Genomic DNA, 144,179 nt, shown 5'->3' on the forward strand with positions numbered 1-144,179 from the left:
AGGAAGGCCGTGCATGCTGTGGTCAAGTGTGATAATCATTAGTGGATGGATGCAAGGGTTGTATGGCTCATATATTGAAGTTCCAAATAATTGACATTGGAATTCTAAATATTGACACAAACAACATACAGAGAACACATGGTTTCCAGGCTTCCTCAGAACTTTAGTTTGCTTCTGTGTTTTTTTTAAACAGTGAATTAAAGAAGTAAATTCCTTGTCTATCAAAACCAGGACCAGCCCCAGACACAGACAAAATTCATGACCAAGAGGTGTCCATCCAGGAGGTGTGAGTGGAGGGCTGGGGAGCCCCACATTCATAGTGCATTCCCAGTCACCTGAATTCCACCAGAAGAAATGTCTTTCTTTAGAATTTAGAGAGCTCTGTTAAAATGCAAATCGAATGCCCTTGGGACTGCGGAGCCATCCAAAATTAGAGAAACACTTGTCCTCAAATCAGAGCTATGCATAGCCACAGACAAAACAGGTGTGTTTTCCTAAGAAAACCTGTTTTTTGTCCTACACTAACTTTAACATAATTTATATTTTAAACCAAATATGGAAATATTATAAAATAATTTCAAAATTTGCATGAATCTTCAAGTAAAGGAGAGATTGAAGGATATATTATGAGAGATACTAATTCAGTCCTAGGCTATTAAGGACCCACCTTTGGAATACTTAAAAAGCATAAGCAAAGCATCTTCTTTAACCAAATCAATCAGCCTGTGGGGCTGGCAGTGGATGGCATGCACTTGCAGGGACAGTGTGTGTGGCAGGGACTGCTGTTCTGTACTGTCCTTCTTTTAGGTCATAGATCCTTCATTTTAACATTGATCCATCACTAGCTATGACCAAGTCTGGATTTCCCAGCCTCCCTTGCAGCTAAATATGGCCCTGTGACTAAATTCTGGCCAAGGTGATGTAAGCTGAAATGTGAGGAACTGATTTCTGGAAAATTTCTTAAAAGACAACTGGCATGTGTCCTTTAGTGCCCATCCTTCTTTTCCCTCTTCCTTCCTTCCTGCTGACTGCAGTTTCCTGAGACAGCTGAAGCTGGAGCAACCAGACACGGTAATAGGGAGGGACTGCATCCACACACTGGATGAATGAGACAGAAGAGGCAGGACTGGGCAGTCAACCCCAGACTTCCACAGAAAAAAGAAACAAAAGAATTATTAAAACAAGTAGAATTATTCTTGGTACATATTCACTTGCTTTGAGCAGTTTCTTAGCTATATCCATCTTGAAGGTCATGGCACTAATTCTTTTTCCTAAAAAGTACACTTTCTTCAATTTGGTCTTATTATTATCCATTTATCTTTTTATAAAATTGCCTGCAAACTTCTTCAAAGTCACTTTTTATGGTTAATAAATTTTAAGGTATTGACATCTTTAAGCCATCTCAATAGACCATACTATTTTTAGTTGAAAGAAATTTTTTTTCTGCAGGTGCAGAGGTATACAAATTCTCCTAAGTAGAGAATATTGTCAATTCTAACTTTTCTAATTGATATGGGTACATACTTCCACCCAAACTTTTACAATTTCTGTCTTTTTAACCTCCACTCAAAATACTTTTTACAAGTCTAACATGTCACACTGGCTAAATGTAGATGCAGCAAAATATAAGATTTCAAAATATCACTTCATGAGGGTTCAGGATAAAAATTTATCAAATTAAAAATAGAAATTCCTTCAAAAGAGTCTTCCCACAAGGCAGCTAAAGAATTCAAAACTCAAAATCTTGTGCATCATTTGAGCCCTCACTGGCTAATTTATTCAGTTCCTTGCTTTTGTAGGCATAAATTATAGATTCTTCCTATTTTCAGCTTTGTTTTCAATATCAATAATTTGTAATACTTGTAATCTCAATATGTGTAATAGCTAACATTTTTATGTTCCTTTCTTTAAATACTTTGCAGAACTTAAACTAATTTTGAACAAAATGCAACCAAAATTACAAGACTCACAAAAATTTTCACTATCATTGTAAGAAACTTAGGTTTATTTGCAAAACAAAGGTTCAACCATTTCTAAAATTCAGCTGATGGTGGGCAGCAAAGAGAGAATATTTACTGCCTGATAGCCTCATGTTTTTAAATTCAACATTAGCTTTATAAAACATTTTTGTAATTTAATTGTACATGTATTTTTAATTGCAAATTTTGAAAACTAAGCCTATTCTTTCAACTGGTAGAATATTGCAGTTTGAATGTAGTCATTACGTCTGCATCACAACCAATTCTAGTATAATACTTTTCTGTTCCATTAGTATCTTCCTTTAGTTAGGAACATTGTTTTGACCAAAATGCAGTACTCCATCAAAATCTGCATTTGCATTATCATTGCAAAAACGTTTTTACCATCTTTGTGCACATTCTTAACAGAATTTATAGTAGCATTTGTAAATCGTTGAATGAATTATCTTTGACAGGTTGAATTTCAAAAGTTTTATTTTCATTCCATAAATTGAATGAAAAATAATAGTTAATTGTTCTCTTTCTTCCTTTTATTTTTCCTATTGAGGTACTATATATATATAGTACTATATATATATGGTTTGTTCATTTATATATATATATATAAAAATGAATCTTACATGTGTTTTTACATGTATTCACCTTATGTGACCATCACCCAGAAAAAAATACAGAACATTTTCATTGTCCCAGAGAGTTCCCTCTACACACACACACCCAAACCCACCCCAAGGCAAACACTATACGGAACTTCTATCACCATAGATTAGTTTTGTCTGTCCTTGAACTTCATCTAAATATAATCATACAATATGTACTCTTTTGTGGCTAGTTTCTTTAGCTTAACATGGCGGATTTGTATGTTCATTGTTATTATTGCATGTTCTCTCAGTTTCTTAACTGATGGGTAATATTCAATTGTATGAATATGCCACCATCGATTTATGCATTCTTCAATTGATGGATATTTAGATGTTTTCATTTTGAGCTATTATGAGTAAAGATGGTATGAACATTTTTGTACAAGTATTTTGTCAACATATGCCCTTATTTCTTTTATGCATATACACAGAAAAATTAATGGCTCATGATTTTCTTTTCGAAGCATGTAATGACATTGATATAAAACTGATATCATTTCATTGCAAGGTTGTGCCAATGAAGCCAATGTATTAACAGCCATCATTTCAATTTTCATAGATTCAAAAGAGAACTCAGTAGTAAAAATGAGCAAAAGTAATTTAGAACAGTCATTTGATCTAATTGAAAAGTCATGCTATACAGAGTAATATGTGAACATACTGTCTGCAGGTACACAAGGTAAATTGTTGATTTTAGGCACTCTCTTCTTCAACAACTTCTGAAGTAGATGCTGTTTTTCCAACAGATTCGTGTCTGATTTCCATGGAGCCAATGAGATCATAGTGGTCCCCATGGTGGAGGGTAAATGTTGACAAACATTTTGGGAAGTTGCATATTTACCATCAACTTTTGAGAACTGGAAATTCAATACTTAATTTTTCATTAAACATGCACTTCTTTTTAGTACAATGCTGCTAAAAGGGTTGATTATAAAATAAAATGCTACCAAACAAGAAAATAAGTAAATAGTTATAGATTTATATCATATGATAAATGACAATAGACGTGGCAACAACATTTAGATTCAGCAAGACAGTCAGCCTTTATTTCCTGTGTATACTTCATATACAACTAACGGTTTCCCACATTTCCCATGGACCCTGAAGACTGGAAGCCCAGTGGCTTCGTGCACCTTGCAGCTGAGCCATGGCACAACTGGATGGCACTTAGCAGCCGACAGGGGCAGCAGCAGCAAATGCTTCTCCCCCTCCCTGCACTTGAAACCAGAAGGAATTAGTCCCTGGTTCCTGAGCACCTTTTACATTATCAATGAGAATCCAGCATGCTTTCCCTGAAAGGAAGGTATTGGTTGTTCATGGTCTGGAAAGGATTAGGAAAAGAGAGATTTGTTGTCCTCTTTCAGACATAACTACATGTAAAGTAGGACCTCTATTCACTGCCCATGTGTGTCACACACTACTAGATGAGACTTTGGCAGAAGCTGGAAGTATGAGGTGGAGACCTACCAAACCCAGCTTATTTTAATGCAACCGTTAATAATATCTCCTCATTAAACAGTGGAGATCTGGGACCAATGGTAAACCATATAGGACCCCAGGACAATAGGCTTAAAATGGGACTATCAAGTTGAAAGGGAATTTTGTCCACCCTGCTTAAAGCAGAAGGTAGAACAAAGAAAAATATCCTCTTCCATTTTATCTAGAAACGGGAAGATAATCAAAATTGTCCCCTTCTATGGACCTCTTAGCCTAATATCACTCCCACTGTTATATTCAATTTATATTTTTATTATTTATTTATTTTTTTGCAGTACGCGGGCCTCTCACTGTTGTTGCGTCTCCTATTGCAGAGCACAGGCTCCAGATGTGCAGGCTCAGCGGCCATGGCTCACGGGCCCAGCCACTCCGCGGCACGTGGGATCTTCCCGGACCGGGGCACGGACCCGCGTTCCCTGCATCGGCAGGCAGAGTCTCAACCACTGCGCCACCAGGGAAGCCCTCAATTTTTATTTTTAATCCCAGGAAATATTGCATTTTTTCAAGAATTTTAATATTCTGTAAAACATATCCCAATAGTTAATTATGAATACTTCGACTTTCACTGTCATTTTCATCCTGTATTTCTTTCTTCCCCAAATTTGAGCCTATAATACCACAGTAAGCAATTCATGCTATAATGGTCATAATACCAAGAAAATAAATGTATTATAGACAATCATGTCCCCAAAGACAATAGGAATAGATCTAATTTAGAATCCAGGATAAACTTGGAAGGTGAGGCTTTTCCTGAAAATTAATCAACAAATGTTGAACAGGTATAAGTTTTACTGATTTACACTGTAGAAAAAGGGACAGTAGCAATTGGAGAGCTAGTGAAGTGAATTTCACTGTAGCACAGAACATAAAAGAAGCTTTCTCCCTGGGAATACAGCTTAATTTGTAACTCCTACTTTGAAAGTATGGACCACTTAACATTGTCAAAGCGCTTTGAGTGATGCGTTTTCATGGATGGGGTCAGGTTGACCTAACTGACTTCTTATTTTTGCATCATATGGACTACCTGTGTTTTTTGTGATAAATAACGCACATGCTGATAATTCTAAACTACAAATTGGCCCGCATCACATCTGTGTTTTTTAGTAGCTCTGCATTACTTCCAGAAGAAAAAGTTAAACCTCCATAGGCTGGCTCTTCAGGAGGCAGCCCCTCCCAGCTTTACAAACTCTTCTCTCCTCAGCCCCCTGCTGTTCTCCCACACACCTAAGTGATTTATGCACACTCTCCCTCCATTGACCTGCCCATCTTTATTTGTGCCCACAAGGCTAACTCCTCCCTGACTGTCAAGATTTAGGCCATGCCTTACTTCATCTTGAAAACAGCTTCCAATACCTCTTGTCCATCCCCAACCCCTCCCTGGGCCCTCTCTGCACCCCACCTGCTCGTTGTGCATCCCTGTTCACAGCCATCTGCACACAGACATCTATTAGGTGACTGTCTTGACTGTCACCCTTGGACTGGGAGCTTCTTGAGGTCTGGGCACCAGGACTGTAAACCTGGAACCAAACACGAGCCTGGCTCAAGGCAGAAACATTCAGGAAATGTTTGATGGATGAAAGAATTTCAATAATGGTTCTTAACTGGCTTTGGTTGTATTAAAGCTCAAAGAACTGAATTAATTTGATTACAAGAATCATCTCTCATTTAACTGTCCAGGTCAGATTTCATTCAAGGCCTGAAGCCGTGTCTGTTAACATATTTCTTAGCTTACGCTATGGCTTTATAAATAGTGTCCGGGCCTCTAATCAATTAGTATTGTCCAGCAACACTATTGGGATCACCCTCCAGACACCTTCCATTCTCATGTCTTCAAATGTGCCTAAAACAGAGTGACTTGGGGAGCAGGGACCAGGGGAATATTCTTCCCTTTTCAGCAGACCTTTCTCAGCTTCTGTGTATTATTGTAACAAGAGACTCTGAGAGATGAGACCACAAACCAAAAGTTACACCCTTTTGGTCTGAAAGGTTTGGACAGACACTTAGTATTTCTGGAAGACAAAGAGAATCCGCAAACATGAGAATGTGGGAATGGATATTTGCACGCAAAGGAAGGCACGTTCCAAAAGCACATTTGCAGACCATGGTGTAAAATCATTTCAAACTTACCAATAAAAATACAGATCAGACTCAGGGCTTTGACTGTAGTAAGGGACTCAGAAGAAGGCTAGAAGATTCATACTTCCATGGATAAGCAAAACAAAACTCCCATCATCATTTCCCCTATACATCATATTCTGGTACAGTTCCCACCTCTTAAGAGGAAACCTCAGTGAACACATAAGAAAAAAACATTTTTAATTTCATTCCAGTTTTTAAATGAGTCTAAACTAAAACAAAGATTTTATGACTCTCTCAGTCTGCCATGCGGATTTCCGCCTCTGACGAACGCCAGGAATCCTTGTGGCTACTTTAGATGTCCAAACCATTTATTAAGAAGAATGAGAGAGTGCCATGTTGGAATCCAGGCTCCAGAAAGGTAGCCGAGGCCACCACTCTGGCCACTGGCCAGAAGAAGACTTCTTGGCAACGGAGTAGGCAGTTTTAGGAATGTCATAATTGTTTAAACTCTCCTGTACAGTTTAAGAAAAGTGTTTTTGAAGGCAAGGAGGTGCCACAGAGCTGCAAATACAGATGGAAGTATTTTCTCCACATAGTTGTATTATGCTGAAAATGAACACTAAAACCCAATAAAATGTTGCCATTATCCACCAGAGGCTTAGAGAGGAGCCAATCCCGTTCTAAGGATTATCAGGCCGTTGGATTAGAGGAAGGAGAAGAATGAACTGAACATAAATTTTGAAAAACACAAACTTACTGATGCCTAATTGAATGGTATCAGGCTTTTGGTGGGAAAAAAAAAGTGTTGACTGTGCACTGGACACAACTGTCTTTAAACCAAGTAGGGACTGGATGTTGAGAAAATTATCTCTTCTGGATATATGTGAGTCAAGGTTTGAATACTGCTAGAATGCACTTGGATGAAGATATAAAGAGGTAGGAAAAGAAGTAAGACCATATGATTAGCTGCCAGAGAACTGGAGGAAATACTTCTCAGTAACGGGGGCCATTCAGCCAGCTATGCAGACACAGTTACTGGAAGACTGTTCCCAGGGCTTAGCACAGTGCCTGACACACACACACACACACACACACACACACACACACACACACACACACAGCATTTCCTCTGGTTAAAAGTAAGGCAGAATTTTATTTATTTATTTTAATTTTTTTTTTAACTGGAGTATAACTGCTTTATAATGTGTTAGTTTCTGCTATACAGTGAAGTGAATCAACTATATGTATACCTATATCACCTCCCTCTTGGACCTCCCTCCCACCCCCCCGCAGCCCACCCATCTATGTGGTCACAGAGCACCGAGCTGAGCTTCCTGTGCTTTATAGCATGTTCCCACTAGCTATCCGTTTTACGCATGGTAGTGTACATATGTCAATCCTAACCTCCCAGTTCATCCCACCTTCCCCTTCCCCCCATGTCCACATGTCCGTTCTCTATGTCTACATCTCTATTCCCGCCCTGCAAATAAGTTCACCTGTACCATTTTTTAGATTCCACATATATGCATTAATGTATGATATTTGTTTTTTCTCTTTCTGTCTTACTTCACTCTGCATGACAGACTCTAAGTCCATCCACATCTCTACAAATGACCCACTTTCTTTCCTTTTTATAGCTGAGTAACATTCCATTGTATCTATGTACCACACCTTCTTTATCCATTCATCTGTCGTTGGACATTTATGTTGTTTCCATGTCCTGGCTATTGTCAATAGTGCTGCAATGAACATTGGGGTGAACGTGTCCTTTTGAATTATGGTTTTCTTTTTCTTTTTAACATCTTTATTGGAGTATAATTGGTTTACAATGGTGTGTTAGTTTCTGCTTTATAACAAAGTGAATCAGCTATATGTATACATATGTTCCCATATCCCCTCCCTCTTGTGCCTTTCTCCAACCCTCCCTATCCCACCCCTCTAGGTGGTCACAAAGCACTGCTATGCAGCTGCTTCCCACTAGTTATCTATTTTACACTTGATAGTGTATATATGTCAGTGTTACTCTCTCACTTCATCCCAGCTTACCCTTCCCCCTCCCCATGTCCTCAAGTCCATTCTCTACGTCTGTGTCTTTATTCCTGTCCTGCCCCTAGGTTCATCAGAACCATTCTTTTTTAGATTCCATATATATGTGTTAGCATACGGTATTTGTTTTTCTCTTTCTGACTTACTTCACTCTGTATGACAGACTCTAGGTCCATCCACCTCACTACAAATTACCCAATTTCATTTCTTTTTATGGCTGAGTAATATTCCATTGTCTATATGTGCCACATCTTCTTTATCCATTCATCTGTCGTTGGACATTTAGGTTTATTCCACGTTCTGGCTACTGTATATAGTGTTGCATTGAACATTGTGGTACATGACTCTTTTTGAATTATGGTTTTCTCAGGGTATATGCCCAGTAGTGGGATTGCTGGGTAATATGGTAGCTCTATTTTTAGTTTTTTAAGGAACCTCCACACTGTTCTCCACAGTGGCTGTATCAATTTATATTCCCACCAACAGTTCAAGAGGGTTTTCTCCACACCCTCTCCTGCATTTATTGTTTGTAGATTTTTTGATGATGGCCATTCTGACAGGTGTGAGGCAGTACCTCGTTGCCATTTTGATTTGCATTTTTCTAATAATTAGTGATGTTGAGCATCCTTTCATGTGTTGGTTGACCATCTGTATGTCTTCTTTGGAGAAATGTCCATGTAGGTCTTCTGCCTATTTTTTTATTGCATTGTTTGCTTTTTTGATATTGAGCTCCATGAGCTGTTTGTATATTTTACAGATTAATCCCTTGTCAGTTGCTTCATTTGCAAGTATTTTCTCCCATTCTGAGGGTTATCTTTTCATCTTGTTTATGGTTTCCTTTGCTGTGCAGAAGCATTAATTAGGTCCCATTTGTTTATTTTGATTTTATTTTCATTACTCTGGGAGGTGGGTCAAAAAAGATCTTGCTGTGACTTATGTCATAGAGTGTTCTGCCTATGCTTTTCTCTAACAGTTTTAGTGTCTGGCCTTACATCTAGATCTTTAAACAATTTTGAATTTATTTTTTTGTATGGTGTTAGGGAGTGTTCTAATTTCATTCTTTTACATGTAATGGTCCAGTTTTCCCAGCACCACTTATTGAAGAGACTGTCTTTTTTCCACTGTATATTCTTGTCTCTTTGGCATGGATTAGGCGACCATATGTGCGTGGCTTTATCTCTGGGCTTTCTGTCTTGTTCCATTGATCTATCTTTCTGTTTTTGTGTCAGTGCCATGCTGTCTTGATTACTTAGCTTTGTAGTATAATCTGAAGTCAGGAAGCCTGATTCCTCCAGCTCCATTTTTCTTTCTCCAGATTGCGTTGGCTACTGGGGTCTTTTGTGTTTTCATACAAACTGTAAAATGTTTTGTTTTAATTCTGTGAAAAATGCCTTTGGTAATTTGATAGGGATTGCATTGAATCTGTAGATTGCTTTGGGTAATATAGTCATCTTCACAATATTGATTATTGCAATCCAAGAACATGGTATATCTCTCCATCTGTTTGTGTCATCTTTGATTTCTTTCGTCATTATCTTATAGTGTTCTGAGTATAGGTCTTTTGGCTCCTTAGGTAGGTTTTTTCCTAGGTGTTTTATTCTTTTTGTTGCAATGGTAAATGGGATTGTTTCCTTAATTTCTCTTTCTGATCTTTCGTTGTTAGTGTATAGGAATGCAACAGATTTCTGTGTATTAATTTTGTATCCTGTGACTTTACTAAATTCATTAATTAGCTCTAGAAGTTTTCTGGTGGCATCTTTAGGATTTTCTATGTACAGTATCATTTCATCTGCAAACAGTGACAGTTTTACTTCTTCTTTTCCAATTTGGATTCCTTTTACTTTTCTTCTCTGACTGCCGTGACTAGGACTTCCAAAACTGTTGAATAAAAGTGGTGAGAGCGGACATCTTTGTCTTGTCCCTATTCTTAGAGGAAATGCTTTCAGTTTTTCACCATTGAGAATGATGTTTGCTGTGGGTTTGTCATGTATGTCCTTTATTATGTTGAGGTAAGTTCCCTCTGTGCCCATTTTCTGGAGAGTTTTTATCATAAATGGGTGCTGAATTTTGTCAAAAGCTTTTTCTGTATCTATCTAGATGATCATATGGTTTTTATTCTTCAATTTATTAATATGGCATATCACATTGATTGATTTACATATAGTGAAGAATCCTTGTATCCTGGGACAAATCCCAGTTGATCATGGTGTATGATCTGTTTACTGTGTTGTTGGATTCTGTTTGCTAGTATTTTGTTATGAATTTTTGCGTCTATGTTCATCAGTGATATTGGCCTGTAATTTTCTTTTTTTGTGATAACTTTGTCTGGTTTTGGTATTGGGGCTCGTAGAAAGAGCTTGGGAGCGTTCCTCTCTCTGCAATTTTTTGCATCAGTTTCAGAAGGATAGGTGTTAGCTCATTTCTAATGTTTGATAGAATTTGCCTGTGAAGCCCTCTGGTCCTGGACTTTTGTTTGTTGGAAGATTTTTAATCACAGTTTCAATTTCATTACTTGTGATTGGTCTGTTCATATTTTCTGTTTCTTCCTGGTTCTGTCTTGGAAGGTTGTACCTTTCTAAGAATTTGTCCATTTCTTCCGGGTGGTCCATTTTTTGGCATATAGTTGCTTGTAGTAGTCTCTTATGATCCTTTGTATTTCTGCTGTGTCTGCTGTAACTTCTTTTTCATTTCTAATTTTATTGATTTGAGTCCTCTCCCTTTTTTTCTTGATGAGCCTGGCTAAAGGTTTATCAATTTTGTTTATCTTCTCAACGAACCAGCTTTTAGTTGCATTGATCTTTGCTATTGTTTTCTTCATTTCTATTTCATTTATTTTTGCTCTGATTTTTATGAATTCTTTCCTTCTCATAACTTTGAGTTTTGTTTGTTCTTCTTTCTCTAGTTGCTTTAGGTATAGGTTAGGTTGTTTATTAGGTTTTTCTTGTCTCTCTTAGAACTACTTTTGCTGCATCCCATAGGTTTAGGGTCATCATGATTTCATTGTCATTTGTTTCTAGGCTTTTTTTTTTACTTCCTCTTTGATTTCTTCAGTGATCCATTGATTATTTAGTAGCATATTGTTTAGCCTCTGTGTGTTTGTGTTTTTTTATAGTTTTTTTTTCTGTAATTGATTTCTAATCTCATAGTGTTGTGGTCAGAAAAGATGTTTGATACGATTTCCATTTTCTTAAATTTACCGAGACTTGATTTGTGACCCAAGATGTCATCTGTCCTGTAGAATGTTCCGTGTACGCTTGAGAAGAAAGTGTGTTCTGCTGCTTTCAGGTGTATTGTCCTATAAATATCAATTAAGCCTAGCTAGTCTATTGTGTCATTTAAGGTTTGTGTTTCCTTATTAATTTTCTGTCTGGATGATCTGTCCATTGGTGTAAGTGAGGTGTTAAAGTCCCCCACTATTATTGTGTTACTGTCAATTTCCCTTTTATGGCTGTTAGCATTTGCCTCATGTACTGAAGTGCTCCTATGTTGGGTGCATAAATATTTACATTTGTTATATCTTCTTCTTGGATTGATCCCTTGATCATTAGGTAGTGTCCTTCCTTGTCTCTTGTAATAGTCTTTATTTTAAAGTCCGTTTTGTCTGATATGAGTATTGTTACTCCAGCTTTCTTTTGATTTCCATTTGCATGGAATATCTTTTTCCATCCCCTCACTTTCAGTCTGTATGTGTCCCTAGGTCTGAAGTGGGTCTCTTGTAGACAGCATATATCATATATCAGTCAGTCTGTGTCTTTTGGATGGATCATTTAATCCATTTACATTTAAGGTAATTATCAATATGTATGTTCCCACTACCATTTTCTTAATTGTTTTGGGTTTGTTTTTGTCAGTCTTTTTCTTCTCTTGTGTCTCCTGCCTAGAGAAGTTCCTTTAGCATTTGTTGTAAAGCTGGTTTGGTGGTGCTGAATTCTCTTAGCTTTTGCTTGTCTGGAAAGCTTTGATTTCTCCATTGAATCTGAATGAGATCTTTGCCAGGTAGAGTAATCTTGGTTGTAGGTTTTTCCCCTTCATCACTTTAAATATATCTTGCCATTCTCTTCTGGCCTGCAGAGTTTGAAAAGGCTACTTTATTCTTAAATCTCTTCTAATTCAGTGTATTTCTGTTTTTGGTAATTCATAAAAGCTAAAAGAACATTGTATTTTCTTTTCCTTAATCCTCGCAGAAGAAATCATTCAAAGAAAACTTTTGTGTTAAACCACTGTTTCCCAAATGGATATTTCATAGGACGTTATTCCATGTGGCTTATTAAGGATGGCATGAAGAAAGTGTTCCACTGGCCAATAGATTGGGAAATGCTGGGTCAAACTCGTCTGACAGATTTTGTTTCTGCAGGGCTTCTCAAAGCCTTTGAGCGTGGTTCAATATGCTCATGTAAGAAGGGAAGCTTCATGAGTGGCCACAGCAGGGGCCCAGCTATGACTCCCAGGCCAAATCTGGCTCAGTGCCAGCCTGTACGGGAATACAACCCCACCCATGTGTTTACAAGTTGTCCTTGGCTATAAGGGTAGAGTTGAGGAGAGCAATAGAGAACATACCAACTCTCAAAGCCAAGATACTTCCTTCTGTCTGGCCTTTGACAGAAAAAGTTTTATGACCTCTGGTCTAGAATATGTAGTGTTCTTCAAATTTGTCTGAACACAGAGCAGTTATGGGGAGCATACCTATCAACATCTCTTAAAACCCTGGGACACATGGAAAACACATTCTCTAAATGTAAGAAAGTGGTCTGCTGAAGAAAACCACTCAAGGAAGATTTCGTGTGGTTCATACAAATCACTGTGTTCTATGTCTGTCTTCTTATATTTAATTTTGCTATAATTTAGGTCCTTTTGAACTTTCTGGTTTGATTAATTATAAAGTTACTTTTGGCATTAAATCATTGACTGAGACATTAGTTAATTGCTATTTTTTAATCCTTGAGTTTCTTAACCATTTAACATGGCAACTTTTTTTTAAAAAAAGTCACTTCTAAACACAATTTTATAATTATTAGGGGAAAATATATATCAAGAGCAGCATAAGTCCAGAAACCAGATTGTACAGTTAGCAAAACAGAGAGACTTGGCATCTCTAAGTGGAGATTTGGGTTCGCAGTGAGATCAAAGTGACTAGGCAGAGCCACCTGGCTGTGGATGAGCTGTTACTTGGGTGGACAGCGTTGATAGAACACAGTGGGCAAAATGGTCAATGAGTCACCTTGATGGCAGGGTTACAATGACCAAAATGATCGCCTCTTCTGTTGGATTGTTACATTCAATTCAGGGTGTCACTTTAACTGAACATATTAAAGGACGTATTGAAGGTCAGGAGAGAATTGCCGGGAAGGAGAAAGAGCCTGAAACCATGAAAAAAAAGCTGGGAATACTGGGAATCTTTGGCCAGTAGAAAAGATTCTGGAACTTGATGCTCACCTTCCAACATCTGAAGGACCTTCATGAGGAAGAAGTCATAGTAAAAACAGCATAAGGCAGAACATTTTCAACTGTTGGAGATTCCCCAAAACGAAACAGACTGCCGCAACAGGTAATGAGTGTCCCATCACTAGAGATATTCAAGCAGAAGCTAGACAAATATTTGGCAAGAGTTTGGACAGGCAGTTGCTTTAGATGATTTGTAAAGCCTCCTTCCATTTGATAGCCAGATACTCAGGATTTAGTCAGTGAGAAGCTTATCGTTGGCTCTCAGTAAATGCCTGTTGTCTAAGGGAAAAATCCTGAGATTTTTATGATCCATCCTTGCTTATGTATTAAAACATATTTACCTTGCTAAAATTTCAAAATTAACTTACCAACAAGTCTTCCTATTTTCTCTTTCAGATTCCCTCTCTGTGACTTCTTAGCAAAATTTACATCAAATAGGACTATTTAAAAAAAATTTATTGAAGTATAACACTCATACATAAAAGTACATAAATTAAATGTAATTCAATGAATTTTTTAAAGTAAACACACCCATGTAAGCAGCACGCAGACTAAGAACTAAAACACGACCAATATATTTCACATAGAACTTGCTCTTGTACCCACTTCCCCCCCGAAAGGTAATCATAAACTTGACTTCTAAAACCATAAATTAGTTTTGTCTGTTTTTGAACTCTACATAAATGGAATCATACAGTGTGTTGAGTCTATTAATTTCTTTTGTTGTTGTTTTGTCCTTTTTTCCTGAAAACATCAAGCATATACTGAAATTGAGAAAAGAGTGTAATAAATACCCACTTCAACAATTACCCACTCGTGGTCAAACTTGCTTCTTCCATTTCCCTACCCACTTTATCCCTAGTTTACTTTATCCCTAGTTTACTCTGAAGCACATTCTGGGCATCTTACCTTTTCATTCATGAATATTTCAGCCTGTATCTCGAAAAGCCAAGGTTTCTTCTTGTAAACAGAACCACAATACCATTATCCTACCTGAAATAACTGTAACATAACATTATAATGTTCTAAAGTAGTACAACCATACAATATATTATATAAATATATACAATAAAATAATACAGTAATTCCTTAATATCATTAAAAATCTAGGCAGTGTTCAAATTCCCCTGATTGTCTCATATATTATTTTTTTTACAGTTCATTTGTTTTGATCAGGATTGAAATTAAATCTCTCTTTTGCTCTTGGTTGGTATGTCTCTTAGGTCTTGTCTCTCTTCTTCCCACCAAGGAATTTATTTGCTGAAGAAACTGGGTCACTCGTTCTGTGGGGTTTCCCACAACAGTATTTTACCATCACATCTCTGTGGTGCTGTTCATCATGTTCCTCTGACTTTTCTGCTTCACTGAAGTGGGTGTATTGCAATTCACTTCAGTTCTGACATGAGCCAGAATTCGTGCACCACCACGTAGTGAGGGCAAAAACCATCCCAAGGCTGCCCTCACTTCAGACTCCATCTCCAGCAATCAGGGGGACACCTGCACTTCTGGCCAAGTGGCTATAGATTCATGAATTCCCACAATGTCCTCAGGTTCAATACCTGACTAGAATGATTCACAGAACTCACTGTACTTACAGTAAGTTCTGTACTTGCAGTTCTACTATAAAGTGCACAACTCAGGAACAGCCAAATAGAAGAGGTACATAGGACAGGGACACAGAGAGTCCTTGACAGGGAGCGTCCACGCCCCTGTCCATGGGGCCAGGATGTGTCACCATCCTGGCACGTCAATGTGTTCACCAACCAGGAATCCCTTCTGAGCCTTGGTGTCCAGAGTTTTTATTGGGGTCTCATTACTTAAGCATGATTGATCACATCATTGGCCACCAGACTGAACTCAACCTCTAGCCCCTCCTACCTCCTTGGAGGTGAGCTGGCCTGAAGTTCCAACCCTCTAATCACATCCTGAGGCTATCTAACTATCTAGGGGTCCATCATGAGTCACCTCATTAGCATAATAAAATACTCCTATCCCAGGAAATTCTAAGAGTTTTTGAAGCTTTGTGACAGGGATCAGGGACAAATACTAGACACATTCTTTATTATACCACTCTCTGTCTGCTATAAATTGATAGTTAAACCTAGACTCTATGCTTGATCAAATTTCAGGTTTTAATTTTTGGCAAGAATACTGCATAGGTAGTGATTCATGCTTCTGTCAGGAGGCACACATAATGTCTGGTAGCTGAAATGGCACATTTTTAGAAGCCAGAACTAGTAGTCCTGTTAGCTGCAGAAGGGATACTTTCTTTCAGAACCAGAGGCATCTCATCATATTCTCCATCCATGGTGCATGTATCCACCACGTGCTTCTTACCACCTCAAACTAATTTCCCATTCCTAGTAGCCTCCTGCCACTACTGGGTTCAGTTCCAAATTGTGCAGTAGGAATAATTCTTTTAGTTCATGCAGGGGAAACAACCTATCATGAAAGAAGATGATCTGCAGCTTTTCCACTCAGGTTGTGTTCTTTCATTTCTTTGGATTTCTGTACCCAATCAGTCAGGAAAAAAAATGGACGCTTATGTCTTGATAAATACCTCCTACCCATGTGTCATCAATCTAGAAATGATTTCCACAAACGGCCTTTCAAAGTAGATCCACTGATGTACCAGGCAGGGCTGTCCAGGTTCCACTGATTGTGGGTCAGTGCCAGCAGCAGGATGGAAGCCTGATGACGCTGAGGACATTTGGAAATCAAGTCTCCCAGAGCAACATGACCAATCACTTGTTTTGAAGAAAGAGAGTCCTCAAATCAGCTTTAGATAGATGCTTAATCAATGGACCCTTCTAATTCTAAACCCCTTTGTTTCAGAGATTGGAGGAAATTCAGGTTAAAACTGTGCTATCAAGGATAAACATGGATAGAGTGCCCGCATTCCAAACTAAGAGGCCATTCGAGGAATTGAGACAAAAGTCAGCAGGGTAAATGAGTCTAAAGTAAAATTCCTTTTCATTTACCTCAAATGTAGGGAAGCTATATGACCATCTGCATGAAAGAGAATAACCCTTTTTTTTAGACAAGACAGTCAGAACAGAAGTGTAGTCAGTCATCAGAGGCTAGTCAACACATATCATGGAAAATAGATGAAAGCCAGTGAAACAGAGAGAGCCTTATGAAGAGACCTGGAGTTTCAATGCCATCCCAAGGACAGATACGACAGCACGTGAAGGGGAATCCACGCTGTCAAAAAAGTCTGTCATTGCATGTCTAATATCATTTCCAGAGTTCAGGGGTCCACTTCCCCAAATAATTTTCCTACCTACTTAGTAACATCTGAAATTCCTTTTAAGAGGGACCACTCCATAAGATGATTTTTAAAATTCACTGAAACGCACATATTACACGGTGAAGGTGCTATTACCCATGGGTCTGGCTGGAGCACCTGGTGAATAGGGAACAAACATTGGTGGTGGTGTAGAGGGGAGAGCTCTTCCAGCGAGTGCCTCCTAACTTCCCTGCATCTGCTCCCCTCCTTTCTTTGCTCCCTCCTGTCTCAGCAGAGGGGGTGGTTTGGGAGGGAGGGACCCAGAGCTGAACCAATCTTTACCCCCATCTCCTGTGGTGTCCTGTGAGAAACTCGGGCTTGATTCTCCAGTGTCACCACCTAGCCTTGGACTTGGGTGACAAGTATTGGCACAGGTATTGGCAAGGGGCTGGGCATCCAGATCGCAGGGCTCAAATGTCTATCCCTGACATTCAGTCAGGTCCCTCGTTCTGGTGTCGTGACTGTGCTGAGTAAGAAGAGATGATCGCTTATGAACTGTCTCATAGGTATTTGGAGAGGCTAAACTGGAATGAAAGGCTGTGATGTCACTAGCCGTGATGGTACAATTGTCTTCAGCAGAGAATACTATGCCTTGCTGTGAGACTAGTCCTATAGGAGCAGTCTATACTTTTCCAGTCTCATCTCCCATCCTCAGTGTGCCCCCGAGAATTCTCGGCCAAGCCTCCCTTCTACATGCATACACGTGCACGCAATTCGAAAATACTCAGCTTCCCAGACTCCCTTGAAGCCTGGATGCCACGTGACCCATGAGATGTGAAGGCTCCTGAATTGGGCTTCCCTTCCCTTCCTGAATAAAACGTCAGGAGGGGACAGATGACTCTTGCTTATTGGTCGGCCCACTTTTTTCCTGCCCAGCGGTGTAACAAGCCCATGACCCTGAGAATAAAAGTTACACGCCTAAGACAGTGAAGCAGCAGACAGAAGGAAGCAAGCCCTTGGAACAACCTTTGATCACATTTAGCACCAGCCAATGGGCTGCCTACCTACAGAATTCTGGTTAAAAAAGGAACATGAATCCTTCCGTGGTCCCGGTTATAAATATTTCTAACTGACATTTCCCTGACTTCTACAAACTTGCACTTTGGCATCGTCATGTCCTTTGCTGTCATTGAGAGATGCCCTAAGAAACTCTTCTGTGACAGTTGCTATTGTCTTTATTGCACAATATAACTGGTCTCTCTGTGTCTAGTCTTCCCCCTCCAGTCCATTCTCTATTCTGCAGTCAGGATGGTCTTTTAAAGATTCTAATTTGATCATACAATAATCTTACTTACAACTCTCTAGGGGCTTCCTGTGGCAGAAAGAGTTAACTGTCCTCCAAAATCTACACCCCACTTCCAGAGTGAAGATAGTAATGCCAGATGGCTGCCCAGTCAGGGACAATCTTTTCAACCCCCCTTGCATCTAGGCGGGGCTCTGCGACTACTTCCAGGGCAAGGTGATTAGGACACACCTGTGCTCTCTCCACCTTCTCTTTCGCCTCCACTGTCAGCAGGAGACGGACAAAGAGATGGAGGAGACACAGTAGAATTGCTACCTGAGGCAAAGCTGCCCGTCCATCAGGAACATCGCATCAGACTAATATGAGAGTCAGAAATAAACAACAGTGTGCACTGAGCCACTGAAATCTCGGGGGCTGTTTGCTATAGCAGCTAAGAGTACTCTGATACACTTTACATTGACCAGGGGATAAAGTGCAGAATCCTTAATGTGGCTCTCCACACTCTGGCACTAGCCCATGCTCTGTTCTCTCTTCACACCAATGAAACCGGACGATACTGGACAATTATAGGTCAACCAATTGCCTCCAGGTCTTCAAACAGGCCGTCCTCTTCTCCTTGTATAGAAACTTCCTCCCCTGCTCTTTGCCTGACTAATTACTGTTATCCCGTAGGCACCTGGGATATCACTTCTCCAGAGAGGTCTTCCCTGACTAGTCTGTAGGTAAAGCTTCCTTAAGATAGGCTCCTATATCTCTCTGTTCCTTCCCTTTCAGATTATTCACTGCATTGTCAACATTTGCACTCCCTGCCCGACTGTAATCTCCAATAAAACAGAGGCATTTCTATCTGGTCATGACTATCTAGTTCCCTATTGATTAGTACAATGCCAAATAGGTAGTAGGTCGTCAGTGAATACCTGTTGAATGTTGAATGGATGAAATGATAATGTTAGAACAACTTTAGTGTCCCCATTTGGGCAGACTCATGGGAAATATCACTCATGTTGAAGGAACTTCTAGCAGTTAAAAGAATTATTTTAACAATGTTATTCTTTTTTTTTTCTTGCGGTACGCAGGCCTCTCACTGCTGTGGCCTCTCCTGTTGCGGAGCACAGGCTCCAGACGCGCAGGCTCAGCGGCCATGACTCAAGGGTCCAGCCGCTCCGCGGCATGTGGGATCCTCCCGGACCGCGGCACGAACCCGCGTTCCCTGCATCGTCAGGCAGACTCTCAACCACTGCGCCACCAGGGAAGCCCAACAATGTTATTCACTCACAGACAAAATTATATCCACCTTTAAAATTGCATAAAGCATAAGTGCATGCCTTTCTTGATCTAGTTCCATGTAGTAATTTAACCCTCCCTCTCTCATCAGCCTGAGTTTATTATTCTTTATCTTCAAGTTCTAAAAGTACTTTTGTGGACTCTTCAAATGCTCTTCTGTACAGAGTAGCATGTAAAATTTTTAAAGTTTCATTCTTAATGAGAGGGTTGGCCTATAATTCCTGCAGGCTTATGCTAACTTGGGAATAGTTAAAATTTATCTCTTCCTTTATTTTATTTATAAATATTGAATCTTCCCTGATACAACTTAGCACAAAGCTGCTTAGAACGGATTTACATTACTTATGATAAAGGTCACTATGACAGAAGGCAGATGTTAAAAAAATGCTCTTCATCAAAATCATAAAATTTAAAGATGACACAGCTGAAAGAAGTTTAGGGATCACATGGTCTCATTCGCTCACATCATAAATGAGAAACGCTAAAAGCCAGAGAGGTAAAATGACCCTCCAAAGGCCATTCATTACATACAGTTACAGCTGAAGCTGGGATCCCCAACTCAGGTGAGTTTGTGCCTAAGTCAATGTTCTTTTTACAGCATCCCCCAACCTTTTTGTTACTTTAAGCCAAGATATTCACATTCTAAGCCCCAAAATCTGTAAATGCATCTTATATGGCAAAAGGGACTTTGCAGGTGTAATTGAGTTAAAGACCTTGAGATGGGAAGATTATCCTCAATTATCAATTATCCAAGTGGGCATTAAATGCAATCACAGTGTCCTTAAAAGACAGAGGCAAACGGAGATATGACTACAGAAGAAGGAAACATGATGACAGAAGCAGAGATGAGAGTGACGTGGCCATAAGCCACGACTACAGCCTTAGAACCCGCAAGAGGCAAGGAATGAATTCTCTCCTGGAGCTTACAGGGCAAGTTCAGCCACGCCAATACCTTAATTTTAGCCCAGTGATGGTCATTTCAGACTTCTGTCCTTCTGCACTGTTAAAGAATAACCTTGTGTTGTTATGAGCCACAGATTTGTGATAATTTGTTACAGTGGTGACAGGAGACTAATTCGCAAGGGTTAGCAAACTATGGCCTGTGGACCAAATCTGGCCCATTGCCCGTTTTTGTAAATAAAGTTTTATTGGGACAGAGCCTGACTGTTCCTTAATGCAATATCTATTGACCGCTTTTGTGCTACCCTGTTAGAGTTGAGTAGAGTGACAGAGGCCACATAGCCTGCAAAGCCAAAGCTATTTATAATCTGCCCCTTTACAGAAAATGTTTGCTGACTCTGCTTTTAGCTATGAATTAATTCTGCCTTTTCTCATATTTTCATTGTCTTTTTGGACTAGAAATAATACGTGTTCATTATACAGAGTTAAAACATTACAAAACTACATTATCTCACAACTGTCATCAAGAGTTTGGGGCATGTAGGGAATTTGCTCTTTTCATCTACACATATGCTAATCTTTACTATCATGGTTGCTGTGATCAGTGTTTAAGTCTTTATATATTCATAAATTACAAAGGACTAAATACTTCATGAAGATGATACAATTGTGACATTTGTGAATATGTGAGCCAAAGGCAGAGAGAATAGCATGAAGCTGACAGGTTCCAAAGGTCCATTTGGAGAATCTACAGATAGAGGCTACTGGGAGCGAATGAGGTGAGTGGTTTATGTATGGCCCGAGCCTTAGCATCCGCTGGGCCCGGTTCAGATCCCCTCTTCTTCTGCCTGGCTGCCCCTTAGCCTCTCTGTGCATCAATTTCCTCATCTATAAAAAGGAGATATTAAGACACATAGAGCAGTCATTAAGTAACAACTACAGAGGTAATCATGAAGCACTCCACAGAGTGCCTGGCACATAGTCAGACTAAATACAAATGGTTGTTATAATTTTTAATAAATATTGCAATGTCTTGGTTTAAAATGTTCAAGGAAAATGATTTTTTAAAAATAACTGAACACAGAGCTACTTACCTGTCTGTCCACTCACCCTCTGATGGCGTATTCTTGCTTAAATATATACTTTCTTGAAAAAAAATAAAATAATAAAATAAGGTAAATTTTAAAATAAATAAAAATAACTGTGTTAAATTTGAACACAAATTTTCCTTTTTAGCTTTTTCTAATTATAAAATGGTTATTGTAGATAATTTGAATATGACTGAAATCATTAAAAAAATTAAAATTACCTCTTAATCTCACCACCCTCATGTTCCCATATCTACTATTTTGTCATATTTCCTTCTGTGTCCACATATCTGTGCCCCTTTATAACAAAAGATGAATCCTATTATATGTAAAGTTTGTGCCTTGCTTTTTTCACTAAAATCATTTTTTCTGATGTCATTAACTGGTGGTGGAAAAAAGTTTAATACCCACTCATCCATAGTTTTCCATGGATGTATTTCAAGCATCTTAATTCCATAAATATGTCCTAGCCACCTATTACACATCAGACACTCTGGCTGATGACGAAAGGGTGAAAGAGGAATTAGATATTTTCCCTACCCTCAAAGAGCTTCTAATTTTGTACCGAAAGAAAAAGGGCAAACACATTTTGTAATCCATAATACAAGGTAGATTCACATCAGTATGATTTAAAAAAATAATAATACAATGGGCTCAAGGATGAGTAAAAAGTGAAATTTTTCTCCTTCTTTGAAATTTCTGTTACCTATTTTCTCAATCACATTTGCAAAAAAAAGTTATCCTCACTTGAGGGGCAATAGAACTAACAAGAACATTTTTTGCCAAGAAAGGAGAATGTTCCCCACAGTAAGCACGCTCTGGGAGGTATTTTGGAAAATGTAGCAAGTCCTTTTAAAGAGAAAGGAAATAAGGAGATTGTCATATCTGTCTCACCTTAGATAATAAAAGCTGGGTCGGCATCAGAAATTGGAAGCAAATTCTAGGAAACCTCTCTGAAGTTTCCACAAGGTGATCCAATTAAGATATGACTGGCAGCCATGAAAAGTTTTGGTACCGCCAAACCCCAAAGAAATTTTAGATGTAGAAACACAAGAAATATCTTGCTGGATAACCAAATATTTTTTAAAAAGAGCCATATAGTATAGACTTAAGCTTCCAAGACATCATTGACTATTTTTCTTGCCCTCCAGCCAAAGATAACCTAAGACAAGGGAAAACACTGGCTATCCCACGAAAGCCAGACAAGTAAACAGAAATTTGCAATGAATCTTTCTTAGCCTTAGCAAAGTCCAGGCCTAAAATCCATCTTCAGCGCATTAGAATGGAATCTCTTAGGTCAACTAACAAGCCCCACCCCACAGGGGTGCTGACATGGAACCACTCTGGAATCCCCTGCTCACTGTGCCTCCATCTGCCGTCATAAAGCACTGTGTAAACGGGGCCCCAGGTATTCTGGGCATCTCTGAAAGCTGCCAGCTCTTCCTGACTCCAGAGAAGAACCAGCCCCCACTCAAATAACATCTGCCCCCATGGTGAAACATCATGGAGGGATCCTTTGAGTTCACCCATCCTAGATGACAAGTAACAGCACTAATGGAGGCCAAGAGAAGGAGGCATCAAGCCCTCTCCACAAGTCTCCTTTTAAGCAAGAATGTTAACCATAAATGAGAGCCCTTAAAAGACTTCTTCTGACTCCTTCCTATTTTTGAATGGTCACATTGAGGACCAAAATGAGGGGGATAACCTAGGAACTTAGGAAAATCCCCCGAAACCACGCTACTCAAGTTGATTATAAAATAAAATCTAGTCATTCTTCTTAAAATACATTGGTTTATATATCATTTTAGTTGTATTCTTAAATTTGTCCCATCATTAGAACATTTTGAGATCGTGAAACATTTGTTGAGTGCCTTCTGAGCAGAATTAATTCTTTTCAGGAATGAGATTGGGGTATCAATCAATCAAGCAATACTATGAAGAGCTTATCATGAGCATACCCTTATGCTATTTATCATGTTTATATGAAAGGGGGAAAATAATCTCTACCCTCAAGATTAAGTTTATGGGGAAAACAGAGCAAACACAAATGATACTGTAGCAGACACTGTTAATTACCAACCCATCATCCATCAAGACCTCCATTTCCAGCCTCCTAGCACTGATTATAGGTACAAACCCTCCAATATGTGCCCATGCCTTCAAGGAGAATGGCCCAAGTACCAGCTTTAGGGAAGGGATCTGCTGGGTCTAACTCAATAATGGCAGTCCCATTTCCTTTGCATGTTTGGCCAATGAGATGGCCAAGTGAAGTCTGTTGAGTGGCAGCTTCTGAGAAAGATTCACTTGCTAAAAAAAAAAAAAAAAAAAGAGAAAAAGAAAAAAAGACACACAGGAAAACATGGATCTTCATGCTCTAGGAGATTGTTTTTTCTTGATGCGATACCTGGATCAGCAGCAGTCCTCTTGCAACAATGAGATCCAATCATGAACATGAACACCTACTACCTGAAGACAAAGCTCATGTGCTAAGAATGGCAAAAAAGAAAGATTAAAAGAACCTGAGACCTTAAGGAAGTCATCAAGCTGCTAATGTAACCCACTCCAGAACTATCTTACCTACAGACTCCCAGTAACAGGATATAATAAATTTTTCTTGAAGAATAAGCCATTTCAAGTTGAATTTTCTACTACACCCAGCTGAAAGCCTCCTAAGTGGTACAGATACATAAATAAAAATGCATCTTTAAAGAACTGGCAAAGTGTACTCTCAGCTGATGCGATGGAATAAGAATTTTGGAAAGAGCATTTTAGCCATAAAGGAGAGCATAGGCAGAGGTGGGCAACTCAGCTCTCTCAACACTCTTTCTTCTGGGATGTCGTAAGGAATTCCTCTTCATGTTTTTAGTTCCAGGTCATCAAATCAGTTAGGTCAGGCATCTTACCTAGAAAGATATATCTTTGGAGAAATATATTTCATAAAATATAAACTGAGAAACATTTCGACTTATGTCAGTTAGAAGAATGTATAAATTGGGGAAGTAAGTGAAGCAACATGAGTAATTTCTTAAGGTTCATCTGATAAAATGGATCCCAGTGAATAAATTTTAAGCAGCATTTTGTTTTAATTATTTTCATTATTTAAAATATAATATACATACGGTAAATGATCACATCTTAGGGGTTCCATTCAATCAGGTTTGAAAAATGTTTATCAACATCAATACACAGAACATTTCTATCACCCCAAAATGTTTCCTCACGCTCCTTCCCAGTCCATCTTCACAATCCATGAAGCAACCAATGATCTTATTTCTATTATCGATGGTTAAATTTGCCTATTCTAGATTTTCCTATATATGGAATTATGCAGCATATGCTTTTTTGTGTGAGACTTCTTCCACTCAGCATACTATTGTTGAGATTCATGCATGTTGTTGCTTGTAGCCACAGTTGGGTGCTTTGGGAATATTCTATTATGTGGCTATATCACTTGTTTACCCATTTCCCTGTTGATGGCTACCTAGGTGGTTTCTAGCTGTCATGAAAATCTGCTATAAACTTTATTGTACAAGGCTTTTTTGCGAATGCATATTTTCATTTCTCTTGAACAAATACCTAAGAGTGGAATTGCTGAGTCCTAGAGTAGATGTATGTTTAACTTCCTAAGAAACAGACAAATTAGTTATAACATTGTACACTCCCATCAGCAACATGTGAGAGTTCCAGTTGCTCCACCTTCTCTCCAAGAGTTGGTGGTGTTGATCCTTTTCATTTCAGCAAATCTAGTGGGTGTTTAATAGTTTCTCATTATGGTTTTGTTTTGCATTTCCTTATTGATAAATGATATTGAACACATTTTGATGGGATTATTGGTCATTTGCATATTTTCTTTTGTTAAAGTGCCCATTTATGTCTCTTGTCCACATTTAAAAATTTGCGTTGTTTGTCTTTTTATTATTGAGTTGCAGGAGTTCTTTACATATTCTCGATACAAAGCCTTTGTCAGATGTATGTGTTGTGACTACTTTTTCCCAGTCTGACTTGTCCACTTACTTGCCTTGATTTGTTTTTCTACAGGCAGGAATTTTAAATTTTGATAAAGTCTAACTTACTTTTTTTTTTAATGATTTGTGCTTTCTGTGTCCTCTCCAATAAATTTTTGCCTACCCTAAGGTCATGAATATATTCCTCTAGCTTTTCTTCTATATCTTTATGTATGTATTTATTTATTTACTTTAAAGGAAACTGAGGTTTTTAAATTTTATTTTACTTTATTACTTTTTTTTGGCCATGCCATGTGGCTTGTGGGATCTTAGTTCCCCAAGAAAGGATTGAACCTGGGCCCCGACAGTGAAAGCACAGAGTCCTAACAACTGGACCGCCAGGGAATTCCCTATATCTTTATTGTTTTAGATGTTACATTTAAATATTACATCTATCTCAAATTAATTTTTCTGTATGGTGTGAAGTAGGGGTTGAGGTTTTTCATATATATATGTATGTATATATGTGTGTGTGTGTGTGTGTATAAATACACATACATAATGGGATGTGTGTGTATATATATACGAATATCTCACTGTTCTAGTACCATTTATTGAAGATATTTTCCTTTCCCTATTAAATTGCTTTAGCACTCTTATCAAAATTATTTAGTCATGTATATATTTGTGAGTTTATCTCTGGACACTCCATTCCGCCCCATTGGTGTATGTATCTAGCCTTTCATCAATACCACACTAATCTGATTAATTACACTAATCTTGAAGTCAAATAGTATTAGTCCACCAACTTTGTTCTTCTTTTTTCAAGATTGTTTAGGCTGTTCTTGGTCCTTTGTTTTTCCAAATAAGTTTTTTAAATGTCTTATCAATTTCTGGAATAAAGACATTAAAGATGACAGACCAAGTCTTTGCTATGAAAAAGATGAAGGAAACTTTGAAGTGAATATCCTGGTGGCAAACACGTGGGCAGGGGTGGGAGGAGTAAATGACATTTGAGTGAAAACATTCGTAAGTTGAACCCTAACCCCCAATATGATGATATTTGGAGATGGGGGCCTTTGGGAGATTTACATGAGGTCAGGGTAGGGACCTCATGAAGGGATTAGTATCCTTATAAGAAGAGACACCAGAGAGCTTGCTTCCTCTCTCTCTGCCATGTGAGGACACAGTGAGAAGGCAGCCATCTATAAGCCGGGAAAAGAACCCTCACTGGGGAAACATATCAGCCAGCTCCTGCTCTTGGATTTCCCAACCTCCAGAACTGTGAGAAATAAATTCCTGTCATTTAAGCCACCCAGTCTATGGAATTTTGTTATGGCAGCCCAAGCTGACTAGCACAGAGACTTTAGGCATAAATGAGAAATTCCATGAGCCTTAAAGCTAACAATTTATTTTGATTCAAGGGCCCATTAGAATTTACAAATGACAGCTTGATTGTGTGCATTTATCACCATTCCCTTTCAAAACCCTACTAAAATGACAGTAAAGGAAAATATTAAACCATAAATCCTAAGAGAATGGAAGACGAGAAATGTCAATCAACTTTTTGAAGCAGATGGGGGGGCGGGTATGATAACTGACCTACACAGAGCAGAGCAAAGTTGAAACCAAGAGCCTGCAGAGGACACCAGGGAGAAGCAAGCAATTTGTCATGCTGAGCTCAGAAAAGATCAGGAACTAGAAGCAACAGCTCCCACAGACGTGAGGGGCCGAAACAGGAGCAGTGCAGCCATGGACCCCTATCCCTACAACCACAGAAGAGTAGCACTGTCAAATAGAATATAATGCAAATCGTGGATGTGATTTCAAATTTTCCAGTAGCCATAATATTAAATGTTAAAAGTTAATTTTAACATTACAGTTTACTTAACCCAGTGTATCCAGTATATTATCTTTCAACATGCAATCAATTTTTTTCATGGTGATGAGATATTTTACCACTTTTTTTCATAGTATCGTCAAATTCCGGTGTGTATTTTACACTCACAGCACATCTCAAGTGCTCGATGGCCACAAGTGATGAGGCGTTACGGTATTGGACAGCGTGGGTCTAGAGTTATGAAACTGAAGAGTCCCTGAACACAAAGACACAGGCACAGGGAAGAGTCAGAGGTCTGGAGATGAACTGAAAACAAGAGTTTTAAATAAAAGTCTGCATTCTGAACGGTGAAACCTCCAGCTTCCTCTCATTCAAAAACCAGAATACAGCAATTGATCTCAGGAGACTTGGCCCTTCTCAGGACCTTGGAAGAAACAAAAGCAGTTTAGAGGGCAAAATAAAAGCTTGAGAAAAATCACAAACTTCAGAGACCTAATAGAATATATTGCACCCATAAAGCAATACCAGGATACTCTAAAAATGTAAAAGAAGGACATTTTGAAAATTAGAAAATATGAAAGCTAGGTTAAAATGTCAATAGAGGGCTAGATGTTAAAGACAAAGTAGTCCTTCAGACAGGGTAAAGATAAAGAGATGAACAATAGAAGAGAAAAGACAAATTATCAGAGGATCAATCAGGACATTCAACAAGAACAAGCTGATGGGAGAGAAACTGACAAGAAATTCACAAGGAAATCCTATGAGAAAAATTTCCCAGGAAGGAGTACTCTTTTTGTTATAAGCTTTAACCATTCTACAATATTTGACTTTCAAAAGTATATGTGTATATTACTTCGATAAAATGAAAAATCATTAAAAAATCAAAACTGTCATAAAAAAGTGGTAATTAGATTTTGCTTAGGTGTCTGAGGATGGGGGTTATGGGGGATGGGATTATGAACAGTTCTTGATGGACACATGTCTGTTGCTAACACCTGGTAAACACTAAATGATCAGAAAGAGCAAAGCCATCAGAGAGGTTGCCTTCCTCTTCCCCATCCCACACCTGGTTTTATGGAGCTGTACTGATGCAATAACAACAACAAAAATCTCCAGGCTTTAAATTGCAGAAAATCTTGCTTGTGCTTCAAGGCGTTTTTGTTTAAATTCAGAATCTAGACATTTCTTTGGCACTGTCATCACTGTCCCAGAGAAAGGAAACTCAGATGGAAAGGAAGAGCGGGAAATGCTCTAGAAGAACCTCCTGGAGGACCCTCTACAGATTATGTTCACATGTTGACAGGCTGGGCCTGTCCCCAGTGCTGGCTGTGCCGAAGCTGCCAAGAGTGGGAAGGCTAAGTGTCAGCAAAGCCCCCAGGTGTTTAGGTGGCCTCATGATGGCAGGAGCTAAGTGAAGGGGGAGGGGAGAGTCCACAAGGGCCCTCACTGGGTCCCTGTCTTCGAGAACCAGCTACATGAGAATCTGAGGAGCAGGCTGTCAAAGTACCAGCTCTTAGGCCCCGTCCTGGACGTCCTGGATCGACACCTCTGGAGGTGAGGCCCAGGAACCTACATTTTAAAAGGAACCCCTTCCAACCCCCTCCTCCCTGCCACATGCACACCAACCAAAATTTAAAAAAACATTGGGGGGCTTCCCTGGTGGCGCAGTGGCTGGGAATCTGCCTGCCAGTGCAGGGGACACAGGTTCGTGCCCCGGTCCGGGAGGATCCCACATGCCGCGGAGCGGCTGGGCCCGTGAGCCATGGCCGCTGAGCCTGCGCGTCCGGAGCCTGTGCTCCGCAACGGGAGAGGCCACAACAACAACAAAAAAAAACAAAACAAAAACATCGGGACCCATGTGAGTGCTCTTTAATCAGAATCACTGTGGAACTTTTTCCAAACACAGATGTCTGGGATCCACCCCTAAATGTATCGAATCAATATCAACAGAGTAGAGAACAGAGAAAATGTTTTTTGGTCTCCACAATTTTTTAAGGGTTTTGAATGTGATTCTGAGGTGCTCCTCTAGTTAAGAACCTTTGAATAGATGGTTCTCAAACTTACATATGGTTTACAATGCTCCTGGGATGCACTGTAAAAATGAAACTTCCAAAGTTCTGTGCTTTCTGATTTGTGAGATCTGGAATGAGGCCCAGGAATGTGCCTTTTGACTGACTCCCCAGTCTCTGGGATGCAGGTAGTCCTGAGAATTCACCATGGAAAGACTAGCTTCAGGTTCTGAAGCTTACATTAACCTCAAAGCACATCTCCATGAGATCCTTTTGGTGTACAACTTTCTTACTTAGTGGGCAGGAAGAACTTTACCTGGAAATGTGGGCCCAAATATTTAGATGTTTCCCAAGCAAACACTCGTTGATTGTGTCTACACTCATAAGTTTAAAACAACAACAACAAAAAAGACAGGTGAGGAACAGGGTTTGCCTTGGACTTAACCGTCAGCTCAAGAATTTGTATCCCATTTCCTTCTTGTTGAATGACCTTGAAAGTGGACTGCTGGGAAAGGAAGTATTATTTTATCCATTTATTTAAACCATCTCTGCTGAAAAAATAGGCTCATCGTAAGCTTGGGGCTTCACGTTATGACAGTGGGTGGTATGGCCATATGTGTGAGTATACGTGCCTGTTATACAAATGCCTCTCTTACACAGCACTCAGGAATTGGAGCTGGACCAAGGGCAGATATTAATGAGACATTTGATTAAGACCAAGCCCGGCCCACTCATTTGAAGTGTGTGTTAACAAAGCATCAAGAACTGGAGTCTTAGTGCCAGTTCTCCAGGAACATGTGGGGGGCAGACCCCGTCTGTGTGTGTGCTGGCCAGAGGCAAACATCCACATTTCCAGCTGCTGGGAACCAGATGAGAGAGTGGCCTGTGTCACACCACTGCTGCGGGTGATGGAATGGGCCTCTTGAAGAAAACATTGCAGATAAGATCTACAGGCCAGAGCAATGCTCCAGGGAAGTTCAAAGGCCTGCAGAGAGAATGCGTTTCTTTCCAAAGGCAAGTGTTGGCCTTTGCTTCCCTGGGGCACTCTCATTGAGGCTGACAGCTCTGTGTGGAGACCTAAGACTGAGAGGAATTATAAAAATGAGCAGAATGAGGCTATCCATGGGTCTCCAAACAAGACAAAGCTGCCTGTGTCTAGGAGCTCTGGCTGCCCTCTTGCCTCCAGGAAGCAGGATGCACCACAGGCTCTCACACTTGGCTCCTTAATTAATCCTCTCGTGTCTGCAATGCTCTGAGTGTGAATAGCAGGTAAGGGTGCACAAAGAAAAGCTTATACTTAGAGCGCAGGTGGACTCAAATCCTACTCAGGAACACCTTAGGCACCAAATGTAATCTAACCAAATCCACCTTTGGCAGGGGGTGTTCACGAGCTCCCACGATCTGCTGGGAAAGGCCTCTATATGGAAAAGGTGGGTCAGCTGATGAGAAAGCATTGAAGTTAACGTGACCAGGCGTTTGTAGGGAGGGGGCAGGTGAAAAAATTTGAAATAGAAAGAGAGTACAGCAATACCACAAACTCAGTCAGTCAAACCAGAAACCTTCAGGATTTACAACTGCAGTCCGGCTGCAACTAGAATTTTGCACCAAGGATGTTGTCAGTGCATCAAGATGAGATTCGTAGTGACGGTGACAGTGACACCATCGCCATTTTCTGAGCAATTACTATGGGCCAATCACTAAGTACTTTACGTATATTTACTTCATTTATCCTTACAACAAGCCTGGTATCACCTCCACTTTTTTGATGAGGAAACTGAGGCCCAGAGAGGTTAAGTTACTCGTCCAAGGCCACACAACCAAGAGTTAGAACTCAAGTGGGCCTCATACCAGTTCCCATGGTATTCACCACCATTTTATCCACTTGATAGACAGCCTATTGTTTTTCAGTTTTTCTCTTTCTTGGAATAAAGAATAAAAATGAAATGGGCTAGGATGGGTTTGAGGGACATCTGGGAAGAGTTTAAAGCCTAAAGAAAACCCAGTGAAAGAACCCTTGGATAATTCCAAGGAGCAGTAACGCTGGAGAAATCTTACAGGTATTGTGCTCCTGGTAGAGGAACAGATTGAGTCAGATTGCTCCAGGGCCCAGACCTCCCTCTTGGAAATAACATAAACCCTTTTAGAGTACTCAGATTAGCCAGCAGAACATCTTTTCCTTGTGGGCCTCCATGTCTGAGATATCACAACAGACCTCCAGGGGAAGTTTTTCACACAGAAGCCTCAACAGGAGGACCACAGTGGACTGAACTCCTCCTATTCAAACGTGAGTGGGCACATCTCGGCCCAATGATACCTCATTAAAAAGTGTGCATGGCACTTTTCTCAATGTCATTTTGTGATGCTGACCGACTGTCTTCCCTGTGTTGATTCTCCCCTCTTTCTCTTTCTCTTTCTTTAAATTTTGCATGGATTTCTTTTTACAGAACAACTATTTATATATTGTAGACATTTTCCATGGACCATGCTAGAGGAAATCACACTCTGGCTGTTGGTGATAACTAATATGAGACAGACTCTTCCTTCAGGGATCTCACACTCCCATTTCTGAGACAAGATTAACTCACGTCACACAACTAGAGAACAAAATAAGGACAGTCCCTTCTAGCCCATGAAGTCCTTTGCGCAAATTTAAAAAACAAACAAAAAAAGGATGCCCCTTACCCCAGGAGGATTTAACCCCACACCAGGGCACACTGCTTGTGAGCAGAGAGCATAGACTGGATTTTTGTCTCATCCCCTTGGCCAGGTGCCCGTATGCAGCAAACAACTTACACAAACTTAAATGAAAATAAAACCCAATCAATTAAATTTAATCAAATTTTAGTAAGCTTATTACCAATAGTTGAAAAGAAGAAAACTGGGGCTATAAATACTAAAGAACATTCCCCTTCTAAACATCTAAATCTACCAACCTCACTGCATCTGTTCTTTATATTCTGCCTTCTTTCTTATCTTACCGTATGGATCACCTGCACTTCTGTTTTATGTCCCAATCCCATTCCCTCTCACTGACTCGAAGACCTCACAACTGCAGTTGGCCCTCTCTTTGCAGCATCGTCAGCCTCCTCTTTGTATTGAAACATTCCAATCAGTGAACAAATGCTCACTTTAAAAAACAAACTTTGGTCTCATCCTTTCCAACTATTGCTCCAATTCCCTCTGTCCCCTTCTCAGCAAAACTCCTCTCTACTCACCATCTCCATACCCCCTCCTCTTATCTGACTGTCTGTCCCCTTTGCAAGCCTGGCACAGACCTGGCCCCGTCCCTCACTTATAACCTGGGTGGTACCTGGGACTTACTCTATCATCTATCCTTGGCCTTTGGCCTTTGGTCACAAAGGAGACAGAAAGAGTCCCATTTTACCATTCTGATACATGACTATGAAGAAGCACTAATTTTGGGAAGCAAATAGACTCCCTGAGTTTTCTTTCATTGCCTTCAAGGTCCTTATTCTCCTTTTCTTCCTTTATAGTCAAATATCTGTCACCACTTCCTTGTCTTAAATGTTTTTCAACAACTTTGAAGGCATAGAGGTCCCTTAGGTCATGGCTTACAAGTTGAAATGCCCACAGTACCCAGGTAGCTGGTGTGAATGAATGAGACTCTAGGGAGAAGTGGGTTGGAGATAAAGAGAAGTAACACTTGGGCTTAGGGCTGGGGTGCAAAGTGGAGTGGTGAGACCACAGTCAACTGAAAGGAGACAGCCACTGTCCTGTCTGAAGGGGGCAGCCACGACCTAGCTCAGGCCAGCTATTGCTCTACTGAGATATGGGCAGTGTTACCCCAAATTCCAGAGAAGGCATGAATCTGGATTTTATGTGAAATCTCCAAGTATTTAAATATTGGCTACTAATTCAGATTTTCTACCCAATGCTTCATGGACCAGCAAGCCAGTCAAAATATCTATGGGGGCTGGAGATGGCCTCTGGGCTTTCTGTTGGCAACCTGGTCCTAATGTTTTCATCCTGAGTTCAGCCTCCCTTTGATTATGTCCCCCAAGTTCCCCATGATTTTATTATTTCTTCCTTGTTCTCTCAAGCTCTTTCTTGGTTCTTGGAAATTAGAACCAGGAGTTGGATGGACAGAGAGCAATGTTTTTCCCACACACTGAACTTAGAGCTTCATTACTGATTCACATTATAATTGTGAGTCAAGAAGATTTTTTCCCCCTTCTTCTTTCTTTAGCTTGTTTCTGTTCTAAATCAGAGCACAAAGAATAAAGTTCCAGGGTGACCCACCAGAGGACAGAACCACCCAATGGAAATCACTCCCATTGTCTGTGAGCTGGAAAGCCCCAAACATAAGTCTGACCAGAAAATTAAAAGGCAAATGAGACAAGCACTGGGTCAAAAGGAGCTAAGGCCTAGCAGTTCTTTCCTCATTTAACGTGAGTAACACAAGTGGAAATTCCTTCCATGTTTATTTCTCCTCAGACTGATGGCTATTCAAGCAAGGGTTGAGCCTGGGGACTGTGTGTAGTGCTGAGCTATCAGCAGGGCCATCTTTGCATACGTTCATCTAAGTTTCATGGGCCTGAAAATTGGGAAAACTCTAAAAGACCTCTCCATTATCGTCTTTTAGGTGAAGAAGTTTAGCCAGCTTTAAATACCATATTCCTGAGTAAGAAAACATGTCACTCATTTATCTTGGTGTCAAGAAGTTTTTTGGGAGACTGGGATTGACATACACTGTTGATACTATGTATAAAATAGATAACTAATGAGAACCTACTGTATAGCACAGGGAACTCTATGCAATGCTCTGTGGTGACCTAAATGGGAAGGAAATCCAAAAAAGAGGGGATATATGTATACGTATAGCTGATTCACTTTGCTGTACAGTAGAAACTAACAAAACATTATAAAGCAATGTTGTAAAATAAAAATTAATTTTAAAAAAAAGAAGGTTTCAAACTATTCCTGAAAGACTCTTTTGCAGGGGAAAAGTTTCACCAGGAGTTGAGACCTTAAGATATTCCTGAGTACGTTAGTGTTCGCCAATATCCGGGGTGTGCCTCCGTATTTCCCAGATACCTTTGCAGTTAAGTTGACCACATGACTAGTTTTGGCCAATGGAATAGCAATTCTGATTGAAGTGGTTAAATCTGGTGCTCCTTTTACCCTCTCTCTTCTGTCCATGTGACTAGAAGCATTTGGTTAGGGTGGTAAAGCCACACACAGTGATCCCTGAGTCATTGCTTAGAGGAGAGCTGCCATGGGAGCAACCCAACTCTCAGTGGCCTTGGCATAAGTGAGAAATAAACTTGTATTTTTATTTTTCCTATTTTATTGAGATATAATTGACATATGAATAAAATTGTATTAAATCACTGGAATTTGGGGGATACTTGTTACAGTAGCTAGCATTAACTACTATGACTAATACAGAAGAAAAGTTGGAAACCCTAGTAAAAATTTACCCGTAGACCTTTCAGTAGCCACTAGGCTGAGCTCCAAGAAGGGGAAGGTACTGATATTCCACCCCCACTGGGAAAAGATCAGCTGTAACTGTCATTCCCAGTTCCTGAGATAATGTCCACTTTTTCTCTGAGATTGTGTGACCCAGACTTCCAGGTCTTTGGAATCCATCTGGAATGTGGCTCCCTCCACTGAAGAACTCACATGGTTACCATGGTTTCTTCTCATTGTTGGCATTTTAGCGGGTAAGCCCTGAGCAATTCTGCTGGGGAAAGTGCAGCTTACATCAAGTTGCCTGTGAGCTTCAGCAGTGAAAAGTTGTCTTGAAAGAAAAAGTGTGTCCCCAAAGACTCGGAACAAAGGAAGATGCATGCCTGATTGCAAGAAAACCACACTCTCTCTGCCACAGGTGACAGAAGAAAGAGAAAGGAACACTAACTGGTCCTACAGCTTGTTTTGTTAAACTGGTTTGACATAGTTCTAGCAATAGCTTCAATTCCCAGAGGAGCTGCTCCAGAATGACCAATTTGGTTTTCAGACTTCAGCTATGGAAGCTCATCCAGATATAAAGAGAGGGCCTTAACTCAGTTAAATAGATACAGTAAGAGAGACTGAATGAGCCTCAATCAAAAAAGGTCCAACTTTGCCCACTAAAAGAAAGATAGAAAAAAGAAACAGAGGAAAAGGAAGGAGAAGAGCAGAAAAAGGAGGTGCCCGTCCTTATTTGACATAAATGCAGAAAGACATGTGTGTTTGGTGATGTTGAAATCTGGCGTTCCATTATTTGCAAAGAGTTCACACTCTCAATCAATCCCTCAGTATTTGTGGATTAATTCGTTATCCTCAGCGTGATGCCAGACACTCCATGATTTGTCCCTCAGTTCACCAATTCAGGTAAGTAAGAAGAATTGTTTCCTGCTACTTTAGCACCAGGCTGGTAGGAAACATTAACTTCAGTCTTGTTTGGGCCACTACTGCTCCAGGCCAGAATGAACAGGAACCAGGACCTCTCTTGGGGTCTTTGAGGCAAGAGCCACAGCTGTCGGGTTAGGGAGCACACCACCGTGCTCATGTCACCTCCAACCATGTCCTCACTTGTGACACTGCTCTAGATCCCACGCCTAAAAGGGGCAATCCAGTCGGCCCAGTGTGGATAACAAGCCCACCACCTGGCTGGGAAGAGTGGGGGCACCTTGATTGACAGTCTACCAACATGAGTGAGTTAATTCCCTGGAATGCACAGAATGGGGATGAAGCAATTTCCTGGAAAGCAAATGGGGTGCTATTAGCGTGAATGGGGAGCACTTCACCTCCTCCCTAAGTAATATATTTGATTTTAACCCAAGCCTTCTGGAAACATACTGACTTCCTTGGAAAGGCAGAAAAGGGTCCCTTGGCCTGATCATAAAGAAGACAGCGCCATCCCATAAAACATCCCAACTCTGGAAACTTACAAGGTGAATGTATGTACATTTCCTCCTGGAAAATTATTACTCTCCTATTTCACAAATGAGGAAAGGCAGGCAGGGAAGAAAGAAATGCTGCCTGATACCATCAGCTAAGCAGAAATGCCTACCGTGTGCCAAGGAAGTCTGTTTCAAGGTTCCATCTCCTGACATCTGGCGTCTCTCTCAATGACCTTCCCCTGCTGACAGGAGAATACATGGGTGCCTCTGGTGAGCTCCTCGCTACCACTGGAAATTTTCTCAAAGCACACATCCTCCTGGGGTGTGTAGCTGTAGGACAGGCCTTAAGGTGGACTGTTGTGTGGAGGGGAATAAGTAGGGGGTGGAGGAAGGGAAGGGACCCCTGGCGAAAACTTTCAAAGGTGAAAATATTTTCCTGAAAATACAGCATCCATGTGCAGGAGGTGTCGATATAACTGACCTTCTGTCTTGAGTTGGACCTGGGAACGGATTTTTTACAGGAAAAAGGAAATGCATGGGTGTGGAGCTGCCAGCAGCAAAGGAAGTTTCCAGGGCTGTAGCGGGGCTGTGGAGAGGGCGTGATTTGTTGGTTGTGGGGCCTGGCACCTGGAATCCGTCCATGCTGACTTAACTCAGTGTGCACATGTGTCGCACCTACACACAGCCGTATCTGGGCGGTTGAAATGAAAAGAACAGAAAGAAAAGGCACTCACCCAGAGTGGAAATAAAAACAGAACCCAAGGGCTTCCCTGGTGGTGCAGTTGTTAAGAATCCTCCTGCCACTTCAGGGGACATGGGTTCGAGCCCTGGTCCGGGAAGATCCCACATGCCACGGAGCAGCTGGGCCCGTGCGCCACAACCACTGAGCTGCTGAGCCTGTGCTCTGGAGCTCACAAGCCACAACTGCTGAGCCCCCGTGCCAGAACTACTGAGGCCCACGCGCCTAGAGCCTGTGCTCTTCAACAAGGGAAGCCACAGCAATGAGAGGCCTGTGCACCACAATGAAGAGTAGCCCCTGCTCGCCACAACCAGAGAAAAGCCCACGCACAGCAACGAAGACCCAACACAGCCAAAAATAAAATAAATAAAATAAAATTAAAAAAAAAAACAAAAAACAGAACCCAAAAAGGAGCAAAAATAATTATTGTGAGGAAAGGGCTGGAGGGTAAGGGGCATCCCTTGCCCTGTCCAAGACCTAACTTAAAGCAGCTAATCAAACCTGCCCTTCCATCCCAAAAGACGCATAGGTCAGAGGCTGTGAAGTCTTCCAAAGGGAAGGCAAGTCCCTCTTCGCTGTTAGGTTAGGTCCTCTAGGAAATGAACAAGTGGACATTAAGGGACAGAACCAAATAACTTGACACCCATCACCATCCTCAAGGCTCCCCACAGAACAGAGACCAGAAAGAAGCGTCCTGCAGCTCCTCGGCGGTGAGAGCCAATTAGGCAGTAAGGCATGACAGTCAACACGCGTCCTGAGGGAGAGGCCTCTCGGTGTTTACAGAGCCTGGCAGCGGTGCCGGAGCCAGCAACCCACATGCAAGGTCCATCTGGGCAAGCTTGAAAAAGCAAACTCACTTCCTCTGGGTCTCGATGGCTAAGGCTCAAAATGCTCTGCACAGCCACATTTGCTTCCCTGCTCTCAGATCCCTTACAGAAAACCCACACATCTGTATACACACTTTAAAATAAATATGCATAAAAGCAGAATCCAAGCTGAGGGTGGAAGGCGGGAAGGGCCTCTGAGGTTCTTCTCTGGGTGGACCCCCGCCCCAAAGCTGCTCTCCTCCCGCAGGAGAGCCGCACTGCACAGGCTCTAATTGTAGCATTTTCGAGAAGCATGAGAACTCGTTAGAATCTCATACCTGCTTTGTGGCTCCCCATTCAACACAAACATGATTTTGAGGTCTGCAGCCCAAATTTTCTTCCCCCAAAGACATCAACAAACTTCTGAACTCAGCTCAGAGGGTGAAAATGCCTGAGTTTCGTTTCAGGTTAATTGGAAACCCTCCAAGCCAGGACCCGTCCCCACCCTCCAACTTTACTAAAGACTTTCCTTCCCCCAAAGACTGTTTCTGCTCTTTGCGAGCTTATTCTTGTTCATTTTCCAAATCAGGTCTCGTTGTACTGACCCCACGGATCACAGGGATGGGAAATGGCAGCCTGAGTTCTGGAAGGCTGAGGGTGACCCCACTGGCTGTCCTCCCTCCGGCACGCTGTGGGCTCTGAGACTGCACTTGGTGGCAAGGGAAGGGAAGGGAAGGGAAGGAAAGGGAAGGGAAGGGAAAGGAAGGGAAGGGAAGGATGCGACCGAACAATGACAAAGGTACTACAATTTGGCCAATGGGAAGAGAAAGCGGAGAGTAATACTTAGCACCTCTGCCAGGGAGTCAGCAAATGACTGGGTCACCTTGAGGCTAAATTACTGACCTATCGCTTAGATCCTTCTCTCTCTCAGGTCTCGATAAAATGGACTAGGTTTCAGTTGTTACAATCATAAGGCTCAAGGTTATGGTAATGGGTCTACTAGTGAGAATGCCAGGAGCTGGCATTGTGCCCCGAAAACATCAGCCTTCTCAGGCTGGCAGCTGCCAAGGGCCCTCCCTCCGCCTGGCAGACACCTTTCTCCATCTGTCAAGGTCCAGCTCACACATCACCTCCTCCACAAAGGTCCACCCACATGAGCAGATCCTGTTATCCCCTCTCTAGCCCCCAAGAGCAGTGGCCTCCTACGTTTTTGGTTTGCAAGTTCCCTAAAAGTGGTTTGAAAATCCATATAGCCTCTCACACAGTTTTTAGATGACGTTAAAAGCAAAAACAAAATCCTTTACTGTAAGTTTAAATAGTTGCAGAAGATGTCATTTCCTTAGTATTATAAATACTAGCATTTTAAAATAAAACTATTACATCGCTCTTTTAAACGTGGCCAATGGAATCTAAGGATTGGAGCAATTCTATAGTCACCAGTAACCATTTTTAAAATATATGACAAGTCTTCTTTACCAATTTATTGTTCCATTTCCTACTTGAACTCTTATTTCCGTCTTATTTCCTCTTGGTACTTTTTAGCAATTGTCATACACATTTTTATTTTTTATTTATTTATTTTTTTTGCGGTACGCAGGCCTCTCACTGTTGTGGCCTCTCCCGTTGCGGAGCACAGGCTCCGGACGCGCAGGCTCAGCGGCCATGGCTCACGGGCCCAGCCGCTCCGCGGCATGTGGGATCCTCCCGGACCGGGGCACGAACCCGCATCCCCTGCATCGGCAGGCGGACTCTCAACCACTGCGCCACCAGGGAAGCCCTGTCATACACTTTTATGTTTGAAAGTTTTTCCATAAATGAGTATCATTATTCTTTTCTGTAACAAAAAAAAATGTAAATGTGTTGAAAATTTAATTTTGTTATCACTGTAAGTCTGTAAGTTTTAAGCAGCTTTTTCTAGACCATGTTATAATTTCAATAACCACCAGCATGCAACTAATCAAGACAATATATTATAAATTTTTATAAATAATTGTTCAATTTAAGGGTAAATTTTATTAAAAATTCACCTCCTAAAGAATTAAAATGACCTTTCTTCAGCTGGCTGATATATCCATGGATAGAAATTATTCATTGCTAGAATGAGACAGGGTTCAGAATCCCTTCTCTTCCTACTTTACATTTTTAGAGAGAAAACTCTGAGAAATCTTCTCCCCAAAATAAGATACAAATGAAAGGTGATGCCAAAAAATGACATAACAATCTCTTATCAAAAGTTAATAGTAACCTATCAGCTGTCAAATTAGTCTGGTCCTCCTTCAGTCTTGTTGAAAGAAAATTTGAAACCAAGAGACCTGAAATCGTATTTGTTACCCAGTCATTAGTCATTCACTTTCCTAATTCTGGGAAATATACCAAAAAGACTATACCAAAACTTCTCAAATGACTGCTAATTATACCTGCTACTCATTTACTTAGAGGCCTTGTTTAAACTGAAAAGATTGGGAAAATTGAAATACTTGTTATTTTAATACAACTTTGCCAATACAATATTTTTGCTTTTAAAATTGAAGTATAATTCCTATGTCATAAAACTTTAAAAGTGGACAATTTAATGGGTTTTGATATCTTCACAAAGCTACGCAACCATCACCACTATCTAATTCCAGAACCTTCTCATCACTCCCATTAAGAAATCCCGCACCTACCAGCAGTTACTCCTCATTCCCCTGCCAACACCAGCCAATACAATTTTTAATAAAATTCTTTTATATCATAACATGCTTTACATATATTTTCATCAAAAGCTTGGATTTTCAGATTTAGTTCATTTGGTTCATAAAAACGTCTGTCATACAACCTGTCTGGCAAAGCAGTTTGAACTGTGCAGCCAAGCAGCCAAGCCAGATTTAGTTTCGGTTAGAAAAAAACAACTTCAATTTCAAATAAACGTGTTCATATGCATCCCTCTCCAATCATCTTACTTCTGAATTATAATTCTGAGGTGAGAGATATAGATAGGCAAATCATTGGTAGACCAGCTATCCATCTAAGAAATCGAGAGGGCACTGCACCATACCATGAATTAATTGTCTCCTTGAACTAGGCCTTTGCTATTGCTTCTTGGTGCCCTCTTCACTTCACGTTTGGAAATCTTTCTTTAGGAGGCATATATTCTTTGGCATTATTTAGGTGATGGGAGAGAAGAGGTTGTGGAACAGAAATCCTCCTCACTCCTGCCTCACTGTACAAGATATCTGAATTCAGAACACCCAGCATAGGCCAAAATACTTCCTTTCTGAGCACTACATTTCACCCTTAGCAAAACTGCATGTAGCACAGGAAAAGTGTGCTAGACGCAGAGATGCGCCATGAAGATTCCCTCCAAGGAAGCCGAGCTGTGGGGACAGAGACCAGCAGATGGCCTCCAACCATCAACTCCTGCAGGGCCAGCCTCACCTTCAGGGAGGCCAGCCTGGTCTGTCTTTCCTGCCCAGCGGGGGCCACTCTGGTGGGCAGTGCTTGCCCCAGAGCTCTCCAAGTGTCCAACTGTTAGCCTGCATCTCGGTTTGACTTCTTTTTTTTTTTTTTTTTAATGCTTATTTATTTATTTGGTTGTGCCGGGTCTTAGTTGTGGCACGCGGGCATACGGGGTCTTCGTTGTGACATGTGGGATCTTTAGTTGTGGCGTGCAAACTCCTAGTTGTGGCATGTAGGATCTAGCTCTCTGACCAGGGATCGAACACGGGCTCCCTGCACTGGGAGCAGGGAGTCTTAGCCACTGGACCACCAGGGAGGTCCCTTGGTTTAACTTCTTTTGCCCAACCCTACTTCTTCTGCTCTCCCTTGGCACCCCAAACTCTTTCTCAGCTTCTGTTTCTGGAGAACTCAGCCCATAACAGAAAGACACTAGGTTCTCTGCAGGTCATTGGTGTCCGGTTAAAAAAAGTTTGTCAACACCAATATGTTGAATCATTTCTTTATTGCCCCAAAGACTTTTACACTCCTGGGAAAGGCCCCATGGTGAGACTCAGAATGAGTGAGAGGTTCACGCCTTTCTTAGGCGAAGTGAGTGGGGAGTTGAGGAAGGTGATGGGCTGACCCCATCACAGCCATTTTTCCCTCAGTGTGGACTTTGAGTATCTGAAGTTGATTCCTTTGAAACCTTCCCAGTCTGTGTACCCCCTGGGAAGTCTTTGGATTCACACTCCAATTCAAAACTCCTGCCTATAGCAAGTTGTCTGTCCTAATAATCACACACTATTTTAATTGATCTATGTGAACACCTGCCTTCTCCATCCCATGGGAAGGACTGAGTTTCATTCATTTATTCACTCCTTCAGGGGATCAATCGGTCACCAGTAACTGTTTTTTTAAACAAATATGTCCTGAGTGGTCACTGTGTGCTGAGGGTATGTAGGTGAGCAATGCCTGGTCCCTGCCTTCAAGGAACTCGTGGGCTTTGTAAGAGAAGCGGGGAAAAGCGAAGGGAGTGGAAAGAAGCAAATGATCCCAGAAACAGTGAGGACCAAGACAGACCTAGCCTCAATCACACTGAAAAAGGAGAATATCTATTTTCTCACTTTAACTCTTGAAATTTCAATGTTCCTTCAGACAGAGGAACAGTCGTCAGCTGGTTGTCAAATAAAACTTTATTTAACTAAAGAAAAAAAATGGAGAAATATTGGAGCACCTAAAATTTCCCCCATTAATTTGGGTATTTTCAAGTGCAGATTCTAGTAAATAGTTTATTTATATGAACATTCAAAAGCTTTGGTTTTTATTTTGAGTTAGTAAAATATGGCCTAATTTAAGTTTAACTTTATCTCAAACTCCTGATAGTTAATGGTTCTTTTCTTTTTTTTTCTGCTAGTTTTCACCCCAAATCACAAAGTATCTTTTTTTTTTTTTTTTGACGGTGCTGTGCACGGCATGCAGCATGTGGGATTTTTTAGCTCTCCCACCAGGGATCGAACCCATGCGCCCTGCAGTGGAAGCACGGAGTCTTAACCACTGGACCACCAGGGAAGTCCCTCAAAGTATCTTAAAGAAAGATAATCTTAAATAACAACAATAATATCTAACATTTATTGAGCGCTTACTATGTTCAGACACTCAGCTGAATGCTTTTAACTTACGTGATTATTGACCCCGTGAAATAATCCTATGGCTCAGGTGCTGTCATTTTCTCAACTTCACAGATGAGGAACCTAAGCTCGGAGAAGTGGAAGGGAGAAGCTGCCCGAGGAAGGGAGGAGTGGGGAGTCCAACCCCTGTCTGGCTGCCTGTCTCGCCTGATGCTGTTCACAGTGCTGTGCATGGGGCTCAGACACCAGGGTCCTGCTTGGCCTCTAAGGCACCACAGGTCCCTGCTGCCCCAAGAAATTGAAGAGGCGCAGGCCAGTGTCACCTGCAGAGGCCCAATCTGGAAAGGAACCTCATCTCCAGGCAGGTGATTAGAAGTAAAGTTTTCAGTAGCCAGATAAGCGGTAGCTCTCTAGACAAACCCGTTTCTAGAATAGCAGAAAGTGTTCCCCAAGGTCCCTCTCTTCCCTGTGACCTTGATGCTAGGGGCCCAGGGCTCTTCTCTCAATGACATCCATATACTGAGGGCTCACACTGTTACATCTCCAGCCTAAACCTCGCCCCTAAACTATGGTCGGATGTATCCACTGGCCGCTTGCTACATTCCCATTTGGGTATTTAAAAGTCTTCTCAAACTTAACATATCCAAAAAGGGTGTTCCAAGAGTTCCCCCCAAATTACCGTCATCCCACAGTCTTAGTTCATGGTAACTTCATCTTTCTATTCTCTTGGGGAAAAAGTGAGGGTCCTCATGACTCCTGCTTTCTCTCACACCTTACACAAAATCCATCAGGTATATCAGAATCCAATCACTGCTTCCACCCTGGCCCGAGCCACTATCATGTCTCCTTCCATTACTGCAATGGCAGCCAAACTGCCTCCCTGTTTCTGTCTTCTCTTCTCCTCTCAACACCAGCCAGAGATTGCATTAAACCACAAGCATTTTTTATGGACCCGAGAACAAAGTCTCCCAACCATTAGACAGAGTCTCTCTGACTGCTTGCTTCGGATTTGGGGTTGTGGTTCAGTGATGTGACCTGCCTTGTAATGAAAATGTCTCTCTCCATCCACGCTCCTCCTCAGGACTGTGGCCTTCCTGCTTCCCAACCCTTCCTTGAGCTGTATTCATAGGCTTTGCTGCTCGATCTGGGAATTGGATCCAAGGCATTGCAAGTTTCACAATCTCACCACTACTAACACCTTAACACTACTGCTCAAACCCTTAATGGCTTCCCATTTCACTGAGAGGAAAAGCCAGACCCCGCACAGTGGGTCACCGGGCCCTGAACAATGAGCATGTCCTCCCCGCTCCCCTCCTTGGCCCTCAGCTGCAGCCCCAGCCATGTGGCATCCTTGCCGCTCCCTCTGCCTGGAATGGGCTCCCACAGGTATCACACCCCTCCCCGGTGCCTGGCTTTACATCTTTCCCACAGGCAAGCTCTCAGCAACACCCTGTCGGCCAGTCTCTTCCGAATTGCAACTCCCACTGCTCCCTGTGCTTCTTCCTTGTCCCTCGTCCTTGCTGTTTCCTCCACGGCACTTATCACTGTGTAACAGTCCACACTTCCACTTGACAATCCTGGGTCCTCTGCCACTCAGATGTAAACTCAGGAGGATAGAAGGTTGTCGTCTGCTTTGGGCACTGCGTGGCACGTGGTGAATACTGTCAGGGCTGAGTGAGGACGTACTCACATGACAGGAGAGCTCAGAGGGGACTGCCTGACCCAGTGAGAAACTCATTCCCCATGGCCCAAGGTTTGGGGGATGTTCCCTTGAAGCCAGCACACCTTCAGTCGAAGCTTTGTGTTTGTTGAGTCTGCCCTTCCCTGAGAGGTGGGCAGGTCAATTCCTCACCTTCAAGATGGGCCCACTGGAATCACTACTGCCACTCCAGAGGTGACACCACCTTTCAAGCAGCCCCAATTTCCTAGCAAAGCCATTTCATGGGTTCATAAGTTGTAAAGGAGGTGAGAACAGGATTCTGCCCAAAGCTAGGCAGACCCTTGGCTAGAGACCCAAACTCTTTGCACCTCAGTCTCCCCATCAATGGTGAGAAAACAAAAAATGGGGGAAAAATTGAAAAACGCCTGCTTTGTCCACCCCTGGAGGTATTGTGGGATCAAATGGAATAAAGTCTATGAAAATGCTTAGAACTGTGCCCCTCACCGTTGATACAGTGATAACTGAACTCTGCTCCCCATACCTACTAATGCTTCTAATTATTTTTTATAAATTTATTTATTTATTTTTGGCAATGTTGGGTCTTCATTGCTATGCGCGGGCTTTCTCTAGTTGCAGCAAGTGGGGGCTACTCTTCGTTGTGGTGGCTTCTATCGTTGCAGAGCACGGTCTCTAGGAGCACAGGCTCAGTAGTTGTGGCGCATGGGCTTAGTTGCTCCGCAGCATGTGGGATCTTCTTGGACCAGGGCTCGAACCCGTGTCCCCTGCATTGGCAGGCAGATTCTTAACCACTGTGCCAACAGGGAAGCCCTAGGTGCTCCTTCTGAATCTGCATTCAGAGTAGAGTTTATCCCAGGCTCTCACCTCAGCTTCAGTAACCTGCCCAACTCTTCACAGCCCCAGGGTGTGTCCCCATGAGTAAGACAGGGAAAATCATCACAGTTTGTTCATGAGCTGAAGAGGAATCTCTCTGTCTCTGTCTCTGTCTCTCTCTCTCTCTCTCTCTCTCTCTCTCTCTCACACACACACACACACACACACACACAGAAAGTCAAATAGAATTGGCATCCCATATTCTTGATTTCCCTGCTCATAGTCTATTCTTCTAATAACTCCTGCAGAGATTTTCTAGTGGATCAAAGGGAACATCTCCCAGGGAAGCCTGACTCTCCACTCACATGTGGCTATTGACAAAGCAGCTAAGACCTGGCCAGGCTGCAATGATTTCCCTTCCTTGGAGTCCCTGAACGCCCTTGCCCACACAGCCCAGCCCACTCACCCCACTACCAAACTCTGCCCAACAGGAAGAATAAAGAACAGCCAAGCAGAGCTGCCGATTTCAGACTCCCCACTTGGCTAGACCCCTCCGGTCACGAACTTCCTCTTTTCCTTCCACAGTCTTCCCGGCCAGGCTATGGGTGCAGGTATTTTCCTCCTCCTGGCTGTAATCCTCTCACCGTGGCACCTTATTGTGGCTACAGCTTTGGGGGGCCCACACCCACTGAGCACACTGCTTTCACTTTTTAAACATATCCAAATATCAGGACGTCTCTAATCCTTCTCACTGAGGTCCGCGGCTTTTACGGGTAGACTGTTTGGGGTTTCTATTGAATTGCCTTTCAATATATGAAAGGCATTTAGATTGGCACAGTCACAAATGGCATGTCAACAGATTTGATTCTAAAATCAGTTCTCCCCTTTTGGGTAGCAATGGGGTCCATGAATTCAGAACCCTGCCTGAGTTGACAGAAGTTTCCACTGCTCCCCTCCCATTAAATCTAGATGGGGAGCAATAAACACCCCCCTTTCACGTGGGTGTCTCCCTCTCAGTAAACACTAACTGGCTGAGCAGAGAGGGATGTGCCTCTCAGAGCCAAGGCCTGGCCAAAACGGAGGGGAGGGGAGAGACTTGTCAATGGCTAGTGTCAGGACGCGACCCCCGGGGAAGAAACTGGGCAGCCTGGATCGCTCACTACCCTGGTGGGGATTTCTCTTTTTCCTCTTCTGCAACTCTCATCCTTGACAGCATCGTAGAGATGTGAATCAAACTCAGTGCCTTTGAAAGATGAAGCTGAGGGCCAGAAAGTATCCCTGTTCTGTGAATGAGCTTGTTTCCAGAATAGGGTCTCTTTTCAGAAATGGAGAGGTGGCCACCAAGAGAACAAAAGTAACCTGACCAAGGCCAGGGTGGCAGCCATGCCGTGGCAGAAATGGAAACCGAGTGGCCCAGACACCCAGTCCAAGCTCAGACCTTCAGAACAGCCTGCTCTGGGCTACCTTTCAGTCAAAGTATAACACAGAACAAGAGCCAAGTAAAAAAAATTGTTTCTAATTTGTTTTTGATTTTTAAAAGGCTTCCCAGGTCATAAATTAATGGGCCATGATAAAAATGTACGGGGTGAAGGAAGCAATCTAAGTGACTGCTGAAAATTCCTGCCTGCATGATTCTGAGAGAGTCACCACTCAGGTAGAGTCTTGCTGGACACCAGACACCCATCAGCTTGGAAAAGGGGAGAGTCTAGTCTTTTCCGCCTTTGCTAATGTATTGTAATCAATTTATCTATAATATTAAGGTGTTAGCAGTAGTGAGATTCTGAAACTTGCAATGCCTTTGATCTAACTCCCAGATCAAGCCGCAAAGCCTACGAGTACAGCTCAAGGAAGGGTTGGGAAGCAGGAAGGCCACAGTCTTGAGGAGGAGCGTGGATGGAGAGAGATGCATTGATTACAAGGCAGGTCACATCACTGAACCACAACCCCAAATCCAAAGCAAGCAGTCAGAGAGACTCTGTCTACTGGTTGGGAGACTTTGTTCTCAGATCCATAAAAAATGCTTGTGAAAGCATTTCGTGAGCTCAAAAACACTCTTGCAAATCCAGTTGTTCTTATTTTGGGGCCGTGAAAGGAGAATTCCTCTGGAGGCGTGAACCCTTGTACTGTAAGTACCAGACAATAAGCATTTGATTGCTTAAGTATTTCAAAGACACCATCTCAAATGGACATATCCCAGCTGTGGGACACAGTTACTAGCTAAACAACCAGGTAAGAAGCCAGGCCTGCCCCACCCATGAAGTTCCCCTTTCGGAAAGCCCTGGGTGACCTAGATAACTGACCATTTGAAAGACCCCACTCAAGGGAAGGAAACCTTCCCTCACCCTAATTCCCATTCCTATATTTTAAATTTGCTAATAAAGAGTGAACTTGTGAAGCCCTAGGCCCCCTACCCCAATAAAGGCAGAACCCCAGATCTCTCTACCTCTCTGTGTGCCCCTTGGGCATTCTGTGTACCCTCCAGGACTGTGAGTAATAAGATTTGTTTTTGTCAAAGTTCCCTGATGGCTGTTGCTGAGGTGTTTCTTGCAATCTAAACAAGAAGCACAAGTGCTGGTCCAGCCACAACATTAGCTCAGGTAGGGAAATGTCTGTGGGGGGCTTGCCACAAGTAGTATGGGCCCAGGCCAATGTCCCCAGGCATTCCCAGCTTCTAGCATCACTAATGACACTTTGAGAGTCACACAAGCAACTCTTGAAAACATCCCCTCAGGTTCGTTTTGCCAAGAAGAACTTCCACAAACGAGATCACACCCTTCAAAGTCCATCTCAGCTTGCTCTCCTCATGAAGGGGTTTTACGCTCCCCAAACATTCATTATCCTTTTCTGAATCCCCCAAAACCCAGTATATATTTCAAGAACATTCACATTCTGTCTTCTGTCAGTTCTTTGTGCAGTTACGCCCTTTGGGTTAGGATTTGTGTCTGTCCTCTACATCATCAAGGTATGCTGCTCAGTCGTTGTTGATTTAGAACAAACTGAGCCCAGTATTCTCTGATGGCAAGAAAATCTTTTAGCATTTTAGGAACTTTTGCTTCCAAAGGTGCCCAATTAATACAATAGGAATAGTCTGTGTCCTGGGGCAATATGCCTAAAGTAGTTTGGGGGGCCCAGGTGTCTACTAGCTTCCCTCCATAATGATGGTAAGATCTGTAAATCATTTTCTAGAAGTCCATTCCAATTACTTTTAAAACCCCAGCATGATTACTCTCATGGGAATTTAGAACAATGGGCAATTTCAAATTATATTCCTGTATTTGAATATATTAAGAAATACTTATTAATTTGCTCACTTATTTGCATTTCTGAAAAAAATACAGAACCAGAAAACTTACACACAGCTAAGGAAATTAATGGCAACCCTCTGTTGAACAGTAATCTTCCAAGGCTGTCAATCTCTTAGAAAATCCACTGAAAACACGCCCTTGTCGTGGAGGTCTTTTGTTTGCGCCTGCCCAGCATCTACTGTCCCTTCTTCTGATGATGGTACCCATCCCAGTTTTCCTTAGGATTATTCCCCCAGCCTTCCTTCCTTCAGGCACATGACCAAGGCATGACCAACATATTCCAGTCTTCTAGACACAATAATTGGCTTAGGGATGGGAAGATGAACTACCTAAACCATTCAAGTTAGAATAATCTGGGAATTTGCTTAAACAATTGCAAAACATGTCCTTTCTCTCCTAGGATTGCTCAACAGGTAGAATATAAATCTAAATCTACTGGTGTCCACCTTTGCCATCACCTGAATGAAGCCAGCTCAGAAGGAAGCAGCCTAAGAGGTAGAGAAGGAGAAAGATTGATTTCTCATAGATCAGTTTGAGAACCTAGATTAAGTCATGTCTGAAGTTCTAGACGCTTCAGTTAGATAAACCAATAAATTCCCTTTTTGCTTGACTTATCGTGATTAGGTTTATACCACTCGTGATTATGAGTCCTGAGTAACGGACCATAGATAATAATATGATAATAGTAGCTACCATTTACTGAGTACCTAGTATGTGCCAGGCAGATTAAATACATTTTATCTCTAAGATTCACAACCTTGGAAGATGGTCACTATAAAGACTGACTTTCCTGGTGAGGGAATTAAGACTCAGAGAATGGTTGTCCAAGGTCACACCATTAGTTAGTGGCAGAAGTGGGATTCGAATTCAAGTCTTCCTGTCTCCAGAATCTGTATTCTCATCCCTACACCAGGCTGCCTCATCAAGGGTAGGACATGTGCTACAAATTGGCAGCAGGGAATAAAGATTCTTCCCAGGCAAGATTGGCTTCTCATCAATTATTACAAAGTGAGGTGTAATTATTTTATATTAAATCATCTCCTTGGCTTTCCAAATCCTCCTCAAACACAAGCAGTCAGGTCCTTTTATCACCAGATCCTTTGCTATGTTGTATGACTTCGTTACCCAACAGGGAAGTCTGACCACTCTTGCCACTCCAGTCGGAAATAAGGAAGAAAAGGTTTGTGGGATCCAGGCTCCAACACCCTCTGTGTGGTTTAGACTCTTGGAATATGAGGGCTGAAGCTCTATTGCGTGGTCAAAGGGGAGGTGAGAATTTTACTCTGACACCAGGCCAACTCACCAAATCCAGGGTCCCGTCCAGACACTAGAGCTGGAACTGGAGGGAGACAGCTTGTGCATTAGGAGGCACCCGGCTGCCCAAGCCTGGAGGACATAGGAGTCAACCCCACTGAGGACTTTGTCGCCTTCAGTGGGAAGATTATCTGGGATTATCAGAGATTAGGTGAAGGGAGAAAGCAGTGTCTGTTTAATCCCATGGCTAATGAGTTGAGAAGGAATTCCCTGTTGAAAGAATCTGCCTGCTTTGCAGACCACACGTCTCCTGCTTCCCTGTGGCCTGAGGAACAGCCAGACTCGCAGGCGAGCAGTGGAAGCACCTGCATAAAACCTGGTTGCCAGTGTCCCAGACCACAGTCGCCCTCCCCTCCCCTTCTCCAGAATGCCCTATCTTCACCTGTTAGTAAAATTCAGATGTGTCTGGGGAGAAAGACCTTTAAGGCTTCACCACCTGCAAAGTGATGTGGCGAAAGCAATGGATCAAAGTCATTTGAAAGGGAAGAAATGAAAGAAGTGAAAAGCCAAAGAGAAAGAGAGGGCCTCCCACACCAGGGCGGGGAGGTCTTCCCCACTCTGCTAAGGCTACTGCCTGACCCTGAGCCGCTGAAGGGTACTGAGAACCTGGCAGAACCTCCACTCAAAGACTGAAGTGACAGGACTGCAGCAAGAAGCCTCCCAGCCTGTTATTCAGGGGACGGTCCATGCAGAGTTGTCAAAAAGGCATCCCTTGGGTGGCAGTCATAGCAATGGGCTGCTTTTTCTTTTTTAAATATCATTTTAAATTTAGGGTCTAACTGGAAAAATAATACACAAATGCACTCTGCTTTTTAAAATTAAAACATTTGGATAAGGCTAAAGTCCTTCTTGATCACCACTCCAATCTCACCGTCTGAAGTAGCCAAAGAGAGGAGTAACTCCTTCTAGAAATGTGTATGTGCACATGTATGCATGCAAGTGTGTGCACATATGTGTGCCCAGAAGCTATTTATAGACATACCTCGGTTTATTGCCCTTCACTTTATTGCGTTTTGTTTTTTTTTTTAACAAATTGAATGTTTGTGGCAACCCTGCCTCAAGCAAGTCTATCAGTGCCATTTTTTCAACAGCATTTGCTCATTTTGTGTCTTTGTGTCACATATTGGTAATTCTCCCAATATTTCAAACTATATACTGTTAGTATTATATTTGTTATGGTGATCTGTGATCAGTCATCTTTGATGTTACTATTGCAAGAAGATTACGACTCACTGAAGGCTCAGATGATGGTTAGCATTTTTTAGTGATAAAGTATTTTTAAATTAAGGTACATACATTGTTTAGACATAATGCTATTGCCCACTTAATAGACTACAGTATATTGTTATAACCACTGGGAAGCCAAAGAAAGAAAATGTGTCACTCACTTTATTGCAATATTCGCTTTCTTGCGGTGGTCTGGAACTGAACCTGCAAGTATCTCCGAGGCCTGCCTGCTGCATTTTTGCGTGAATATGTGTGTTTACATAAGTGGTATGCTACCCATCTATGATTTGTCTTTTTCACTCAGAAAAGCATCTTGGGAATCCATCCACGTTGAGAGCCACTTCCACCTTCCACCTGGACTTTTTGAGGCACAACCATGTACCAGTGAAACTGAGCTCCGTTAGCTCATCCACTCACCCTGTTCCTGCCCTTTTTTCTCTCTCAGGCTGGGTCAGCATTCCCTCGTCAGCGATGCTTGAGCTTCATGGAAGTGCTGCATGGAGGTGGGGGTAAAGGGACTTGCCAGTGGCCGGTGAGCATCCTCCAGCACAGCACCTTCCCACACCCGAGAAGCACTGCCACCCTCTCTGCCAGGTGGCCTGGGGTGAAGGTGGGCTCAGGGAGAGCACAGCCACTCCATAGAGCCTTCTCTCCCACAGGCCCATTCCTAATATAGAAGATCACCAGGGGGTGGGCCTTCCTGTGAAAGGCAACACAGAATGGTGAAAGGGACATATATTTAGAGCTGGCAGACAGGTTCGGATGCTTTCGCCCGGACCACTTGCTTACTAGCTCTATGTTCCTGGGTACCTTCCTGAACCTCTCTAAGCTTCGGTTTCCATGTCTGGAAAGAGTAGTTAATTCTAGCCAGCTTGCAGGGCGTCTCCTTATACCAAATGCTAAAAGGAATAGCTGCTCTTATGATGACGTCAGGGCTGATACATCGGCAGGGAGGCTCAAGTTACTCAGTTTAGGGGTCACCCCAGGAAGTTTTCAGACCCAGACAGAGGGAACTTTGCAAGCAGGGCTGCAGACGCTCCAAGGTTACAGCAGGCTGGAGAGTTCACCTAATGGGCACGGGGGGGGGGGGGCAATGAATCCCAAACTACCACCAGGGCAGCCCAGGCCCATTGGATACACAGCGCACTCCACCCAAAGCCTCCCGACCCGCCACCCCGTGGATGCCGGCCTTGGGGGCCACAGGCTTGACACCTTTTCTAAAGCATCAGTGGCTCAGGTTCTTTGCCTTGTGCCTTTTCTGCCTCAAGGGTCCCCTCGCCCCTCATTCTCTCTCTTTCCTCTTAGTCTTTTGAATATGTCGTAACTACTGGGTGTTGGGGGGCAGGAAACTTGAGAGGAAATGAAACGTGCTCCCAGACTTGCCAGCTTAGAAAACAGCCCAAGCTTGGATAAGAAAGGAGGAAGAAGGTTCTCTTCCCAAATTTAGATTTTTTTTTTTTTATTAGTGGTAGATTTGGGGGTTTGATTGAGGGGCATGGTGATGTGTCAGAGTGGTTAAGAAGCTGGCTTTGGAAGCAGAGCCGTATGAGCCTGAATTGGAGCTTGGGCAGGGGACCCACCCCCATGCCCAGCCTCAGTTTCCTCATACCTCATAGCTTCTCACGCCATGGCTGTGACTGGCACTAAGTAAGTGCTTGATAAATAGCATTATTTTATTTCTCTAGCGATCCCTGATTCTTCAGTAACAAGCTTACACAGGAGTTGGCTGAACAACCAATTTCTTACACCCCTTTTCAAGTGCTTTAGTTTGAGCCAAAGGAAGAAAAGAAACAAAATGACCTACAACCATGGATTTCCATGTTCCAAATTGAGGACTGCCTTGGAACCAAGATTTAATTCCATCAAAAATGATGTTTTGCAGATTGTATGAGCATTTCAGAGCTAAACGAAAAAAAAAAAAAAATCACAAGAATGGGGAATTCCCTGGCAGTCTAGTGATTAGGACTCCGTGCTTTCATTGCTGAGGGCCCGGGTTCAACCCCTGGTCAGGGAACTAAGATCCTGCAAGCTGAGTGGCACAGCCAAAAAAAAGAAAAAAAAAGTTACAAATCCTTTGCCTATGAAACATCTAGAATCAACAGAAGCAGTCAATTCACTGCCCCAGGACTTCTAGTATCTTCTCTTCTTCACTAGGATTACTAATAACAGCTCACTCTAGGACAAACCCACTACAAACATTTAACCCTTTGCACAAACTGTGAGGTAGATATACTGTTAACCCCATTTAATGAATGGAGAATTGGGTACTGGCTTAATGGCTGGATCTCTCAGCCTCTATCGAAGGAATCCTTTCTTCACCTAGTTCCCCGGCCTCCTCAGAGAGCATGTATTCTACTGCCTCATAGCACGGAGACAACTCCAAGACACGAAACAAAGGTAGGCAGCTATGGTGAAATGAACAGACAGAAGGATTTAGCTTCTAAAGGCCTGGCTCATAATCCATATACTACCCTTTGAACATGAGTAAGTCATCATCTCAGGCTCCATTTATTAATTTGTAAAATGCGCAAAACCATACCCCACTGGGCCAAATAACATAATGCATATAAACTACTCCACAAATGCAACATAACGCACGTAAATTCTAAAGAGTCCATGAACATAAGATTTGCCAAGTCCTTGGCAAGAAGTGAGATGAAAATTGGGTATGATGAAGTGTCACTACAAACATTTACTGACTCCACATAAAGTCTCAGGCTAGAAACTGCAATGCTTGCAGACTTCAGAGCCGGGGCCAGGCTAAAATACTGAGACAAAATACTCTGCTCACAGAGGGGCCCAGGGGGCCCGCAGTGCCATCTGGGCGCTTGTTAGAAATAAAAATTCCTGGGCCTCGCCCCAGGCCTGCTAAATCAGTCTCTGAGGGTGAGGAACCTCGGGACCCACAAGTGACTCTCACACATCTTCAGGTTAGAGACACATGAGTCCACGGTGCCACAGCCTAGTAGACGTTAAGTTAGTCACAACCAGGTAGATCATTAGCACACCTAATAAGGATGCAAAAAAGTCTTTAGGTTTAAACTTGGCTTTGGGTGAGGATGGGCCTATGATTGGGGCAGTTGAGGGTCACTTACCATGAGAAGCTGAGCTCTGAGTTTAGCTTGAAAGAACAACAGTGAAGAGAAATCAGTGAAGGTACTGGTGGGGGGCTTGGGCCAAAGGGGATACATTGCTGGGGGGGCTCTCAATTGCTAGGGCTGCTGTGAATGGCCCCCCAGCTGATTACATGTGGCTTAGTGTTGTTGCAAGAATCAAGTGAGATATTACATGTAAAGCGTGTGGCAAGTGACTGGTCAACTACTGTCATCTTCACCATGATTCTCACCATGGTTTCCACACCTCCAGCCTGGGCTATGTCCATGCAGATCTCTATGAATCAACCTCTTCTCCCCTTCATGTGTACCCACATTGAGAAAGAGGTCAGGAAGGTGCATTTGCATGTCTTAAAACAGGTCCTTTGATCATTCCTAGAAACGTCTATAGTCAATAAGAACCACAGAGGGAAATTGGGGTTTTGTACCCTCCAGGCCTCTGCTAACATTGACCCCATCATCAAAGGGATCGTGGTAAACCAACTACAGACCAAACGAAACTGGTTTCTAAGATGACAAGTGATTCAGAGTGTATAGCAGCTCATTAAAAAAAAAAAAAAAATTGGCTAATGAGTGCGGAAAATGCCAGTAAATGAGAGAGACGCACTCCATTATGATGGGCCCAGAGTTGCTCAAACCTAATTTTGCAATAGCAAGGAGAGAATAAAAACATCTAGAGCCCGTTGTCCTCTGCTCAGAGACAGGATAATCTTAGAGAAACATTTTACGGTATATCACTTGAAGAACAGTGCATTAGTCTTTCTGAAAAAACATTTGGTTGACCTTGAAAATAAAAGCATTCATGAGAAGTATGAGCAGAAGTTTTCATTATTCCTTAAGCCCTGCTTCAGAGAGACAAAAATTCCCCCTCCATTGCAGCACCACAATGCCAAGTTGCCAAGCAACTGATCTTTTATGGTGGATCGCCACGGAGACTGATGTAAACAAAATCATAAATCCCATTACCCTGCTAAATACTGGGTCTGGGTTAGAAAGGGAGCAAAAGAGCTGCTTTTCAGGTTAAAAGAGATCATACAGATGGTGAGTGGCGAGATTTTAGTCAGAGTAAATTGTCATGGGTGAGACTGTAATTAATGTCGCTCTTTTTTTTCTTTCAATGGACAACAGCCCCTGATTTTCCTGTATCAAAATAGTAGTTGGAAGAGTCATTTCCAACTGAAAGCTTAACTCCACCACCCCCGGGGCCCAGGTCCAGCCACTGAAGAACCAGTTAGTTGTGGGTTTTCCCAGCTGGCCTCCAAGTGGACCTTCACCAACACCCACTCATATCAGCAGCCAGTCACCATTCATGAAGCAGCTCCTCGCAGGAGGCTCTGGAAACTACATTGTGTACTTTGTGTCCCTTTCAGACGAAGGGAAAGAAAGGTGGCACTTATGGAGTATGACTCTATGGCAGATGACCAATTTGGGTATCTCATTTCCTTCACACAACTCTCCTGAGAGGTAAAGAGTACTCTTCCTACGGAATTGATGGCAAGCTGGAGGCCCAGAGGTTGAGGACACCATCCAAGGTCACACAATTAATGAGCAGAACAGAGATTCCAGCTCTAAAGTTGAATTAAAGAGTCAATGTGGCACCCACCCACTCTCTCCACGTATAGAGACTTCTGCCCCAGAGTGGGCAACAGATCCCACATCAGGGTCATTAATCCCTGCTAAAGACACAGCTCATGTTGTAGTTCCCATTTCTTCAGTGATGTGCTGGGAAATGTCTAACAACAGGCTCTCTGAAGGATGGGGTGAGCTCTGTCACCATGGTGTGAATACTCCCACTGTAGTTGATTTCAACAAGAGATACAGGCCATGGTCTCTCCTGAGCTGTACAAGCCTGCTCTGGCACACACCAACACACTTAAAAATATCGATACCCTGGGCCAACCCCAGACCAGTCAAATAAGAATTCCCGAGGATGGGGCCCAAATGCTGGTGTTTTTAACAAGTAAGACCAGGGGTTGAGAACCACTGGGCTAGAAAGCTTCATATTCAGGATCCTGTTGGCCTTTTTGGCTTTGTCCTCTTAAGAAGGTACTGGGCTCCTGAAACAAGCATGGCCCATCGGTCATGTGACAGCAAACTCAGGGCTTGGCACCAGCACTCTCCACATCCCATCACCCTCCAGGTGAGTTAGCACAGGGCCATATGCCTTGGCCCCAGTTCTAGGGTCCCAGCAATCCTAGCACAGGACCCCAAGCCCAGATGCCTGCAGGATCCTGGCAAGCTGAGGAAACACACAAAGCCTGGTGGGTGGAGACCTGGAACACACAAGCCCCGTCTGAAGGGGGGGTTGGCGGCTGCTCAGTTAGGGTGATCATTGGCATGAGGAGGGGTGCTGGCCAGTGTTGTCAGCTACATCTCCCAGTTCTTCCAAACAAGACGCAAAGGTAGATTTTATGTGAACTCTTCCGGTTTTGACAACTAATTCAAGTTTGAAAACTTGCATGCCAACCAAGTCATCTCATGGACCAAAACCAGTCCAAAAGTCCTCTTCTGCAACACTTGCACGTGATCCTTGGGCTGAGCCTACTGCCCCTTTGGCCTCAGAAGGAGGGGGCCTCCTCTTCGGCGTTCTCAGAAGTGACACCATGACCTGCAGGACAGCACCAGTCCTCATGTGCCTCTCTCCCACCCTTAGGGTTCTCAACATCCAGAGATTTAGCCCAGAGCAGCAGCGAGCATGTAGAGATAGCTTTTTCTGGTGTCCTAAAACAGACCTCAAGATAAGGATTCCAGTGCTAGCGCTTTATTCGGGAGATAATTCCAAGAAACACTGGTATGGGAGTGGGAAGACAGAAAGGAAGATGATAAAGGGTGAGTTTACAAGCCAGTTACCCCAGAGGGCAATCCTGTGGGAACTCCAGAGGCAGTGCAGAGCACCCTCAGAATTATCCCAACCACGAGGCAAGAAGCTGGGGCATGTATCCCGTGCCTTGTCCATCATTGGTCAGAGCTGCTTCCAGAACATTAACTTTATAGCACTTCTGGCTGGCCCTGAGCTCAAACCAAGCATCTCCCATGACCAGAAAAAGCTCTCACAGGTGTCTGCAGTGAGCAGCCTTTGGAGCATGGAGGTGAACGTCAAAATGATGTGTGGGGGGCATGAACAGCATCTGCTCTAAGAGGAAACCAAAACATCAGTGTCAAAACCAGAAAGCTAGGTAAGGAGCTCACTGTAGGGGACAGAGAATAAGAAAGTGACCATGTCGTCAAGTCTTAGCAGTGCAAGATGCAGAACAAGAAGCCAGCACACAATAGGAGAGAGAAGACCGGCAGGGTCAGGGGCAAGACACAGTGCAGCTCCCCCAGCCTGACTGATGTTTGGGGCACAGCCCTGGCCCTCTCTGGTCTCCTGGATGGGCTTCCAAGGGGGTCCAGGATTCGGCACCTGAGAGAGGGATCTTAAAACAAGGAAGGCCAGGGAAAAGTTGTCAAGTGGCCAAATGAGTCTTTGGGACCTCTCTCTGCTTTCTTTTCTCCCTCTGGACACTCCACCCCTGCACCCAGAATGCTCCAGCTGGGGCAGAGGCCAGGATGGCCAGAGGCAACCACAAATTGTGAAGGGAGCAGCAGTTAGCTCTAGGAGAATGTAAGTGCTGTGTTGATGTGGGTCTGAGAAGCAGATGCCGTGATGGGATGAAACAGGCAAGGATTTCATTAGGAAAAACGCCTGGAGAGAAAATATAACTGGAGGAGGCTGGTGGAAGGGGCCTCAGCGCATCAACTGTGATGGATTTCAGAGTCCAGCAGAGGAGGCCTTTGGTCAATGACATACCCCCTTTTCTGCTCTGCGGAATGCTTAGGAATACTGGGAAGGGCGCTGGATTTCCCACAAATAGGGAGATAAGGGTCCAAGTTATTTTAACTCAGAGTTAAAAGAAAAAGGAAAGGATAATTCAGTGTATAAATATGAACAATTACTATCTCTAAGTTGTGGGGTAAGAAATGATTTTTTCTTAACCTTTCCTACATTTGTTAATTCTCTTAATAGTAAGAATTCATTATTTTATAACTGTTGGTGGGAGGTAATGTTCCACACAGATGCCATTTAGCAAGGCGGTACATCCACCCACCCCAGACCTCCTCTGCCTAGAACTTACAGCCTTCCTCTTCCCACCCTGCATGCGAGCCCCTCACCCTGGGTGTTCCCCTACCATGTGTCTCCCCATGAGTGAGTGACACGGGAGTGGGAAAGGGTGCCCCCTGCCTCGGTGGGACCAGTGCTGTGGTACGGTTCAAGTTCCAGAGCTCCTGTGGGGTCAGGCTGAGACTGCATCCTTCCAAGCTCCCTCCTCATCCCCTTTCCTGCTTCTCTCACTCTCCTTCTCCTGAGAGCAAAGGCCCATCAGATCCCTTGCACAGGAATCTTTGGCTTGGGCTCCTCTTCTAGAAAACCCAACCCAGGACAGAGAATTATTTGTTTTAATCCTTGCGTAGACTACTGAGAGCATTACTCTCAGGATTTACAGCCTTAGGTTTTCTGTACAATTTATTTGTGTTACGAAGCAACTGCTTTAATTTTCAAATTCCCATGCTTTCTTCTTGAAATAAAAGATTACTTTATTTCAGGAGTGGCAAATTCCAGTTCTCCTGGGATAAGGCAGTGCATGGCGACGTCTGAGGCCCGCCTGGCGGGTCCGAGGTTAGCTGGGGCGCTGCAGCCTCATGGAAGGGATCACGGCTGCTGGCTGCCACACTGGGTATGGGGTGCTGACTGGAGCTCCTGGGCCTTACGAATTGTTAGGACATTCCAAAATTTCAGATATTTATGTGAAATCTCCCAATTTTTAAATGTTGGCTCAGAGTTTCCTAAAAACCCTGTAGAGGCCAGGCAAGACACGCTGTGACTGAATTTGGCCTGAGGACTGTCATTTCAAGTCCTTTGTTTTCTTGAATAAGTTGGGAAAAAGAAAAAAAAATCCCCTGCACCGCTTATCTCCACAAGCTTGCTGATAAAGGGGACATTTCTTTGCCATTGTCACCTGTCCTTACTCCAAACCTGACTAGAAAAACCTGACAAGGATCCCCATGAGACTCGGATCTATGTAAGAGGAATTCAAAACACAAACTACATGTGAGGTTTTGAGGCTGACTCTGGGGATCTGCTGGCCTCCAGGAGGCTTGCTGTTTCTTAAGCACAATGTACATCTCCCCACCTACACTGAGATGCTTCTACGTTGTTCTTAGAGAAGGGAAATAAACATTTCTATTTCTTGATTATAAACTCAGGAAGTCCTAAAAAGTTCCAGCACAATCTCCTTAAAATGCATTTTCAGATCAAACGTCCCAACCCTGGTCTAAAACTAGGGTTCTTTCATGAAAAAGGCTCAGCGGCCTTCTAGGGACTCTATGGGGACAGAGGAAGCCACACAGGCCCGCAAGGCAGCCCGCACCCACCTCCACTGTGTGCCTGATCAACACTTCGCCCAAAGTAGCCCAACATGACTTCAGGCAGGGGTTTTACCACTTCCTTAGGACCCAGTGGCACCATATAATCAGCTTCCCTGTGAGAGCATTTTCCTTTGCTCAATTTCACCCCATTACATATAGTTACATCCCTCAGAGACCACCCACGACCCTCCAGTTGTTTGGGCTAGCTTTATTCTGTTCCAACTTTGACCAAACATTGTTGCTGTAAAAACAATCTAAACATATTCATCTCTTTAACTTGTTTCACTTTCTGCTGTCCCACACCAGGCGGCCTCTGGGAGGTCCTTTACTGATTCGATCAGCAAACACGGAGCCAGGCACTGAGCTAGGTTCTTGTAGCCCCTTGGTGTCACCTTCCGGCCCTGGGCCCACACCTTCCCCAAGCTGTCCTGAACTTCAAATCTCCCAGGATCCTTGGAGGGTCAGATTAGGAGGACAACCCTAAGTCCCTCCAGGTTGGGGCCAGAGTGCTGGGGAAACACTCTCCAAGCTTAGATGAATTCAGAAGGTTGCCTCGAAAGAGCCCAGGACTTAGCACAGGGGCACCCCCAACGCTGGGGGTGAGAGCATCTAGCTTCTGAGGTGGTTGGAGAAATAAGTGAGATGGAACAGAGGAAGCACAGGGTGCATGATGTGGCACGTGGTCAATGGAACGTCAACATCATACTTGACGCTGACAGAGGTGGTGTGGGCTGGCTGGATTCATGCCTGGGGCAGAGTGTCACAAGCAAGGGGGTCACCAAACAGAATACACTTTTGCTGAGCAACCCAGCTCATTCATTTGTTTGACTAGTGTTTATTGAGTAGCTTCCTCACTGAGAATGTGATTTTTTTAAAAAATTTGTCATTGAGGTATAGTTGATTTATAATATTATATGTTTCAGGTATACAACATAGTGATTTGCAATTTTTAAAGGTTATACTCCATTTATAGTTATTATAAAATAATGGCTATATTCCCTGTACTGTACAATATATCCTTGTAGCTTATTTATTTTATACACAGTAGTTTGTACTTCTTACTCCCCCCTGCCATCTTGCCCCATCCCTCATTCCCTCTCCCCTCTGGTAACCACTAATTTGTTCTACCTCTGAGTCTGTTTCTTTGTTACATTCACTATTTTATTTTATTTTTTAGATTCCACATATAAGTGATATCATACAGTATTTGTCTTTCTATGTCTGACTTTTTTCACTAAGCATAATACCCTCCAGGTCCATCCATGTTGCAAATGGCAAAATTTCATTCTTTTTTATGGCTGAGTGTTATTCCATTGTGTGTATGCATATGTGTGTGTGTGTGTGTGTATATATATGTGTGTGTGTGTATATATATATATGTGTGTGTGTGTGTATATATATATGTGTGTGTGTGTGTGTGTATATATATATATATCACATCTTCGTTATCCATTCATCTGTTGATAGACACAGGTTCCTTCTATATCTTGGCTATTATAAATAGTACTGCTATGAACATCGGGGGCACGTATTTTTTTGAATCAGTGTTTTGGTTTTCTTTGGATATATGCTCAGGAATGGAATTGCTGGGTCATATGGTAATTCCATTTTTAGTTTTTTGAAGAACCTCCATATTGTTTTCCACAGTGGCTGTACCAATTTACCTTTCTACCAACAGTGTACAAGTGTTCCCATTTCTGCACATCCTCACCAACATTTGTCATTTGTGTTCTTTTTCATGATGGCCATTCTGACTGGTGTGAGGTGTTACCTCATTGTGGTTTTGATTTGCATTTCTCTAATGATTAGTGATGTTGAGCATTCTTTCATGTGTTTGTTGGCTGCCTGTACACCTCCTTTGGAGAAATGTCTATTTAGGTCTTTTGCCCGTTTTTTAATCGAGAATATGATTTTTGAGTGAAGACTTGAAATAAGTAAGGGAGCCATGCCGAGTCTTGAGGAAGGAAGGATGGTCCAGACAGCAGGAACAGCAAGTATGAAGACACTCAGGCAGGAGCAATCTTGACATGCTCGAGGAAAAGTGAGGAGCTCAGCTGACCAAGCGACGTGAGAAGGGGAGAGCAGAGGAGCAGAAGGCCGATGGGATGTGGGCACCTTAAATACTCAAAGCAGGGACTTTGCCTTTTGCCATGAGTGAAATGGGAAGCAGAGGCATAACATACCTGACTTACAGCCTAACAGAATCATTCTGGCCACAGTGTTGAGAATAGACTAAAGGGACCCAGGGCTTGGGAGGAAGATCAGTTAGGAGGCTACTGAAAAATCCAGGGGACAGGTGGTGGCCCGGGCCACAGAAGGGGCCTTGGTGGCAGGGGAAGTGGCTGCTTTCTGGATAGGTATTGAACAGAGTCCACATGAATTGCTAAAGGAATGAAAAAATGGGAGACATCAAAATGACTCCTTGGTTTTGGCTTGAGATGTCAGACGGATGGAATTTCTATTCACTAAGATGGAAAGGGGGACACGGATTATTTAGGGGGGGAATATCAGTTCAATGTGGGACATGTTTTGGGTGATAACTATTGTCAGTGAAGCCCTCCAGTTGACAGCTGTATATAAGAGACAGGAGTTCAAGGGACTGGAGATAGAACTATTTTCAATTCATCAGATCAAGATGGGATCTACAGCTGTGAGATTGAATGGGATCACCCAGAGAGTGAACGCAGAAAGAGAAAATAGAGGTCCAGGCACAGAGGTCAAACTTATTGTCACAGGGTGGCTTCAGGAGGTCATTCAAACACCAGTTTACAAAAGAAGTAATCCTTTCTAACAAATCCACAGCCAGAGAAGAATCAAGAAAAACAGCCCCACATACACACACACTCAAACATTCACTCACCTCCCTGAAGAAATTTCATCCTGGAGAACATACGTACAATGCTCCTTTTTTCCTCTCAGTATTTATTTCATGATTTCACCTCAGCTGTAAACTTCACAGCCCTGTTCATGACTGCTACATTTCACTCCCTCCCCTCTCTGCCAGGCAAACTTTCTTAGATGGCCATTGTTCAGCCTTAGAACTTATCCATAAATTCTATATTATCAGATCTCATCGTTTGAGTTTCTTCAAGAAGAGCCCTATTGTATGTCTACATGGTCGGATGGAGACTCCTTGAAGCCACGTAATGGAGCTGTGGTGTGGGTATCCTTGCTTTCCTGAGTTGTGTTAACAGAAGAAAGGATATGAATTTAACAAGTCTCTAGTGGACTGTGTGATGGTTAATTTTATGGTCAACTTGACTGGGTTAAGGAATGCCCAGATAGCTGGTAAAAACATGATTTCTGGGTGTGCCTATGAAGGTGTTTCCAGAAGAGATTAGTATTTGAATCCATATACTGAGTAAAGATGATTGCTCTCACCATTGCAGGTGGGCACCATCCAATCCATTGCTCCACACAGGACAAAAAGGCAGATGAAGGACGAAATTTCTCTCTGTTTGAGCTGGGACTTCCTTCTTTTCCTGCCTTCAGACATTGGCACTCCTGGTTCTCAGGCCCTCGGGTTCAAACGGGAGCTACACCACTGGCTTTCCTGGGCCTCCAACTTGCGCATCTCTCTATATCTATCCTACTGGTTCTGTTTCTCTCAAGAACCCTGACTAATCTGTTAGTTTTTGCAATAATATTGTTGCAAAACAAAACACTCCAAACCAGTGGCTACACCAATAAGCATTTATTATGCCTTCTGGCTCACACATCTGTGGTCAGCTGGGCTTTGTGGTGAACTTGACTCCAGGCTGCAGGTTTGATTTGGGTCTGCTCCTTACATTTCCTTTCCTTGGGGGATGAACGGGCAATCAGGACACATTCTTATGGTGACAACAGAAGCACCAGAGGATGGACCTAATCACACAAGTACATTTCAAGTTTTTGTTTGTATCATATTCACTAAAATCCCACTGCCCAAACAAGCCACACGGCCAAACTCAACATCACTGGGGCAGGAAAATATTCTCCACTTCTAGGGACTTCCCTGGTGGTCCAGTGGTTAAGAACCCACCTTCCAATGCAGGGGATGTGGGTTCGATCCCTGGTCGGGGAACTGGGATCCCACATGCGGGGGGGCAACTAAGCCCACACACCACAACTAGAGAGAAGCCCGCGCTCTGCCATGAAGAGCCCACGCGCCACGATGAAAAATTCCACGCGCCGCAACTAAGACCAGAAGTAGCCAAATAAATAAAAATTTAAAAAAATATATTCTCCACATCTAGTCAGAAGGAAAAGGACATATATACCGAGGGTGGGGGGCGGAATTGGGAACAATTCTGCAATCTACCATGTAGACTTTTCTTTCTCCTCTTTATAGCAATGCCATATGGTATCCGGTAATTCCCAGCCTTGCATCCATAGACTTTCTAAGTAACAACAAAATAGAATATAGCCTGGGAACTTTGTTCTTTGGAGGCAGAACTTCTGCCTTGAACCTGACTTGCTAATGCACCAAGAATATTTGTGAGATTTAATAAAGAATAATGTTTCCAGATGAGAAAGTTGGGTCAGAAAGATAGATGACTTTCTTACTGGAGAGTTGGATTTCTGCAATGTGCTGTAGAGTAGGCTGGGATAAGTGAAATTGGAAAAGCATTCTAGGTATCCTTTCCTGGTTATTAATACAATTTTCCTCACCCAGTTTTTACAAATTGGAGCCATAATGAAATTGGCCCTGGACATTTCACACCCAAGTGTTTGCTGATTTGACCTTCTAACCACAGGATTAGCAAGACCCATTTACTCTGGCTTAGTTCTGCAAATTCTTCCGGTTTCATAATTCAATCAAAGATAATAGTAAGGGAACGAGAGGCCGCTCATGGGAAAGCCAAATGCAGAGGGGAAACAAAACTACGGGGAATCAAAGACTAAAATTTTATGTATGTCTTGAATTGGTTTGGCTGGGAACCAAATAGAAAAAATTCTTTCCCCTCTTTAGTTGGCATATTTCCACATCACAAAAGCATTGTGCTGTCTGGTTCAGTTCTGCAGCTTCTTCTCACGAAAGGCCCAGCCTAAGGGAAGGCCTGGGTGCAAATTTCAGACAGAATATGCAGGAAAACTAGTTGGCGGCTTGTTTCTTGAATCCAGGGATATACTGTACCCAGATGAAGAGGCTCCCAGGAACCCATCAGTCAATAACTCAGGGGAAAACAACCGTTGTGCATATCAAGGTCTCCTCAAGTGTAACAGTTAAGAGTATGTGCTTTGGAGTTAGAGAAACCCGAGTTCAAAGACTGAAATTGCCACTCACTAGCTATGTGACCTTGGGCACAGTACTTAATCTCTCTGAGCCCCCATTTTGTCATCTGTACAGTGCGGAAAATAATGGCATCTGCTTCTTAAGGTTGTGGTAAGGATGAAAGGAAATGACACATGGACAGCATTTACACAATGCCTGGGTAAGGGGTAGTTATCATTACTAGGAGGTTCTGAAGGAAGCTTTGGGCAATCACAGGTATACAGTCTGTCCTAGAGTCCCTATAATTTCTAATTTCCCCCGCTTAATGGAACTAAAAATAACAAAATATGTATCATCTTCCTAAATGCTGAAGACATACAAGTGCTATATTCAACCTACCTGTGGCAATGTATCCATTGTAGCCAAAGAAAGCACTCCCGGTTTGTCAGAAGTAGTACACCGTAGCCAGGTGGGTCAGACACCAAGCTGGACCTGGGGCAATAGAACCCCCTGCCCCTGGCCTCTCACACACTTCAAAGAACCCATCTGGCCCTTCTCTGGTCACTGTACTCCTGCCCCACCCCCATGGAGTAAGAAGACCACACTCTCAGTACCTGGGACCCACCTGCCCAAGGGCCCCCAAGCCTGCTTCCGAGCCTGTGTGGGGCCTCTTTCCCTGATCCACCCCCCATGAAGGACTGTGCTTCTGGGGTGTACACTTTAGGTCTGAGAACTGACCAAGCGTTGGCTGTTTGCAGGGTGTGCAGATAGACCTTGGCTGTGCTGACGGGGGTGTTTGCACTTATACATTCAAAGCCCTGGCTGTATGGAAAAAATTGAGGGCTGAGGTTTGGCCCTCCCTACTCGGGAACTCCCAGGAATCCAAGAAATCCCAATTCAAATCTAGCCTTCCACATTGTTATAAAGGGTATTTGCCAAGATAGCAGGATAAGCTATTTACTTAACAACTAGTTTATACATTTTATAAAAACAATGTATATATTTGTAAACTGTAAATATTTAGATGTCTGGTAGGTAGGTCTCCATGTGTATACTCTGGCTTCCAGCCCTGCAAATGTTAGGGGCAGGCCTATCACCTGCCCCTAACAGTAAACCCCAGAAATTCAATGAATATTGTCTGGAATCTGACACTTCTCCCATTTCATTCACTTAAAAATCTCTGGAGACAGAACTCACAGCTGGCTCACCCAAACCCCAAACACCACCAAACCACCCAGGAACATGGGGAGCAGCCACAAACAGTGGTCTCAATTTGGCTCCCTCATTCCAGTGATTAGTCATGCCAAAGGGCCCACGAGAATCCCAGAGTTTCCAGAATCCCTAGGTTTGCCCCCCATGCCATAGACCAGGGACTGATCAGGAGACTGCAGCAGACTGCACTTTCCAAAGGTGGCGGCAGCACCTTGCCACTCCCCTATCAAGAGGTGGAGTCCACGTGTCGCCTTCCCTTGAGGCCGGCAGGCCTTTGTGACTGCTGCCCCTGGTAGAGCACGTGAAAGTGATGTCACGTGATTCCCGAGGCCAGATCTGAAATGGTGACAGAGCCTCTGCCCAGCTCTCTCCTTCTGGGCACACCTACCGTGTAAGAAGTGCCACGCCTCTGAAACTGACATGCTGGAGAGCCCATGTGGAGACACCAGGGAGAGCTAGAGCGAGGTACCCAAGGAAAAGACCCAGCCTTGCAGAACTGCTATGTAACCAAAGAGAAGGCTGCAGAGGTAGAGGCCTGCAGCCAGATTTTCTATATTTGCAGACACTAAGTTAAAAGACGGGCTCTGAAACAATTTTTCTGATGTTCCTTCATGGTGGCCAGCTCTGCATGTGGTGGGGGGGGGTAGTGTCTATGAAAACAATCCTTTCTCACTGCTTTCCATGGTAACTGATTACTGCGATGCCCAGTTGGCTACTAATAGGCACCGCTCTCCACAGATCTGGTACAAGGACCCCTGCTTGGCTCCTGCTCTGCACTGAGTGGGCCCCAGGTCACGCAGCGTCAGCAGGTTTCTCCACTAGATGAGCACCACCAAGCCTTGGCCCCAAGCCAGGCCCAGACCTGAGGCTACACACAAGGGCTGGCCTGTTGAGTCCTCCAGCGTCCCAGGCTTGGTCATGCGAATCCGAGGACTGGTCATGCGCGAAGAGGCCCCGGATCAAAGCCCTGGCCCCTCCTAGATTTGGGGAGGGGGGGGGTGGGCGGTGCGGCAGGAGCTACATATATGAAACGATTGGCAAGAGCTTTCAGCACTCTCGCCACAAGTCAAGTGTGTGCAGGTCATGGCTCTTTGGAGGAAAATGAAAAAAAAGAAATCCATCTATATCTGAGTTTTTCTTTATGCCACTTTTCACAGGGCACATCAGCTCAGGAGTTGTGCACCCCATGCACATTGGGCCAGGAGTTGTGCAGGCCCTGGGCAAGAATGACAAATGCCAGTGCCCCCCTGGGGCCACGTAGGAGCTGTGAGCGAGTGCAGCAGCCTGGAAGGGACCGTGATGGGTTGGAACACAGGTTCCTGCTACTGGGGGCATGGCCAGCTGGGAGCTGCCAAGTGGGAATGTCAGCCCACTTTTGCCAGGTCTTCACATTTTTTCCTCAAGGAGCCAGAAATTCACATGTTTTCATAAAAGCTCCCTGCTTTTAAAATGTTGGCAATCAAAAAGAAACAATGGGTACCATGCCCAAATCCTGGGACCTTATCACTTCAGAGGGTGTAGGCTGACTTCCAGCTTCCAGTAGCTGCTTCTCTGAAGCACTGGAAGGTCCCTCTGCCTACGTGCAGAGACTGGAGTTGTCAGGGAATTAACACCTGCAAGAGTAGCCTTCAGCAACTGATAGGACTTGTTATATAAATGCCCCAGGTCCCTCACCCCAGGCTGGGATAACTTTGAAGCCATATCCCACATTGCTTCCCAGACTTTCCCCCAGGAGTAAGCACCATCGATGACAAGCTTGAAAATTGGCTCTTAATCATTGCCCATCCTTTCCCTCTCTCATGTCCCTACTCCTCCACTGGTGTGTCCTGGGATCAACTCTCATATAAGCTCTGTGCACTTGGATATTGAAACCAATTCAAGATTTCTTTTTTTAATGCACAGGGCCACTGTAATAAGGTTGTACATCTTATCCACTTTTCAAGGTCAACCATGAGGAGGTACACAGAGGGGAATAATTACCCAGGCTTCTCCCACCAAGTCCTGTACCTTGGTACCAGGGTGAGTGAGAATGGTGTCGGCTGGAGGACAGGGCACCTTTCTGGAATTCACACATAGATGTTGAATGTACTGCCAGGAGCCTTGAAAACACATCTGAGGCCAGATTTGGCTCCTACATCTTTAGTCTATATCTTCTGATTTAGAGGATGGTAGAGGCTGCTGTACCCATAGCACCAGGCCAGCCCTCATCACCACAGTGCATCCTGCCTCCTGTCCCATTGAAGCCAGCCTTCTTCCAGTTCTCTGATTTTCTCCACTATCTGTGATCAAAATTCCATCTAAGGAAGGTAGCAAATTAATTCCATTACATGTCGGTTTATATTATGGACCATAGGTAAAAGTATTGCCTGATGCAGGGGTACTTAACATTTTTCAGAAGTCAAAAAGTCAACATGAAACGTTCTTATATTCATTCACACAGTAAATATTGAGCACCAGTCACTGTTCTACACGTTTGGTAATACATAAGTGAACAAAACAGACAAGGACCCCTGCCCTCATTTCACTTACACTCTAGGTAGGGGAGACGGTCAATAAACAACAAGCATAATTTATTTTAAACAGCTTTATTGAGACATAATTCACATACCAGAAATCTCATCCATTTAAAGTATACAATTCCATGGTTTTTATTACATTCAAGGTTGTGCAAACATAATTTTATCACCCTGAAAAGAAACCACATGTACATCAGCTGTCACTCCCCATTTTACCCGCCGCCTTCCACCTCAGCCTCTGGCAACCACTAACCACTTTCTGTCTCCACAGATTTGCCTATTCTGGATATTTCATACAAGTGAAATCATACAATACGTGACTGGCTTCTTTCATTTATGTTCTCAAGGTTCATCCACATTGTGGTATGAATGAATTTTATTGCAAAATAACATTCCGTTGTATAGATATACCACATATTATTTATTCATTCATCAGTGGATGGATATTTTGACTGCCACAAAGAGTGCTGTTATGAAAATTCGGGTACAAGTATTTGTTTCAATATCTATTTTCACTCGTTTTGTTTATATACATAGGTGTATAATTGGTAATCCTATGTTTAACTTTGTGAGGGACCACCAAACTGTTTTCCAGTGACTGCACTATTTTACATTTCCACCAGCAATGTTTAAATGTTTCTATTTCTCCACATTCTCTCCAACACTTGTTATTTTCCTTTTTTTAAAAAATTATAACCATCTTAGTGGGTGTGAAGTAGTCACTCATCTGGATTTCAATTTGCATTTCTCTTATGATTACTAACATTGAACATCTTTTCAAGTGCTTGTTGGCCATTTGTATACCTTCTTTAGAGAAACAGCTTTTCAAACCCTTTGCCTATTTTTTATTTGGATTGTTTGTCTTTTTGTTGTTGAGTTGTAAGTGTTCTTTATATGTCTGAATACTAAACTCTTATAAGACATATGATTTGCAAATATTTCCTCCCAGTCTGTGGGCTGTCCTTTCACTTTCTGGATGGTACCATTTACAGCACAAAAGTTTTTCAATTTTGATGAAGTTTAATCATCTATATTTTCTTTTGTTGCTTATGCTTTTAGTGTCATATATAAGAAAGCTTTGCCTAATGCAAGGTCGTAAAGATTAACTGCTGTTTTCTTCTAAGGGTTTTATAGTTGTAGCTCTTACATGTAGGTCTATGATGCATTTTGAGTTAATTTTTGTATCTCACATAAGATAAGGGTCCAACTTCATTCTTTCACATGTGGATATCCAGTTGCCCCAGCACCAGTTGCTAAAAAGATTTTTCTTTCATTATTGAATGGCTTTGGTATTCTTGTTGAAAATCAGTTGAACATAAATGTAAGAGTTTATTTATAGATTCTCAGTTCTATTCCACTGATCTATATGTCTATCCTTATGTCAATAACACACTGTCTTGATTACTGTATCTTAAGAAGTTTGAAATTTAGAAGTGTTAGTCCACTTTGTTCTTCTTTTTCAAGATTGTTTTGGTAGACTTCCCTGGTGGCGCAGGGGTTAAGAATCCGCCTGCCAGTTCAGGGGACACAGGTTCGAGCCCTGGTCCTGGAAGATCCCACATGCAGCGGGGCAGCTAGGCCTGTGCGCTGCAACTACTGAGGCCCGTGCACCTAGAGCCCGTGCTCCGCAACAAGAGAAGCCACCGCAATGAGAAGCCCGTGCACCGCAACGAAGAGTAGCCCCCGCTCGCTGCAGCTAGAGAAAAGCCTGCGCGCAGCAACGAAGACCCAACGCAGCCAAAAATAAATAAATAAAATCTATAAAAAATTAAAAATAAAGGATTATTTTTAAAAAATTGTTTTGGCTATTCTGAGTACCTTGAACTTTCATATGAATTTTAGAATCAGCTGTTCGATTTCTGCCCCCAAAAAGGCTGTTGAGATTCTGATAGGTTTTAGGTTGAGCCTGAGGATCAGTTTGGTGAGTAATGCCATCTTAACAATATTAAATATTCTAACAGAGGAATACAAATGCCTTTCCATTTAATTTCTTTCAGTGATGTTTTCTAGTTTTCAGTGTACAAATCTTGAACTTCTTTGTTTTTTTTTTAATTAATTAATTTATTTATTTTTGGCTGTGTTGGGTCTATCATTTCTGTGCGAGGGTTTTCTCTAGTTGCGGCGAGCAGGGGCCACTCTTTACCGCGGTGGGCGGGCCTCTCTTGTTGCAGAGCACAGGCTCCAGACGCACAGGCTCAGTAGTTGTGGCTCACGGGCCTAGTTGCTCCGCGGCATGTGGGATCTTCCCAGACCAGGGCTCGAACCCATGACCCCTGCATTGGCAGGCGGATTCTCAACCACTGCGCCACCAGGGAAGCCCTTGCACTTCTTTGTTAATCATTCCCTAGCATTTTATTCTTTTTGATGCTCTTGTAAATAGAATTGTTTTCTAATTTAATTTTTGCATTGTTCAATACAATAATTTTTGTATATTGATCTTATATCTTGTAACCTCACTGAACTCGTTTATTAGTTTTTAAATAGTTTTTAAGTGGATTTCTTAGGATTTTCCATATACCATGTCATCTGCAAATATAGTTTTACTTCTTCCTTTCCTATCTGGATTTCTTTTCTTTGCCTAATTGTCCTAGCAAGCATAATTCTAAAAAAGTAAATAAAAGAGTGTGTTGAAACGTGGTGAGTGCAACGGAGAAAAGAAAAAGTATATTCAGGTAAGGGAAATTGGGATTACCGGGGGTTAGAGTTGTAATTTTTAATTGCTTCTCAGTGAGGAGGTGACATTTGGAGAAAGAACGAAAGGAAGTGAAGGAGTTGAACATGCAGGCGGTGGGAACAGTCAGGGCAAAGCTCTGAGGCATGACTGTGCCAGGCAGGTTCTCCAAGAACAGCCAGGAGCCAGTGTTGCTGGAGCAGAGTAAGCAAAGGCATCTCATGCAGAGCCTTGGCACTGAAGGGTGTAGAGCAGAAGCATGGCCGGACCTCACATTTTGAAAGGATCACTGTGCTGAAGGGGGTAGAGGAAGAAGCAGAGTGGCCAGCTGTGGGCTATTGTAGTAATCCTGGAGAAAGGTGATGGTGGCTTAACCAGGGTGCTGTCCGTGGAGGTGGTGAGAAGAGATTGAAGTCTAGATATATTTTGAAGATAGAGTTGATAGAATCTGTTGACAGATTAGATGAACAGTGTGAAAAAGAGGAGTCAAGATGAGTCCAAGGTTTTTGGCCTAAGCGATTGAAAGGCTAGATTTGCCGTGACCTCAGATGGGGACAGCTATAGAAGGAATAGGTTTTTTTTGTTTTTTTGTTTTTTTGTTTTTGCGGTACGTGGGCCTCTCACTGTTGTGGCCTCTCCCGTTGCGGAGCACAGGCTCCGGACACGCAGGCTCAGCGGCCATGGCTCACGGGTCCAGCCGCTCCGCGGCATGTGGGATCTCCCCGGACCAGGGCACGAACCCCTGTCCCCTGCATCAGCAGGCGGACTCTCAACCACTGCGCCACCAGGGAAGCCCAGGAATAGGTTTTAAAGAGAAGATCAGGATTCACTTCTGAACACATTGAATTTGAAATGTCTACTAGATCTCCAAGCAGAGATCTCAAGTAGAGAATTAGATATACAACACTAGATTCAAGAGAGAAATCTGAGTTTGAAATATAAATTGAGAATCATTGCCATCTAGATGGCATACGAAGCCATGCAATGGGATGTGAGCACCAAGGCGGTGAGTGTCCAGAGGAGAGACGAGGACTGAGGCGTGAGATGTGGAGCCCTCTGGCACCTACAGGTTGGGAAGAAGAGAAAGTTCCAGGAGACAAGGCTGAGACAGAGCTGCCAGAGAGGCAGGAGGCAAACCAGGAGAGCACAATGACCTGAAGACAAGTGAAGAAATTGTGTGAAGGAGGGAGGGGGATCAACTGCGTCAACCATTTCTGAATGGTCAAGAAAGATGCAGACTGGGAGCTGACCACTGGCAAGCTGACCAAAGAGGGAGCATTTGTTTTCTACACTTCTTTTCACTAGGAGAAGGCACAGGTGGGCAGGGCTACACGACAAGAGTAAGGGCTGTACAGAAGGCCAGAGATAGTACTTGACTCTCTAGGGCCTGTTTCATTATCTTTTGCTACACAACAAATTACCCCAAACTTAGTGGCTTGAAATAACAATTATCATCTCACAGTTCCTAAAAGTCACAAATCTGGGCATGGCTCAGTTGCAGGATCCCTCCCCAGGCTACAATCAAGGTGTCAGCAAGGGACTTCCGTGCTGGCGCAGTGACTAAGAATCCACCTGCCGATGCAGGGGACACGGGTTTGAGCCCTGGTCAGGGAAGATCCCACATGCCACAGAGCAACTAAGCCCGTGTGCTACAACTGCTGGGCCCGCATGACACAACTACTGAAGCCCATGCCCCTAGAGCCTGTGCTCCGCAACAAGAGAAGCCACCGCAATGAGAAGCCCGCGCACCGCAACAAAGAGTAGCCCCTGCTCACCACAAGTAGAGGAAGCCCGCATGCAACAACGAAGACCCAAAGCAGCAAAAAATAAATTAATTTTTAAAAAAATAAACATGTCAGCAAGAGCTGCAATCTTATCTCAAGGGTCGCCTGGCGGAGGATCGGCCAAGCTCACTTAAGGGGTCGTTGGCAGGACTCAGCTCCCCGCTGGCTATTGGCCAAGGGGGGCCATCAGCTCCTCGCCACATAACCCTCTCCATAAGGCAGCTCCAAATACAGCAGCTGGCTTCTTCGGAGTGAGCAAATAAGAGGCCCATAGATAATACCAGCAAGAGACAGAGAGCCAGCAAGATGGAAGTCAAGATTTTTGTTATTTAATCATGAACATGAGATGCCAGCACTATTGCCATATTCTGTTCATAAGAAGCAAGTCACTGGGTTCAGCCCGCACTCGGGAGGGATTACACAGGGGCATGAGTACCAAGAAGTGGGTATCACTAGGAACCCTGACAGAAGCTGCCCAGCAAACAAATCCAGGACTATAAAATGCATCGAAAAAAAAACTAACACCACATTGACTGGCATTTTGCCAGTGCATAATAAAAATAGAAAACAAGTAAAATAATTCTACTCAGGAAATGAACTTATTTGTGAAGCTCTCTGTCAATATTTTTTATGTAAAGCCAGGTCTTGATATGCCAAAACACTTACCAGAAGAGACTCTATCCTGTTCATTGTTTTATTTACCTTCTAGAGCATTGCTATTAGTCGTGAGCACCATGACTAAACTGAAAACTCTTGGAGCTCAAGGACTCAATCTTCTTACAGCACTCAGCACCAGCATTTGTTTTGCATACACTTGGCATACGTGAATGACACATTTTGCAATGTGAAAATTCTCAAAAAATAGAGGGGCTGATGATAGAAGAGTTAGGTTTGCCATCCCTGTGACTTGGTTCGATGATTCAAATTTGGGCTCTGCTGTGTGATTTGGGGCAAGTCACTCAACCTCTCTGTGCCTCAGGTGCTGCGTATGTAGAATGCAGATATTAATACCCACCACCCCCAGACTGTTGTGTTGGTGAAATGCAAAACTGTATGTAAAGATACTGAGCCCAGTATTTGAGCACTGGTCCATCATAAGTGCTCAAAGTAGGTTATCAGTTTTAAAAAGGAGGTTATCATTTTACTGCTATCTTTATGAACATAAATTATAACAACTGAAGGAATTTGTGTTGAATGAGATGATTGAATGAGATGACTGAATGCGTGAAAGATCCTATACATGTGTACACTTGTATACCTGGCTTCTAGTAAGTGTCCAATAAATGGATACTATCATGACTATTAATTGTATGGTGCAAATCATAATTACGGAAGGAATTTGAGTGTTCTCGTTTACTCTGCTGGTTCGTATCCATTCTTCAAAACAGTCCTCAGCATACCTCCTCCTGGTACCCTTCTGGACTGGCCATATCCAGTTTCAGTGCCTTAAAGCTTTACCGGTCATTTATCTGGGTAAGCAGAATCTGTCATGTGATGTGCCTGTGTGTCCCAGACCGCCAAGTTCTATTCTGGGGCTTTTGTGGCATTCCTTATTTCTCCCATTTGATTGTGGCACCTCAAGAGCTGGGCTGTGGGTTTTCCTTCTTCCACACACCCTCAGGACCTAGCAGTGTGTTCTGTATCCCGCCCTGCTCCACCCAATCCACATGCCATTCAGCCAGACACAATAACTCTGATACACTGCCTGCTAACACAGCTGGGAAATAACTCTAGCTGGCCGGCCAGAGGGCTGCAGGGGAGGGCAGAAGGTGGAGGAAGGAACAAAAGCATACCGCTGGAAGGGCAAAGGCAAGCTGCATGGTCGCATTCAATCTTGCAGAGAGTGGTGGGAGCCACCGGTAATACCTGCTCCCACACCAAGGCCACCCACAGGGCCATGCAGCTGAATGATGGAGAGTCGAATGCGGCTCTGCCCCAGTCAGGCCACTCCGTGAGTGGTGGCCACTCCATGCTGAGGGCAACATTTGTGAATCAAGTTGGTCCAAAGGATAGAGAAGGGCCTTGAATCAGCCAGCACAGCTCTGTTAGGAGCTGTGTGGCTTCAGGCAGTTAACTTAACTTCTCTGAGCTTCTCAGTTGTCTAAACAGCTAATACTTGCTGAGCACCTCCTGTGTAGTAAGCATCGTTCTTAGTATATATTATTTAATATCACAGTAACCCATATGGCAGGTACTATTGTTGTATCTATTTTACTGACGAGGAAACTGAGGCACAGGGCACTGAGAAATCTACCCAGGTTCAAATATCTCAAATGTGGTGCGGGCAGGATTTGAGTCCATAACAGCCACCCACCATGGTCCTAACCTCATACATTAGCCAGGGTTCTCCAGAGAAACAGAACCAGTAGGATACGTAATTAAAGATTTCCTGTGAGAAATCGGCTCATGCAGTTATGGAAATTGACAGCCCCAAGATCTGCACGTAAGTCAGCAGCTGGAAACCAAGGAGAGCTGAAAGTGTGGTTCTAGGCTGCAGGCCCCCAGGCTGGAGACCCAGGAAGAGCCAATGTTTCAGTTCAAGTCCGAAGGCAGGAAAAAGCTGATGTTCCAGCTTGAAGGCCATCCAGGAGAAAGTACTTTCTTACTCAGAGAAGGGTCAGCCTTTTCCTTCTATTCAGGCTTTCAGCTGACTGGATAAGGCCCACCCGCATTAGGGAGGGTGATCTGCTTTACTCAGTCTACCAATTTAAATGTTCATCTCATCCAGAAACACCCTCACAGATGCCCAGAATAATGTTTGACCATATATGTAAGCACCCATGACCCAGTCAAGTGGACACATAAAATTAACCACCGTGCTTCACAAGTGTTAACTGAGAATTAAATGGGACACTATACGTAAAAGTTAAAAAAAAAATAAAAAAACAAGATCTGGCAAACAATGGTCAATAAATGGTAGCTAGAAAGGAATATATATATATTTAATATATATGTATTCATTAAGAAAATGTGACTCAGCTTCAGTTGCTAATAAGTGGGTTTGGGGCTAAAAGTTTGGCATGGCTTGAATAGAAACTCACTTGACTCCTTTGTCAAACGTTGTTAAAAGTGCAGCTTGGGGAGCCCCCCTGGACCAGAGAAGTCGATGCAGGGGACACTAGCCTTCCAGTATTTAGCACTAGAAGCTGAGAGAGAACGGACACCCATTTACTCCAACCCAGGTCAACTGGCATGTATTAAGCCCTTGCCACCTGCCAGGCGACGTGCTGGAATCATAAAACTGGGGCGCAGAGAGCTGGCGTGGCTTACTCAGTATCTCTCAGCTGACAAGTGATAGTCGATGTCAGAATTGAGAACTGCTTGCCTCAAAACAGGTGCCCTCACTTCTATGCCACAGATGTCCTCCTGGTTCCCAAGGATTTTGCGACGGCACCCCAAATCACGGAGAAGTTGTCTTGTCCTGAGAGACCATTCACAAACTAACTTTGATCAAGACAAAATAAACGTGCTTGGGCTCCAGTTTTGGAAATGGCCACTTGGGAGACTCTGCTTACTCAAGCAAAGAGGAAAACATCGGTTATTTCAGTAAAAGCCGTTTTGCTCGTTCTGGTTCATCAGTGTATCCTCTCGTTATGCGGGAAGGAAAACTCTCAGGGAAGCTCCATTCCCTTCCTGGGTGCCTGCTCTACTCCAGGGTCAGATGGATATGTCAGAGAATTTTATTGTCACAACAGCTCTTATTAACGGTAACTGTGCTGTCTTGCCCCATGTAAGAGCTCTCCATGGAGGAGGAGAAAACCTGCCCTCAGAGCATCCCTGGGAGGCGGCCCTCAGCAGGAGGCAGGATGTTGCCTGGCAGAGGCAGACTCCCACGGATGGGGAGGCGGAAATGGCCTGTTCCAGGGCAGAAGGTGTACACAGAGGATCTTTCGGGGGGAGTCTTAAAACCACAAGGCCTTATAAAGCAATGGACCTTCCAAGGAAAGGGAGTGCAGATGGCCTGATCTGTGAGAGCAGCCTTCCACTGATCCCTGTGGTGTGAAGTGGTCTCAGAGCGGGGGAGGGAGGTCTGTGTAGCCCTCAGGAGCACATCAAAAGAGGCTGCAGTGGGTTTAAACATTTGGAAGCTAAGATAAGAATTGGAGGAAAACAACCAATGCTGTTCTCTTCTTCTGGGGTCAGTTCTATCTTCAGAGCCCTCCTGGGCCTAATGAATGGCCTCTAACTGCCTCCAGAGAGGTCAAGACCAGGAGGGCAGGTGGTCTGGCAAAGACCATGAACTGTCTCCAGAAAGCCCAGGCCATCTCTTGTCACTTTCATACAGCACATGGGGTTAACGCTGATATTAAGTCGGGAGGCTTCTCTAAGGAAAATGAGCACAGTATGAAACGGCTCCCTCTAACCATTCTCAGGAGGGAGAGCAGCTAGGAGGGCAATCACGTTCCAGACTTCTCTGAGGAGGCAGGAGTCCCAGAAGTTTGATTTCTTTTACTCAGCTTGGAGACATTTTTCCCCAAAATCATTCTGTTCAGCCCTTCTTCAGCCACGAACTGGCAGAACCTACAACACGGGTTCCCATGAGCTTTAGGAATTCAGCTTCCTATTTTTTTCCAATTCCAAATATAAAACAAACCCCAAAAAGCATTAAAATAATTTGAACTTCAAAGACTCTAATTCCTAGTGGCCACAATGAAATTAAATAAGAATCAGTCTCTCTCTCTCTATCGCTCTCTCTCTCTCTCTCTCTCTCTCATCCTCTCCCTCTCTCATTTTTCTACCTTTTTAAGGAGAGGAAAATAAAAGCAAAAAGGACATGGAGCCCATGCAACTCCAGGAAATGCTTGCACAAAGCTTCTTTAGCTTCTAACTAACATTTGTAACCAAGGATCAGCAGAACAGCCTCTTGTAATTACCGTTGTTGCCCCATTTGTGGCTATCTCCCCGAGGCCAGTAAATCTTAAAATTACAGGCTGACCACCCCGGAGAACTGAGACAGAGTCAGCCGCATCTCTCAAAGGCACTGCCCTGGGCAATTCCCACCCCCTGAGATGACTTGTTCGCCAGGGAGAAGGCCCCGCCTGGGAGCGACTCCCAGACCTCGCTGCTGTGGCTTGGAAATAAATAAAACCAGGGTGGGTGGCCCAGGATGCCGGCACCCCTGGTGAGTAGAACAGGAGGCCGCTGGTTCACTGTCCCTGTCACACCTTCCATTACCCCAGCCCAGCGTGGGCTCCTAGTTAGGCCCCAGAGATGGACAAGAAGAGGAGACAGCCAAGGAACGGAGAAGGGGAAAGTAAAAATGCCTCGACAAGGAGACATTTGCCTCTAGAAATACTGTTCCTCTCTGTTGAGGAGCACGGCACCTACAGAGGTCAGCTAGCTTAACACACGGGTCATTTTATGTGAATGGAGCTCAAGATTTGACTTGAGATTTAACCATGATCTGCTGACTTAACCCTGCAGATCTCGGGGCTTGTCAGTCTCCATAATTGCATGAGCCAGTTTTTTATAGGAAATCTTTTATTACATATCCTACGGATTCTGTTTCTCTGGAGAACCCTGACTAATGTATGAGGTTAGGACCATGGTGGCTGTGTGTTATGGACTCAAATCCTGTCCGTGCCACATTTGTGCTATTTGAATCTGGGTAGGTTTCTCAATGCCCTGTGCCTCAGTTTCCTCATCAGTGAAACAGATGCAATAATAGTACCTACCATATGGGTTATTGTGGGAAGAAATAATATATGCTAAGAACGACGCTTACTACACAGGAGGTGCTCAGTAAGTATTAGCTGTTTAGACAACTGAGAAGCTCAGAGAAGTTAAGTTAACTGCCTGAAAGTACACAGCTCCTAACAGAGCTGTGCTGATTCAAAACCCTTCTCTATCCTTTGGACCAACTTGATGCACAAATGCTGCCCAATGCCAAGAGCCTAGGATAATAAAGTGCAGTCTCAGTGTTTTGTACGTCACATGTGGAGTTCACGATTTTGCCCTTACATAATGCGTTTCATTCAGCTTTTTAAATTTGGCTATAGATACCTATAAATCTGTCTTATTACTGCCTTTATCAATTCTTCTATTTACGAAAGTCCAGCAGCATATGAGTTTGTGGTTAATTAGTATAAATAACGCGTCTGGGTCAAACATTAAAATAATATTCCCCGAGCCATTTAGCACCTCTCAATGGCCTGCTGTCTAGATGTTCTGTCTTATCTGCTTTTAGCGGACATCCACCAACCCCTCCACTGATCAGCCTAATTCCCTACGTATGTCCCTTTCAGCATCTCCAGGAAAGGTGGCTGTGTGTGTGTGTCTCAGGTAGAGCATTGGTCTTTGCCTCCTGCTGAAGAGAATGACTCAGAGTTTAGGTGACTTGCTTAAAGCCACAGAACAAAGAAACAAACAAACAAAAAATCAAAATACTTTCTTCCTACTGTTCTTTCTGCTGCCCCGGAAGGTCAGATGTCTGAGGAGCACCGTGCAGATTTGGACACCATTGCATTTCCATTTCAGAGAAAGAGAGATCCATCAGCCAAATTGGTTGCCACAGTACAAACAAGTTTCCTATACACAGACAAGAGGAAGTTCTGAATTAAGATTCCTACAAAACACAACAAACAAAAGAGAATTACAGAAGAGAAAAAAGGGAAGGAGGGAGGGAAAGAGGTAGGGAGGGACAGAGAGAGGAAGGAAGGGGAAGTCGTGGAAAGTCAGTTTTGCAGAGGAGGTTTTAGCTGCTCCAGGGGCTGCTGGGAGGGAAAGGGTGGAAGGCGAGGAAGAATTCACTCACCAGTGGTGGTCAGTTTGGAATTGTTTACACCGCAAGTGCCCTGAGGGGGCTTTGCTTACACAAAGCGGACTTCAAAGAGCCCGTCAAACATTAACAGACTGACCCTCCACCATTCCCACCCCCAGCCTCAGGGAGCCTGGGGTTAGGACAGCAGTCTTCAACCGGGAAACTGAGGACAAAAAAAAGGAGTCAGTGAAGAAAATGGGAATGCCCCCCAAGACTCTGCCACTAAGACCCACTGCTAACATTGCTATCAAAGGTATTGCCCTCATCAGGAGCCGGCTGGCCTGCACGCCTCAGTGTTTAAAGGATCCAGTTCTCTTTGGAGCCAGAGATACAGGAAGTCCCAGGTGAATTATAAAAGCCAGCAGTTTCCAGGTCTCTCCCATTCGAGGCCAGCAGTCTCCGTGGGCCACGTTGACAGTGGCCCTTACTAAGTTCCTAAGGACTGGCAGCATCTAGGCATGCCCACCCCACACCTCCCCAGATACTTGCATCCATTCAGTGCTTGGGTTCCCCCTCCGTCTCCTATGGAGAAAAGGCTGCTGGAAACCCAGACACCCTGTGGAGGGGACTGGTGCCAAGTCGTCTGGGGCCCCCTCCCGTGGGAAGCAAGAAGCACAGCCAGCCTTGTCACCATGCCCTAAAGTAGGATGGATGGCCCCGGTAAACCGATCCTCGCTAATGTAACCATAGGTGCTATTTCATTTAAATACATCGACCCAGACATTTCCCATCAGTATAGTGCCTTTCCCCGAGGCCTGCCTCTGCTCCCTCCAAAGCCTCAAACCACCCGGGTTAATGACACGCCCGGGCTGGGGACCAGAGTGTGTTAAGTGTCTTTGCAATGGCAAATGAGGGGCCCCCAAAGTCTTCCCTTTCTTCATTTATCATTTTCTATAATGTACCTATCACATACCCTGCTCCTCTCGCCTTTGCCAAACTAAACAGCCCTAGTCCTGCTAATCTCTCCTCAGATGGAGACCGGGGCCATAAATCTAATCACCGTGGAAAGAAGGCCTTCCCTGACCATGCCTTGGGCGATCAGCGCAGCACATATTGTAAAACACACAGCAGATAATGGCAGAGCCGCTGTCACAGGGCACATTATAAAATACAGATGTTGTCAGGAAGAATGTGCCTGTTGTGAAGTTTCAGCTGTAAAATAGCCAGCTTGCTAAAGGGATAAAGGCCATTTAATTTGCTCATCAACTCCACCCTCTCTCCTCTTTATCCTTTGTCTCCACAGCACATTATGTTTGAATAAAATTCCCGGTAGAAATTGGAAATAGAAGACTCTGGCGCTGGCTTTGCCAGGTAACATGAAATTAAATCCCACGAGTCTGTTCTCTATGTCTGTAAGTCTGTTTCTGTTTTGTAGATAAGTTCATTTGTATCATATTTTAAACCATAATGGAAAAGAATAGGAAAAAGAATCCATATATATATATATATAACTGAATCATTTTGCTGTACAGTAGAAATTAAGATAATATTGTAAATCAACTGTACTTCAATAAAATAGTTTTCTTAAGAAAATCCCATTAGCTTCTTGAATCAATTTTAAAAGATAAAAGTTAAACATGTTGTCTGTATGCATTTTTTAAGTAATAGAATCCATTCTCAGCCCCCCAGACCTGACTTAACCCCCACCCCATGACTCCCCACAATGACATATTGAGGTGGGCTGCCCACAACCCTCTTCCTTCCAACCACCCCCAAGATGTCATGAACTTACTAATGTCTTTTTCAACGAACACTGAATTTCATGGCATTCTGCTTTCAGAAAGTGAAAGAAACGGAGTTTTTTTGTTTTTCTTCTTTTTACATCTTTAGAGAAGAACAGCAGTGAGCTAAATCTCTCATAGCACATTGCAGGGATGTTAATAAGGTCTTTAAGGAAGGCAGATGTACTGAGAGCATCCCTTTGGTCACCAAGAAAACTAAATTCTTCCTTTGATCCCTCCCTTCTCCCAGTCATCTTCAAAAAGGAGAGTGGTTCAAAGAGACAGGAGATACCAGAAAGAGGAAATATTAAGACCTTTGGTACTTCTTATGCTTTAAATGTCTGCCTTGGAGAAAAGAGCTGAGCGTGAGACTTGGGAGCAGTCCGTTATACGCCCATGCCAGTGCCCAAGAAGCAAATCACCTGGCTCAGCTCTCCCCAGGTGGGGCCAGACTGGAACTACGAAACGCCACTGTTCCTCAGGTTGGGTCCTGCCTGGCCCTCATCTGGGGCAGTAAGTAGCCTAGGAAACACCTAGGTCCCAAGTTACCCCGTGATCCATGCTACTTCAACAGGTCAAGATAAGAATCTGGAGAACTACCGGAAAATCAATTCCAAGAATAAGCATGGACCATCTTTTTGAGCCATCAATTTTATCCAGTGATAAGCAACTGAAAATATTAATGTGTACATTAAGACAAGCATAGTTTTTAAAGGCACATTTATTTGTGTTAAATGCAAGACTCACATCAACATTTAGGGGGAGAGGGAAGAGGCAATGAATTTTGAGCTTGTGACTAGCACCTTCAGAAGGCCCATAGCCCTCAGGGGTCTATTCCCTCCTCTGCAAGTCAAGTTTGAGAAGCATCTTAGTGGGCCATAGCCCATTTCCTAAGAACACAGAGCTGGGAAGGAGGACTCAAAGAATGGAATTAATGCCAATATTGCAGAGGTTTCAGGGGGAAACACAGCAGGGAGCTGCTCAGAGGGCCATGGGGCCCAGGATTGGAGTCCAGGTGATCTAAGGACCATCCCTATGAGGTTCGGGAACCAGGGCAAGACAAATATTGGAAGTTGGGACCCTTCTTGTCATATACCAGGGAATCTTCCTCTCTGTCTTAGTTTGAGTTCTCCCAGAAGCAGACCCTTAGATAAGAATTCACATGTAAGTAGTTCATTTCATACGGGATCCAAGGAAACACCAGTGGGAGTGGGGAAGTGAGATGAGGTAAGATAGGCCTCCAATTAGGCATGCATCATCCAGAAAGCTACCACTGTGGATAATTGGAGCTTGATCCCTCTGAGGAATTCTGGAAAATACCATAGAACATTGGCCTCAGAAGCATCCCACCCGATGGGCAAGGGCAGTGGGGTACTTATACACCAACTCCCTACAGTACTGGTTGGGTGTTGCTGGGGGAGGGGAGAGGTCATGAATTTCCCGCACTTCTGCCTTGAATAGAGCTCACCCTAGTAGACAAAGAAAGCCCTCCAGTAAAGAGATGCAGCGGCTAGCCGCTGGGAATCAACGTGCACTGAAAGGGTAAGGGTGAGAGGGTATTGACTAGGTCCACGTACCTCTGCACCAAAGGCTCTAGTCCTCTTCACCGAGGGTTAAGCACCTGACATGGTGGCTGACCTCAACCTTTAGATAAAAATGACATGCTACCACCACTAAAAGCTTATGTATAGGCAGTGTACTAGATGCTCCTTATTTGCTCCTCCCAGCAAGCCAATGGGTAGATATTGTGATCACAGAGAAGATAACTGGCTGTCACAATTGGAGTAGCTTCTGTAGAGACTTGCCATTGGTAAGGCTGGGACTTGAACCTAGAGTCCATCGGCATAACCTCTGCCTACGTGGTCAGTACAGAATTCCTGTCCAGCCACACCCCTGCCGCAGGTAACTGCCCTACCCACGCCCCCTCCTCCAGGAGGCACAGTGAGGTTTTTGTAATATGCGATTGAGCTCTCCCATCTTGCCACAACTTTGGGGACCAAGGGATGGGAAGTTGACCATTTGACAACCCAGACCCCTGTGTGGCTTGAAAAGGTGAACTAAATAAATCAGTTCCTGTCCTGGGATTTGGAACTGGTAACTGGAGACCTAGGAGTTAGCCAAGTGAACTGGGGGGATGAGTGCTGTGGAGTTACACGTGAAGTGAACAGTCCTTGGTTTTGCCCTGTCATTCCCCTTTCTTCTGGTCTCCTCACTTCTTCACTTCCTTTTTCATGTTTTAAAGAACTACCTTCTCTATTATGCAAGTGTGGTGTTAAGAGGTCAAGATACCCTGTCACCTCTGGTTCAAGATGCCATTGACCCACGCTAGGATAACTGGACTCCTTCCCTCTCGGGAACTTGACTCTTGAGTGGAGTGACACTAGGATAAAAAGCAGCTGAGATCAATGCTCTGAAGTGATTGCCCACTCTTTCTGAGGCCTAGACGTTAGCTTTTTCTTTCACTCCATGTGCTGCCCTACAGCCATACTGCTGGTATCCTGCCATACCCCCTGGCAGCCACTGCTCCCTTACTCACTGTTCCAGTTATCTGGTGTTGCTTACCAAACCACCCCAAAACTTAGTAGAGTAAAACAATAATTTATTATTACTGTGGGGGTTGATGGGATCAGCTGGGCTGTTCTCACTTGGGGTCTCTCATATCATTGCAGCCAGTCTAAGGCCAAGGCCAAGTTCATCTGAAGGCTTCTTCACTCACCCATGTGGTATCGGTCTGGGATGCCTGGAATGTCTTGGGGCTGGCAGGGCATCTCTCCATGTGGCCTCTTCATATGGCTAGTTTGGGCTTCCTCACAGCATGGTGGTCTTGAAGTAATTAGATTTCTTCGACAGGTGCTGGTTTCTCCCAGAGTGAGTGTTTCGAGAGACTCAGGCATAGGCTGCAAGGCATCGCTTTCACAGTATTCTACTTCTCAAAAGTCACCAGCCCACCCAGATTCAAGGGGGCAGAGGAGTAGCCTCCATCTTTCAACAGGGGCATAGCTTGTGCATACGTGGAAGGAAGGAATTGATGAATGGTAGCCATCTTGGAGCCAGAGTCAACAGCCAGTGGCTCTTTGCTTCAAGTGCATGCAACTCTGCCTGAGGACGTTCTCTGGCGGGAAGCGTACTAATGCCTGCCTATGGGAGACAGAATTCCAGAGAATTAACACCCCTGGGAGCAGTTCTTAACTCTAGATGAATGCGAGTATAAATGCCCCAGCTTCCTCAAATATGGGTGGATTAAATCACAGGTCACATCTGTATGGTTTCCCAGAGGTCCCCAAGGTGATTGAGCCCTGACTGCCCAGAGTGGAAACCTGCTTCTTGTTATACCCTCAGTGGCTGCCTTCCTTTCCCCCAACTTACTTCTCCAGTCCTCTACATGGGCCTACTGATATCTCCTCTCAAAAAAAAACAAAAACAAAAAGCAAACAAACAATCCCTCCCCAAAAGACAACTTGCACCCAAAGCCTTTTCTCAAAGTCTGCTTCTGAGGGAACCTACTGCACACATACCCCATTATTTTCCCAAAATATTTCTTCCTCGGGTAGGTTAACCAGAGTCGGTTTCTTTCGCTTTCAACCAAAGAACAGTAAATGATAGAATGTAGAAAGGGGCCAGAGAGAGGGTGGGGAGCCACAAGGTCCAAGTGCCACCAGGTCACGGCCCTCCAGGACAGCGGAGCCAAGCAGCCAGCAGCTCTACGGAGGAGGATGGAGCAAACCCACACAGGGAGAAGCGCCTCCGCAGAGGCCAGCTCTCTTCAGTCCTCCCCTGTGATCCCACTCTCCGCGGAAGTTCTTGCCCTTGGAAGAATGTGACTGAACCCCTTCCACGGAAGCAAGCGATTCACAGCTTTGAAGGGCCAAGTAGAACCATGGAGAGGACTCCTGTCAGCAGTCAGGGGTTTCCACAGAAATCTTTTTCCCCTCCCTCTGCCTCTTCACTCACGCCCTACCCCACAGGGACTGGCCTTACCTGTGAGCTCTGTGATGCCAATAGCATATGAGATGTCCTCTTGCCCCAAACACCCCCATTAACGAGGCTTAGGAAGATTACCGGAAATGAGGGCATTCAGTTGCTTTCCTAAAATGCATCTGAGGACAATAAAATGGAGAAAATTTGAACTTTGATGGGATGTAGTGAGAGATATAGTGAGGGCTGATGTCAGAGACTGTAGGAACCCAGAGAACAATCTGAGGGCACTGTATGTCTGGGGACAAGAAGAGACAGTACCTGAGGGAAGGAGAGGGAGGGAAGTGCAAAGGTACCCAAGACCTGCATCCCTGCTTGGGGTGCCTGAGAAAACCATACTTAACTCTGGAGTAAGACCCAATTTGTAGGATTTCTGGTTTGAACTCACGGATAAAGAATTTCGTGGATACCTAATCAATGCTTTCACTCTACATTGAGTATTTATACCTGAGGACCTGAAAACTCTCTAAAAACAAACATTCCTCTCCCATGCAGGAAAACAGTGATTTGAAAAACATAGGAAGCCCCTGGTACGAAAAGGTTCAATGACTTATCCAAATAAAACCAGCAAAATTTGACCCTTTTAGACTGGGTTCATAGTAGATTATCCAGATAATTTATCATCTAAACTGGAACACCTTTGAGAGTAAAATGGAGCACTATTAATAATTAAGCCAGGATGTCCCAGGTAAACTGTGATATGAGTTCAGGAGCCCCAGGGCATGTTCTGCTTTCCTCTACTGGGAGGTATCCTTGGCTAGTGAGTGAAAGTCTTCGATATGCACCTAAATAAAACTTGTAAGTCACGTATTCCTCCTTGGTGGATATGGACAGTGGAAAATGCCCTAATCTTAGAACTAAAAGACTTAAACTCAAAAAAATAAATAAAATAAATAAAAGACTTAAACTCAAGTCCAGCTCCGTCCCTTCCTAACGGAGAGAACTTGAGTGGATCGCTTAACCTCAATCAGCCCAATTTCCTCCTCTATAGAATGGGGAGGATTCCACTCCATTCACAGGTTGTTGTGAAGATTAAAGATTACTACATGAAAAAGCACTTTGTAGGCCCTTGTTCAATAAATGTGTGGTATTATTTGTATGTTCGGTGGTAAATCTGGACAACCTCTGGACAATGCATAAAAAAGCTTAAGCCTGATACATGATTTCTTGAAAAGCTATGAAAAGAATTGCCCCATGTTTCCATTCTGGCCTCAATATGAATAAATTTTGTTTATTTCATGTTGAGGTATTTCAGCCCACCAGGCCCCTCCTTTCATTTCAACTTGAAGGCAGCTTTTGACCCCTGAACTTTTAGCACCTTTCTCATTGGGGAGAAATAACAGTTCCACATTTAAGTGAAAACGCATGTATATCCCTTGACTCTCTGCCTGAAGCCACTGAGTTTCACCAAGAAGAGGCAATAGGAGTAACTTGTATTCAGCACTTGAACGTCTTCATGGTCAGCTTGAGGGGTAACATGGAAAAACTTATAGGGGCATGAGAATAATAATATGGGGGTTTTCAACTGTAAAAAGAAGACCACACACATGGTCCCATGCGGATTGCACCCTGGACCATCTTCAAAAACAGGGAAGTTGCATTCTCCCCAGCCATGCGTAGGCCTGGTTTAATTAAATGTAGGCCACAAATGGGCTGCCAAACACGATGCCGAAACGCTGTTGATTTCTGTGGTAGAAATTTCCCATCGCTCTGTGTTCCTGATAAGATAGTACATGTGGAGAGTACAACCTGAATGCTTGGCAGATGGTCCCATCTGTTTTTCCATCATTTTGAATTTAGCAGGAAAACCTCAAGATGTGTTTTGACACAAGCATGCTTTTTTCCTTTCTGCATTTTGAAATGGCTGTGTTTGGAGCCTAATTAAATCCATATGCTTCTGATTCATTTACACTTAACTCATCAAAATGTTGTTTTGTAATAGCCATTTGAAGTCCAAGGCGCCTCTCTTGAGCCTTTATTCTGAAAACCAGGAAGCTATGGTGTGCCAGCCAGCCAGCAGGTTCTCATACCAAAAGGTTCAAATATGGTTCAAGACAAGATTTCACAGCCAGGAGATTCTGGTGGTTAGGAATTGTCCTAAAGCATCACTGTCAAGTGTGGGGTGTGACTTTGAATCCTCTGTTATTATCCAAAGATACTCAGTGTTCAGAATAGTAGAAAACAATTTATGAGAGAAAGAAAAATAATGCTAGAATCATTGGACCCAACGGGAAATTTTAGTTTAAATGGCAATTGGGTGGTTTTCCCTTTTTTGTTTTTTTGTTCTGGTTTTTAAAGAAGAGTTTTTATTAGACATAACTAGAAGTTATAACTGAAGGCTTCATGCCAACCCCTACCCAGAATAAGTAGCTTCTATGTCATGTATTCTCATTATCAGATCCTACATAGGCTTTAAAAAAAATTATCCATAACTTGGACTTAAAAGTATAACTCCTGCTCTTTCAATGTCATACTAGAGCCTTGTCTAAAAAGCCCCCCTAAAAGTCTAGAGTTTGTGATCTTTGTTTGACTCACTATTTACTACTGTTTGGGCCAAGACTTTGTAAAGTAAGTTATTAACTTGTAGAGTTAAAAATTATTAAATTGTAGAGTTAAACATTATTTTTGTCCACTAAAAAAGCAAGTTGTTTCTATCTAGGAAAAAAGATAACTCCAAAGGTTACAGTTTTGTTGTGCTGTAGGATATTAACCAATTTTGTATCTAACTTAGCAATATTATTTCAGCATTTTTTCTTTGATGGACTATATATACCAGTCTTCCCAGTTCTCACTCAAACCTGCTTTACCATCCATCGGTTCTCTCATTAATACATTAAATATATCTTTGATACACAATCACTAAATACGTGTTTGAGAGTCATTTAGCTTTTTGAAAATTATCCTTTGAAACTGAACGAGTCCTAAGCCGGGCTTACCTGATCTGTCTTTCCTCCCACTGGTGTTCATTTGAGTTTTATAACTATGGCAAGCAAATGGGCATTCGAAGAGCTGAAAATTGAGTAGATGCAACACCAGAAAAGGCCCAAAACTCAGCCAAGCAGGGAGAAAAGGGAACTGTTTTGAACACTGAATGAGTTTACATTCATCATCTCCTTTCATCCACGTAACAACTCTGGGAGGGAGGCATCACCCCACTTCTCAGGTGAGAAGAGTGAGGTGGGAAGTGATTAAGTAACTTGCCCAGAATCACACAGCTTGGAAGTGGCAGTACCCAGATTCAAACAGGGACCTGTCAATTCCAAACCCACGCGTTCTTCTCACTGCACCTCCCCCTTTACCGTACAGTTAAAGGCTTCATGGGGTGAGGCAGTAGAAAACCATAGAAGTAGAGAGAAGGAGCAGACCCAGCAGGGCCAGGACAGAAAGCAAGTCAGGCAGGGCTTGTTCCACAGATATGTAAGTCAACTCACGTTCACGCTGACATGAAATATGCCAAAACTTCCCTGTGACAGGTCAGTAACTCAGAATAAATGCTTTAAAAAGGTCTTACAAACCCAAATGCCAACCTAAATTACTTTTATTGCATTACATAAATAAGTATAAGCATAAAACCAGGGACTGATGGGGGGAAAACATTTATTCCCCTCTTCCCACGATTCCACATGGAGGAACATTCATCAGCCTAACACTTGTAGTCCTGGCTGCCGGATCCTCCCTGGGGAGGAGAAGGGCTTATCTGATTGGTGAGCTGGGAAAGAGCAACTGGGCATGCTCAGTGCGGCCCCTCCCTGTGCTGGGGCTGCCCTCCACAGGGATCAGGATGCTGCTCTGGTGTCTGCCTTGGATCAGTGAAGCTCTTTAGCTTAAAGGCCAGTTGACCAAGTTTCATTCTGGAGTGACATGTAACACATCTAAGCTATGACCCCCAGTCTACCTTTTATCAGTTACAGAGCTGACATTTTGATCATCTGTCTGATTCTTGCATCTCTGATTCCAAACGCAGCCAAAGAAAAGAAGTGTAACCACCACTAAAACCCAAGTATAAATAAACTTGATGCTATAGAACTCCCACACAAATTAACAAATTATATGTTTAAAAATCTGCAAAAATAATAGAATTCAAGCTAGCAACACTAATCAAGGTGACGTGACAGATTGATTCTGTTATTTCTTATCTATTAAGCCTCTGATGCTCTCATGAGAGTGGCCCCCCAGCCACCCATGTGACTGCTCATTTCCACCCACCTCCTTTCTTCTCTTTCATACTGATTTGAAACTTTCCTTTAAAGGAGCACCTTGGTGTTAGTTTGTCTTCATTGAGTACTAATTCATTATTACATAAGAAGCCTGCCTCAATTCTTTCCCCATTAACTCAAGATAATTAAAATATTTCTACTTGACATGAATAGGATCCTAAAAACAAATGCAGACACAGGTTTTCACTTACGTAGAGGTTCTTGGGGTATTAGTTATTCATCTAGATCAGTGTTGCTCCGTTTTTTTCATTATTATCCTCTTGACGAGCTTTTTAAGACTTTTTTGTTTTTACGAATCCCCCCCGCCGTGAAATTTTAATACCATAGGCATACTATATATCTGTTTACATGTTATATGTATATCTGTTATTTAATTATTAAAAGATTACAAATTTTCACCACACTTCCCCCAAGAACCAATTTTTTGCCCCACAAGGCACGATATCATCCCCTTTGAGAATGCATAATCTAGACCAGTGCTGTCCAATAGAAATATGATGCAAGCCACATACATGATTTTAAATTTTCAAGTAGCCACACTAAAAAGTCAAAAGAGCAGGCAAAATTAATTTTCATATCATATTTTATTTAATTTCATCTATCCAAAATGTTATCATTTCAGCGGGTGATGAGTATAAAGACTTACTGAGATATTTTATATTCTTTTTTTCTCACTAAGATTTCAAAATCCAGTGTGCATTTTAAGTTTAAAGTACAATTCAGTTTTGACTAGCCACATCTCAATGTTCCACAGCCACATGTGGCCAGGGGCTACCGTATTGGACAGTGTAGTCATTCTAAATGATTCAGAATGTGACTGTATTAATCACTTTAGCCTACCTAAAAGCCAGGCTTATTCTCAGGCCACTTGCAAACAGCAGAGACTATGTCTGCGGACCTCCGGAGATCCAGAGATTGAAGTTGGAGAAGCCCTGAGTTAGGCATTTCCCACATGATCAGATTCCTTAGTCTGAGGGAAATTTACTGTGAGGATGAACAGGGAAGTGAGGAAAAACAACCCATCTCGTCAAACCTCATTGAGAAATGGAATGCTGTTCCTTGCCAGTCAGCACTTACAGTAGCTCTAGTGGTCAACGGAGCCTCTCAAAGCTACTTGTCACCTTGCTTGGCCCCTGAGTCCCTGCTTCTTTCTACTCTCTGTCCTCCATCTCTGCACCTCATAGCTTCTGCTGTCTCGTGGCTTCTCATTCTTCTTTCCAGGTGTGAGTCTGCTCCTGCAACTCTCCACCAGATGCCTTCTCTCATCCTAGCCGCCCAGGCTGTATACCTCCCATCCCAGCCACCCAGGTGACGGGATCAGATCAGTGGCTCCAGTTTATGGCACCTCTTAGAGGTGGAGCCTCCTCTCCAGCACCTTGGTGGGAGTCCCCTCATCACAACCAGCTCCAGGCAGGAAGAAAATGTGAGGGAAGAGCCTGCTTACCCTGCCTACACGATGCCTCCTTTCCACGCAGCTCCACCCCAGTCCCTTTTAGCTTTCCAGGCTGAAGTGCTCTCCAGAGTCTTACCACCAGCCACACTGAGAGGAAAGAGAGAAGAGGGAAGAAAGAGAACAAGGAAACATCCATTTCATTCTTTCGAAAGTTGCAACTCAAAACACCGCTCTCTCCACAGCGGCCCCATTTTTCATAGGACTCTAGTTTGCGGCCTATTTTCAGAAGGCTTCCTACTTGAACATGGAGTTGGGTGGAAAGAGGGAAGAGAAGGGAGCCTGAGCTCACCCTAGAAATAAGAGAACTTCCAAGCATCTGGCGCTGGATTGCACTATAGAGTTCTTTGTGTAGCACCCCTCCCTCTGCGTGCACACATACACATACATACCACCAGTCTTTGTCTTTAGGGTAACATTAGAAGCATGTTGCATTCCTTTAGGACAGTGGTTCTCAATCAGGAAAGATTTTGCTCCCCCTTCCCGAGGGGATATTTGCAACGTCGGGAAGCATTTTCAGTTGTCACAGCTGGGGCTAAGCGTGCTACTAGCATCTAGTGAGTAGAGGTCAGGCACGCTGCTAAATATCCTGCAAGGCGCAGGACAGCCTCCGTAACAAGGAATTATCTGATCCAAAATGTCAGTAGTGCCAAGGTTGAGAAGCCCTGAGCTTTAGGGAAATATTTTTTTCCACTGGTCACGGAACAGGGGAGGACTGAGGCAGAAGAGATAAGAGTGAAAGGTGAAGCAATCTAGAAGCATGTTGGACAATTAGGAGAAAGTAGTCTGTGATTGAACACATAATCTCCACTTGAATGTTTGAGAGACTTTTTTTTTAAAAGAAGATGTTGGGGGTAGGAGTTTAGCAATTTATTTATTTATGGCTGTGTTGGGTCTTCGTTTCTGTGCAAGGGCTTTCTCTAGTTATGGCAAGCGGGGGCCAGTCTTCATTGCGTTGCGCGGGCCTCTCACTATCGCGGCCTCTCTTGTTGTGGAGCACAGGCTCCAGACGCGCAGGCTCAGTAGTTGTGGCTCACGGGCCCAGTGGCTCCGTGGCATGTGGGATCTTCCCAGACCAGGGCTTGAACCCATGTCCCCTGCATTAGCAGGCAGACTCTCAACCACTGCGTCACCAGGGAAGCCCTTGAGAGATCTTATTATGTTATTGCAACAAGGTGAAGATATGGACCGTCAGGATGACTTGGGAGAGACAGCAAAATCTGTGCCTCAGGTTGTCTGGGTGCCAAGCCCGGCCAGAACCATGACTTGTTGAAAGATGAGAGCTTGTCTACACCTCTGATGTACCATAGAAGAAACGTAAAATATTGCGGTGAAGTGGTGGCCAGGGCATAAAAGACAGTTTTTGTTAAACCTCTGACCCAGTCCCAGTGAAAACACGGGGTTCTCCTTCTCCTCCCGGGGTGGGTTTGCACAAAATGTGTGCACAGACCCTTGTAGAGACAGGAGTTCACTGATCCCTGGTTGTTTCCCCAGTCATTCCTCTATGAGCAGGACTTCTTCTAAGGTCTTTTCCATTCATGATGGGGAAGGCCTTCCTGTCATTCTTGTTTTACAGACGGGAAGTCTAAAGCACAGAGAGGCTGAGTAGCCAACAGCTTTACAGCTGGGAATGTGAAGAGGCAGGATGCAAACCAGGTCTGTCTGACATGACCTAACTCAGCACTTGATCACCAGGCTATGCTGCTGCTCTGCACAGGGACCTCGGTTCCTAGAGGCTGACACCTTCAGATGGTTAAACTGGGCACATGCAGACGTTTCCATTTGCTGAGCATCTCCCCTAAACCATAGCACTGACCCTTCACTTGACTGAAGAGACCAAGCTCTCACAGGCCGCTGTTCTTCCTTTCTTCCTTTTCCCTGTCTCCGAGGCGCCTCTGAACTGGAAAACCCAGGCACCACACGGGAGGAAACAAACTGAAAGGTACAAGGAGGCGAGCTTGTTCCCCAAGACTCTCTCAGTTGTTATAAGGAGTAACTGAAACTCGTAGTTGACCCCAACCCTGCAGAGTTGGCACCAGGAAGAACACAAGCATTTTATAAATGCTCTTCCAGGAGGGGAGGTGAGCTCACTTCCTGAGGGAATTACTGCAGGGGGTGTCTGCGGGGGCCAGCCAGGCCTGGCTTTCAAACATCTGAAACGGCCCACGGCGTAATCAGGCATGAATATTGATTCAAATAAATTATGCATGTTTATACACTCGTTTATTATTTTATTCACACGCTCGCTCCATGAAGTGAGCCTGGGCAACTGTCATGGGGCTAGTCAGCTCTTGGATGCTGTGAAAACCAGTTGCTTTGAAATATTCGGTGGCCAAAGGGAAATCCAAGTTATTAGTGAAAATTATAACGAAAATGACAGCAACTTTCTATCATCTGGAAGCGCCTTGGTGAGTGCAAGTCTTCAGGGTCAGATGTTGCCCCATTCCTCAGGCTTTCATGAGATATGGATGGCTCCAGAGCATTCTAGCAATTATCATTTTAACAAATAGAGCTCTTTTCTAATATTCACATTCCTTTCGCATGGCCTCATGAAAACACAAACATTCACTCCATCCTCAAAAAATGCAGGCGCTCTGGGAGGAAAGAGCTACCCTCTCAGCCCCATGGTCAGGCTGGAAGAAGCAGAGACTGATATCAGATCCTGGGTTATACAGTTGATTGCTTCTGACTCAGCTGATAAACTAGATCATACCTCTGGGGGCTTGGTTGTGCCCTGTTCTTGGGGCCATTCAGGGGAGGGCATGTATCTTCTGGAAGAGACCCTTGGAGGCGCCCATCCAGAAGACCTGACTTGCATGATTGGTGACAGTAGGGGAAAGTCAGCAGACCTGCCTGTCTGTTCCCAGGTGGGAAGTAAACTGGGCAGAGCCCAGGCCCTAACAGCTCTCTGTGTCTTGATGTGACAGGCTGGGAGTGGGTGCAGACCCTCCATGCAGGAAGCTGGGTTACAAAGGTCCAGCTTTGCCCTGCAGATGGAGCCTCCCACCAAGATTCACATTTTGAAGAGGAAACAGAGGTAATCCTGAAGCCCTCTGTTTTGAGGACTAAACCTGATACTGTCCTTTCATCTTCAGCTGATTTCTGGTGTCTTTGTCACTTAGTCGCCAACCCCAAAGGGAAATAGAATAAAGAATTTGGATTTCCTCAATACATGATCAAAGGAACCTTATGTACTTCACTGAAAATTGAAATTAACCTCAGTGTGCTATTTTCTCTCTTGATAATTGTTTAAGGAGATACTCATGCCCTGGAAACTTGCATTAAGAGTTATGAATGTTTAAATTAATACATGAATTTACCTCTGTATTTTTATGGGTTACTTTCAAATTTCATTGTCTGAAAGAAATGAAAGTAGAGGAAGACCCAAGAACAACAAACCCATATCTGAAAGAGATATAGGGATTTTCACTTTCTATAGTATGTGTTTCTACAATTTTTTAAAACAATGAGGTGAATTATATGTGATATGAGAAAAATGTTTTAAAGAAAGAGAAAAAGCAATACATGAAATTTTAAATACTTAAATTCTTAGGGAAAAGACACAATACTCCAAAGTTAGGAAGGAAGGAAGAAATGAAAGTTTAAAAATTGTGTGACCATAATCCCAAAGTACATACAATTCTTACTAGTTTTTCCACTGAAAAGATAGATCATTCTGGTACCATGATGGACCTGACCTCAGAGTTACAATCCTAAGAGCCCAAGATGGTGAGCATCTTCAAGTAGCTGCTCTGCAGCAGCCCATGGGCTAAGCTGCAGCCTCCATACGCTAAATATTAATGGAACAAGCATCTGGTCCTTTCTGGATACCAGTGGAAAGGAAATTTACTAACAGAAAACTCAAGGTGCTAATCGAAGGTAAAATTGTAACTATGAACCAGATTGAGAAAGAAAATCAGTGTTGGGCTGTTTACATCAATGGAGTAGGTCCCTCTGATCACAGAAAACAAAGCAGCCAGAGGACTTTGATGCCAAATGTCCAAACAATAGATTAGAGTAAAATTAATCACCAAAACTCATTCACAAACTGTGTGTTGAGCAGCATTTCCTCTAAGGATAACTCCTAGCAAGAGTTTCCCCAAGCTTTCCCCACAGGGAGATTCTGTATTTGCAGATGCATCAGATCATGTTCATTGTCCTTGCAGAACCCTCTACACAGAAGGGGAAATACTTGTTCATTAAGTTCTGCATACATTCTGGACTTGGAAATAATTGGTACAAGAGAGAGTAAACAGAGTGAGTCAGGAGCAATGTCCCTTTACCGCTCCACTCCTTGCGTAAACCTCCTTCTCTTGGTACTCCTGCAATCACATGAATGGGCCAGTGGGCCAGTGCAGAGGAGTGGGCTGGTGTCTACATACACACACACACACACACACACACACACACACACACACACACCCCACACTCTCTACACAAACACCACACATTACGCATATACACAACACATACACATGTGCCACACACACACCACACTACACACGCACAGTGCACAACACACACACAATGCACACACAAACACCCTACACATACCACACAAACACCACACATATACACATACAACACACATACACACACCACATATCACACCTACACACACACTGCACACAACACATACACAGACCGTGCACACACATACACACCACCCACACAACACATACGCACAGACCACACATATACACACATACAGACACACCACACATACACACAGGCACCTGTAAGCCTTGACCGCACAGGTAGCAATCCCATTGTGCCAATCTGCGGTCAGTATCTGAAGAGCAAACAAGGGCTTAACTAGCACAGGACCTTACCTAGCGTGAGACCATTGTACAACTGCGTAGCCAAGTGTAACAACATCCTGTGCCCCTTCCAAGCGCACAATAGACTGGGCCTCTGTCAGCTGAGAGGGGAGACATTGTGAGTGACTAATTTTACCAAAACAAAACAGACTGCGTTCCTCATTCAAGGAAGTGTGAGTGGCGTTGATTATACACGTTCGAGAAAAGGAGCAGTAAACCTCAACACGAAATGAGCACTCTCCTTGAGCATTTTTTAGAAAGCAAAAGCAAGCTGTGATTTGCAATTTTTCTGGGTGTTCCCCATATTTCCATCAGTAAGGGAAGAGCTAAAGGATGGTAAAGACTATATATAAAGCTCTTAAATAGAATGAGGCTGGTCTCCAAGATGTAGTGCCTAGCAGGAAAAAACTTGAGTGACAAAACGATGCACAGAGTATGATGCCACTCATGTGGAAAAAGAATTTTATTCCCTGGCCGCATACCTGTGTGTGAGTGCATAGAAGAAGGACTTGAAGGATCCACTCCAAACTTAACAATTGTTACCTCTGAGGAAGAAAACAGAATTGCTCAGTGAGGAGAAGCAAGAGGTGAAGAGGCCTTTCACATTTTACTCTACGTATTCCTAATTCATCTGAATCGCTGAGAAAGAAGAACGCACTTCGGTATTACTTGCATAATAAAACAAAAGTAACAGGGCTTCCCTGGTGGCGCAGTGGTTGAGAGTCCGCCTGCCGATGCAGGGGACACGGGTTCGTGCCCCGGTCCGGGAAGATCCCACGTGCCACGGAGCGGCTGGGCCCGTGAGCCATGGCCGCTGAGCCTGCGCATCCGGAGCCTGTGCTCCACGACAGGAGAGGCCACAACAGTGAGAGGCCCGCGTACCACAAAAAAAAAAAAAAAAAAAAGCAACAAAAATAACAGAAGAACAGAAAAAAGAAATTGGATTTACATTCATAAGTAAGAATTGCAATTATTTTTAAATACCATGCCTCAGTTGGCAGGACACCCTGGATTTTGGGATGTTTTTTTTTAAGCTGAAGACTTTCAAGATTACTAGTAGAAAGCACTATTTAAGACACAGAGAGCTGCATTTTAAGTCTCTTGCATGTTCCTAATGCCTGTGCCAAGCAGAGGAGCTCCAGGGACTCCATGGCAGCAGGTGTCATTGCAGGCAGAAGGGCTGGGACCAGATCGTCCAGGTTCCAACTCCACTGTGGCCACTTACTCCCTGGGTGGCCTAGGCCATTCCCTCTACCTCTCTAAGCCTCAGTTTCCTAGTCTATAGAATAGAGTTAAAAGTAGTATCTACCTCGCTGGTTGAAGAGAGTGACAGAGACAAACACCTGTGTCATACTTAAGCACTTAATGGTATGCTGATATATGATAATTATTCTAGAAATATTGACTACTGTTATTAATGAAGTACCACCAGGAATTCTCACCGGAATGCATAATATTATCCTAAACCCAGAATGAATGAGAAGATTCCACCAGCCGAGCCAAGTTTCAAGCTCACACATTCAACACTGAACAAGAAGTTATTGAGGATTTTCTATGTGCCAAACACCAAGGGCACTTTGCTCCAGGAGTCTCCACTCAAAAAAATTAGCAGTGATTACAACAAAGAAGAAAAACTGTAGCCGCCCTGGGAGCACGTGTGTGTGGGTGTCAGAGAACTCAGTCCCATCTTAGGGAGAGGGAATCAGGTCAGGCTTCTCAGAGGAAGCAACATCTCAGACTCAGAAAAAACCAAGTAGAATGAGAACACGTTCCAGACAGAACTCAGGAGCAAAAGCTCAGCGGTGAGAGGTAATACGGCAGGCGCCCAACAATGCAGGTAATTCAGGTGGAGCTGGAGGTGGGGAGAGTTGGGGGAGACCTAGTGAGTTAAGCAAGAAATCAGAGACCATTCATGCCTAATAAATTTTCTTCCCCTGTCACATCACACACCCCGTAATAGGTTCCCCCAGGTGTGCTGAACACAGCAGCCTGACTCACTGCACCCTCAATGGGAAAACTGTGTCCAGTTGGGGGGCCTTTATAGCACCAAAAGGGCAGGCCAGGGCTGGGGGATAGTGGGAAAAAGTTAATGCCCACAGATAAGGAGAAACACCATCAAGTGTTCATGAACCTCATTGCACAAGCCCCGGACAGGCCAGGGTAACTAAAACACCCACTGCACTCTCCCTTCATAGACACTGGCAGGTCAAGATTTCCCAGGCCCGGGTCTCAGGGGTTTTCTAATGCACTGTCTCCAGCTAGGCCAACGCAGAAGCAAAGTGCCAAGGTGACATGTGGCAGGGGAAGGTTTTCAACTCCTTTCAATGGTAGATTTGTCGAGCTCTTCAATAGGGAAAGAAATAGACCTGCACTTAGAGCTTGGCCGGGTGGACATGGAGTTCCTGGTACTAGAATGAAGCTCAGTAAAGTGAAAAGGCAGGTTAACAGACAGAGCTTACCATAAATTCTCTAGAATAGGGAATAAGGCAATCAATATTCATACCTTACCTTGTTTCCTTTTCGATTAGGTTGGAAAATTATTGTTTTCAGTCTAGTTTTCCTTTCTGTCACAAAGAATGGTCCATGGATTGTTAGGGATTCAGCTCAGAAGAAATAATGGATTGAGGAATCCCAGGGCCCAGCACTCCCACAGGCCCCAGTGTCTTCAAAGAGCTAGGCAGCTATGCGTCATCACAGGACCTTGGCCCGCCTACATGATTAGACCCAGGTGTAGCCACTCTGTGGAGTAACCAAGCGGGAATGAGCTGGGCCAATGGGTTCTCACTCTTGGGAACTTGGCTTGAGGAAGGAGAGAATCGGGCTGTGGGAACCCAAGCTGAAGGGATGCAGGAAAAGGAGACACGTGAAGTACAGAAGAAGCCACAAGAGGCCATAAGCAAGCTGAAGTTTTCAGGAAACCACATTATGAGGAAGAAGATATGAGCAGGATGGAGAGGAGCCGGTTAATAAAGATAAGAGAAGCAAGAAGACACAGACAAAAGAAGGTGAGGTCGAGAGAGGGGCCAAGCCGAGGTGGAGGTGGGACACTGGAGAGAAGATGCTGGTGCTCTCAGGAGCTGTGAAGCATCAGGGAAGGAGCCCCAAGCGCCCCAGCTCCTAATCTTTCACCCCCAAGAGGCTGGCTCTTTTCCTGACATAGTAGGCTCAATACACCTCACCTCCTGAGCCAGCCTGAGATCGCCTCTGTTCCTGGGATCCAAAGAACCTGGGAAACACAGCTGAGATACCTGAACGAAAAACGTACGCACCAGGAACTGGGAGAAAGTGGGTATTTTTCACCAGATCTCTGCTGGTTTCTGCGGAACTGTGAATCACAGGCGTGGTGCAAAAAAGATGGATGTGGGAAACTTTTGTCTGAGTTTTATAAAAGTGGGCAGGTGGTAGATTCCACCACATCGTGAACTTTGACTCCATGTTGTGCAGGATTCTAGGATAGGAAAATCAGACCAAAGGAGGTGGTCACGAGGGCCAGGAATGGATTCTGAAGAACATTTGCAGCAGGTTAAGCACGTTTGCTTTTCTAAAAGTGGTGTGGAGCTTCAAAACTCTCCTGGTAGAATATGTTTTTATAAGACTTGACTTTCTTCACCTTTGCTACAATGTGAAAACCATTCCTTAAAATAAACTTGAAAATCAAACACATCATCAGAGGTGGTGAATTAGGCACTTTGAAATAAACCTTCTCCTCGGTCCTCGAGCATTGTCTCCTTTTTTTTTTTTTCTTTTTTCCTTTTTTGCAGTACGTGGGCCTCTCACCGTTGTGGCCTCCCCCGCTGTGGAGCACAGGCTCCGGACACGTAGGCCCAGTGGCCATGGCTCACGGGCCCAGCCGCTCCGCGGCATGTGGGATCTTCCCAGACCGGGGCACGAACCCGTGTCCCCTGCATCGGCAGGCGGACTCTCAACCACTGCGCCACCAGGGAAGCCCCAAGCATTATCTCCTTTGAAGTTGACTTTCTCCAACAATAATGTGTGACTTGTCTTCCTGCCCAATTACCACCACTTTTTGTTAGCAGGACGAGCCAGATCGCTCTCCCAGATAGCCATGATTGTATTAGCAGTTTGCTAACGGCATCTTCATTCTCTGCTTCCTCCTTTTTAATAAGAAGCAGCTTTTATCAATAGTCTATTTCCAGAAGCCAAAAAGCCTATATATACACTTTCAACTACTCCGTATCCCCAGGATGCCCATTCCCCCAAGGAGAGAGAGGCTACAAGTTGGCGTACTGTTTTCAAGAGGCCCAGTCTTGTCCCCCTCCTCCACACGCATCCCAACTAGGAAACCCAGCAGCGATTCTGGTTTTTCCATCAACACCTGCCACAGCTCTTTAGTGAAACAGGTTTAGGGTTGGAGGGGGTATATCAGAGCTAAGGTTTTATTAGAAGCTGAATGATGAGGAAGACATAGGAAGACAGGGACCTAGACTAGCAAAGGCCTCTGTTTTCAGTCTCAGTAGTTTGGATCTTCACTGGTTTCGTTGTTCTTTATGCTTCTAAATCAGATCCAAGCTTTCCACTGCCAGCCATGGGCCCAGCCCTGGAGCCATAAACTTGAGTAGGTTCCTGGTTCAAAAGTTTGAAGTGATCAGTTAGACATTTGCTGTGATCCCATCTACCTCAGGGAATGCAGTTTCTGGTGCAGTGCTGGGATATGTGGTGAGATTGTCATGCTAGACATCAGATCATCCTTGAGGAAATCATGGAGGTATTAATATTTTCAGCTATCAAGATCTTTCCTTGTTGGACTCCAATCATTGAAACCAATCATTACCCATGTAATATTGTTCTCTTCATGTCAAATGAGGGATTGCTGGTTCTCCTTGAACCATTGCCTGCACAGCTACAGGCAACACTGTGGTCTCTGAAACAAGGGACTGGTACTTCAGCCACCATCTTGGATCCAAGAATTATTTTTAACTCTGTTAAAATAAAATTCTGTTTTGATCTCCAGCATCTCTTTTTGGTTCTTAGGATTTCCTTCTCTTTGCTTTCATTGCCCATCTGTTTTTGCATGCTGTCTATCTATCCATTAGAGCCCTTAGCGTATTATTCATAATTGTTTTAAATCCCAGGCTGCTAATTCCAACATCCGGGCCATGTCTGGTTCTGAAGCTTGCTCTGTCTCTTCAAATTCTATGGGGGGGTTTTTCCCCTTTGGTTTCCCTTGTAATTTTTTTCTTGATAGCTGGACGTAGTGTACTGGGTAAAAGGAACTGCTGTAAATAGACCTTTAGTAAGGAGGTGGTGAGGAGAGGAAGCATTCTATAGTCCTATGATTAAGTCTCAGCATTTAATGAGCCTGTGCATCTAGACTATGAGCTTCACACGCATTTCTCAGTTTTTTCCTCCCCCACCCGCCATTAGATAGGACATGATGGCTAGAGCCTGCTATGTAGGGGGCACTCCTATGGCTGGGTCCCTCTGGAGTTTTTAACTCTCGGAGTCATCTACACTGAACCTCCATCAATTCATCAATTACCATTCCAGTTTTCCTGCCTCCCTGTTTCCCACAGTGGTCTCTACTTGTGGATCTCCTCTCCCTTGAGCCACGGCTCCCTGTGTTCACCTGTCTCTTCAATCTTGAGGGCAGCCGTTTTCTCTGTGTCTTCACTTCTTTTACAGATCCTAGAAGAGTTGTTGATTTTTCAGTCTGTTCAACTTTTTACCTGTTGTTAGGACAAAGTGGTGACTGCTAATCTCCTTACATATGGAAATGGAAACAGAAAATCCCCCCAAAATTTTTAAGCCACTTTTGTCCCCACCACTATCCCGTGAAATAAGAAAGCGAACAGTGTCTCCACTATTCATGTTTTATGCTTCTTGTAGTACACTCTTAAAAATAAGAACTGCCCTCTAATCCATCAGTTGACCTGAATCAAAAAACCTAACAGAAATCAGGGAAGAGCAAGGCCACTGACCTGAAAGTGATGTCTTGACTGTTTGGTGCCCAAGGGCCTTCCATGGGAAAGGAGGGTCCTCAAGTCTACTGGCTTTAGATGGATGATTAGTTGGGTGCTCTGTGCACAGTAATGTTGAACCAGTTCTGAAAGAGGAAGTGCCTGAAATGACAATGTTTGGGAAATGTAGGCAAGACCTAGGTAATTGTTTCTTCTGAATGGAATTAGTGCTGGGAGGAGGAGGCCAGTGATTTGGGATGATCATTTCTTTTGGTGATTTTGTTAATTATCTGTGGCAGATACTGCAAAATATTTCAACATCATTTCCAGCACTGTCTAGAATGTGTCCCTGCTCTGTAGAGGCTGAAAAGGGAAAGACCACCCTTCCCAGACTCCCCTAAAAACCAGTTATTAGACTCAGTTGGAACTGCATTCTCAAGAGAGTGGGCAAGTGTTCTAGACTGTGCCAAATAGATGCATCCAGGAGAGGCTTGGAAAGCAGCAGTGAGCAATGGGAGGTGGCATAGTGAGGGGAAGTGGGATCTCCTGGCAAGCACTTGTTGGAATGCTTTTGTTCTGTGACAGCCTTGGCCAAGTTTCTCTCTGTGGTCCCAGCAGCATATGATCTGGAGAGTTGGCAGCGAGGACAGTGAGGTTTCTGCTAAAAAAAACAATTTCATTGCGTGGTTGGTTTTCTTCTGGTTGCTTATTCCTGACTATGTAACATCCAAGCTTAGTTCCCTGGTACTCGTGGAAATTCTGTACTAAATGCTTCACTAGCTGGACTCTTATGGTGGAGAAAGCCTGGCCTCTTCTCTGTTTCCAGGCAATGGAAGTGGCAGCTGGATGGCCGCGTGGTCAGTTCAGTTCACTTCCTTATCTCTTCTCCAGTGCTCCCAATCAGACTCCAGGGAATGGAAACGGATTCTGAAGGACCAGCCAAGAGACCAAAACCTAATTTTAAAAATATACTAGAGGGGCTTCCCTGGTGGTGCAGTGGTTGAGAGTCCGCCTGCCGATGCAGGGGATGTGGGTTCGTGCCCCGGTCTGGGAAGATCCCACATGCCGCGGAGCGGCTGGGCCCGTGAGCCATGGCCGCTGAGCCTGCGCGTCCGGAGCCTGTGCTCCGCCACGGGAGAGGCCACAAGAGTGAGAGGCCTGCGTACCACAAAAAAAAAAAAAAAAAAATATATATATATATATATATATATACTAGATGAACAAATCTGAAAATTTAGGAATTTCCTCACAAACTCTAAACCAAAAACACTTCTGCTATGTTTATGTTCAAAGGTACATATCTCAAAGAAATTGATTATATCTTATATTTTATACAGGAAGCCCACTTCAAATGGCCTTAATGTAGTTAAAATTCTTTTAAGAAAAAGAAATTTGAAAAGAAAATGTTGTTAGTCCAATTCATTATTGGAAAGAAGAGTTTGAAGTAAGTTCTTTTTTTCTGTCACTTCTTTCACATTTCTGAATTTAGAACTTTTTATTGGGTTTTAACATCGTATTTCAATGTTTCATAACCGTACTCCTCAAAAGATAATTTTTAAGCAAGTGCACTTTTTCTGAGAATCATGTTTAGATCTGCTATTTTCCCTATCAGGGCAGCCTACCCATATTTAGAATCTGGAGGTTGACTTGGGTCTGTAGGTTTATGTAATAAAAAGAACTCATTCACTAATTCACACCTTAAAACTATGGCCCAGAAGCTTTGGACACCATAAGCATACAAATAAACACTTAATAAATAAGTGATCATGGTGGAAGAGGGTAGAAGAAAGACTGTTAAGCTCTTCCTGTAAGTGGCCGTCTCTGAAAATAGTTTGCTATTCACTTGACTCGGAAAACTCCACAAAATCATGTAAATCAAGAGGTTCAAATTGTTGTGTTCACTTTAAGAACACCCAGGAAACTGCCCAGAGCCATCAAGGTTATGTATATCTGAAAAGGTGTCATTTTACAGAATCAGTGTGTGCCATTCCATCCTTACAATGGCAGAGTTGGTGGGTGTGCCAGGCCCAAGAGTGGAGCTAGACGTAGGGTCAGTGGCCCAAAAACAGTGCTGAATTTTTGCTGCACATGTTTAAAAATGCAGAGAGTAATGCTGACCTTAAGGGTTTAGATGTAGATTCTCTGGTCATTGAGGACATCCAGGTGAACAAAGGCCCCAAGATGCACCACTGAATTTACAGATCTATGTGAGCTCCTACTGCCACACTGAGATGATCCCTACTAAAAAAGAGCAGATTGTTCCTAAACCAGAGGAGGAAGTTGCACAGAAGAAAAAGATATCCCAGAAGAAACAAAAACTTAAGGCCAGAATAAATTCAGCACAAAATAAATACAAATAAAAGTTGTTCTGTTTGGTTTTGTTTTGAAGTTTGTTAACAAAAACTAGGAGACTTCTTTCATTTTGGCATTGAATGTAGAAAGACATTGGAACTACAGGAGGATGTGGGCAGGTCTTAAGTGCTGTAAAAGGAATTTGATGTCCATAGAAGAGATTTCCCCATCTTGGTAAACTCCTCTCACCCAGTTTCACAGGCCAGACCTGGGAGTCATTCTTCTCGCTTGTCCCTCCCTCTCTCCTCACCAGACTTCTTAGTTCCAGCTCTAGCATGTTTCTTGAATTCATCCACATCTTCCAAGTCTCCTGGCAGCGCCCTAGTCCAGCTAAACGTCATCTGGCCTAACATCATCAACCTAACTGGCCTCCCTGCTCCCTCACCTGGCCTCCTATAACCCATTCTCCTCACCGTAGCCAGAGCCATCCTTTTGCACCACTCAGCAGACCACACCCACGCCTCCACACCCACACCTGGGTCCTGCTTTCCTCACCAGGCTCACTCCGCCTCCCCTCCTCTGCCATAATCCATCATAATCCTTCCAGTTCTTCAGCGCACCAAGCTCCTCTCTCTGTAAGAGCCCACACAAGAGAATGGCTTATCTGCCTGGAACATCCTCCACTGACTCTTCACAGATTCACCCAGGTCTGAGCTGTCACTTTTCAAGCTAAGCTCTCTCCCACTCCCTCCCTGAACCTTCATATCTAGGTGGTGCCACCCCTCCCCACAGCCCCTCCTTCTCCCCCCAGCACCCTGTTCTTTTTCTATATAACATCTCACAATTTATAATTATATATTTACATGTGTCTTTTCTCATTTATGTCTCTCCCTCACTAGACTTTAAGCATCTCCAAGGCCAAGATCTTCCCTGTCTTGTTCACCATTGTGTTTCTAGAGCCTAGCACTGTGCCTGACACATAGCAGGTTCTTACGCATATCTGTTTTAATTTCTGGACAGATCAAGAAATCACTTCGGATATAAATTCAGGAGGATTTAGCAGTAATCAGCAAAAGAGAAATCCAACTTATCAACAAAACTCCAGTTGAAAACAAATCTAGCCATTACCTCCATAAATTGGGGAAAAGGAAATGACAATTAATTACACATAAAGCTCACTCCGTGGTTGTTTCCACCTACCAGTCTGCAAAAAAGTATACATAAAGGTTCTTAAAATTGGACCTGCAGTCACCAGTTTGCAAAACAGCTTGCATTACCTACTACCATTGAAGATAAGCATACCCAGTAATCCCTCCCTTACCGTATAACCAACAGAAATGTGTGCAAGAATGTTCAGAGCTGCATTATTCATAACAGTCCCAAACTGGAAACCACCCAGTGTCCACCGACAGTAGACTAAATAAGTAAATTGTGGTTTAGTCATACAGTAGAACACAACTACAACCACAGGATGAATTTCACAAACATAATGGTGAGAAGGAAAAGAAAAAAAAAAAGAAAAGCAGATGCCAAAGCTATATACTATATGATTTCACTCATATAGAACTTGAAAAACCAGACAAAACCAATGTATTCTTAAATGTAAATGCAAAGGGACAGCAGAAAAGTGATTGCCATAAAATCAGGATAATAGTTACCTTTGGGGAAAAGAAGAGACATAAGGGGGTCTCTGTATTGCTGATAACGTTCTATTTCTTGACAAGGGTGATAGCTACATAAGTGTCCACTTTCAGGCAAATATCGAACTGTTTTTTAAAAAGCTAAATATGCAGGCTTCCCTGGTGGCGCAGTGGTTGAGAATCTGCCTGCCAATGCAGGGGACACAGATTCGAGCCCTGGTCTGGGAGGATCCCACATGCCGCGGAGCAACTAGGCCCGTGAGCCACAACTACTGAGCCTGCGCGTCTGGAGCCTGTGCTCCGCAACAAGAGAGAGGCCGCGATAGTGAGAGGCCCGTGCACCGCGATGAGGAGTGGCCCCCGCTTGCCACAACTAGAGAAAGCCCTCGCACAGAAACGAAGACCCAACACAGCCAAAAATAAATAAATTAATTAATTAATTTTTTAAAAAACTAAATATGCGTAAGAATTAGGTGTTGAAAATACAGGTTCTTGGTCCCACATCCAAGATAGTCTGATCCAATGAGCATGACTCAGGCTCAGGAAGCTACACTTTTAATAAAGAACTTGAGAGTTTCTAACATATGTGGTCCTCATGCCAGGCTTGGGGAAATGACCTCATAGCTGGAAAGAGATTTAAGGGATGGTCAGAAAGCTTACCCTGATTCCCAATTTAGTGCTCTAGTGATCAGCTGAGGGTCTTCAGGTTCATTCCTTCAAGTCCTCTTTTGAGTTGGCGTGGTACCATCATAAGGAAGAGAGATACAAAGACAGCTCAAAACCAGAAACAGTTTAGGTAACCTTCAAAACAAACTGAGAGTGAAGTTCAGAATTGCATTTCTGTCTAAGGTCACAGCCGTGTCTCATGAGAAGATTGACCATTACCTACCTTTCTTACCTACCTTTGATCGCTTTTCTTAGCTTTTAAAAGAGTAGCTATACGATCATTGCTGGGATCATTGTTGGTTATTTGTCATCATAAAGACCATCATTTCGCAACGTGCAATACAGAAAACAAGGCCCCATGCTGACACGGGCATTAAATCTGCAAGAGCTCGTGTCCAGTACAAGTGGGGCCTGAAAAGGCTCTGGTTTTCTAGGGAGACACACCCTAGCGATGCAAGAGGGTGGAATGAGCAGGCCCAATATGTCCTTGCCTTTTTGACGATAAGCTTGGCAGAGCTTTCTCTCCAGGCAGCGGCAGCTCCCAGGCCCTAAGCTTCTCCCAGGTGTCCCCACCCCGACCCTCCCCCGGGGCTCTGTGCTTGACTAACTGGTAAAACAAAGCAGCTGTGACACCAGGTGGCTGCAGCTCAGCTTTGCAGGGCTCTAGGCTGAAGTCATCGTTGAAAACCACTTAGCTGGAACTAGACAAATATACCCATTCATCAGAACAATTTTCCTCTCAAAGTTAGGTCCTAACCCCTAAGGCTACCCGCCAAAGAAGGCTGTGCTACGTTTTGTTGTGTTCAAACTCTCCTGGAGACCTGTGATTCTGCAGGCAGCAAGGGCTTCCCTTTCTCTTTTCAGCCTGCTCTCCCCCTCAGAGTCTGTGCATTTTTGAGAACCTACACTGAGGATTCCTCCAATGTTGACCGAAACTAGACATGTTTGGGGCCCATCTGGAATCCCCATCTTTCTTCTCCTGGGCCCAGCAGGCAGCTTTCCCCGAAAACCCCCTACTCTGCCGATCCCACCTGCCACCTGGAATTCACCCACAGCCCACCTCCAGTCCCAAGCTGCCCAAGCCCTGTCGTTTCCTCTATCCCGTGTTTTAACCTTCACTCTCTGTCCACAGCCCACGGGAACGAGTGTGTTTTTGAGCTGGAGCGTTAAAATCAGGGAAAATCAGAGCATTGCTGGCTTTGAGGAAAACGATCAGGGGGCACTTCCCTTCCATTTCTTTATTGAATTTGGAAAGTCTGTGGAGGAAAAAGAATTATATGTATGCAGGCATAACCTCTTAACACATTTTCCAAGGATCTCAAATGAAAAATTCTTAATACACAAAATGGGAAGAACTGCAACTTTGTGGGTGGTATTGTGGAAAAAGCTTTGGGCCAGGAGGAGAGAGAAAAGGATTCTCATCTCGTCTCTGCCAATAAATAGTTTTGGGCCTTAAGCAAATTGCTTGGTTTTCAGTTTCCTCATTTCTACAAGAAAATATTTGGATTTACCAACAATTTCTCTCAGCTCAGAAATTCTATAAACTTACGGATACATATTCTTCATATTATAAGTAACAACTATATGAGCAAAAACTTGACCTCAGGATTTGACTGTGCTTCTTGTCTCCACCCATCTTTTTCCTCTCTGTCCAAGGCAGTATTAAATTTCCAACAGTGCCTGCCGGGCCAGAGTCCCACCCGCTCATGCCAGTGGTGCGGTCAATCCAGGAGTCTCGCTTTCACCATGCCTGTGGATTCATCTGTGCCCCCAATAATTAGCTTGTTTCTCTCCCACCTCATCCCTGGATTACAAAAAAGGAACAAACTATAGCATATAACACAGCGTAACAGGAACAATCCGGGGTGGGGAAATGTAAATAAGTCTGGAAAATCCCAACCAGAAAGAAAGACATTCAAGTCTCACAAAGTTGTTATAGTTCAGTCTCGAATTTGGCCCCCAACTTCCTGGAAGCCAAAGAGAAAAAGGCAGCCCTGCAGATACTCAATTAGCACCTTGGAATAGAAAGTTCACAAAGACACAGGCCAGTGCTTTCAGGGATGTGCAGCTTCCCTGTGTCCAACTTCCAAAAGGCATGTCTGTGGGGCTCTTCATACAGGAACAAAACCCAACACAGTGGACCCTGCGCTTAGCAGGCATCCCACAGTGAAGTCAGTGGGAGAAAGCGTCTAGCCTGTTTTTGTACCTTTTCTCACAAAACCTGTTGCAGTCTCTCTGTGACTGCAGAGTCAGGAGATAATCAGAGGAAAAGGAAGCAGCACAAAGTGCACAGTGAGTGGTGGGGTTGGCTGGGGGTGCTGCTGGTGTAGAACAGTCAGGGAAGTCCTTTCTGGTTAGGTAGCCTCTGAGCAGAGATCCGGAAGAAGTAAGCAAGTGAACCTCCTGGATCCCTGACGGAGGAGCGTTGCAGGCAGAGAGGATGGCAAGTTTGCAAAGGGCCTGAGATACACCACGCTTGGTGTGTTTAAGGAAAAGGAAGGAGGCCCGTGTGACTGGGGTGGGGTGAGTGCCGGGAATACCAATGGGGAGCTGGATCAGAGAGGAAGAGCCCCTGGGACAGGGTGGAGAGCAGGCCGTGTGTGACCAGCAAAGACATTGGCTTTCACCTTAGATGAGATAGAAAGACATCAGAGGGTTTCAAGTCAGACTTGATCTGACTTACTGATGTACAAAGCCAGAAATAAGTGCTGCAGCTTCTTCCTCCTTTGGAAACACCTAGAAGCCACAAGTAGAGAGAGACAGGTCCCCTCCTCCGCCATTGATGGGGATCTTCACCACCCAAACAGCAGATTTCTTAAGGTGTGCATAGCCCTGAGCGTGAGTGCCTCCTTAAATGTGCCACGATTGCTTTACCCTGGTCCCCACCTTGGCCCCCAGGCCAGACACCAAGAGGGCTGAGATGTGGTTTTCGATGTGTCTTTGTTCCTTGCAGCCTGTGGGTTGTTCAGAGAGATCCTAGGAGAAGTAGTGGGTGGGCTCTAAGCACCCCACCCCTGCCGGCTTCAACAAGTGCAGTGCTGTTTCCAACTGCATCATAGCTTATATTTCCTGTCTGAGTCAGTTATCGCCTGGAAAGAAGGATTGGGGGATATTCACCAGACTGTTCTTGGTTAGCAGTGGTTACCGTAGGCGCGTATGGGAAGTTGCATGGAGGAAAGTAGCAGGTGAAGGCAGAACTTACTCTTCTAAATTGTTTCAACTGTGTACAATAACCTGATGCAAATTGTGTTCACTTTAAAAGAAGCATGATATGAAAAAATTAAAACCTGTAAAAGAAGAGGCTAGGATGTGACCACTGTGAGATGGCTTCTGATGGGTGCTATATAGTCTGGGTGGAGAGGAGAAGGCTGGAAGGGAGACAGGAAGAGGGGTGTGTTGCCCTAGTAGATACCCCAAAACGTTCTAGATGTAATAATAAGATAAGGCAAAACTTGTTAAGTTCGGTAAGCAAGTCCAGCTGAAGCATGTTAAATTGGATGGTTGTCTGCTACAGATACAACCAAGCAAAAAGCAGGGTATCGAGATGGTATCTCTGTTAGTCTCCTCAAGCTGCCGTAGCAAATTGCCACAAACTGGGTGGATTAAAACAAAAGAGATATATTCTCTCACGGTTCTGGAGGCTCGAGGTCTGAAATCAAGGTAGCAGTAGGGTATCTCCAGAGGCTCATGGGGAGAATCCTGCCTTGCATCTTCCAGCTTCTGGTAGCTCTGGACATCCCTTGCTTTGTGGTTCCAGTCTCTGCCTCTGTCCTCATGTGGCATTCTCCTCTTTCTCTCTGTGTATCTGTCATAAGGATCACTTGTCAATGGATTTAGGGCCCACCCTAAATCCAGGATGATCTCCTCTGGAGAACCTTCACTTAATTACATTTGCAAAGACTGTCTTTACAAATAAGGTCACATTCCAGGACACAACATAGCTTTTGGGGAGCCACCATTCAAACCACCCAAGGAGAACTTCTGGAGACAGTAAACAGCCCACAATAAATGGTGAGTGTTAAGCCTCCACCTCTGGAGAGAAGCAAGGATGCAGCCATTCAGAAACAGGAAGGGCCACCAAGCCAGAAAGCAAGCAGCTAGATTGGGGCTGATGAAGCAGTGGGAGCAGATGTGACATGACCAGCAGATCAAGGTTGTAGCTGGCAGAGGGGAGGCAACAGCAAGGTACAGCACAGCAGTTTGGGACCTTGACTGCACATTAGAATCACCTGAGAACTTTTTTAAAACTATTAACACCCAAGCCCCGACCTCAGAGATTTTGATCTAATGGGTTTGGGTTGGTACCAGGGCATTAATATTTTTTTAAAGATCCCCAGGGGATTCTAATGTGCAGCGAAGGTGGAGGAACACTGGTAGCTGAAGGAGTGCTGAGTGGAGAAGTCAGAGACCTGGGTTCTCCTTCAGGCTCTGATGCTCACATTGGACAAGTAAATTCACATCTCCCGTGGAGGTGTGGGCCTGGGCTCAGAGATAACAGCCAAGGCGTCCTTTTATTGCGCTAGTTAGTTAAGTACCTCCTTCACATGCTTATCTTAGCTTTGCTACTGCTGCCAGGCCAGTTCTGAGACTCTCCATGAGTACATACTGTTCTGACTTTGCTTTCCACCTGCTTCTGCACAACTTGAGTGGCCACGCTATACTCAGGACTCAAGCATAACTAATTGTTCAAATTATCACAAGGTCTTATACAGATCACCAACAGGCACATGAAAAGATGCTCAGCATCGCTAATTATTAGAGAAATGCAAATCAAAACCGCAATAAGGTACCGCCTCACACCGGTCAGAACGGCCATCATCAAAAGGTCTACATATAAATGCTGGAGAGGGTGTGGAGAAAAGGGAACCCTCCTACACTGTCGGTGGGAATGTAAATTGGTGCAGCCACTCTGGAGAACAGTTATGGAGGTTCCTTAAAAAACTAAAAAGAAGCTACCATGTGATCCAGCAATCCTACTCTTGGGCATATATCCGAAAAACATGAAAACTCTAATTTGAAAAGCTACGTGCACCCCAATGTTCACAGCATCACTACTTACAATAGTTAAGACATGGAAGCAACCTAAATGTCCATTGACAGATGAATGGATAAATAAGATGTGGTATGTATATATATATATATATATATATATATATATATATATATATATAGGAATATTAGCCATAAAAAAGAATGAAAATTATGCCATTTGCAGCAATATAGATGGACCCAGAGATTATCATGCTAAGTGAAGTAAGTCAGACAAAGAAAAATATCATATGATATCACTTATATATGGAATCTAAAAAAAATGATACAAGTGAACTTATGTACAAACCAGAAATAGACTCACAGACATAGAAAACACACTTATGGTTACCAAAGGGGAAAGGGGGGATAAATTAGGAGGGATTAACAGATACACACCACTATATTTAAAATAGATGAGCAACAAGGTCTTACTGTATAGCACAGGGAACTATATTCAATATCTTGTACTAACCTATAAAGGAAAAGAATATGAAAAAGAATATATATATATATTCATTTTCAGATATATATATACCTGAATCACTTTGCTGTACACCAAAAACTAACACAACATTGTAAATCAACTATACTTCAATAAAAAAGCATTACAAGTTCTTAACAATTTAAGCAGCTTTTCATGGGTCCTCAGCAGAGCCATGAGTCCATTTGATGTGCATATCTAAGGAGACTTGTGTTCTCTCAAAGCACTCTCCAAATGTCTGCTAAAGGTATTTAAAAAATCACCACTCCATCCATGGCCAGGGACCATGGTCCTCTACTTTATCTCTCTACTCTGAGCGCTCGCTCTTCTGGGGCCGGAACACAGCTGCAGTGAGAGAAACTCTCATTCTCTTCTTGTTTTTTGAAAGGAAGAAGGCACTAACTCAACAGTGCTTTCTGTGTTACAATAGTTACTCATCCCTTGGCCTCAGAGTTTTATTACCTACCTAAAGTGTTATGTCAATATCTTGAGATACTAAGTTAAGTGTCCTTTTTAAATTCTCTTCCCCTACTCTAGCAGGTGACCAGTTCTGTGTTCATCATCACAGACGCACCCTGGCTCCTCAGAGAGCTGCTCAAACGTGGCACAGTCTGGAGCATGGCCTCTGTGCCCCCACGAGAAGCAAGTACAACAAGCAACATCCAGCTCCCTCTGCTCCTGGGTGACCCACTGAGTGTGGCCAAGGAGGTTGTCTATTAGGAACTGGCCATGCCATCTTGTTTAGACATTCTAAACACCAAACCTTAACTGAAAAACCGAGCTCCTTTGTGAATGGGATAAATAATCTGTCAGGGATTGAGAATCTACTGAAGACTGAAAATGAAGAATAAATGAAACCATCTTGAGATAGAGAAGTGGTAGAAGTAGGGGTTTTCTGGAATTGGTATTGGCATAAGGTTTGGGTGACATTTTTTTTAACTTTTTTATTATGGGAAATTTCAAACATACACAAAGGTGGAAAGAGTAGTGTAATAAATCCCGATGAATCCATCCATTAGCTTCAAGAATTACCAACCCATGGCCAATCTCATCTCATCTGTATCATTCTCTTGTGAGTGACATTTTTAAAACCATTCTGAGACTCCACAGTGCAATCTCCAGGTTTAAAGATAACGCTAAACCCTACTGAGAATGCAAGTAAAAGAGACAGAGGACAAACAAATCTCTTAAGTTACTGTGATGTGGTAGAAAAGCATTGAACCGAGAATTGAGATAGCTGACATTCAGTGCTGATTTCACATTAACTAGTTATGCAACCTTGGGTAAGATATGTAGGCCCCAATTTTTTCATATAAATGAGGAAGATGAATTACAGGGTTTTTCAAATGGCTTTCTACATAAACCATAATTTAAACCCATGGGCGTGAACTAAAAATTAAAAGAGAACTAATATTTATTTTTAGATACTAAGGGCTAGACATTGAGCTGCGTGTTCAATGAGATATATTATCTCAATAAATTTTACAGGATATAATGACATAGGTAGGCTCCTTGGCTTAAATATTTTTTTTCCGAAGTCACACAACTAGGAGGGGGTGAAGTTGGGATTGCCCACCTGGCTTTATTTAACTCCACAATTCACTGAAACATGATTCCTCTATAGCTGCAATTTTATTTTTGAGTTTTCATCGTTAGTTGGAACCTAGCCATGAAAAACAGTAGGTGCTCAATGCATGGTTTTTGGATGAGTGAATGTTGAATCTAAAATTCATTATCAAACTTGCTCACCACAAATCCACAGCACCTAGAATAGTACCCGGCACATAGTAGGTGCTCAATAAACATTTGTTATAGTAGACTACTCTCTAAACACATTAGTCCAATATGCTGCTACAGCTAAGAAGACCAGCCAGCTCAAATGTTTGAGCTGGAAGTATACTGGGAACCAAAGTAAAGGTAGCATATTCCTAACATACCAACAGGCTGTGTGCTGTTCACTGTGCTGTGTGGCTGTCTCCGCAAGGCTTTATCTACCTCTGCTCTATGTACCTATGTAGAGAGGTGAAGGAGCTGGAGAAAATTCAGAGTGTAAAGTGCTTTTTGTGAGTAAACAACCTTAAAACTGACGACTCTTTATTGTCCAGTGCTCTTTTCAGCCCTCATCTTCTCAGCCAATCAACAGGGTTGCCTACTCTCTCAATCCATGGTCTCCCAGGCAGAAAACAACCAGTCTCCAAGGCAGTGTTCATGTTCATGTTTGTGTTCAAACATTCCAAAAATCTAAGCTGAAAAAGGCAATTGTACTTGACGTGGCACTTAAACTGATTCAAAGTTACACTGAATTAGATCATCACAATCTAATTTTAGAACATTTTATGTCCTCAAAAGAGATTGAAGAGATTTCTTTTGAAATTTCTTCAAAAGAAATTTTAGAACATTTTATGTCCCCTGTACATCCTAGCAGTCTTCCTGGTTCCTGCATATCCATCCCCTACTCCAGGCAAGAAGTATACATAGATGATAGATAGATGACTGATAGATAGATAGGTAGATAGATAGATAGATAGATAGATAATGTTTATTACATATATGTAATTCAGATGAGATATATAGATATAGATATACAGTTGACCCTTGAACAACACAGGTTTGAACTGTGCAGGCACACTTTTATTGATACATGGATTTTTTTTCAGTAAATATATTGGAAATTTTTTTGGAGATTTGCAACAATTTGAAAACACTCACAGATGAACCACACAGCCTAGAAATATCAAAAAAAATTAAAAAGGTATGTCATAAAATATATGTAGATATACATTTATGATACAAAATATGTATTAATTGACTTTTTATGCTGTAAGGCTTCTAGTCAATGGTAGGCTATTAGTAGTTAAGTTTTGGGGGAGTCAAAAATCATACAGGAATTTTTGACTTTTGGGGGGGTTGGCACCCCTAACTCCCATGTTGTTCAGGTGTCAACTGCATGTAAATATATATATATATATGGATGGATGTACATTATATGATATATATTAGGAAATGTATCTCCTGTTGGTTCTGTTTCTCTGAAGAACTCTAACGCACCAGTCTTTTTTCCCTGAATTGATTCATTGTTGAATATCTTATGTCTTAGTTGGATTTCCTGGGAAAGATTTCTAGGACTCTGATACATGTGGGCAAGAGGTTTATGCAGTAGTGTTCACAGGAGTAACACCCAAGTGAGTGAGGCAGAGTGAGAAATTGGACTGTGCAGAGTCCTGGAGCTGACATGGCCCTAGAAAGTTGTCCCAAATTCAGGCTAGCAGGCCAGGCTTTTGTAAATTGCCCCCTCTTGCAATAGAGCAAGGAAGCATCATCCTTGTGTCAGATAGCTTTCTTGGGCTGAAGTCAATTCCCAAAGAGGGACTTAGCTGTGGGTTGTTACAGCCAATGTTCCCAGCAGATTAGAGAATAAGTATCCCCATCCTGAAGGGGGAATCTGGGCAGCACACTACAGCATCCACTATACCTTGAATGTTTCCACCTTCACCAAATCAATTTGTAATTGTGTTGTTTTTTTGTTTGTTTGTTTACAAAATCAATCAAGAGACAAAATCATTCTTTTTGGTCTGTAGAGATGTCTTCTTTAGCTGTTTAAGAGGTTTAGCAAGACAAGCTGAATAAGAAACAAAAAAGAAAATTTGCCCTTGCTAAGTGATGAAAGAATTCTATAGCAATTGGCAAGAACACTGAGGAGCTAGTGTTTAGACATTAAAACAAAACCTCTAAGGTACTTACACAAAACACTGGCATTCAAAATGGAGAGTCTCACTCACATAGACAGGCGGGCTGACAGACTGACAGAAAAACCAATAGTTCTCAAGGCGAACATCTTAAGTTACAGCAGCTCTTGGTTTATTTATTTTTCCCATTAGGTACTGCATTCAAAGGACCTTCATGTGGTACACTGAAGATCAAAGTACATTTTTTCAAAGAACCAAAAAAAAAAAAAAAAGCAGAAAGAGCTAACTATTCCAAATATACATATGTTCTGAGTTGTGAATATTTTCCATCCTTTGTTGTAGGAAAATAAGTTGAAGACAGGAAAGAACTAGGTGATAGAATCAATTGTGTACATAGCATTGTCAAGAGAGGATGCCAAATTCAACACAGTGTTAGCCTGTCTGTAAGCTGAAGGTTTTAGAATTTAAAATAATCAGTGACTCCCTTGCTTGGTATATCTTTTGCTATATTACACTTGAGACCCTTGTAAAAGAATTTCTTTTAGGAAAAAAACTACAGTATATTGAGTGAGTCTCAATATACTGAGAATTTTCATGGTGAGTCTCGCTTTTTTTTCTGCAGGAAAGAGCTTTTCTCTGCAGAAAGTTATATTTCCCCTTCTCTTTCAAGCATACTTTAGATTAAAGGATTCCTACAACATTATCCTAGTACCTCTAAGAAAAGAAACATCATACACCACGTTCTTGAAATTTCCTCGAGAGAGAAGTATTCTAAAGAGGACATGTTCAGCAGCACCGTTCAACACATATTGATTGTTGGCCTTCTATGTGCCAGATATTGTGGCAGGCACTGAGGCTACACCCAAGACTAAGACGCAGTTCCTACTTTCAAAATGTGAGGAAGACAGGCAATTTCAATGTTAAGCAGGAAGTTTCAAGACAACATGTAAAGGAACTATCACACGATGCCCTGGAGATCACCGAGTCCTGTGGAGGGAGTTAGAGGATGAGGGATGGCTTCATGGAAGAAATGTCACATGAGCCTAGACTTAGAAGTTGAGCAGGGGTAGCTGGCTGAGGAGTCCTGGGAAGGACCCTCCATGTTTGGGGAATGGGAACTACAGTTGATTCAGTATTGTTGTATATGAGAGAAAGGAGAGGATGGGAGGAGATGAACTGGAGAGGTGGGCAGAGGACAATCACAGAAGGCTTTCAATGGCATGTTAATGAGTTTCAGTCATTAAAGAGGAACATGGCCAGGTTTGCTTTTAGACCAGTCATTCTGGCAGCTGCATAGAGGAGGGATTTAAAGGAAACAATACAGGATTGGGGGAAACTAGGAAGGTGGTTCTTACAGCAGTCCAGGCAAGAGATGGTGAGAGCCAGCTTTATTAGGAAGGGCCACTTGGGAATTAGATGAGGGGGCAGGTGTGAGAACTATTTTAGAAGCAATAGGAAGACTGGGTTACCGATAGGATTTAGGAGTGAGAGAGAAGGAGAAATTAAGTATGATTCCCAGTTCTTTGGATTGGGCAGTTGGGTAGGTGGATGGATGCACGGTCTGTTGGACAAACAAGGAATTCAGGAGGGCAGGTATAGAGCAAAAGGATAGGAGTTTGGTTTTAGATATCTTGAGTTTGAGGGACCCAAGGAATAATTAAATATAGGTGTGTCTAAATCGCTGAAAAGAGGGCTGAGCTAAACATGGGCTTGGGAATCATTAGCACATTCAAGCATTACAAGGGTATGTATTTTTTGTTACTGTTTTTATGTGTTTCGTTCACTGCTGTATATCCAGCATCTAGAACAGTACGCACCATAAATATCTGTTAGATGAAGAGTAATTTAACTCACAGGAGTGAAGAAATTGTCCAGGTAGAAATGCAGAATAAGCAAAAGTGGTCAGAGGACACTCAATCACATAGAAGAGATAATTCGTTGGACATCTCCGCGGCTCTCATTGCCAGCACCAAACACCAGCTCTTGATGTTTCAAGTTTAACAGAAATTACAGAAGAATTCCCAATTAAGGTTACACGTCAAAGTTTCAGACTTACCTTCATGCAATTATCTCCAAATTAATAGGAGATAAGAAGAAGATTTTCTTAATCTCCTATGGTGGGGAGAAAAATCCATTATACGTATTTTCAAAAATTTTTATGAGCTAAAGTGAATACTGTAAAGGGATGAGAAACACACATGTGCACTTGCAAACATAAACCCTGCATATTTCATCTAATTTTTAAAATCTTGGAGAGAACAAATTATATAATAATAAAAAAGAACATCTTGGTCTCCAGATCTATATACTAATGCCAGCTCAACCTCTCCATTTAGAAGACTCAAAGGCACTTCAAAATTATTATGTTGAAAAGCAAACTTATATTCTCCCCCCAACTCATGGTGAACGCACGACTCTCCATGCAGAGACACAAGTCAGAAAACTAAGAGTCATCTTTGACTCTTGCTCCCTCCCTCTCTCTTGCTTTCCATAGCTACACCATCCCCAAGCCCTGTCAACTTTACATCCGACATACCTCTAGAATCTAGTCACTTTCTTTCCCCGTCACCCCACTCTATTCCAAGGCACTGTCGTCTCTCCACTGGACTTCTGCTACAGCTTACTAATTATCCATCCCTCCCCTTATTCCCTCTGGCCCTGCCCCCAGTGGGTTTGATGCCAATCTGAGGTTTTTTGTTTTTTCAAAACACAGACCCGATCACAATTCCCTTCTATATAATGCCCTTCTTCGTCTACCTATGGCTCGCAGGATAAAGACATCTCCTTAAATGATCTAGAAAACCTTCATGACATGGCCTCAATCTGGCTCCCCGGTCTCATCTGGCCCTCTGTCTTCTGAGCTATCTGTGCTCAGACCTTCCTTTAGATCCTCATGTAGGCTGCCTCCTTCCCACCCCAGGGTCTTTGCACCTGCTATTACCTCCTCCTGGAACATTCTTATCATCAACTCCCCACTCTCCAATCCAATGCATTTGGCCTAGGTAACCCCACTTATCCTTCATATCACAGCAGAAACATTGCTTCCTCAGCTTAGGTCAGATTCCACTATTAGGTGAGTTCATGGAACTCACTGCTACCCCTCAGAGCACAATCTCACTTTATAATTATATACATTCTTCACTGTATAATTATGCATTCACTTGTGCAATTAAATAAGTAATATCTGTTTGCTGGACCATAAGTCCTATATATGTGTTTTGATCACTATTACATCCCCAGCTCCTAGATCTGTGCCAGGGCACATAGTAGGTACTCAATAAATATCTGCTGAAGTAATGAATGCATGAATGAGTGTGTGTATCCCATGAATGAGTGTGTATCCCATGAATGAGTGTGTATATCCATTTTTCTCTGAAATACCTATTTTGTATATTTGGAAGGCTTTGGAATTATTAACCAAAAAATATCTCCCAGAGCATAAGCACTACATGCTTTTGCTCCCATCTCTTAGTTATCACACAAGATTAAACAACATATGCTTATACATAATCCTTGACAAAATGTTTATTTGTTGCTCATTCATCTGATGTAACTATACAAGTTGAACTGAAAAACTAAAACAGTACTCATGTAAAAATGTCAGAGTCCCTTTCCTTAGACATACCTCCACTAAGAAAAGCAATCAGCTAGAAATGTCTAGTCAAAAGCTACTTCATCATTTTACCCTTTTACCGTAACACGTAATATGGACACTTTTTGAAATTGAAATAAAACAAAAATATTTTTAAAATATTACTTTGAACACTCCGTATAACTTGGTGGAAAGTTCATCAGGATGTTGCTAATGAAATATCATAGAATTTGAAAAGCGTTAGACAAACTTCGTGAACATATTTCAAACTCACATCTCTATTTTAGTTAGTTTTTCACATGGCTGTTTCCTCAGCCATAGCAGGAGCAGGACTTACCCGTCTTTTTATTGCCGGGGCTCAGGCCCACATGCTCACCACCCACTAGCAATAAAGGCTCCTGCCAGCTTCAAAACTTTCATTAAATGTTTCCTCTTTTTTCAAAAATAACTAGAAGGCATCCAGTTCAAAGTCATGTCCAAAGATTGAATATCCACTGCTTATACGTATTAGTGTAGTTTTTGCCTCAAAAAAAAAAGATACCAAAACTCAAAAAGAGTTTTGATGTTTTTGCACAACCTTCTAAAATGAAACCTCTGTTGAAAGGTGAAAAACAATGGCAAATGGAACATCAGGCGTTACTGCTGCAAAAGAAACAAATCTGTTTGAAAGTTATTTAGCCTTTTTATTGCAGCAGCTCCTAGAGAGTTTTCCTTTGGATAAATTGTGCGGATTAAGAATAAAAAACATTTGGGAATTCCCTGGCGGTCCAGTGGTTAGGACTCTACGCTTTCACTGCTGAGGGCCTGGGTTCAATCTCTGGTTGGGGAGCTAAGATCCCACAAGCCATGCAGTGCAGCCAAAAAAATTTTTTGAAAAAGACCATTTATGACTCAGTTGGTTAAAAGGTCTCAAATCTTACTTGCAAGGAGATTCCTTGTAGGAATTTTGAGACCTGGACCCATATGTATACTCATAACTGAGTCCAACTGAAAATTCTTTCCTCATGTTGAAGATGATTGTCTTAATGTATGTTTCCCCAAATGTGACCTGAGGAAGGATCTGAGTGCAAGTGGTTTACTTGGGAGTGGCAAGTGGGGGTGTGCAGTAGGGAGAAAGGAAAGGTAACCAATAAAAGTCCATTATTATGAAAGTCATCCCTGCAGATAAATGGAACTCAATCCCACTGGGGAATTCCAGAGTCAGGCTTATTCCAACCAAGAGGCAGGAGAACTGGGGTATTTATACACCCGTCAATCCCTGCTTGAAGGCTATTTCCAGACATATTCATTCTTCAGCTCCTCCAGCCAACTGTATGAGGGCAGCAGAAATGGTTTGGTGGCCAGAGAAAGCCCTCTGGCAAGGAAAAGCAGCAAGGGAAAAAAAGCAGCAAGGAAAAGTTGGGCTGATAGAGGCTGTAGTGGTAGGGACAAGGGAATATAGCAGGGGCACCAATAGCATCTACCACAGTGATGGATAGTACAGAATTAATTCCCATTTATTGAGTGCTTGCTCTGTTCAGAGCCCTGTACTTTTATGATTTCATTTTTCAACTCATAACAGCACTGGGAGGTAGGTACTATTATTGAGATTTTACAACCGAAGAGGGAGGGTATTTAACTTCTCCAAGGTCATGCACTAATGTGCAACATACTATATCTGGCTCCAAAGTCTAAGTTCTGAACCACTACCCTATACTGGAAGGACTTTCCCTGCACCTCAATAAATACATACGTACCACCAACTCCAAACACAGTGGAATTCATGCAAGACCAGCATATCTTTCCTAACTGTCGGGCATTGCACTGCTTCTTTCACGTTGGCATCAAGAGCTGTGCCAATTATTCAACAGTCAGTTGACCAAATACAGGACAACTTTGTGCAGGGTAGTGGGGCTCTATGGGCCTTTGACTGAAACTTCCAAATGAACATTCCGTGTGGCCAAGTGCTCAGTGAAAAAGAAGGTCTAATGAATCTCCATGGTGTATGACTAAAAGCAGCGCCCGAACCACCCGAGCTTGAATACAATTATAAGGGGGTTGTCCCAGTGCTACGGGGCACAAAGTAGCTCTTATCTGAAGTTGGAAAGGAATTTCCTGAAATAGCTGGTAATTGTACAATGAAGCACACTATAAAAGCTGCTATCCCCCATCATGCGGGCAAAATTGGACCAGTTAGATAGAGCGCTGATATAGACCATGAAATTATTTTCAGAGACTTTCCCTCCAACTGAGAAAAACCTACCTACCTAAAATAACCTCCCTTTAATAGGCTGTTGCAGTAATAAAGGTGTTTATTTGATGAACCTTGCTGTGTGTACTCAAAGCGAATTTGAACCAGCCAAATTCCCATCCTTCTGAGAAATTATAGCAATGACCTCCTATATATTCCTACATTAAAGTCACAACACTTTAATTTAGTCTTGAAAAAACCCTGAATTCTTTATGTTATATTTGTAACTTCTCAGGGTTCTCATTTTATCTTTTATAATTGTTCAAAGAATCTCCCTAAGTTCTTTGTTTCTATGGAAAGCCCACTACAAAGAAAAATAATCATTTGTCCCTAATCCATTTTAAAACTACAAAACTATTCAAAGATACTCTAGAGACAATTATACAAAATACAAGACCATATGTTTAGGAGGAGAAGCAGAAGCTAGGAGCTCAGCTGACACAAAACTTCCAGGTTCTACCTGATGCTGGTCATCTCTATCATGAAAAGTTATCTACTACAGCTTACACATCCTGGATGCAAAAAAAAAAAAAAAAAAAAAAAGTGTGAGCGGAGTCCACTGTCTGCGACAATTAATTTAAAAGAGTGTTGCTGCAGAAAGGCATCTGGAACAACTTGAAAATCAAACTGGAGCATGAAACATAAGGGTCTTCCGTATTGCAGCCAATAAGGAATCCCCTCACATCATCTCTTTTAGAGGAAATTTTGTTCCCTTAACATAGACATTGTAAAAGAGAGGATTTATAGTAGATGAAAGAACATTTAAGGAACCCCTGAGAGGAAACCACCAAAAAATGGCCCTGGGAATGATGGTTTTGTTATCCCAGCCACAGGGACCTCTAAGGTTTCTGCAGTGTCCTCCCCCATTTAAAAGGCCACAATCTCCTTTTCTCCAGGTCACAGTGGGCTTCCTTTAGACACATGCTTTTCTGAAGTCTGACTCAAATGCACTGTGGTTTGTACTCATTTTTAAAGGATCCCCTTCTCTACTAAAGCATTCTCACCCATAAAGCAAAAGAATAGGTATAACTGTGAGATGAACTAGGCAGAGCTTACATTAAGTAGTAAGACTCCTGAAGACTCAGTCAGAATAAACGAATGTGCGTAAAGAGTTTGTGCTGTGAGGAAAAACCCACAGTATTGCCGTCCCCATCATCCATGTTATCATTTTGATTATGAATTGTGCCTACCAAATTACATCACCTGCTCAGATCAGCACGGATTTGGTGAAAAAGCATGAAGACTGTGCTAAAAGGATGCCAAGAAGTAAGCAATCCTGTGCTCTAAAAAAAGGGGGGTGAGGGTTAAGCTGCAATTTTAAGTAGAAGGTAGAACAGTAGTTTGATAATGCTGCCTCTTATATGTCTATAGGCTTAATTACATGCACAATAATCCTAAAAGGTAAACAAAATCACAAAATTATGGTTGTCTCTGGAGAAGATAATGGAGGATTTGAAGTCAAGAGTAGAACTAGGATAATTACTCTTCGTTCCATACCCTTTAGCACTGCGTGGCTTTTTATTATGGAAGTGTATTTCTTCTTTTTAAGTACTGAATATTTGAAAATGTATGGCCTGCTTAGAAAGCAGGAGCAGAGAAACAGAAAATCCAAATGCGTAGTCATGGGCAGTGAGGAGAAGATGAAGCTTAATCCTGCAGAGAAACTCTGGGCACGACGCAAGCCTCAGAATTATCCAACCCAGGCTGAGGGAGCTGGGGTATTGATGCACCAACCTCTGCGAGTCCACCTTCTGCAACGGTTATTCTCCACGGTGAGCTGCTAGGGACAGGGAGGTTGTTGATTCCCAAGCACTAAAGGGCAGTGTGGATTTGGCTGTTGGGTGGGACAAGAATCTTCAGGCACAGTACTATGATCTGTTTCTACTCATTACACTTCTGACACCAAATGTGTGAGTTTTCCAAACCAAGCAGTTCTCCACTTCTCTGTAGACACCAACTGGGTGTCTTACAATTTAATTTAATTCTGATATCAACTCCCCAGTGTTAGCACAGACCCCACAGGTTAAATGTGCAGATTGCCCCTCTACCTCAGGAGCCAGTCACAAGTATTGGGTGCCCAGGTTATCCACACCTCTGTGTGACTGATTACAAATTGGATGGTCCCCACAACCCCTTCCTCATGTGTGATAATCTGTTATAATGGCTCACAGACACTGCTTTACTTACTATTTCCAGTTCATTGTAAAGGAATCAGATGAACAGCCAGAGGAAATGGTACATAGGGAGAGGTCCAAAAGGGTCCCAAGTGCCGGAGCTCCTATCCCCATGGAGTTGGAGGGTACACTCTCCTGGCACATGTGTTCACCAACCCAGAAGCTCCCCAAACCCTAGCATTTAGGGATTTTGTGCAGGTGTCATTATGTAGCCAATGATTGAATTACTGACCATTGGTGATTGAGCTCAATCCCCAGCCCCTCTCCCCTCCCTGGAGACCAGGACAGGGGTAGAGGGGAGAGGGGAGGGGAAGCGGGTTGGGAGGGAAGAGCTATTCCTGGAAGTTCCAACCCTCTAATCACATGGTTGGTTCCTCTGTCAACCAGCCCCAATCCTAAGCTCTCTAAGGGCTCACCAAGAATCACCTCATTAGCACAAACAGGTATGAATGAAAGGGGCTTATTATAAGACATTCCTCTCACCCCTATCACTCAGAAAATTCCAAGGTTTTAGAAGCTCTTGTGGAAGGAACTGGGGACAAGGACCAAATATATACTTCTTATTATATCATCATACCACACACAGAGATGCAGATTCTAGCAGCTGGAAAACTGAAGAGCACTCCCTGCTCACAGATGAGTCTGGAAGGTTGGAGAGGCACTGACAACACCCACTGTAGGCCTGATTTTTTGAGGTCAATATAGTGACCTGCCAACCATCACTGAGTATCTCTAGCAGGTACCCTTGGAACAGTTCCCAACATTCCTGGGGCTTGAATTTGCCCAGGTAGAGCTTTGCTTGTGAGTCATTCCTGGGGGCCCTGTGGAAAACAACAAAGGAAATGAAAGGATTGGAAAAGAGGGTGAACGGCAAGGCCAGAATAGAAGTGGAAAGCACAAGCTCCACGTGCTGTCTCCCACCCATGGCAGACACCACTAGTCAGTCATGTCCCTTTCCCTTTGACTTGCACTGGCTCAGAATCCTCTTCCACATCAGATGATTGGCAGCCACTTTCAGGCTATCAAGATTGGCTCTCAAAATTTCAACTATTTGTCATGTCTTTACTAGAGGGTACAAATGGTTCAGCCAGATTATTCAGCCAGAGAACATAAATAACATTTTTTTAAATGTTTTTTTTCTGGGGCTTCCCTGGTGGCGCAGTGGTTGAGAGTCCGCCTGCCGATGCAGGGGACGCGGGTTCGTGCCCCGGGCCGGGAAGATCCCACATGCCGCGGAGCAGCTAGGCCCGTGAGCCATGGCCGCTGAGCCTGCGCGTCCGGAGCCTGTGCTCCGCAACGGGAGAGGCCACAACAGTGAGAGGCCCGCGTACTGCAAAAAAAAAAAAATGTTTTCTTTCTTGCATGTGGTCTCAGGGAACAAGAGGGAAAGTGGGGAAGAAAAAGATAAAGTCCCCGTATGAGTTTCCTCTTGCTGCTGTAACAAATTACTACAAACTTAGTGGCTTAAGACAACACAAATCTGTTACCTTACTGTTGTGTAAGTTAGAGGTCTGACATGGGTCTCACTGTCTCAAGGTGTTGTCAGGTCTTTGTTTCTTTCTGCAGACTCTAGGGAAAATCTGTTACGGCTGGCCACAGTCCTTGGCTTGTGGCCCCTTCCTCCATTAAAGCAAGCAATGGTAGGTGGAGTGTTTCTTACATGGCGTTCGGGCTGTCCTCCTGCCTCCCTCTCCTACTTTTAAGAATTCTAGTTTGGATCTTCCCACCCAAATAATCTAGGGTAAACAACCCATCAAGATCCTTAACCCAATTACATTGGCAAAGTCTCTTTTTCCAGGCAATGTAACATATTCACAGGTTCTTGGGATTAGGACATGGATATCTCTGGGGGACCATTATTCTGCCTACCAGAGGCTCCTAAAAATCATCAATTTTATCAATGCCTCAATTTTTCCTAAAATGGATCCTGATTCCATGCCATCTCCCTTATTCTTTTTAATCTGTGTAATTTTTGGAACTCTAACATCCACAAAATGTCATAAAATTCCTACGAAAAGCTGTTTCTGGGTAAGTAGGCAGAAGTATTCTAAAGGTTTGATTGGCTATATGTTGTGAAGACTAACTCCAATCATAAAGTCATCTAAGTGTTCAAAGTAAATAGAACTTCCTTGAATATGCAGATTCAGTCAGAACCTATCTTCTAAAATTGGATTTATTATGGAGGAGCTGATACCAGCAAACAGTGGCCTAACCAGAAAGAGAAAATAGATAAACCCATAAAATATCTTTGAGCCGACAAAGAGATATTTGCACATTTACGTTTATAGAAGTGTTACTCACAAAATAGCCAAAAAAGTAAAGGTAACCCAAGTGTCCATCAATGGATGAAAGGATAAATAAAATGTGGTATATCCATACAATAGAATACTATTCAGCCTTAAAAAGGAAGGAACTTATCACACATGCTTGCAATGTACATGAACCTTGAGGACATTGTGTCAGTGAAATAAGCCAATCACAAAAGGACAAATAATGTATGATTCTACTTGGATGAGATACCTAGAGTAGTCAAATTCATAGAGACAAAAAGTAGAATGGTGGTGATTAGGGACTTAAAGGAGAGGGGAAAGGCCAGTTAGTTAGTGTTTCATGGGTACAGAGTCTCAGTTTCACAAGATGAAAGAGTTCTGTGGATGGGTGGTGGTGATGGTTGTACAACAATGTGTATGTATTTACTGCCACTGAAGTGAACACTTAAAATGGTTAAAATGGTAACTTTTACGTTAAGTGTATTTTATCACAATGTTAAAAATTGATTAAAAGAAGCATTTAATATTTAAATATCTTTGAACCTCATTGTTTTAAAAATTATTTGCGCAACTGTTGCATATGACAATATGATAACATAGGAAAATTCTTTCCTACAAGGAGATGCGTTTCAACAACACAGAAACCAGAGAGTGAGGTTCACATACTCTTCCGATGCTTAACAGTCTGGAGAGAAGCTACTATGAGCATTGCCTACACTAGCTCCTTTGTCCTTTGCATGAGGAGATTGAGGAAGCCCCAGAAAGTCTTAGAGTTTTTTAACTTCTAGGTTGTGGTGAAATACCTAGGTGGTGATTATTAGTTTCTGTTGTATCCCTCTGTCGTGGATTAAATGCCCGTAAAATGGGACCAAGAAAAGCAGAGAGAAGTCCAGGAGAGAGTTATCAATAGTTAACTAATTCAATAAAAAATATTTATTGGCACCTTTTTGAGCAAGATATTTTATAATTAGTGATATAAACAAGATGGTCCCTATCTTCAAGGAACTTACAGGCTAACAGAAGATTAACATGTTATTCTAGATTTTTTTTAGATTGCAAATATCAGAAAGTCCACTTCTAACTAATTTAAACAAAAAAGGGGAATGTAATGGGCCATGTAAATAAAAAGTCAATGCCTGATCCAGGGACAGAAACTGTAATCAGGATGGAATTTCTCTCCATTCCTCTGCTCTGTCGTCCATGATATTGGCTTTAATTTATTATCAGGCCCCAGCTGGTGTTTCTAGCAAAATCCAGATATAGTAATTTTTATAGTTAGAGAATATCAGTGAGAAAGTAAGATTATTTCTTTCTCAGTGGTCCCAGAGAAAATCTCACTGTGTTTCATTAACAGATTGGTTCACATGCCCTTTTCGGAACCAGTCACCGTGGCCAGGGAAATGAGATGCTCCAATTGGCTGGGCCAGTCTAAGGACCTGTTCAGGGGTGTGGGAGAAAGTCAATTCATCCTGAAACTCTTAGGTGGGGACAGGAGTTCAACAGGGAGAAACTGAGGTGCTGCAAGCTGAAGAAAGGGTAAGTGGAGGCTTGGTATCAAAACTAACAGCTGTCCACTCTGGCCTGTATAAAAGAGAATAGAGGGTTGGATAAGGTAAGTATTGTGGGATGTAAGAGACAAGAAAGCTTATTTCAGTGAGGGACCAGGGAAGTCTTCTTGGGGCAAGTGACAAGTGAACTGAGTGAGTGATAGGAGGTGGGGTATAGAACGTTTTACATAAAAGAAATAGCATAAGCACAGGTGAGAAAGTAGGTCACCTAGGAGACAGAGCACCTCAGCTCGGTGCTTCATAGCGAGAGCAGAGGAGCTGAGGTTGAGAAGTCTGAGGATATTGGTGGGAGGGCTGAGCATTCACCCTTCATTCAGTTAGTGATGGGGAAGTATCGAAGGTTTCTGGTCCAGGAGTTGGTTGAAAAGACCTGTTCCTTAGGAATGGGACTTTGCCATCGTGGATGGGATGGACTAGAACGGTTGAGGTGGGAAGCAGGGAACCAGTTTGAAAACTATAACAATAGTCCACATGAGAAGCCCTGAGTATCTAGGGCCAGGGCCCCTGTGAGTATAGGAATGTGAAGGAATATAAGAGAAATGACAGTGGGTAAAGATGTGGAACAGAAACAGCAGTGGTGACAGCTTGAATTGGAGTAGGGAGTGAGCTGGGCAAGAGAAGAAAATGAAAAATATACATTTACATAAAGTGCCAGGCACGAATGGATGTTGATGTCTGTGTGTGTGTGTGGGTGTGTGTGTGTGTGTGCATGTGTGTGTGTGTGTGCGTGTGTGTGTATGAAGAGAGAAAGAGGGAGAGGAACAATATTTTGGTGAGACAAGGATAATTTTTATTTTGACATTTTGAGTTTGGGACACCAGTAGACAACTCAGGTAGAAATTATAAACTTTCTGAGTATAAGGGGATTTAAGGACAAGAATATCTGGCTGCACTGTGCCCACAGCCCCGCATGGCAACGGTGCATCTGCTGGACCTAAGTAGTTGCTGGCCCCTTTGGACAGGACTCTGCATTCGCCATACTGTCCATCACTCCCTAGGGTTTCCCCTATATGAAGCTTGTATTTTTCTGGTTACTTAATTTTTTAAATATTTTTTTACCGTTCAAAAATGGTTAATTTGTTTTTGCTTAAAATATTTCTTTTCTCTTATAGACAATTAACTTCCTACCTCTGTTAAAAAGGTTTCTCCAATCCGCGGTCATGCTAAATTATATGATTTTTATTATTTTACTTTTTACATGTAAACACTCCATCGAGAACTAATTTTCCCAAATGTTTGAGATTGGGAGCTAACTATATTTTCTTCCAGGAGATATCCATTTAGGTCAGCACCATCAAATTTCCCATTGAATCTTTCCCATTGAATTAAATCTCCTTTGTCAGATATTAAGTTCCTGTATTTACTGGGGATCTATTCCTATGTTCTCTATTCTAGTTTACTAACCTCTTTTACTTTCCTCATGACTAGGAGAAGCACGACAAAGCTCTAAAAGCAAGTTGGAGGATAAGCATGAACCCAGGTTCTGCCTAGAGAACCTGTCTTGAGGTCCTTTATAGGAAGATAAGCAGAACAAAGGAGGACAGACACATATGAATAGTTTGGAGGTTGGAAAATACGGACAGTTTTGGTGGCATTGAGTTTTGTGTTCTTGGGAAGCAGTCATATGTTACTGGCTAGTTTGCCATTGAATGAGAAATCATGCAAGGCAATTGAGGCTGATGATTTGAAACAAAGAAAGCCCTATAGCAAAGAAATGAAAAAGAAAAAGAGATGAAGAATGTGGGCCATGAACACCAACACTCTGATACTGAGACCAATTTCGTTCCATTCAGGGAGCATTTTCGAGTCTTTCTGCTGGGTAAGAAACCAACCTGAATATGCATTAAGTCGGTTAGATGAGTGACTGTACCTGGGAGAGAGAGGAGAGAGGTGCAGGTCTTGGCCAAGGGTAGCCCCATTTAGCTACCTACAGAGGCCAAATTCACAATGCAAGTGCACCTTCCCTTTCCTTTTTGGCCAGATCTAGACTACTAGAGCTCAAATTTTAGCTGTCACCAGACCCACCTGGAAGACTTGTTAGAGCACAGATTGCTGGGCCCCATCCCAGAGCTTCTGATTTAGTAGGTCTGGGGTGGGGCCTGGGAATTCACGTTTCTAACAAATTCCCAGGTGATGCTGATGCTTCTGATTGAGGGACCCCACTTTGAGAACCACGTCTCTAGACTTTAATAACAAAATGACTAATAATTCTACTAATTACTAACAATTTACCATCAAAATGACTAATAATATTTGAGAGATTTTAATTTTGTAAATGAAAACCTTATTTGTGAAGTTTTCTCTGACCCTCCTCTTGTAGAGTTGATGCCATCTCTGTGTGCACCGATGAAGTGGCATTTAAGTTGCATCTTAAAGGATGTATGCAAAGGTAGAAGGTATAGGAGGCAGATGGAGGGAAGAGCAAATGCACAGGCATAGAGGAGTGAGAAAACTGCATGTAATTCTGTTTGGCTAAGGAAGAGGGACAGGGCGAGGAGATAGGGCTGGAGAGGAAGGAGACCAAGAAATCCACCAGGAACCTTGTAAACCACACCAAGGAATGTGGACATGGTGCCTGATGAACTCCTTTGGCCAACAGAAAGGCAGCATCAAAGGTGCAGCTTAATTTCTGACTGGCCGACGTGTTAATGGAAGAGCCGCTGATTCAAAAGAGCAGGTTTGGGGAATGAGGAAAGGACAAAGAATTCAGCTGGAGGAGGTGGGCAGGAATATGTTCAGTTTTAGGCACTTGTGAAGCATCCATGTCCAGGAGGCTGTTGGATGTAGAGTCTGAAGCTCAGGAAGGAGACTTGGGTGCCAGGGGGCTCACTGTCCAACCTATAAGGGTAAAAGAGTAAGTGGGCAAGAGGAACTGAGGTCAGCGATGGGCTCTGGAGAGCACCAACTTTTCAGGAGCAAGTGGAAAAACAGGAACCAGCAAAGGAAGCTGGGGAGGAACGGTCAGACAAGTAGAAGCAGAACAGAGGCCAAGGCAGGAGAACAGAGCTTTACCACCAGGTGCTACAGTTTAGACGTGAGCATGCCACAAAGAAGCCTCAGGAGTGCCTCAGGGTAACGCTCTGTCCTCCACAGGGCATCCATGTTGACCAAAGAGTCTGGAGCCCCAGGGCAGCCTCTCCAGCCACAAAGCAGCCTTTGCTGGAACTCCTGCAGTAGAGTGGAATGGGGTCCGACCACTGAGATCCCCACCGGCCTGCAGCACTTGCTGCTCCATGGTGACAGTGCACTGGAGCCTCGGGATACCCACGGTCAGTGACCGGCTGAGGTGCACCCATGAGTAAGGCTCAGTGAGTCAGCTGGTGATGGTCATGTTTCAGGTGCTGGAAGTGGAGCTGGCTGGTGCTGAGGGTGGAAGGCAGAAAACAGACTCCAGGAATCGCAAATCTGTCTACACATATACTGAATGTGTCTCTCCTTTCTGCAACTGGTACACTATTTCAATGGTGTCCAAGTTGGCTCAGGGTGACTGTCTAACCATGTGTGCCTACACTGCAAGTTGGAGCTTCACTGTTATTTTGAAATGCTTGCTTTGAAAAAGTTCTATGACGTTATGGTTTGAATTGAGCCCCCTGCCCCCAAAGATATATTGAAGTCCTAACCCCCAGTACCTTAGAATGTGACCTTATTTGGAAGTAGGGTTGGTGCAGATGTAATTAGTTAAGATTAGGTTGTGCTGGAGTAGTGTAGGCCCCTCATCCAATATGACTGGTGTCCTTAGAAGATGACAAGAGACACAGAGGCACACACAGAGGGAGAACACCGTGGGAAGATGGAGCAGAAATTGGAGGGATATATCTACAAGCCAAGGAATGCCAGGAATTGCTGGCCATCACCAGAAGCTAGGAGAGGCCTGAAACTGATTCTCCCTCAGAGCTCTCAGAAGGAACCAACCCTGCCAACGCCTTGACTTCGGATTTCTAGCTTCCAGAACTGTGAGAGAATACATTTCTGTTATTTTATGCCACCTTTTGTGTGACATGTTGTTTTAACAGCTCTAGGAAACAAACACATGGAAAATTAGAAATCCATTCATATTATCATAAGACATTTCAATATGAAATTTGTCAAAGCAAAAATAGTTTGCCCAACAAAGAATTTGTTACATTCTTTGACTATAATTTCAACAGGTGTAAATTTGGGGTTTTTTCATCTTTATTAAGGTACAATTGACAAATAAGATAGTAAGATATTTAAAGTGTACATGATGTTTTGATATACATATACATTGTGAAAATATTGAATTAATTACCACATCCATGATCTCACATATTTCCTTTTTTTTTTTTTTGGTGAGAATGTTTAAGTTCTACTTTCTTAACAAATGTCAGTTATATAACACACTGTTATCAACTATACTCACCATATTATACCGTAGATCCTCAAACCTTATTTGTCATTGGAAGTTTATACCCTTTTACCAGCCTCTCCCTGTTTTCCCCACCTCCAACCCCTGACAACCAATTTTCTATTCTCTGGTTCTTTAGTTTGACTTTTAAAAACATTCTCCATACAAGTGATACTATACAGCATTTGTCTTTCTCTGCCTGGCATATCTCATTTAGCATAATGCTCTCCAGGTTCACCCATGTTGTTGTAAATTTCAGGATTTCCATCTTTTTAAGGCTGAATAATACTCCATTGTAATATTCCATTTATTTATTTGTCTCATAATTTTATAATATAAAGAAGATGCAAATTTTCCACTAATTCCCACAGATAGGTGCCTTCCAATCTCCTCCAGCTTATTCCATTGTGTTGTACCAATATTATTTTTTCTATGTGTACCATGACATAAAAAGTTGGAAAGAACGAGAAGCACTAAAGTAGAGGGTATCAAGAAGTATTAGTGGAGTCTGGAGGAGGAGCTTCAAGATGGTGGAGGAGTAAGACGCGGAGATGACCTTCCTCCCCACAAATACATCAGAAATACATCTACATGTGGAACAACTCCTACAGAGCACCTATTGAACACTGGCAGAAGACCTCAGACCTCCCAAAAGGCAAGATATTCCCCACGTATCTGGGTAGGGCAAAAAAAAAAAACAACGAAAGAAAAAACAGAGGCAAAAGAATAGGGACGGGACCTGCACCAGTGGGAAGGAGCTGTGAAGGAGGAAAGGTTTCCACACACTAGGAGCCCCTTCGCGGGCAGAGACTGCAGGTGGCGGAGCAGGGGGAGCTTCGAAGCCGCGGAGGAGAGTGCAGCCACAGGGGTGAGGAGGGCAAAGCGGCGAGATTCCCGCACGGAGGATCGGGGCCGACCGGCACTCACCAGCCCGAGAGGCTTCTCTGCTCACCCGCCGGGGCGGGCGGGGTCTGGGAGCTGAGGCTCAGGTTTCGGTCGGAGCGCCGGGAGAGGACTGGGGTTGGCTGCGTGAACAAAGCCTGAAGGGGGCTAGTGCGCCACAGCTAGCCGGGAGGGAGTCCGGGACAAAGTCTGAAGCTGCGTAAGAGACAAGAGGCTTTTTCTTCCCTGTTTGTTTCCTGGTGCGCGAGGAGAGGGGATTACGAGCGCCGCTTAAAAGAGCTCCAGAAACGGTCGCAAGCCGCGGCTATCAGCGCGGACCCCAGAGACGGGCATGAGACGCTAAGGCTGTTGCTTCACGCACCAAGAAGCCTGTGTGCGAGCACAGGTCACTATCCACACTTCCCCTGCCCGTCCCGGGAGACTGTGCAGCCCGCCACTGCCAGGGTCCCGTGATCCAGGGACAATTTCCCGGGGAGAACGCACGGCATTCCTCCGGCTTGTTCCTCTGCTGCCGCAGGCTCGCCCCGCACTCCATGCCCCTCCCTCCCCCCGGCCTGAGTGAGCCAGAGCCCCCAAATCAGCTGCACCTTGAACCCCATCCTGTCTGAGCGAAGAACAGACGCCCTCAGGCAACCTACACGCAGAGGTGGGTCCAAATCCAAAGCTGAACCCCAGGAGCTGTGCGAACAAAGAAGAGAAAGGGAAATCTCTCCCAGCAGCCTCAGGAGCAGTGGATTAAATCTCCACAATCAACTAGATGTACCCTGCATCTGTGGAATACCTGAATAGACAACGAATCATCCCAAATTGAGGAGGTGGACTTCAGGAGCAATGATATATATATTTTTTCCCTTTTTCTCTTTTTGTGAGTGTGTATGTGTATGCTTCTGTGTGTGATTCTATCTGTATAGCTTTGCTTTTACCACTTGTCCTAGGGTTCTGTCTGTCCGTTTTGGTTTTTTTTTTTATTATTATTACTTAAAAAGTTTTTTTTCTTAATAATTATCTTTTTATTTTAATAACTCTATTTATTTTACTTTTATTTTATTTTCTTCTTGCTTTCTTTTTTTTTCTCCCTTTTATTCTGAGCCGTGTGGAGAACAGGCTCTTGGTGCTCCAGCCAGGCGTCAGGGCTGTGCCACTGAGGTGGGAGAGCCAAGTTCAGGACACTGGTCCACAAGAGACCTCCCAGCTCCACGTAATGCCAAACAGCGAAAATCTCCCAGAGATCTCCATCTCAACGCCAAGACCCAGCTCCACTCAAAGACCAGCAAGCTACAGTGCAGGACACCCTATGCCAATCAACTAGCAAGATAGCAACACACCCCATCCATTAGCACAGGGGCTGCCTAAAATCATAATAGGGCCACAGACACCCCCAAAACACACCACCAGACTTGGACCTGGCCGCCAGAAAGACAAGATCCAGCCTTATCCACCAGAACACAGGCACTAGTCCCCTCCACCAGGAAGCCTACAAAACCCACTGAACCAACCTTAGCTACTGGGGACAGACACCAAAAACAACGGAAACTACGAACCTGCAGCCTGCAAAAAGGAGACCCTAAAAACAGTAAGTTAAGCAAAATGAGAAGACACAGAAACACACAGCAGATGAAGGAGCAAGGCAAAAAACCACCAGACCTAACAAATGAAGAGGAAATAGGCAGTCCACCTGAAAAAGAATTCAGAATACTGGTAGTAAAGATGATCCAAAATCTTGGAAATAGAATGGAGAAAATACAAGAAACGTTTAACAAGGACCTAGAAAAACTAAAGAGCAAAAAAACAGTGATGAGCAACACAATAAATGAAATGAAAAATTCTCTAGAAGGGGGCTTTCCTGGTGGCGCAGTGGTTGAGAGTCCACCTGCCGATGCAGGGGACATGGGTTCGTGCCCCAGTCTGGGAAGATCCCACATGCCGCGGACCAGCTAGGCCCGTGAGCCATGGCAGCTGAGCCTGCGTGTCCGTGCTCTGCAACAGAAGAGTCCACAACAGTGAGAGGCCCGCGTACCAAAAAAAAAAAAAAAAATCTCTAGAACGGATCAACAGCAGAATAACTGAGGCAGAAGAACGGATAAGTGACCTGGAAGATAAAACAATGGAAATAACTACTGCAGAGCAGAATAAAGAAAAGAGAATGAAAAGAACTGAGGACAGTCTTAGAGACCTCTGGGACAACATTAAACACACCAACATTCGAATTATAGGGGTCCCAGAAGAATAAGAGAAAAAAAAAGGGCCTGAGAAAATATTTGAAGAGATTATAGTTGAAAACTTCCCTAATATGGGAAAGGAAATAGTTAATCAAGGCCAGGAAGCACAGAGAGTCCCATACAGGATAAATCCAAGGAGAAACATGCCAGGACACATATTAATCAATCAAAAATTAAATACAAAGAACAAATATTAAAAGCAGCACAGGGAAAACAACAAATAACACATAAGGGAATCCCCATGAGGTTAACAGCTGATCTTTCAGCAGAAACTCGGCAAGCCAGAAGGGAGTCACAGGACATATTTAAAGTCATGAAGGAGAAAAACCTACACTCAAGATTACTCTACCCAGCAAGGATCTCATTCAGATTTGATGGAGAAATTAAAAGCTTTACAGACAAGCAAAAGCTAAAAGAATTCAGCACCACCAAACCAGCTTTACAACAAATGCTACGACTTCCCTGGTGGTGCAGTGGTTAAGAATCCACCTGCCAATGCAGGGGACACGGGTTCGGGCCTTGGTCTGGGAGGATCCCACATGCCACGGAGCAACTAAGCCCGTGTGCCACAACTGCTAGGCCTGCGCTGTAGATCCCATGAGCCACAACTACTGAAGCCCGTGCACCTACAGCCCATGCTCCTCAACAGGAGAAACCACTGCAATGAGAAGCCCACACACCACAATAAAGAGCAGCCTCTACTCACCGCAGCTAGAGAAAGCCCACGCGTAGCAACAAAGACCCAACATAGCCAAAAATAAAACTATATATATAAATAAATAAATTTATAAAAACAAAACAAAACAAAATGCTAAAGAACTTCTCTAGGCAAGAAACACAAGAGAAGGAAAAGACCTACAATAATAAACCCAAAACAATTAAGAAAATGGTAATAGGAACATACAAATCGATAATTACCTTAAATGTAAATGGATTAAAAGCTCCAACCAAACGACATAGACTGGCTGAATGGATACAAAAACAAGACCCATATATATGCTGTCTACAAGAGACCCACTTCACACCTAGGGACACATACAGACTGAAAGTGACGGGATGGAAAAGGATATCCCATGCAAATGGAAATCAAAAGAAAACTGGAGTAGCAATTTTCAAATCAGACAAAATAGACTTTAAAACAAAGACTATTAAAAGAGACAAGGGAGGACACTACATAATGATCAAGGGATCAATCCAAGAAGAAGATATAACAATTGTAAATATTTATGCACCCAACATAGGACCACCTCAATACACAAGTCAAATACTAACAGCCATAAAAGGGGAAATTGACAGTAACACAATCATAGTAGGGGACTTTAACACCCCATTTTCACCAATGGACAGATCATCCAAAATGAAAATAAATAAGGAAACACAAGCTTTAAATGATACATTAAACAAGAGGACTTAATTGATATTTATAGGACATTCCATCCAAAAACAACAGAATACACATTCTTCTCAAGTGTTCATGGAACATTCTCCAGGATAGATCATATCCTGGATCAGAAATCAAGCCTTGGTAAATTTAAGAAAATTGAAATTGGGCTTCCCTGGTGGCGCAGTGGTTGAGAGTCTGCCTGCTGGTGCAGGGGAGGCAGGTTCGAGCCCTGGTCTGGGAGGATCCCACATGCTGCAGAGCAACTAGGCCCGTGAGCCAAAACTACTGAGCCTGCGCATCTGGAGCCTGTGCTCCGCAACAAGAGAGGCCACGATAGTGAGAGGCCCGCGCACTGCGATGAAGAGTGGCCCCCGCTTGCCACAACTAGAGAAAGCCCTCACACAGAAACGAAGACCCAACACAGCAAAATTTAATTAATTAATTAATAAACTCCTACCCCCAACATCTAAAAAAAAAAGAAAATTGAAATTGTATCAAGTATCATTTCCGACCACAATGCTATGAGACTAGATATCAATGACAGGAAAAAAACTGTAAGAAATACAAACACATGGAGGCTAAACAATACACTACTTAATATTCAAGAGATCACTGAGGAAATCAAAAAATACCTAGAAAAAAGTGACAATGAAAACACAAGGACCCAAAACCTATGGGATGCAGCACATGCAGTTCTAAGAGTGAAGCTTATAGCAATACAATCCTACCTTAAGAAACAAGAAACATTTCAAATAAACACCCTAACCTTACACCTAAAGCAATTAGAGAAAGAACAAAAAACCCCCAAAGTTAGCAGAAGGAAAGAAATCATAAAGATGAGATCAGAAATAAATGAAAAAGTAATGAAGGAAATGATAGCAAAGATCAATAAAACTAAAAGCTGGTTCTTTGAGAAGATAAACAAAATTGATAAACCATTAGCCAGACTCATCAAGAAATAAAGGGAGAAGACTCAAATCAATAGAATTAGAAATGAAAAGGGAGAAGTAACAACTGACACTGCAGAAATACAAAGGATCATGAGAGATTACTACAGGCAACTCTATGCCAATAAAATGGACAACCTGGAAGAAATGGACAAATTCTTAGAAAAGCACAACCTTCCAAGACTGAACCAGGAAGAAATAGAAAATATGAACAGACCAATCACAAGCACTGAAATTGAAACTGTGGTTAAAAATCTTCCAACAAACAAGAGCCCAGGACCAGATGGCTTCACAGGCGAATTCTATCAAACATTTAGAGAAGAGCTAACACCTATCCTTCTCAAACTCTTCCAAAATATAGCAGAGGGAGGAACACTCCCAAACTCATTCTACGAGACCACCATCACCCTGTTACCAAAACCAAAGATGTCACAAAGAAAGAAAACTACAAGCCAATATCACTGATGAACATAGATGCAAAAATCCTCAACAGAATACTAGCAAACAGAATCCAACAGCACATTAAAAGGATCATACACTACGATGAAGTAGGGTTTATCCCAGGAATGCAAGGATTCTTCAATATATGAAAATCAATCAACGTGATACACCATATTAACAAATTGAAGGAGAAAAACCATATGATCATCTCAATAGATGCAGAGAAAGCTTTTGACAAAATTCAACACCGATTTATGATTAAAAAAAAAAAAACCTCCAGAAAGTAGGCATAGAGGGAACTTTCCTCAACATAATAAAAGTCATACATGACAAACCCACAGCCAACATCGTCCTCAATGGTGAAAAACTGAAACCATTTCCACTAAGATCAGGAAAAAGACAAGGTTGCCCACTCTCACCACTATTATTTCACATTGTTTTGGAGTTTCAGCCACAGCAATTAGAGAAGAAAAAGAAATAAAAGGAATCCAAATCGGAAAAGAAGAAGTAAAGCTGTCACTGTTTGCAGATGACATGATACTATACATAGAGACTACTAAAGATGCTACCAGAAAACTACTAGAGCTAATCAATGCATTTGGTAAAGTAGCAGGATACAAAATTAATGCACAGAAATCTCTTGCATTCCTATACACTAGTGATGAAAACTCTGAAAGAGAAATTAAGGAAACACTCCCATTTAGCACTGCAACAAAAAGAATAAAATACCTAGGAATAAACCTACCTAAGGAGACAAAAGACCTGTGTGCAGCAAATTATAAGACACTGATGAAAGAAATTAAAGATGATACAAATAGATGGAGAGATACACCATGTTCTTGGATTGGAAGAATCAACATTGTGAAAATGACTCTACTACCCAAAGCAATCTACAGATTCAATGCAATCCATATCAAACTACCACTGGCATTTTGCACAGAACTAGAACAAAAAATTTCACAATTTGTATGGAAACACAAAAGACCCCGAATAGCCAAAGCAATCTTGAGAAAGAAAAACGGAGCTGGAGGAATCAGGCTCCCTGACTTCAGACTATACTACAAAGCTACAGTAATCAAGACAGTGTTGTACTGGCACAAAAACAGAAATATAGATCAACGGAACAGGATAGAAACCCCAGAGATAAACCCACACACTTATGGTCACTTTATCTTTGATAAAGGAGGCAAGAATATACAGTGGAGAAAAGACAGCCTCTTCAATAAGTGGTGCTGGGAAAACTGGACAGCTACATGTAAAAGAATGAAATTAGAACACTCCCTAACACCATACACAAAAATAAACTCAAAATGGATTAAAGACCTAAATGTAAGGCCAGACACTATCAAACTCTTAGAGGAAAACATAGGCAGAACACACTATGACATAAATCACAGCAAGATCCTTTTTGACCCACCTCCTAGAGAAATGGAAATAAAAACATAAATAAACAAATGGGACCTAATGAAATTTAAAAGCTTTTGCACAGCAAAGGAACCCATAAACAAGAAAGAAGACAACCCTCAGAATGAGAGAAAATATTTGCAAACAAAGCACCTGACAAAGGATTAATCTCCAAAACATACAAGCAACTCATGAAGCTCAATATCGAGAAAACAAACAACCCAATCCAAAAATGGGCAGAAGACCTAAATAGACATTTCTCCAAAGAAGATATACAGATTGCCAACAAACACATGAAAGAATGCTCAACATCATTAATCATTAGGGAAATGCAAATCAAAACTACAATAAGATATCATCTCACACCGGTCAGAATGGCCATCATCAAAAAATCTACAAACAATAAATGCTGGAGAGGGTGTGGAGAAAAGGGAACCCTCTTGCACTGTTGTTGGGAATGTAAATTGATACAGCCACTATGGAGAACAGTATGGAGGTTCCTTAAAAAACTACAAATAGGGCTTCCCTGGTGGCGCAGTGGTTGAGAGTCCACCTGCCGATGCAGGGGACACAGGTTCGTGCCCCGGTCTGGGAAGATCCCATGTGCCGCGGAGCGGCTGGGCCCGTGAGCCATGGCCGCTGAGCCTGCGCGTCCGGAGCCTGTGCTCCACAACGGGAGAGGCTACAACAGGGAGAGGCCCGCGTGCCGCAAAAAAAAAAAAAAACTACAAATAGAACTACCATATGACCCAGCAATCCTAACTGCTGGGCGTATACTCTGAGAAAACGATAATTCAAAAAGAGCCATGTACCACAATGTTCATTGCAGCTGTGTTTACAATTGCCAGGACATGGAAGCAACCTAAGTGTCCATCAGCAGATGAATGGATAAAGAAGATGTGGCACATTATACAATGGAATATTACTCAGTCATAAAAAGGAACGAAACTGAGTTATTTGTAGTGAGGTGGATGGACCTAGTGACTGTCATACAGAGTGAAGTACGTCAGAAAGAGAAAAATAAATACCGTATTCTAACACATATATATGGAATCTAAAAAAGAAAAAGAAAAAGACATGAATGGCCAGAAGAACCTAGGGGCAAGACGGGAATAAAGAGGCAGACCTACTAGAGAATGGACTTGAGGATACGGGGAGGGGAAAGGGTAAGCTGGGACAAAGTGAGAGAGTGGCATGGACATATATACACTACCAAACGTAAAATAGATAGCTAGTGAGAAGCAGCCACATAGCAGCAGGAGGTCAGCTCGGTGCTTTGTGACCACCTAGAGGGGTGGGATAGGGAGGGTGGGATAGGGAGGGTGGGAGGGAGAGAGATGCAAGAGGGAAGAGATATGGGAACATATGTATATGTATAACTGATTCACTTTGTTATAAAGCAGAAACTAACACACCATTGTAAAGCAATTATACTCTAATAAAGATATTAAGAAAAAATGAAAAAAAAAAAAGTATTAGTGTAGCCAAATGGAACTAATTTTATGTCTGCGGAAGTGGGGGCATGGAAATGGGTGGGCCACTCAGTGAAGGGTAGGCTGGTAGCCTGTTTCAATCCATGAAGGTTAAACAGATGTGTTCATCTGTCAAAGTAAATAATGAGCTGCAATTTGTAAGCTACCTTCTCCTTCACTTCCGCCAGGTCAATGCTTGTTTGTAACTGAATATTTCTTAAGCAGTCTGTCTGTCACTTTATCCATAGCTGAGTGACTTCATAATAAAACATCCTATCAACATGCAAATTCACTATTTTATGGATTTTTACTATTACTTTCATTTATAGCTCCTAATAGTATTTACAGTAAATAAATGTTATCACCTTATACACAAAGAACCACTGAAATGTCATTATAAGGTGACCCCATGGAATGGTTATATATTGACTTTACTGATTTTTTTTAACCCAGGTTTGGGCCCATAAAGTAACAGTACATTTGCACAACATTTTGTGACTTGACTTTAAGCTTATATATCCTCATTCCCTAGGAAAAGATTATGTGGGGTTCTAGTCCGTACCTAGGGCATTGTCTTGATATAGAGAAAGCATGAAGGCAGTCGCTCACAGGTTTGACAGGATCAGGTCCAGAAGTAGGGGCCTGGGTTCTAACAACAGGATTTGCTCTGGGGTGCCTCTGATTCTCCCCTTCCCAAGGAGCTCACTTTCTCTCTCCCTTTGATCTGGTCAGCAGTCCCTCTTCCTTTCTTCAGTGTCCCCCTCCCCCTTCCCTGACCTCTCAGGAGGTGGGGCTCAGGCACACACTCCCTGTACACTGTAGCTCCTGCACCTGTCACATTATTCTAGAGTTATTTATTCTTCACACCCCACCAGGCCACCAGTTTTTCTAGGGCTACAATGGTGTCTTTTAAAAAAATGTTTCTCCTATGAAATAGATCATACCTTCAAAAGTATATTTATCACCTGTATGTACATTTTAAAGAACAATAAAATGAATTGTTTTTGAACTCCCCAATCCCTTCACCTCCTGTACCCCTAGAGGTAACAGTCCTTGAATTGGTTATTCACAAGGTATGGGTTATTCACAAGTATTGATTTTGAACTTTAAAAAAATGGGATTTATATATGCATTCTCATGGGGCTTGCTTCTGACCTAGGTATTTCACCCAAGATAATGTTCATCCATATTTTTACAAAGTAGCTATTGCTCATTTATTTTCACCTCTTGGTAGAATTTCATTGTGTGTATTCTCCACAGTTTATGTTTTCTACTTTGATTGACATTTTGGTCATGTCTAGTGTTATGCCATCACAAACAATGCTGATGTGAATATTCTTGAATGCACATCCTGGACCTCGTGTTTCTCTTAGAGATATATCTAGGAATGGGATTCACCCTTTCTAGATAACGCCAAATTATTTTCCGAAAGCAATGAACCCAATCTACACTCCAACCAGCAGTGCCCCAAATTTCCCACTGTTTCAGTCTGCTCACACTTGCTATGGTCAGACTTTTAAACGTTGCCAATCCGATGGGTATAAAATGAAATTTCATGATGTTTTTAAGGAAGATTTCTTTTTCATTCCCCAATTCCTAGCACCTAACAGAGGATTATGCAAGTTAGTGGAAGCTCACAGATCTTCCATTTGGTGAATGAACAGCAATAATGCAATGTGACAAGTACAATTATAGAGAAGGATGTTAAGAATATATTTGTAAATTAACCATGTGTCCCTTTGGTCTTCCAATCTAGTTGCACAACAGAATCACCTGGGTATCCTTTTATTTTATCATTGGCATTTCATTATGAAAAAACTTCAAACATACAGTAAGTTTGGGAGGATTTTACAGTGAAAGCGTGCACCTAGATCCTACCATTAGCATTTTACTATACTTGCTCTAGGGGGATTCTTTTGAAAAATGTCATGCTCCAAGGCTCGGATTCTGATTCTATAGCTCTGAAATGGAAGAAAAGAATCTATCTTTGTTTCTTTGTTTTTGTTTTTGTTTTTAAACTCCCCAGGTGATTTTGAGGAGCAGCCTGCCTTGGAAACCACAGCCTGAAGGAACTTGCTGCAATAAATGAAAAAGACAGATTTATAATTAGCCCAACAGTGTTCATCCTTTGTGGTGGGGAAAAAGTTCTGCTGGTTGCCTAAAGCCGTTTTCTCAGCTCACCAGCATTCCTAGGAAATGTGTCACCCAGCATCAGTTTTGCAAAGGTGTGGACAGGTTCTTGGGAGGTGGCAGGCCAGGTCCTCTCAGCACTGGAAGCCAAGAAGGATCCGGCTCCAGTCCATCTTGACTCTTCCCTCTGAATATCACAGGCAGACAGAGGAACTCGCCCTTCAGATGCAAGCCAGCTCCTGTCAACATTTGGGTGCTGTTATGGGCTGAAATGTATCCCCCCCAAATTCATATGTTGAAGCCCCAGTATCTCAAGAATACAACCGTATTTCGAGATAAGGTCTTTAAAGAGGTAATTAAGTTCAAATGAGGTCATATGATGGGTTCCAACCCTATAAGACCAGTGTCCTTACAAGAAGAGGAAATCTGGACACAGACACACAGAGTGAAGACCATGTGAAGACCTGGAAGGTGGCCATCTGCAAGCTAAGGAGAGAGGCACCAGTAGAAACCAACCCTGAGAACACCTTGATCTTGGACTTCTAGCCTCCAGGACTGTTAGAAAGTTAATTTCTGTTGTTTAAGCCACGCTGTTTGTGGAACATTGTTATGGTAACCCTGGCAAACTAATACAGGTGTGGAGGGGAAGGCACCAAGCCTAGAGTCGGGCAACAGGACAGGCAGACCCAGGATCCCGCCCCCCCAGCTCCCCACAGAGCAGGCCTCCATCCACAACTGGTCAGAGTTGCCGGAGAAGGCGCCTTGCCCAGTGCCTTCCCCATGGGGGCTGCAAGGAAACAGAAACACACATCTTCTCCAGGCCCTTGTTCCTCAGAGGGTACGTTTCACAAGCCCAAGGAGTGCTGCTGTCTATATACATGAGGGGTCCTCAGAGCCATCAGCAGGCCCACCTGCAGCTGAGCGGCCTCAGAACGCAACGTCATGACAGGCTCAGGGAGGCTTCAGCCTCCCCCTCACACCTCAAACCTTCCCCCACAATCTCACCCGCACAGAGCCTCGCCTTCACACAGCCTCTTTCACTCACAGAGTGGAAATGAAATTTGGCTCACTGATCCAAATTTTGAATCATGTAGCTCAAATAAATAAAGTTTGGTTCTGCACATTTTCCCACCAGTGTTAAGACACGTGATGAATCCTGAGAAGCAACAACGTTAATTGTGTAAAACAGCACTTTTTGTCAGACAGAGGCTATTTTTTTCAGAGACAGCCAACTTTAATATTTTCATATTTAAATAAAAATATAAATTATACAAGTATATATGAATACATATATTTTCCAAGGACATAGCTTTGTTTTGTATCTCTGTGGCAATAGTGCCATTACCATTACATGCAAAATTGGAATTGTAAGCATTGCCATTTTTTTAAATGGAAGTATAGTTGATTTACGATAATGTGTTTGTTTCAGGTGTACAGCATAGTGATTCAGTTTTTTTTTTTCAGATTATGTTC

At 43.2% G+C, this 144,179-nt stretch overlaps 1 pseudogene; it reads left to right on the forward strand.

Moving 5' to 3' along the window:
- The first annotated feature begins 55,990 nt into the window (after positions 1-55,990).
- On the forward strand, positions 55,991-104,170 carry LOC114884429 (annotated as a pseudogene).
- Positions 104,171-144,179: the final 40,009 nt, after the last annotated feature.

The sequence above is a fragment of the Monodon monoceros genome, unplaced genomic scaffold, assembly GCF_005190385.1.
Source record: "Monodon monoceros isolate NGI ecotype Baffin Bay Population unplaced genomic scaffold, NGI_Narwhal_1 Super_Scaffold_5, whole genome shotgun sequence".
Taxonomy (NCBI): domain Eukaryota; kingdom Metazoa; phylum Chordata; class Mammalia; order Artiodactyla; family Monodontidae; genus Monodon; species Monodon monoceros.